Source organism: Colius striatus, chromosome 19, assembly GCF_028858725.1.
Source record: "Colius striatus isolate bColStr4 chromosome 19, bColStr4.1.hap1, whole genome shotgun sequence".
NCBI classification, from domain to species: domain Eukaryota; kingdom Metazoa; phylum Chordata; class Aves; order Coliiformes; family Coliidae; genus Colius; species Colius striatus.
In genome coordinates, this window is record NC_084777.1 from 21,747 (window position 1) to 143,642 (window position 121,896).

The window sequence follows — 121,896 nt, forward strand, 5'->3', positions numbered from 1 at the left end:
GCCCACGGGGTGGGGATGGTGATGCCATGGTTCTGTGGAGCCCACGGGGTGGGGATGGTGATGCCATGGTCCTGTGGAGCCCACGGGGTGGGGATGGTGATGCCATGGTCCTGTGGAGCCTATGGGATGGGGATGGTGATGCACAAAGGGGCCCCGTGGGGATGTTTATTAGGGTGGTTCTGACGACAGGGAGCCTCCAGGGGCATCTGATGTCAGAGGGTCCTGGTGCCAGGGGGGAAACTCCTCACCTTGTCCCCCTTAAAAGCCCCTCATGGCTCGGGGTGGACAGTGTAGACCTCGACCTCACAGAGAGTGAACTGCTCCTCCCGGCCCAGGATGGTGACGGTGACGTAGCGGCTGCGGAGGCCGTGGCAGCAGATGGTGCTGAGCGACCCAGGACTGGCATCTGTGATGATGCCACAGCTGCAGGGAGCAAACCACAGAATCATTTGGGTTAGAGAAGCCCTTTGAGCTGCTGGAGCCCAGCCCTGAGCCCTCACCCTGCCACGGCCACCACTGACCCACAGCCCTCAGCACCTCAGCTCCAGGGCTTTGGGGTCCCTCCAGGGCTGGGCACTCCCCCAGCTCCCGGGCAGCCTGGCACAGGGGCTGACACCCCTCTCAGGGAAACAGTTCTGCCTCAGCTCCAGCCTCAGCCTCCCCTGGGGCACCCTGAGCCCCTTTCCTCTTGGCCCGTCACTCACTAGCTGGGAGCAGAGACCGACCTCCAGCTCACTGCAGCCTCCTGGTAGAGATTTCACCACCAAAACCCCAATATTCTATCTTTTTGTCCAAACACCACCACAAAAACACTACTTTTTTTCCCTCAAATCACCTCCCCAATTTTCCCCTCAGAACTCCACCAAAATCCCACTTTTTCCCCCTTAAAACTCCACCAAACCCCAACATTTCCCTTCAAAACTCACAAAAAGCTCACTTTTCCCCTCAAAACTACACCAAAGCCCAACTTTTTCGTCAGAACCCCACCAAAGCACCACTTTTCCCCTCAACACTCCACAAAAACCCATCTTCCCCTCAGAACCCCATCAAAAACCCACCTTTGCCCTCAAATATCCACCAACCCCCCACTTTTTCACTCCAAAATCCACTAAAAGCACACTTGTCATCTGAAAACACCAACAAAACTCCACTTTCCCCCTCAAAGCTCCCCCAAAATCCCACTGGTGCCTCAGAACCCCACCAATCTGCATCTTTTCCAACTCAGCAGAACTCCAACGTCCCTCTTTTCTCCTTAAAACTCTACAAAAAAACCTTTTTCTCCTCAGAATCCCACAAAAAACGCAATTTGCCCTCAAAAACCCACCAAATCTCCACTTTTTCACTCCAAGGTCCACTAAAGCCACACTTTTCCCCTCAACACTCCACCAAAACTCCACTTTTCATCTGAAAACTCCACCTCCCGGAGCCGCGCAGGGACCGCAGCGTCTGGGGCTCAGATCGAACTTCCCGCTGCCGCCGCCCTTCAGCCAATAAGAAGGGAGGAAGCGATGACAGACACGGCGGCAGCCAATGGGCGGGCGAGGATGGCAGGCGGCACCTAGTAACGACGCCGGGCCCGCCTTCCGTGGTGAAACTCTCGCTCTGATTGGCGGAGGGGCGGTGCCGGGGTGCAGTGCGCATGCCTGGAAGCGCGGCCGTGAGGGGCCCGGCGGGAGCGGGGCGGCGGGCGGGAGGTGAGCTGAGGGGTCCCCGGGGACTGGGGGGCGTGAGGGCAGCTGAGGGGTCCCCGGAGACTGGGGGGCGTGAGGGCAGCTGAGGGGTCCCCGGGGACTGGGGGGCGTGAGGGCAGCTGAGGGGTCCCCGGGGACTGGGGGGCGTGAGGGCAGCTGAGGGGTCCCCGGGGACTGGGGGGCGTGAGGGCAGCTGAGGGGGATCCCGAGGATTGGGGGGCGTGAGGGCAGCTGAGGGGGATCCCGAGGATTGGGGGCGTGAGGGGAGCTGAGGGGTCCCCCGGGATGGGGGGCGTGAGGGCAGCTGAGGGGGACCCCGGGGATTGGGGGGCGTGAGGGCAGCTGAGGGGGACCTCAGGGATTGGGGGCGTGAGGGCAGCTGAGGGGGATCCCGGAGATTGGGGGGCGTGAGGGCAGCTGAGGGGGGCCTCAGGGATTGGGGGGCGTGTGGGCAGCTGAAGGGGACCCCGGAGATTGGGGGGGCGTGAGGGCAGCCAAAACTCCACTTTTCATCTGAAAACTCCACCAAAACTGCATTTTTCATCTTAAAACCCCACCAAAACCCCACTTTTCCCCTTAAAACTCCACAAAAACTCATTTTCCTTTCAGTGGACCACCAAACCCTCTCTTTTTCCCTCAGAACCACAAGACACCCCGCTTTTGCCCCAAATATCCACCAAACCCACACCTTACCACTCCAAAGTCCACAAAATCCCACATTTGCCCTTAAAAATACACCAAACCCACACTTTTAATCTAAAAACCCCACCAAAACTCCACTTTTCCCCTCAAAGCTCCTCCAAAATCCCACTTGTTCCTCTTAAGTCCACCAAATCCCCACTTTTCTTCTCAAACCTCCACTTTTCCACTTAAAACTCCACCATAAAATCCATTTTCCCCCTCAGAATCCCATCAAAAATCCACTTTCGCCCTCAAAAACCCATTGAACAGCCAATTTTAACTCCAAGCTCCACCAAAACCCCACTTTTTCCCTCAACACTCCACCAAAACTTCACTTTCCCCCTCAAAGTTCCTCCTAATTCCCACTTGTTCCTCAGAAGTCCACAAATCCCCCACTTTTGCCCTCAAAACTCTGCCAAAACCCAGTTTTCCTCTCAAGACTACACCACAATCCCACTTTCTCCCCACAACACCATCAAAACCCAATTCTTTCCTCTCAGAATCTCACCAAAACCCCACTTTTGCCCTCAACACTCCACCAGAACCTTACTTTTCCCCTTAAAACCCCACAAAAACTCATTTTCACCTCAGATCCACACCGAAAACCTACTTTTACTCTCAAAAATTCATCAAATCCCCACTTTTTCACTCCAAACTCCAGTAAAACCCACTGTTCTTCTCAACACTCCACAAAAAAAACCCACTTTTCCCCTCAACACTCCACCAAAACTCCACTTTTCCCCTCAGAACCCCATCAAAAACCCACTTTCACCCTCAAAACCCCACCGAACCTCCACTTTTCCACTCCAGACTCCACCAAGCCCGCACTTTTCCCCTCAGAACCCCACCAATCTCCACTGTTCCCCCTCACCAGACCACCAACCCCACTCTTTTCTCCTTAAAACTCTACAAAAACCTTTATTCACCTCAGAACCCCACAAAAAAACCCTTTTCCCCTCAAAACCCCAAACCCCCACTTTTCCCCTCAGAACCCCACCAATCTCCACTGTTCCCCCTCAGCACACAACCAACCCCACTCTTTTCTCCTTAAAGCTCTACAAAAACCTTTATTCACCTCAGAACCTCACAAAAAAAAACCTTTTCCCCTCAAAACCCCAAACCCCCACTTTTCCCCTCAGAACCCCACCAATCTCCACTTTTCCCCCTCAGCAGACCACCAACCCCACTCTTTTCTCCTTAAAGCTCTACAAAAACCTTTATTCCCCTCAGAACCCCACAAAAAAACACTTTTCCCCTCAAAACTCCACCAAACCCCCACTTTTCCCCTCAAAACTCCAGTAAAACCCACTGTTGCCCTCAAAACTCTGCCCAAACCCATTTTTCCCCTCAGAACCGCACCAAAAACTTACCTTTACCCTCAAAAATTCATCAAATCGCCACTTGTTCACTCAGAACTCCACTAAAACCCCTTTTCTTCTCAACACTCCACAAAACCCCCACTTTTCCCCTCAGAGCTCCACTAAAATCGCACTTGTATCTCAGAAATCCACCAAACCCCCACTTTTCCCCTCAACACTCCACCAAAACTCCACTTTTCCCCTCAGAACCCCATCAAAAACCCACTTTCGCCCTCAAAACCCCACCGAACCTCCACCTTTCCACTCCAGACTCCACCAAACCCCCACTTTTCCCCTCAGAACCCCACCAATCTCCACTGTTCCCCCTCAGCAGACAACCAACCCCACTCTTTTCTCCTTAAAGCTCTACAAAAACCTTTATTCCCCTCAGAACCCCACAGTAAAACACTTTTCCCCTCAAAACCCCACCAAACCCCCACTTTTCCCCTCAAAACTCCAGTAAAACCCACTGTTGCCCTCAAAACTCTGCCAAAATCCATTTTTCCCCTCAGAACCGCATCAAAAACTTACTTTTACCCTCAAAAATCCTCCAAATCGCCACTTGTTCACTCAGAACTCCACTAAAACCCCTTTTCTTCTCAACACTCCACAAAACCCCCACTTTTCCCCTCAGAGCTCCACTCAAATCCCACTTGTATCTCAGAAATCCACCAAACCCCCACTTTTCCCCTCAACACTCCACCAAAACCCCACTTTTCCCCTCCAAGCTCCTCCCAATTCCCACTTGCTCCTCAGAAATTCACAAAACCCCTCACTTTTCCTCTCAAAACTCCACCTTTCCCCTCAGAACCCCATTAAAACCCCACTTTGCCCCGCCGCCCCTCCCCATCCCCGCCCCCCGCAGCGGGCACCTGGCCGGGCTTCCTCCGCTGCTCCCGGACAAAAGCCGCTTCCCAGCTCTTCAGCAGGGCCTTGACCTCCCGCTGCCGCTCCATGGCGTGCGGAGCGGGGCCGTTCCCCGGCCCGGGGCGATCCGAGACCTCCCGGAGCCGCGCAGGGACCGCAGCGTCTGGGGCTCAGATCGAACTTCCCGCTGCCGCCGCCCTTCAGCCAATAAGAAGGGAGGAAGCGATGACAGACACGGCGGCAGCCAATGGGCGGGCGAGGATGGCAGGCGGCACCTAGTAACGACGCCGGGCCCGCCTTCCGTGGTGAAACTCTCGCTCTGATTGGCGGAGGGGCGGTGCCGGGGTGCAGTGCCAATGCCTGGAAGCGCGGCCGTGAGGGGCCCGGCGGGAGCGGGGCGGCGGGCGGGAGGTGAGCTGAGGGGTCCCCGGGGACTGGGGGGCGTGAGGGCAGCTGAGGGGTCCCCGGGGATTGTGGGGGCGTGAGGGCAGCTGAGGGGTCCCCGGGGACTGGGGGAGTGTGAGGGTAGCTGAGGGGTCCCCGGGGACTGGGGGGCGTGAGGGTAGCTGAGGGGTCCCCGGGGATTGGGGGGGCGTGAGGGCAGCTGAAGGGGATCCCGGAGATTGGGGGGCGTGAGGGCAGCTGAGGGGTCCCCGAGGACTGGGGGGCGTGAGGGCAGCTGAGGGGTCCCCGGGGATTGTGGGGGGTGAGGGCAGCTGAGGGGTGCCCGGGGATTGGGGGAGTGTGAGGGCAGCTGAGGGGGATCCCGGGGATTGGGGGGCGTGAGGGCAGCTGAGGGGGGCCTCAGGGATTGGGGGGGCGTGAGGGCAGCTGAGGGGGATCCCGGGGATTGGGGGGGCGTGAGGGCAGCTGAGGGGGGCCTCAGGGATTGGGGGGCGTGTGGGCAGCTGAAGGGGACCCCGGAGATTGGGGGGGCGTGAGGGCAGCCAAAACTCCACTTTTCATCTGAAAACTCCACCAAAACTGCATTTTTCATCTTAAAACCCCACCAAAACCCCACTTTTCCCCTTAAAACTCCACAAAAACTCATTTTCCTTTCAGTGGACCACCAAACCCTCTCTTTTTCCCTCAGAACCACAAGACACCCCGCTTTTGCCCCAAATATCCACCAAACCCACACCTTACCACTCCAAAGTCCACAAAATCCCACATTTGCCCTTAAAAATACACCAAACCCACACTTTTAATCTAAAAACCCCACCAAAACTCCACTTTTCCCCTCAAAGCTCCTCCAAAATCCCACTTGTTCCTCTTAAGTCCACCAAATCCCCACTTTTCTTCTCAAACCTCCACTTTTCCACTTAAAACTCCACCAAAAAATCCATTTTCCCCCTCAGAATCCCATCAAAAATCCACTTTCGCCCTCAAAAACCCATTGAACAGCCAATTTTAACTCCAAGCTCCACCAAAACCCCACTTTTTCCCCTCAACACTCCACCAAAACTTCACTTTCCCCCTCAAAGTTCCTCCTAATTCCCACTTGTTCCTCAGAAGTCCACAAATCCCCCACTTTTGCCCTCAAAACTCTGCCAAAACCCAGTTTTCCTCTCAAGACTACACCACAATCCCACTTTCTCCCCACAACACCATCAAAACCCAATTCTTTCCTCTCAGAATCTCACCAAAACCCCACTTTTGCCCTCAACACTCCACCAGAACCTTACTTTTCCCCTTAAAACCCCACAAAAACTCATTTTCACCTCAGATCCACACCGAAAACCTACTTTTACTCTCAAAAATTCATCAAATCCCCACTTTTTCACTCCAAACTCCAGTAAAACCCACTGTTCTTCTCAACACTCCACAAAAAAAACCCACTTTTCCCCTCAACACTCCACCAAAACTCCACTTTTCCCCTCAGAACCCCATCAAAACCCTACTTTCACCCTCAAAACCCCACCGAACCTCCACTTTTCCCCTCAAAACTCCACCAAACCCCCACTTTTCCCCTCAGAACCCCACCAATCTCCACTGTTCCCCCTCAGCAGACCACCAACCCCACTCTTTTCTCCTTAAAGCTCTAAAAAAACCTTTATTCCCCTCAGAACCCCACAGTAAAACACTTTTCCCCTCAAAACTCCACCAAACCCCCACTTTTCCCCTCAAAACTCCAGTAAAACCCAATGTTGCCCTCAAAACTCTGCCCAAACCCATTTTTCCCCTCAGAACCGCACCAAAAACTTACCTTTACCCTCAAAAATCCTCCAAATCGCCACTTGTTCACTCAGAACTCCACTAAAACCCCTTTTCTTCTCAACACTCCACAAAACCCCCACTTTTCCCCTCAGAGCTCCACTAAAATCGCACTTGTATCTCAGAAATCCACCAAACCCCCACTTTTCCCCTCAACACTCCACCAAAACTCCACTTTTCCCCTCAGAACCCCATCAAAAACCCACTTTCACCCTCAAAACCCCACCGAACCTCCACCTTTCCACTCCAGACTCCACCAAGCCCGCACTTTTCCCCTCAGAACCCCACCAATCTCCACTGTTCCCCCTCAGCAGACAACCAACCCCACTCTTTTCTCCTTAAAGCTCTACAAAAACCTTTATTCCCCTCAGAACCCCACAAAAAAACACTTTTCCCCTCAAACCTCCACCAAACCCCACTTTTCCCCTCCAAGCTCCTCCCAATTCCCACTTGCTCCTCAGAAATTCACAAAACCCCTCACTTTTCCTCTCAAAACTCCACCTTTCCCCTCAGAACCCCATTAAAACCCCACTTTGCCCCGCCGCCCCTCCCCATCCCCGCCCCCCGCAGCGGGCACCTGGCCGGGCTTCCTCCGCTGCTCCCGGACAAAAGCCGCTTCCCAGCTCTTCAGCAGGGCCTTGACCTCCCGCTGCCGCTCCATGGCGTGCGGAGCGGGGCCGTTCCCCGGCCCGGGGCGATCCGAGACCTCCCGGAGCCGCGCAGGGACCGCAGCGTCTGGGGCTCAGACCGAACTTCCCGCTGCCGCCGCCCTTCAGCCAATAAGAAGGGAGGAAGCGATGACAGACACGGCGGCAGCCAATGGGCGGGCGAGGATGGCAGGCGGCACCTAGTAACGACGCCGGGCCCGCCTTCCGTGGTGAAACTCTCGCTCTGATTGGCGGAGGGGCGGTGCCGGGGTGCAGTGCCAATGCCTGGAAGCGCGGCCGTGAGGGGCCCGGCGGGAGCGGGGCGGCGGGCGGGAGGTGAGCTGAGGGGTCCCCGGGGACTGGGGGCATGAGGGCAGCTGAGGGGTCCCCGGGGACTGGGGGCGTGAGGGCAGCTGAGGGGTCCCCGGGGACTGGGGGGCGTGAGGGCAGCTGAGGGGTCCCCCGGGATTGGGGGCGTGAGGGCAGCTGAGGGGTCCCCCGGGATTGGGGGCGTGAGGGCAGCTGAGGGGGATCCCGGGGATTGGGGGCGTGAGGGCAGCTGAGGGGGACCCCGGGGATTGTGGGGGGTGAGGGCAGCTGAGGTGGACCCCGGGGATTGTGGGGGGTGAGGGCAGCTGAGGGGTCCCCGGGGATTGGGGGAGTGTGAGGGTAGCTGAGGGGGATCCCGGGGATTGGGGGGGCGTGAGGGGAGCTGAGGGGTCCCCGGGGAGTGGGGGCGTGAGGGCAGCTGAGGGGGATCCCGGGGATTGGGGGGCGTGAGGGCAGCTGAGGGGGGCCTCAGGGATTGGGGGCGTGAGGGCAGCTGAGGGGGATCCCGGGGATTGGGGGGCGTGAGGGCATCTGAGAGGTCCCCGGGGACTGGGGGCGTGAGGGCAGCTGAGGGGTCCCCGGGGACTGGGGGGCCTGAGGGCAGCTGAGGGGTCCCCGGGGATTGGGGTCGTGAGGGCAGCTGAGGGAGACCCCGGGGATTAGGGGGTTGAGGGCAGCTGAAGGGGACCCCGGAGATTGGGGGGGCGTGAGGGCAGCTGAGGGGGGCCTCGGGGATTGGGGGGCGTGAGGGCAGCTGAAGGGGTCCCCAGGGACTGGGGGATTGAGGGCAGATGAAGGGGACCCCGGGGATTGGGGGGGGTGAGGGCAGCTGAAGGGGACCCTGGGGATCGAGGGGGGGTGAGGGCAGCTGAGGGGGGTCAGGGGGGGGAGGGCAGCACAGGGGGGCCCAGGGAGGGAAGGGGGGTGTTGGAGATCCTGCTGTAGGCTTCCTTTATGGGGTGCTGGGGGTACCCCTCATTAAGAGGGGTCCTGCCCTGGAGTTCCCTATTGATGGGGAGCTGGGTTAGGAGTGCTATAGGGTGCCCTATTAATGGGGGATAGGGTTAGGAGTGCTATGGGAGGTCCTATTGAGAGAGGGCTGGGTTAGGGGTACCCTATTGATGAGGTGCAGATCTAGGGGTGCTGTGGGGTGCCCTATTGATGGGGGGCTGGATTAGAGGTGCTATAGGATGCCCTATAGATAAAGAGCTGGGTTAGGGGTGCTCTAAGATGCCCTATTGATGGGGGCTGGCTTAGGGGTGCTATAAGATGCCCTATGGATGGGGGCTGGCTTAGGGGTGCTATAGGATGCCCTATTGATGGGGGCTGGGTTAGGGGTGCTATAGGATGCCCTATTGATGGGGGCTGGCTTAGGGGTGCTATAGGATGCCCTATTGATGGGGGCTGGCTTAGGGGTGCTATAGGATGCCCTATTGATGGGGGCTGGGTTAGGGGTGCTCTAAGATGCCCTATTGATGGGGGCTGGATTAGGGGTGCTACAGGATGCCCTATTGATGGGGGCTGGCTTAGGGGTGCTATAGGATGCCCTATTGATGGGGGCTGGCTTAGGGGTGCTATAGGATGCCCTATTGATGGGGGCTGGCTTAGGGGTGCTATAGGATGCTTTATTGATGGGGTCTGGGTTAGGGGTGCTATAGGATGCCCTATTGATGGGGGCTGGATTAGAGGTGCTATAGGATGCCCTATAGATAGAGGGCTGGGTTAGGGGTGCTATAGGATGCCCTATTGATGGGGGCTGGGTTAGGGGTGCTATAGGATGCCCTATTGATGGGGGCTGGGTTAGGGGTGCTATAGGATGCCCTATTGATGGGGTCTGGGTTAGGGGTGCTATAGGATGCCCTATTGATGGGGTCTGGGTTAGGGGTGCTCTAAGATGCCCTATTGATGGGGGCTGGCTTAGGGGTGCTACAGGATGCCCTATTGATGGGGGCTGGCTTAGGGGTGCTATAGGATGCCCTATTGATGGGGGCTGGCTTAGGGGTGCTCTAAGATGCCCTATTGATGGGGGCTGGCTTAGGGGTGCTATAGGATGCCCTATTGATGGGGGCTGGCTTAGGGGTGCTATAGGATGCCCTATTGATGGGGGCTGGCTTAGGGGTGCCCTATTGCTACGCGCCTATTGCTGCGCGCCGCCCTCCGCTCGCCCTGCGCCCCCCTGCACCTGCTCTGCCGCGACTTCCACGCCGAGGAGCTCTCCGTCTCCACCGTCGTCTCCCTGCTGGACTCCCTGGAGCCTGCCGCCGTCCGCAGAGTTGTTTCACGCTTCAACAACCTGGGGCTGGCGGGGCTGTGCGCAGTGCTGCCTCACCTCAGCCGCTTCCCCGCGCTGCGCAGCCTCAAGCTGCCCTACAGCAACGTGGACATGTGCCACCCGGCCCCCGGGCACGGACGCCGGCATCCACTGCTTGGCCGCTCACCTCCGGGCCCTGCCTGCCCTCAAGGAACTCGATTTGTACTCCTCCAGGCTTTCTGGGAGACTCAGGCAGCTCCTGGGGTAAGCTGCCCGCTGGGGGAGGGACTCCAAAACCTTCACACGCTGCAGCGGGAGGGAATGTGTGTGTGGGGGGGGGGGCGGCATTGGGGTATCACCCACACCCTGTGGGGGCAGATTTAAGAGGGGCTGGAGTCCAACAGTAGCTCTGCACTACCTCAGGGGTTGGACTCAGGGGGTTTTGGGGAGAGGGTTTGGAAGGTTTGGCATTTGCCCCTTGGGCAAAGATTTAAGAGGGGATGGAGTCCCACAGCAGCTCTGCCTCGGCTCAGGGGAGGCATAAAAGAGGGGTTTGGGGTGCCTGAAGATGTTTTGGGCAGCCTCAGGGTGTTTTGGGGTTGGGGTTTGGCATTGGGGAACTTTCTACACCCTGTGGGCAAAGATTTAAGAGGGGATGGAGTCCCACAGCAGCTCTGCCTTGGCTCAGGGGGTTTTAGGGGAGTTGCCCAGTTTGGCACTGTGCAACTGTCTACACTTATGAGGAGATGGAGTCCCAGAGCAGCTCTGCCCCAGCTCAGGGGTCTGGTCTCAGGAGCTTTGGGGATACCTCACGGGGGTTGGGGGAGACTTTGAGGGAGCTGAGGGATTTTGGGGGATCCTGGGGGTGGAATTTGGGCAGCCTCAGGGTTTTAGGGGTCTGTGGCTGGTTTGGGGAGGGCCTCAGGGGATTTGGAGGTGGGGGAGCCTCGTGGTGGTTTGGGGGTGCTTTGGGGGTTCCCCACTCTGCCACCCCACCCTGTCCTCCCAGCGAGCTGCAGACTCCCCTGGAGAGTCTGGCGCTGGCCTTCTGCTGCCTGCTCCCCTCCGACCTCATCTTCCTGTCCTCGAGCCTCCACGCGCCCTCCCTGCTCCAGCTGGACCTGAGCGGCCACAACCTCACGTCCCCCAGCCTCCTGCAACCCTTGCGGACGCTGCTGGAAGCCGCTTCGTGCTCGCTGCTGCAGCTGGAGCTGCTGGAGTGTCAGCTGGGGGACACGGAGCTGGAGCTGCTGCTGCCGGCGCTGCGCCGCTGCCGCCGCCTGCGCTGCCTCGGTCTCCTCGGCACCCCCCTGAGCGCGGCGGCGCTGGGCGGCCTGGCCCGGCCCTGCGCGGCCCTGCCCGACCTGCGCCTCGTGGGCTACTCGCAGCCGCCGCGGGGCTCCGGCCACCACACCCCCACGCAGGGGGAGGAGGGTTTCCCGGCGGAGCTGTGCCGGCTGCTGGCGAGCGCGGGTAGAGCAGACGCCGTGTGGGCGACCAGCCTCCAGCGCTACGGAGCCATCGACTACTTCAGCTTGTAGCATCCCCCCCCCAGGGAAGCTTCACCTCGGGGCGCTGTGCCGGGCTCTGGGCTGTGCCACTCGGTTATGGTGAGTTCATTAAAGCCAACCCCACCTTGCCCGATTAACCCAAGTCCTCCTGGGATGCTTGGCAGGAGGAAGTGGCAGAGCTCAGCGGAGGGGATGGAGCTCTTCTGCTTTTAATGGACCAAGGAGAGAGCTGGCTGCTGTTCTGGCACACAGGGCACTGACCAGAGAATTACAGATGGAAAAGCCCTTTGAGCTGCTGGAGTCCAACCCTGACCCCACAGTGCCACAGGCACCACTGAGCCACGGCCCTCAAGCACCTCAGCCCCACGGCTCTGGGACCCCTCCAGGGCTGGGCACTCCCCCAGCTCCCTGGGCAGCCTGGCACAGGGGCTGACACCCCTCTCAGGGAAACAGTTCTGCCTCAGCTCCAGCCTCAACCTCCCCTGGGGCACCCTGAGCCCCTTTCCTCTTGGCCTGTAGCTTTTAACTTGGGAGCAGAGACCGACCCTCTCAGCCACAGCCAGGGAGTCAGAGTGATCAGGTCTCCTCTGAGCCTCGTTCTCTGCAGACTGAACCTTTGCCTCAGGTACCCTCATTTAGCCCAGAGCTTCCCAGTGCATCTTCTCTCCCTGCAGCCCCTCAGTGTCCCTGTGGCAGTGAGTGAGGGGCCCAGCACTGAGCACAGCCCTGGGGCTGCTGCCACCCCACTGCTCAGCCCAGCCAGGCTGCCACTGGCCTTCTTGCCCCCTTGGGCACGCTGCTGGCTCCTTGCCCTCGGACAACCTCAGCCCATGGCCACATCCCTCTGAAGAACCTCCCTTCCCTCTACACACCAGCCAACATCACCACAGTGGCACCCACAGTGTGGCAGCAACACTGTCACCGTGGCAGCACCCGTGGGGACACCCACACTGTGGCAGTAGCACCGTGTGTCACCCACCACAGCTGCACCAACCTCACCATAGCAGCACCAACCTCTCCACAGCTGCACCCACACTGCTGCAGTGGCACCCATCACCTCTAGGCTCATTTCAATTGCCAAAGACCTTTAATATCACAGTGGGGGGACCCACACACAACACCCACATCCCTGGCACCAGCAACGCTCACCTCACCACAGCATCAGCCACACGGTGTGGCTGAGCACCAGCTCTGCCTCCTCCTCCTCCTCGCCCGGGGCCATGCAATGCCCCTTCCCACCCCCTCCAAGCCTCACCCCCGCCCCGCGGCTCCGCCGCTCTCCGCCTCCCCCGCCCCTTCCCCTCCCCGCAGCAGCTGCACCAGCTCCCCCGTGAGCCGATACCTCTTCCCCTCCCACCAAAAGTGAGTCGGGGGCTGCTCCGGCCCCTGCTCGTACTCCAAGCGGGACCCCCACTCCAGAGCCAGCGCCGAGCGCACCGGCCCCGCGCCCCCCGCCCGGCCCGGCGCCGGGTGGTACAAGCGCCCGTTCTCCGGCAGCATCACCAGCGCCTCGGGCCGGAACGGCACGGCCAGCCGCTCCCCGCCGCCGCAGAACGACAGCACGGCGCGGCGGGAGCAGGAGGAGGCTGAGGAGGAGGCGTCCGGGGGCAGGAGGCGGGTGAAGACGATGGGTCTGTGCTCGCAGCGCAGGAGGTTGCGCTCCGCGCCGCAGCGGGACACGAACGGGAATTCGCGCTCGTAGCGGCCGCTGCGGTTCCGCTCCAGCCGCGTGAAGAAGAACGTGAGGAAGGTCACGTCTGCCGGGATGGACCCTCATTAACCCGCGCCTCTCCTTAATTAACAGCCCCCCCTTTTAATTAAGCCGCATCGCCGCTCGTGGTTAGCCCGCTGGGAACGGCCGCTGCGGGGCTGCGAAGGGAGGGTGAGGAAGAAGAGGAGGAGGAAGGCAACGTCTGCTGGGATAAACCATCATTAACCCCTTCCCACAATTAACTCCGTGTGCTCCTAATTAACCTCCAACCCTCCTAATTAACCTCCAGCCCCCCTAACTAACCCCCAGTGTCCCCATGATTAACCCACTTGGAACAACTGCGGTTCTAAGGGAGGGTGAGGAAGAAGAAAATGAGGAGGAGGAAGGCAACGTCTGCTGGGATAAACCATCATTAACCCCTTCCCTGAATTAACTCCCTGTGCTCCTAATTAACCTCCAATCCCCCTAATTAACCTCCAACGCCCCTAACTAACCCCCAGTCCCCCCATGGTTAACCCCCTCAAAACAACCACTGCGATTCTAAGGGAGGGTGAGGAAGAAGAAGATGAGAAAGGCAACGTCTGCTGGGATAACCCCTTCCCACAATTAACCCCCAGTGCTCTTAATTAACCCCAACCCTCCTAATTAACCTCCAACCCTCAGTCCTCTCATGATTAAACCTGCTCAGAACAACCACTGCTAAGGGAGTGAGGAAGAGGAAGGTGATACCTGCCAGGATGGACCCTAAGTAACCCCACTAATCAACCCCTAAACCTCCTAATTAACTTCCACCCTCCTAATTAACCCCAACCCTCCTAACTAACCCCCAATTCTCCATAATGAACCCTCCCATAGAGGCTGCCAGGGTTCAGCTCCAGGTGAGTGAGGAAGGCAACGTTAATTAATCTCACACCCTCGTTAATTAACCCTCCCCTAATTAACACCGGAGAAAGGGGGGTGTTCCTTAATGGGAAAGCGAATTGAAGGGGCTGAGGGAGGTTTGGGGGACCGGGGGGGGGGGGGGGGGGGGGGGTGAGTAGGGATCAGTGTTACCAAGTGCCTGGGAGCAGTTAAGGGCAGGAAGTGGTTAATTAAGGCGGTGATTAATATGCAAATTAGGTTGAGAGGAGGATGTTTTGGCACCTACAAAGGCAATGAAGGGGATGAGAGTATCTTCTCCCCACTCCACAGCCCCCCCAATACAGATGAGACCCCAAATAAAGATGAGTCTCTAATTAAAGACCCTAATTAAGGCTAAAACGCTACTGAATGGTGATGGGGAGGAGGGATTTTGGGGTGATTTGGTTTTTTGGAGGGGTTCTGAGGAGATTTGGGGGGGTTGGGGGGATTTTGATTGCTTTTGGAGAGAGTTGGAGGGGATTTGGGGTTTTTTGGGGGGGATTTGGGGGCTTTGGGGATTTTCGGGGGATTTATTTTGGGGGGGCTGGAGAGGATTTGGGGGTTTCTGGGGGGCTTTTGTGTTTTTTGGGGTGATTTGAGGGGATTTGGAGACTTTGGGGATTGTTTGGGGGGATATTTTGGGGGGTTTGGGTGGATTTTGACATTTTTGGGGGGGTTGGAGAGAATTTGGAGGCTTTTTGGGGGGGATTTGGGAGGTTTTGGGATGCTCTGGGGGGATTTGAGGGGGATTGTTGGGATTTGGGGGCTTTTGAGGTCGGGGGGAGTTGGGGTTTGGTTTTTTGGGGGGATTTGGGAGGCTTATTTGTGGGGGTTTTAGGGTGGGATTTGGGTCTTTGGAAGGGGTCAGAGAGGATCTGGGGGATAATTTTGGGAGGATTTTGGTTTTTGGGGGCATTTTGAGGGGTCATTTTTGAGGGGGAGGATTTGGGGGGCTTTTGGGGGGATCCCAGTACCTTTGAAGCAAGTGATGAAGTTCTTCACTTTGGTGTCATCCAGGAAAAGCTGCAGAAAAAAAGGGGAAAAGCCTCAAAATCCCAAAGCAGGTGCAAGGGCCAAATGGGATCTGGCTGGGATCCATCCAGGGGCCATCTGGGATCCATCCAGGGGCCATCCAGGCTCTGCCCTGGGTCCATTTACAGTCTTTTCATGGGGGTTTTGTCCAGGATCCGTTTTGTCTCTGGGCTGGGATCCATCCAGGTTGTGTCCTGGGTCCATTTAGAGCCTTTTGGGGAGGGGGGGGTTTGTCTGGGATCCATCCAGGCTCTGCCCTGGGTCCATTTAGGGCCTTTTTGGGGGGGTTTTGTCCAGGATCTGTTTTGTCTCTGGGCTGGGATCCATCCAGGTTGTGTCCTGGGTCCATTTAGGGTCTTTTTGGGGGGGGGTTGTCCAGGATCTGTTTTGTCTCTGGGCTGGGATCCATCCAGGCTGTATCCTGGGTCTATTCAGAGCCTTTTGGGGAGGGGGAGGTTGCCTGGGATCCATTTGGGATCCATCCAGCCTCTGCTCTGGGTCCATTTAGGTCTTTTTGGGGGAGACTGTCCAGGATCTGTTTGGGTTCTGTGCTGGGATCCGGTTGGGATCCATCCGGCATCCATCCAGCCTCTGTCCTGGGTCCGTTGAGGTCTTTTTTTTGGGGGGTTCTGCCCAGGATCCATTGGGGATCCTCTCGGATCCTTACAGACACCCCTTTAACCCTATAGACACCCACATATATCCCTAGAGACATCCCATAACCCTACTGACACTCATACAGACACCCCCTTAACCCTATAGACACCCACATATATCCCTACAGACACCCCCATAACCCTACTGACACTCCTACGTACCCCTAGAGACACCCCCATAACCTTACAGACACCTCCTTAACCCTATAGACACCCCCATAGATCCCTATAGGCATCCCCCATAACCATATAGGCACCCACATATATCCCTATAGACACCCCCATAACCCTACTGACACACACACACGTATCCCTATAGACACACACATGACCATACAGACACCCCCATAACTCTGTAGGCACCCACATATATCCCTATAGGCATCCCCGAAGCCTATAGACACCATATATATCCCCCCATAGCCTTCTCATAGCCCCTATAGCCTCCTCATAGCCCCCCATAGCCTTCTCATAGTCCCTATAGCCCCTTCATAGCCCCCCATAGCCTTCTCATAGTCCCTATAGCCCCTTCATAGCCCCCCACAGCCTTCTCATAGTCCCTATAGCCCCTTCATAGCCCCCCATAGCCCCTATAGCCCCCATAGCATCCTCATAGCCCCTATAGCCCCCTCATAGCCCCCCATAGTCTCTTCATAGCCCCTATAAACCCCTCATAGCTCCCATAGCCCCCATAGCATCCTCATAGCCCCTATAGCCCATATAGCCCCCCATAGCCCATATAGCCCCTTCATATCCCCTATAACCCCTTCATAGCCCCTATAGCCCCCCATAGCCTCCTTATAGCCCATATAGCTCCCCATAGCCTCCTCATATCCCCCTCATAGCCCCCCATAGACCCTTCATAGCCCCCCATAGCCTCCTCATAGCCTCCATAGTATCTTGGTAGCCCCCCATAGCCTCAGCATAGCCCCTACAGCCCCTCATAGCCCCCTTATAGCCCATATAGCCCCCCATAGCCCATATAGCCCCCCGTAGCCCCCCACTGACGGGCTCCAGAGGGAACGAGCAGCACCAGCCAGACGCTTTTTATTCACACGCCGTGGGGGGAGGGGCGGGGGGGTGGTGCCTCTGGACCCCTCCCCCCAATCTGGATCCCCCCCCCCCACGCCCCCGGCCCACGCGCGGGGAGGGTCCCACAGCCGCGGGGGTGGGGGGGCTCGGGGAGATGCTCGGAGTCGGCTTCATAATAAATAAAAGGCTGAAACGGAAAAAAAGGGGGAAAAAGGGGAAAAAGAGAGAGGGGAAATACAAAAGCTGAGGGGGTGAAGGGTTAAATGGGAACAGAGGAAGTGGGGACCCCTCCCGGCCCTGGGGGACCCCCCCCACACACCGGTGTCACCCCCCACTCTCCCCCTGTGCCCCCTCCCCCCCACGCCTGGCAGTGAGCAGAGCTGGGAGGTAGCGCTGGGGGTCCCCCCACCCCGGGACCCCCCTCACCCTGTGACATCCACCTCGGGGACCCCCTGCGCCTTGGGGACCCCCCCTCACCCTGGGGACACCCTGCGCCTTGGGGACCCCCCCACCTCGGTGACCCACCTTGAGGACCTCCCCTCCCCCTGGGGACACCCATCTTGGGGATCCCCTCTCACCCTGGGGACCCTCCCTCCCTACTTTGGGGACACCCCCACCTTAGTGACACCCACCTTGGGGACCCCCCCCACCTCAAGGACTCCCACTTTGGGGACGCCTCCCTTCACTTTGGGGACCCCTCACCTTAAGGACACCCTCCCATTCAGTGACCCCCCCCCCCCCCTTCCACCTTGGAGACATCCCCCTCAACTTTGGGGACCCTTCCCACCTTAAGAACTCCCACTTTGGGGACCCCTCCCCTGGGGACACCCACCACTTTGGGGACCCCCTTCCTTGTGACACCCACCTTGAAGACCCTCCACTTTGGGGACCCCCCCCCCTTCCCCTCCATGGCCCCCCCAACCCCGAGGAGAAATCAGCATCTGGATTGATAATTAGGGGCTTCTAATTAATAACTCTCTTTATACATCTCTGGACTCTGATGGGTGTCCTGTCCCACCCCACCCCCTCCCCACCCATGGGTGCTCCTGGGGTGCCCCCTCCCCTGTGGGTGCCCCCCACCCTCACCGTCCCATGTCACCCGAAGGCACTTGGGAAAAGCATTATTCTTCTCCTCTCACCATCCCCGTGTCCCCACACCATCCACTTCTCCCCTCACCATCCTCTTCTCCCCTCACCCCCCCCCGTCCCCTCACCAGCCCCATGTCCCCTCAATATCCCCTTCTCCCCTCACCACCCCCGTGTCCCCTAACCATCCCGTTCTCCCCTCACCATCCCCTTATCCTCTCACCATACCGGTGTCGCCTCACCATCCCCTTCTACCCTCACCACCCCCGTGTCCCCTCACAATCCCATTCTCCCCTCAACATCCCCGTGTCCCCTCACCACCCCCGTGTCCCCTTACCATCCCTTTCTCCCCTCACCATCCCCTCCTCCCCTCACCATCCCCGTGTCCACTCACCCCTCCCATGTCCCCTCACCACCTCCTGGTCCCCTCACCATCGCCTTTTCCCCTCACCACCCACGTGTCCCCTCACCCCCCCTGTGTCCCCTCACCGTCCCCGTGTCCCCTCACCTCCCCCATGTCCACTCACCGCCCCCGTGTCCCCTGACCCCCCCATGTATCCCCTCAGAAACCCCTTCTCCCATCACCACCCCCTTCTCCCCTCACCCTCCCCGTGTCCCATCACCACCCCCTTCTCTCGTCACCACCCCCGTGTCCCCTCACTCCCCCCGTGTCCCCTCACCACCCCCTTCTCCCCTCACCACCCCCCTATCCAATCACCCCCCCCGTGTCCCCTCACCAGCCCCATGTCCCCTCAGCAACTCCTTCTCCCCTCACCCCCCCGTGTCCTCTCACCAGCCCCATGTCCCCTCAGCAACTCCCTCTCCCCTCACCACCCCCATGTCCCCTCACCGCCCCTGTATCCCTTCACCCCCCCCCGTGTCCTCTCAGAAACCTCTTCTCCCCTCACCACTCCCGTGTCCCCTAACAACCCCCGTGTCCACTCACTGTCCCCGTGTCCCCTCACCATCGCCTTCTCCCCTCACCACCCCCGTGTCCCCTCACCGCCCCCGTGTCCCCTCAGAAACCTCTTCTCCCATCACCACCCCCTTCTCTCCTCACAACCCCCGTATCTCCTCACCCTCCCCGTGTCTTCTCACCTTCCCCTTCTCCCATCACCATCCCCTTCTCCCCTCACCATCCTGGTGTCCCCTCACCATCCCCGTGTCCCCTCAACATCCCCATGTCCCCTCACCCCTGCCGTGTCCCCTCAACCCCCCGTATCCCCTCACCACCCCCGTGTCCCCTGACCATCCCCTTCTCCCCTCACCACCCCCGTGTCCCCTCACACACCTCGTGTCCCCTCAGCACCCCTTTCTCCCCTCACAACCCCTGTGTCCCCTCACCAGCCCCGTTTCCCCTCACCACCCCTTTCTCCCCTCACCATCCCAATGTCACCTCACCACCCCCTTCTCCTATCACCAACCCCTTATCCCCTCACCCCCCCGTGTCCCCTCACCGTCCCCTTCTCCTCTCACCGTCGCCATGTCCCCTCACCCCCCCCGTATCCCCTCACCAGCCCCTTCTCCCCTCACCACCCCCTTGTCCCCCCACCACCCCTGTGTCCCCTCACCGTCGCCGTGCCCCCTCACCATCCCCATGTTCCCTCACCCCCCCCATATCCCCTCAGAAACCCCTTCTCCCCTCACCACTCCCGTGTCCCCTCACCACTCCCGTGTCCCCTCACCGTCCCCCGTGTCCCCTCACCGTCCCATTCTCCCCTCACCGTTCCCTTCTCCCCTCACCGTCGCGTGCCCCCTCACCATCCCCATGTCCCCTCACCAGCCCCTTCTCCCGTCACCACCCCCGTATCCCATCACCAGCCCCTTCTCCCCTCACCAGCCCCATGTCCCCTCACCAGCCCCGTCTCCCCTCACCATCCCTATGCCCACACTGTTCCCCACACCATCCCTGTGCCCACATCGTGTCCCCTCACCGTCCCTGTGCCCTCACCATTGTGTCCTCTCACCATCCCATTCTCCCCGCACCATCCCCTTCTCCCCTCACCATCCCCGTGTCCCCCCTCATCGTGTCCGCAGCCCCCCGTCGCCCTCCATCATGCCATGCCTGTGCCCTCAGACAATCCTGAAGCTGCTGGTGACGGGCTGGGCGCCCTCTCGCACGCGGGTGCTGATGCCCATCCTGCAGTACCCGCTGTACTCGGCCACCATCGCCGAGCTGGGGGCCGTGCAGCTCGGCTACTACCTGGACGACGAACGCTGCTGGGCACTGGCGCTGAGTGAGCTGCGGCGGGCGCTGGCCGAGGGCCGCCGGCACTGCTGCACACGGGTGCTGTGCATCATCAACCCTGGCAACCCCACCGGTACCCTGCGGCACCAAGGGCTGGGACGGGACCCCAGGAGTGGGATGGATCCCCAGGGGTGGGATGGGATGGGACCCCAGGGGTGGGATGGGATGGGACCCCAGGGGTGGGATGGGATGGAATGGGATGAGATGGGACTGGATGGGACCCCAGGGGTGGGATGAGATGGGACCCCAGGGGTGGGACCTCAGGGGTGGGATGGGATAGGACTACGATGGGACTCCAGGGGTGGGATAGCACTGGGATGGGACCCTGAGGTTGGGATGGGACCCCAGGGATGGGACTTCACGGGTGGGATGGGACCCCAGGGTTGGGATGGGACTGGATGGCACCCCAGGGGTGGGATGGGATGGGATAGGACTGGATGGGACCCCAGGGTTGGGATGGGACCCCAGGGGTGGGACCTCAGAGGTGGGATGGGATAGGACTGGGATGGGACTCCAGGGGTGGGATGACACTGGGATGGGACCCTGAGGTTGGGATGGGACCCCAAGGATGGGAGTTCAGGGATGGGATGGGACCCCAGGATTGGGATGGGACTGGATGGGACCCCAGGGGTGGGATGGGACCCCAGGGTGGGATGGGATGGAATGGGATGGGACCCCAGGGTTGGGATCGAATGGGATGGGATGGGACTTGATTGGACCCAAGGGTTGGGATGTGATGGGACCCCAGGGGTGGGACCTCAGATGTGGGATGGGATAGGACTGCGATGGGACTCCAGGGGTGGGATGAGACTGGGACGGGACCCCAGGGGTGGGAGCCAGGGGTGGGATGGGACCCGGAGGTTGGGATTGGACCCCAGGGATGGGAACTTAGGGGTGGGATGGGACCCCAGGGGTGGGATGGGATGGGACCCCAGGGGTGGGATGGGATGGGGACCCCAGGGGTGGGATGGGATGGGACTGGATGGAACCTCAGGGTTGGGATAGGATGGGACCGAAGGGGTGGGATGGGATGGGTTGGGATGGGACCCTAGGGTTGGGATGGGTCCCAAGGGGTGGGGTGGGATGGGACCCCAGGGGTGGGATGGGACCCCAGGGGTGGGATGGGATGGGACTGGATTGGACCCAGGGGTAGGATGGGATGGGACCCCAGGGGTGGGATGAGTCCCCAGGGGTGAGGTAGGATGGGACCCCAGGGGTGGGATGGGACCCCAGGGGTGGGATGGGATGGGACCCCAGGGGTGGGATGAGTATCCAGGGGTGGGGTGGGATGGGACCCCAGGGGTGGGATGGGATGGGACCCCAGGGGTGGGATGGGACTTCAGGGGTGCTATGGGACCCCAATGGTGGGATGGGATGGGACCCCAGGGTTGGGATTGGATGCGACCCCAGGGGTGGGATGAGTCCCCAGGGGTGGGATGGGATGGGACCCCAGGGGTGGGATGGGACTGGATTGGACCCCAGGGGTGGGATGGGTCCCTAGGGATGGGATCGGACCCCAGGGGTGGGATGGGATGGGACTGGATGGGACCCCAGGGTTGGGATGGGATGGCACCCCAGGGGTGGGACCTCAGGGGTGGGATGGCATAGGATTGGGATGGGACTGCAGGGGTGGGATGAGACTGGGATGGGACCCTCATTGTTCCTGTGCCCACATCATGTCCCCTCACCATCCCTGTGCCCACATTGTCTTCCCTTATTTTCCCTGTGCCAACACTGTGCCCCTCACCATCCCTGTGCCCACACCGTGTCCCACATCATCCTTGTGCGCACATCGTGTCCCACACCATCACTGTGCCCACACCTTGTCCCACACCATCCTTATGCCCACACCATGTCCGACGCAGTCCCTGTGCCCACACCGTGTCCCCTCATTGTCCCTGTGCCCACACCGTGTCCCCCCACCTTACCTATGCCCACACTGTGTCCCCTCACCATCCATGTGCCCACACCATGTCCCCTCATGATCCCTGTGCTGACACCATGTCCCTCACCATCCCTGTGCCCACACTGTGTCCCCACACCGTCCCTATGCCCACACAATGTCCCCTCATTGTCCATGTACAGTGTCCCACACCATCCCTGTGCTCACACCGTGCTCCACACCATCCCTGTGCCCATACCATGTCCCCTCACCATCCCTGTGCCCACACTGTGCCCCTCACAATCCCTGTGCCCACACCTTTGTGTCCTCTCACTATCCCCTTGTCCCCTAACCATCCCCGTGTCCCCTCACCACCCCGTTCTCCCCTCACCATCCCCATCTCCCCTCACCAACCCCCGTGTCCCCTCACCACCCGCTGTGTCCCCTCACCAGTCCCATGTCCCCTCACCATCCCTGTGCCCACACTGTACCCGTCACCATCCCATTGTCCCCTCACCATCCCCGTGTCCATTCACCATCCCCGTGTCCATTCACCACCCCAGTGTCCCCTCACCATCCCAGTGTCCCCTCACCCCCGCCGTGTCCCCTCACCACCCCCTTCTCCCCTCACCATCCCAGTGTCCCCTCAACCCGCCGTGTCCCCTCACCAGCCCCGTGACCCCTCACGACCCCCGTGTCCCCTCACCTGCCAAATGTCCCCTCACCACCCCCTTGTCCCCTCACCTTCCCCTTCTCCCCTCACCACCCCCGTGTCCCCTCACGAGCCCCTTTTCCCCTCACCCCCCCCGTGTCCCCTCACCACCCCCATGTCCCCTCACCATCCCCTTCTCCCCTCACAACCCTTCTCCCCTCACCACCCCTGTGTCCCCTCACTATCCCCTACTCCCTTCACCGTCCCCGTGTCCCCTCACCCCCCCATGTCCCCTCACGCCCCCCGTGTCCCCTCACTAACCCATTTTCCCCTCACCACCCCTGTGTCCCCTCACCAACCCTTTTACCCTCACCACCCCCTGTCCCCTCACCAACCCCGTTTTCCCCTCACCATCCCTGTGTCCCCTCACCACCCCCTTCTCCCCTCCAAAACCCCCGTGTTCCCTCACCAGCCCCGTGTTCCCTCACCAGCCCCATGTTCCCTCACCATCTCGATGTCCCCTCATCTCCCCCGTGTCCCCTCCCCACCCCCTTCTCCCCTCCACAATCCCCGTGTCCCCTCACCATCACCTTCTCCCCTCACCATCCTCGTGTCCCCCCCCATCGTGTCCGCAGCCCCCCGTCACCCTCCATCATGCCATGCCAATGCCCTCAGACAATCCTGAAGCTGCTGGTGACGGGCTGGGCGCCCTCTCGCACGCGGGTGCTGATGCCCATCCTGCAGTACCCGCTGTACTCGGCCACCATCGCCGAGCTGGGGGCCGTGCAGCTCGGCTACTACCTGGACGACGAACGCTGCTGGGCACTGGCGCTGAGTGAGCTGCGGCGGGCGCTGGCCGAGGGCCGCCGGCACTGCTGCCCACGGGTGCTGTGCATCATCAACCCTGGCAACCCCACCGGTACCCTGCAGCACCAAGGGCTGGGACGGGACCCCAGGGGTGGGATGGCTTGGGATGGTACTGGATGGGACACCAGGGTTGGGATGGGATGGGACCCTAGGGATGGAACCCCAGGGGTGGGATGGGACCCTGAGGTTGGGATGGGACCCCAGGGATGGGACTTCAGGGGTGGGATGGGACCCCAGGGTTGGGATGGGACTGGATGGGACGGGTTGGGACCCCAGGGGTGGGATGGGACGGGATGGGAAACCAGGGTTGGGATGGGATGGGTCCCCAGGGGTGGGATGGGATGGGACCCCAGGGGTGGGATGGGATGGGACCCCAGGAGTGGGATGGGAACTGGATCGGTCCCCAGGGGTGGGATGGGATGGGACCTCAGGGGTGGGATGGGATCCCAGGGTTGGGATGGGACTGGATGGGACCCCAGGATTGGGATGGGATGGGACCCCAGGGGTGGGATGGGTTCCCAGGCATGGGATGAGTCCCCAGGGGTGGGATGAGTCCCCAATGGTGTGATGGGATAGGACCCCAGGGGTGTGATGGGACCTCAGGGTTGGGATGGGACCCCAGGGGTGGGATGGGATGGGTCCCCAGGGGTGGGATGGGACCCCAGAGGTTGGATGGGACCCCAGGTGTGGGATGGGACCCCAGGGGTGGGATGGGATGGGACCCCAGGGGTGGGATGGGATGGGATGGGACTGGATGGGACCCTAGGGATGGGATGAGAGTGGGATGGGACCCCAGGGGTGGGATGTGACCCCAGGGGTGGGACCCCAAGGGTGGGATGGGACCCTGAGGTTCGAATGGGACCCCAGGGATGGGATGGGACTGGATGGTACTCCAGGGGTGGGATGAGTCCCCAGGAGTGGGATGGGATGGGACCCCAAGGGTGGGATGCGACCTCAGGGGTGGGATGGGATCCCAGGGTTGGGATGGGACTGGATGGGACCCCAGGGGTGGGATGGGACCCTGAGGTTGGGATGGGACCCCAGGGATGGGACTTCAGGGGTGGGATGGGACCCCAGGGTTGGGATGGGACTGGATGGGACGGGTTGGGACCCCAGGGGTGGGATGGGACGGGATGGGAAACCAGGGTTGGGATGGGATGGGTCCCCAGGGGTGGGATGGGATGGGACCCCAGGGGTGGGATGAGTTCCCAGTGGTGGGATGGGATGGGACCCCAGGGTTGGGATGGGACCTCAGGGGTTGGATGGGACTGGAAGGGACCCCAGGGTTGGGATGGGACCACAGGGATGGGATGGGACCCCAGGGATGGGATGGGACCTCAGGGGTGGGATGGGACCCCAGGGGTGGGATGGGACCCCAGGGGTGGGATGGGATGGTACTGGATGGGACACCAGGGTTGGGATGGGATGGGACCCTAGGGATGGAACCCCAGGGGTGGGATGGGATGGGACTCCAGGGGTGGGATGGGACCCCAGGGGTGGGATGGGATGGAATGGGATGGGATGGGCCTGGATGGGACCCCAGGGGTGGGATGAGATGGGGCCCCAGGGGTGGGACCTCAGGGGTGGGATGGGATAGGACTACGATGGGACTCCAGGGGTGGGATGACACTGGGATGGGACCCTGAGGTTGGGATGGGACCCCAGAGATGGGACTTCAGGGGTGGGATGGCACCCCAGGGTTGGGATGGGATGGGACCCCAGGGGTGGGACCTCAGAGGTGGGATGGGATAGGACTGGGATGGGACTCCAGGGGTGGGATGAGACCCCAGGGGTGGGACTCCAGAGGTGGGATGGGACCCTGAGGTTGGGATGGGACCCCAGGGATGGGAGTTCAGGGATGGGATGGGACCCCAGGATTGGGATGGGACTGGATGGGACCCAGGGGTGGGATGGGACCTCAGGGGTGGGATGGGACCTCAGGGGTGGGATGGGATGGAATGGGATGGGACCCCAGGGTTGGGATCGAATGGGATGGGATGGGACTTGATTGGACCCAAGGGTTGGGATGTGATGGGACCCCAGGGGTGGGACCTCAGATGTGGGATGGGATAGGACTGCGATGGGACTCCAGGGGTGGGATGAGACTGGGATGGGACCCCAGGGGTGGGATGGGACCCCAGGGGTGGGAGCCAGGGGTGGGATGGGACCCCAGGGGTGGGATGGGATGGGATGGGTTGGGATGGGACCCTAGGGTTGGGATGGGTCCCAAGGGGTGGGATGGGATGGGACCCCAGGGGTGGGATGGGATGGGACCCCAGGGGTGGGATGGGATGGGACCCTAGGGATGGGATGGGATCCTTGGGGTGGGATGAGTCCCCAGGGGGGGGATGGGTCCCCAGGGGGGGGATGGGTCCACAGGGGTGGGATGGGACCCCAGGGGTGGGATGGGATGGGATGGGACTGGATTGGACCCCAGGGGTAGGATGGGATGGGACCCCAGGGCTGGGATGAGTCCCCAGGGGTGAGATAGGATGGGACCCCAGGGGTGGGACCTCAGGGGTGGGATGGGATAGGACTGGGATGGGACCCCAGGGGTGGGATGCGACCCCAGGGTTGGGATGGGACTGGATGGGACGGGTTGGGACCCCAGGGGTGGAATGGGATGGGACCCCAGGGGTGGAATGGGATGGGAACCCAGGGTTGGGATGGAACCCCAGGGTTGGGATGGGACGGGATGGAACCCAGGGTTGGGATGGGATGGGTCCCCAGGGGTGGGATGGGATGGGATGGGACCCCAGGGCTGGGATGAGTCCCCAGGGGTGAGATAGGATGGGACACCAGGGTTGGGATCGGACCCCAGGGGTGGGACCTCAGGGGTGGGATGGGATAGGACTGGGATGGGACCCCAGGGGTGGGATGCGACCCCAGGGGTGGGACTCCAGAGGTGGGATGGGACCCTGAGGTTGGGATGGGACCCCAGGGATGGGAATTCAGGGCTGGGATGGGACCCCAGGGTTGGGATGGGACTGGATGGGACGGGTTGGGACCCCAGGGGTGGAATGGGATGGGACCCCAGGGGTGGAATGGGATGGGACCCCAGGGTTGGGATGGGATGGGAACCCAGGGTTGGGATGGGACGGGATGGGAACCCAGGGTTGGGATGGGATGGGATGGTACTGGATGGGACACCAGGGTTGGGATGGGATGGGACGTTAGGGGTGGGACCTCAGGGGTGGGATGGGATAGGACTGGGATGGGACTCCAGGGGTGGGATGAGACTGGGATGGGACCCCAGGGTGGGATGCGACCCCAGGGGTGGGACCCCAAGGGTGGGATGGGACCCTGAGGTTGGAATGGGACCCCAGGGATGGGACTTCAGGGGTGGGATAAGACCCCAGGGGTGGGATGGGACTAGATGGGACCTCAGGGTTGGATAGGTCCCCAGGGGTGGGATGGGATGGGACCCCAGGGGTGGGATGGGACGGGATGGGAAACCAGGGTTGGGATGGGATGGGTCCCCAGGGGTGGGATGGGATGGGATGGGACCCCAGGGGTGGGATGAGTTCCCAGTGGTGGGATGGGATGGGACCCCAGGGTTGGGATGGGACCTCAGGGATTGGATGGGACTGGAAGGGACACCAGGGGTGGGATGCGACCCCAGGGGTGGGACCCCAAGGGTGGGATGGGACCCTGAGGTTGGAATGGGACCCCAGGGGTGGGATGGGACCCCAGGGGTGGGATGGGATGGGATGGTACTGGATGGGACACCAGGGTTGGGATGGGATGGGACCCTAGGGATGGAACCCCAGGGGTGGGATGGGATGGGACTCCAGGGGTGGGATGGGACCCCAGGGGTGGGATGGGATGGGACTCCAGGGGTGGGATGGGACCCCAGGGGTGGGATGGGATGGAATGGGATGAGATGGGACTGGATGGGACCCCAGGGGTGGGATGAGATGGGGCCCCAGGGGTGGGACCTCAGGGGTGGGATGGGATAGGACTACGATGGGACTCCAGGGGTGGGATGACACTGGGATGGGACCCTGAGGTTGGGATGGGACCCCAGAGATGGTACTTCAGGGGTGGGATGGCACCCCAGGGTTGGGATGGGATGGGACCCCAGGGGTGGGATGGGATGGGATCCCAGGGGTGGGATGGGACCCCAGGGATAGGATGGGATGGGACTGGATGGGACCCCAGGGGTGGGACCTCAGAGGTGGGATGGGATAGGACTGGGATGGGACTCCAGGGGTGGGATGAGACCCCAGGGGTGGGACTCCAGAGGTGGGATGGGACCCTGAGGTTGGGATGGGACCCCAGGGATGGGAGTTCAGGGATGGGATGGGACCCCAGGATTGGGATGGGACTGGATGGGACCCCAGGGGTGGGATGGGACCTCAGGGGTGGGATGGGACCTCAGGGGTGGGATGGGATGGAATGGGATGGGACCCTAGGGTTGGGATCGAATGGGATAGGATGGGACTTGATTGGACCCAAGGGTTGGGATGTGATGGGACCCCAGGGGTGGGACCTCAGATGTGGGATGGGATAGGACTGCGATGGGACTCCAGGGGTGGGATGAGACTGGGATGGGACCCCAGGGGTGGGATGGGACCCCAGGGGTGGGAGCCAGGGGTGGGATGGGACCCGGAGGTTGGGATGGGACCCCAGGGATGGGAACTAAGGGGTGGGATGGGACCCCAGGGGTGGGATGGGACCCCAGGGGTGGGATGGGATGGGACCCCAGGGGTGGGATGAGTCCCCAGGGGTGAGATAGGATGGGACCCCAGGGGTGGGACCTCAGGGGTGGGATGGGATAGGACTGGGATGGGACCCCAGGGGTGGGATGCGACCCCAGGGGTGGGACTCCAGAGGTGGGATGGGACCCTGAGGTTGGGATGGGACCCCAGGGATGGGAATTCAGGGCTGGGATGGGACCCCAGGGTTGGGATGGGACTGGATGGGACGGGTTGGGACCCCAGGGGTGGAATGGCGATGGGACCCCAGGGGTGGAATGGGATGGGACTCCAGTGTTGGGAAGGGATGGGAACCCAGGGTTGGGATGGGACGGGATGGGAACCCAGGGTTGGGATGGGATGGGATGGTACTGGATGGGACACCAGGGTTGGGATGGGATGGGACGTTATGGGTGGGACCTCAGGGGTGGGATGGGATAGGACTGGGATGGGACTCCAGGGGTGGGATGAGACTGGGATGGGACCCCAGGGTGGGATGCGACCCCAGGGGTGGGACCCCAAGGGTGGGATGGGACCCTGAGGTTGGAATGGGACCCCAGGGATGGGACTTCAGGGGTGGGATGAGACCCCAGGGGTGGGATGGGACTGGATGGGACCTCAGGGTTGGATAGGTCCCCAGGAGTGGGATGGGATGGGACCCCAGGGGTGGGATGGGATGGCATGGGATGGGACTGGATGGGACCCTAGGGTTGGGATGGGATGGGACCTTAGGGGTGGGACCTCAGAGGTGCAATGGGATAGGACTGGGATGGGACTCCAGGGGTGGGATGAGACTGGGATGGGACCCCAGGGGTGGGATGCGACCCCAGGGGTGGGACCCCAAGGGTGGGATGGGACCCTGAGGTTGGAATGGGACCCCAGGGGTGGGATTTCAGGGGTGGGATGGGACTCCAGGTTTGGGATGGGACTGGATGGAACCCCAGGGTTGGGATGAGTCCCCAGGGGTGGGATGGGATGGGACCCCAGGATTGGGATGGGACTGGATGGGTCCCCAGGGGTGGGATGGGATGGGACCCCAGGGGTGGGATGAGTCCCCAGGAGTGGGATGGGACCCCAGGGGCGGGATGCGACCTCAGGGGTGGGATGGGATCCCAGGGTTGGGATGGGACTGGATGGGACCCCAGGGTTGGGATGGGATGGGACCCTAGGGGTGGGATGAGTCCCCAAAGGTGGGATGGGATGGGACCCCAGGGGTGGGATAGGACCCCAGGGGTGGGATGGGATGGGACTGGATTGGACCCCAGGGTTGGGATGGGTCCCCAGGGGTTGGATGGGATGGGACCCCAGGGGTGGGATGGGATGGGATCCCAGGGGTGGGATGGGGATGGGATGGGACTGGATGGGACCCTAGGGTTGGGATGGGATGGGACCCCAGGGGTGGGACCTCAGGGGTGGGATGGGATAGGATTGGGATGGGACTCCAGGGGTGGGATGAGACTGGATGGGACCCCAGGGGTGGGATGCGACCCCAGGGGTGGGACCCCAAGGGTGGGATGGGACCCTGAGGTTGGAATGGGACCCCAGGGATGGGACTTCAGGGGTGGGATGAGACCCCAGGGGTGGGATGGGACTGGATGGGACCCCTGGGGTGGGATGGGACTGGATCGGACACCAGGGTTGGATAGTTCCCCAGGGGTGGGATGAGTCCCCAGGGGTGGGATGAGTCTTCAGGGGTGGGTTGGAATGGGACCCCAGGGGTGGGATGGGATTGGATTGGACCCCAGGGTTGGGATGGGACCCCAGGGGTGGGATGGGATGGGATGGGACCCCAGGGTTGGGATGGGACCCCAGGTGTGGGATGGGATGGGACCCCAGGTGTGGGATGGGATGGGTACCCAGGGGTGGGATGGGATGGGACCCCAGGTGTGGGATGGAATAGGATGGGATGGGACTGGATGGAACCCTAGGGTTGGGATGGGATGGGACCTGGATTGGGACTCCAGGGGTGGGATGAGACTGGGATGGGACCCCAGGGGTGGGATGCGACCCCAGGTGTGGGAGCCAGGGGTGGGATGGGACCCGGAGGTTGGGATGGGACCCCAGGGATGGGAACTTAGGGGTGGGATGGGACCCCAGGGGTGGGATGGGACTGGATGGGTCCCCAGGGGTGGGATGGGATGGGACCCCAGGGGTGGGATGCGACCTCACGGGTGGGATGGGATCCCAGGGTTGGGATGGGACTGGATGGGACCCCAGGGTTGGGATGGGATGGGACCCCAGGAGTGGGATGGGAACTGGATCGGTCCCCAGGGGTGGGATGGGATGGGACCTCAGGGGTGGGATGGGATCCCAGGGTTGGGATGGGACTGGATGGGACCCCAGGATTGGGATGGGATGGGACCCCAGGGGTGGGATGGGTTCCCAGGCATGGGATGAGTCCCCAGGGGTGGGATGAGTCCCCAATGGTGTGATGGGATAGGACCCCAGGGGTGTGATGGGACCTCAGGGTTGGGATGGGACCCCAGGGGTGGGATGGGATGGGTCCCCAGGGGTGGGATGGGATGGGATGGGACCCCAGAGGTTGGATGGGACCCCAGGTGTGGGATGGGACCCCAGGGGTGGGATGGGATGGGACCCCAGGGGTGGGATGGGATGGGACTGGATGGGACCCTAGGGATGGGATGAGAGTGGGATGGGACCCCAGGGGTGGGATGTGACCCCAGGGGTGGGACCCCAAGGGTGGGATGGGACCCTGAGGTTCGAATGGGACCCCAGGGAAGGAACTTCAGGGGTGGGATGGGACCCCAGGGTTGGGATGGGACTGGATGGTACTCCAGGGGTGGGATGAGTCCCCAGGAGTGGGATGGGATGGGACCCCAAGGGTGGGATGCGACCTCAGGGGTGGGATGGGATCCCAGGGTTGGGATGGGACTGGATGGGATCCCAGGGTTGGGATGGGACCCTAGGGGTGGGATGAGTCCCCAGGGGTGGGATGGGATGGGACCCCAAGGGTGGGATGGGACCCCAGGGGTGGGATGGGATGGGACTGGATGGGACCCCAGGGTTGGGATGGGTCCCCAGGGGTGGGATTGGACCCCAGGGGTGGGATGGGACTGGATGGGACCCCAGGGTTGGGATGGGATGATACCCCAGGGGTGGGATGGGATATGACTGGGATGGGACTCCAGGGGTAGATTGAGACTAGGATGGGACCCCAAGGGTGGGATGCGACCACAGGGGTGGGATGGGATGTGACCCCAGGGTTGGGATGGGATGGGAACCCAGGGGTGGGATGGGATGTGACCCCAAGGGTGGGATGAGTCCCCAGGGGTGGGATGGGAGGGGACCGCAGGGGTGGGATGCGACCTCAGAGGTGGGATGAGACCCCAGGGTTGAGATGGGATGGGACCCCAGGGGTGGGATGGGACCCCAGGGGTGGGATTTCAGGGGTGGGATGGGACTCCAGGTTTGGGATGGGACTGGATGGAACCCCAGGGTTGGGATGAGTCCCCAGGGGTGGGATGGGATGGGACCCCAGGATTGGGATGGGACTGGATGGGTCCCCAGGGGTGGGATGGGATGGGACCCCAGGGGTGGGATGAGTCCCCAGGAGTGGGATGGGATGGGACCCCAGGGGCGGGATGCGACCTCAGGGGTGGGATGGGATCCCAGGGTTGGGATGGGACTGGATGGGACCCCAGGGTTGGGATGGGATGGGACCCTAGGGGTGGGATGAGTCCCCAAAGGTGGGATGGGATGGGACCCCAGGGGTGGGATAGGACCCCAGGGGTGGGATGGGATGGGACTGGATTGGACCCCAGGGTTGGGATGGGTCCCCAGGGGTTGGATGGGATGGGACCCCAGGGGTGGGATGGGATGGGATGGGATGGGACTGGATGGGACCCTAGGGTTGGGATGGGATGGGACCCCAGGGGTGGGACCTCAGGGGTGGGATGGGATAGGATTGGGATGGGACTCCAGGGGTGGGATGAGACTGGATGGGACCCCAGGGTGGGATGCGACCCCAGGGGTGGGACCCCAAGGGTGGGATGGGACCCTGAGGTTGGAATGGGACCCCAGGGATGGGACTTCAGGGGTGGGATGAGACCCCAGGGGTGGGATGGGACTGGATGGGACCCCAGGGTTGGGATGGGACCCCAGGGGTGGGATGGGATGGGATGGGACCCCAGGGTTGGGATGGGACCCCAGGTGTGGGATGGGATGGGTACCCAGGGGTGGGATGGGATGGGACCCCAGGTGTGGGATGGAATAGGATGGGATGGGACTGGATGGAACCCTAGGGTTGGGATGGGATGGGACCTGGATTGGGACTCCAGGTGTGGGATGAGACTGGGATGGGACCCCAGGGGTGGGATGCGACCCCAGGTGTGGGAGCCAGGGGTGGGATGGGACCCGGAGGTTGGGATGGGACCCCAGGGATGGGAACTTAGGGGTGGGATGGGACCCCAGGGGTGGGATGGGACTGGATGGGTCCCCAGGGGTGGGATGGGATGGGACCCCAGGGGTGGGATGCGACCTCACGGGTGGGATGGGATCCCAGGGTTGGGATGGGACTGGATGGGACCCCAGGGTTGGGATGGGATGGGACCCCAGGAGTGGGATGGGAACTGGATCGGTCCCCAGGGGTGGGATGGGATGGGACCTCAGGGGTGGGATGGGATCCCAGGGTTGGGATGGGACTGGATGGGACCCCAGGATTGGGATGGGATGGGACCCCAGGGGTGGGATGGGTTCCCAGGCATGGGATGAGTCCCCAGGGGTGGGATGAGTCCCCAATGGTGTGATGGGATAGGACCCCAGGGGTGTGATGGGACCTCAGGGTTGGGATGGGACCCCAGGGGTGGGATGGGATGGGTCCCCAGGGGTGGGATGGGACCCCAGAGGTTGGATGGGACCCCAGGTGTGGGATGGGACCCCAGGGGTGGGATGGGATGGGACCCCAGGGGTGGGATGGGATGGGATGGGACTGGATGGGACCCTAGGGATGGGATGAGAGTGGGATGGGACCCCAGGGGTGGGATGTGACCCCAGGGGTGGGACCCCAAGGGTGGGATGGGACCCTGAGGTTCGAATGGGACCCCAGGGATGGGACTTCAGGGGTGGGATGGGACCCCAGGGTTGGGATGGGACTGGATGGGATCCCAGGGTTGGGATGGGACCCTAGGGGTGGGATGAGTCCCCAGGGGTGGGATGGGATGGGACCCCAAGGGTGGGATGGGACCCCAGGGGTGGGATGGGATGGGACTGGATGGGACCCCAGGGTTGGGATGGGTCCCCAGGGGTGGGATTGGACCCCAGGGGTGGGATTGGACCCCAGGGGTGGGATGGGACTGGATGGGACCCCAGGGTTGGGATGGGATGATACCCCAGGGGTGGGATGGGATAGGACTGGGATGGGACTCCAGGGGTGGATTGAGACTAGGATGGGACCCCAAGGGTGGGATGCGACCACAGGGGTGGGATGGGATGTGACCCCAGGGTTGGGATGGGATGGGAACCCAGGGGTGGGATGGGATGTGACCCCAAGGGTGGGATGAGTCCCCAGGGGTGGGATGCGACCTCAGAGGTGGGATGAGACCCCAGGGGTGGGATGGGATGGGACCCCAGGGGTGGGATGGGACCCCAGGGGTGGGATTGGATGGGACCCCAGGGTTGGGATGGGACCCCAGGGTTGTGGTGGGATGGGATGGGAACCCAGGGGTGTGGTGGGATGGGATGGGAACCCAGGGGTGGGATGAGTATCCAGGGGTGGGGTGGGATGGGACCCCAGGGGTGGGATGGGACCCCAGGGGTGGGATGGGACCCAATGGTTGGGGTGGGATGGAATGGGACCCCAGGGGTGGGATGAGTCCCCAGGGGTGGGATGGAATGGGATGGGATGGGACTGGATGGGACCCTAGGGTTGGGATGGGATAGGATCCCAGGGGTGGGACCTCAGGGGTGGGATGGGATGGGATAGGACTGGGATGGGACTCCAGGGGTGGGATGAGACTGGGATGGGACCCTCATTGTTCCTGTGCCCACACTGTGATCCTCACCATCCCTGTGCCCACACTGTGTCTCACACCATCCCTGTGCCCACAGCGTGTCCCCTCATTGTCACTGTGCCCACACCGTGTCCCACACCATCCTTGTACCGACATCGTGTCCCACACCATCGCTGTGCCCACACCTTGTCCCACACCATCCTTATGCCCACACCATGTCCGACACCATCCCTGTGCCCACACCGTGTCCCCTCATTGTCCCTGTGCCCACAGTGTGCCCTCACCATCCCTGTACCCACACCATGTCCCACACCATCCCTATGACCACACTGTGCCCCTCCCAATCCATGTGCCCACACTGTGGCCCCCCACCATCCCTGTGCCCGGACACCATGTCCCCTCACCATCCCTGTACCCACACCGTGTCCCCTCATTGTCCCTGTGCCCACACCGTGTCCCCCCACCTTACCTATGCCCACACTGTGTCCCCTCACTATCAATGTGCCCACACCATGACCCATAACATCCCTGTGCCGACACCATGTCCCTCACCATCCCTGTGCCCACACTGTGCCCCCACACTGTCCCTATGCCCACACAATGTCCCCTCATTGTCCATGTACAAACAGTGTCCCACACCATCCCTGTGCCCACATCGTGCTCCACACCATCCCTATGCCCATACCATGTCCCCTCACCATCCCCGTGTCCCCTCACCGTCCCCTTCTCCGCTCACCACCCCCGTGTCCCCGCACCTGCCCCACGCCCCGTCACCACCCCCTTGTCCGCTCACCACTCCCTTGTCCCCTCAACCTCCCCTTCTCCCCTCACCATCCCCATCTCCCCTCACCAGTCCCATGTCCCCTCACCATCCCCTTCTCCGCTCACCATCCCCGTGTCCATTCACCATACCATTCTCCCCTCACTACTCCCTTGTACCCTCACCATCCCAGTGTCCCCTCACCAGCCCCGTGGCCCCTCACCTGCCCCATGTCCCCTCACCACCCCCTTTTCCCCTCAACCTCCCCTTCTCCCCTCACCATGCCCGTCTCCCCTCACCATCCCCATGTCCCCTCACCATCCCCGTCTCCCCTCACCATCCCCTTATCCCCTCACCCCACCCGTGTCCCCTCACCATACCCTTGTCCCCTCACCATACCCTTGTCCCCTCACCTGCCCAATGTCCCCTCCACAACGCCTTGTACCCTGACCCGCCCATGTCCCCTCACCATCCCCTTCTCCCCTCACCACCCCGGTATCCCCTCATCATCCCTTTCTTCCCTCACCACGCCCTTGTCCCCTCACCAGCCCCGTGTCCCCTCACAATCCCCTTATCCCCTCACCACCCCCATGTCCTCTCATCTTCCCCTTCTCCCCTCACCACCCCCGTGTCCCCTCACCAGCCGCATGTCCCCTCACCCCCCCCGTGTACCATCACCATCCCTGTGCTCACACTGTGCCCCTCACCACCCCCTTCTCCCCTCACCATCCTCGTGTCCCCCCCCATCGTGTCCGCAGCCCCCCGTCGCCCCCCATCATGCCATGCCTGTGCCCTCAAACAATCCTGAAGCTGCTGGTGACGGGCTCGGCGCCCTCTCGCACGCGGGTGCTGATGCCCATCCTGCAGTACCCGCTGTACTCGGCCACCATCGCCGAGCTGGGGGCCGTGCAGCTCGGCTACTACCTGGACGACGAACGCTGCTGGGCACTGGCGCTGAGTGAGCTGCGGCGGGCGCTGGCCGAGGGCCGCCGGCACTGCTGCCCACGGGTGCTGTGCATCATCAACCCTGGCAACCCCACCGGTACCCTGCGGCACCAAGGGCTGGGACGGGACCCCAGGGGTGGGATGGGATGGGATGGTACTGGATGGGACACCAGGGTTGGGATGGGATGGGACCCTACGGATGGAACCCCAGGGGTGGGATGGGACCCTGAGGTGGGGATGGGACCCCAGGGATGGGACTTCAGGGGTGGGATGGGACCCCAGGGTTGGGATGGGACTGGATGGGACGGGTTGGGACCCCAGGGGTGGGATGGGATGGGTCCCCAGGGGTGGGATGGGATGGGACCCCAGGGGTGGGATGAGTTCCCAGAGGTGGGATGGGATGGGACCCCAGGGTTGGGATGGGACCTCAGGGGTTGGATGGGACTGGAAGGGACCCCAGGGTTGGGATGGGACCCCAGGGGTGGGATGGGACCCCAGGGGTGGGATGGGACCCCAGGGGTGGGATGGGATGGGACTGGCTGGGACGCCAGGGTTGGGATGGGATGGGACTCCAGGGTTGGGATGGGATGGGACCCCAGGGGTGGAACTTCAGGGGTGGGATGGGACTCCAGGGTTGGGATGGGACTCCAGGGTTGAGATGGGACCCCAGGGGTGGGATGGGATGGGAGTGGATGGGACCCAGGGGTGGGATGGGATGGGACCCCAGGGGTGGGATGGGATGGGACTGGATGGGACCCCAGGGTTGGAATGGGACCCCGAGGGGTGGGATGTGATGGGACCCCAGGGCTGGGATGGGACCCCAGGGGTGGGATGGGACCCCAGGGGTGGGATGGGACCCCAGGGGTGGGATGGGATGGGACTGGATGGGACGGGATGGGACCCCAGGGGTGGGATGGGACCCCAGGGGTGGGATGGGATGGGACCCCAGGGGTGAGATGGGATGGGACTGGATGGGACGGGATGGGACCCCAGGGGTGGGATGGGACCCCAGGGGTGGGATGGGACTGCGTGGGACCCCAGGGGTGGGATGGGACCTCAGGGGTGGAACCCCAGGGGTGGGATGGGACCCTAGGTTGGGATGGGACCCCAGGGATGGGACTTCAGTGGTGGGATGTGACTCCAGGGTTGGGATGGGACCCCAGGGGTGGGATGGGACCCCAGGGGTGGGATGGGATGCGACCAAAGGGGTGGGATGGGATGCGACCACAGGGGTGGGATGGGATGCCAGGAGTGGGATGGGATGGGACCCCAGGGTTCGGATGGGACCCCAGGGGTGGGACCTCAGGAGTGGAATGGGATAGGACTGGGATGGGAATCCAGGGGTGGGATGAGACTGGGATGGGACCCCAGGGGTGGGATGAGTCCCCAGGGGTGGGATGGGAGGGGATGGGATGGGACCCCAGGGGTGGGATGGGAGGGGACCCCAGTGGTGGGATGGGACCGCAGGGGTGAGATGGGATGGGACCCCAGGGGTGGGATGGGACCCTAGGGCTTGGACCTCAGGAGTGGGATGGGATAGGACTGGGATGGGAATTCAGAGGTGGGATGAGACTGGGATGCGACCCCAGGGGTGGGACGGGACCCTGAGGTTTGATGGGACCCCAGGGATAGGACTTCAGGGGTGGGATGGGTCTCCAGGGTTGGGATGGGATGGGACCCCAGGGGTGGGATGGGATGGGATTGGATGGGACTGGATGGGACCCCAGGGTTCGGATGGGACCCCAGGGGTGGGATGGGAGGGGATGGAATAGGACCCCAGGGGTGGGATGGGAGGGAACCCTAAAGGAGGGATAGGATGGATGGGATGGGATCCCACGGGTGGGATGGGACCTCAGGGATGGGATGAGACCCCAAGGGTGGGATGGGATGGGACCCCAGGGGTGGGATGGGATGGGACTGGCTGGGACCCCAGGGTTGGGTGGGACCCCAGGGGTGGGATGGGACCCCAGGGGTGGGATGGGATGGGACCCCAGGGGTGGGATGGGATGGGACTGGATGGGACCCCAGGGGTGGGATGGCATGGGACCCTAGGGGTGGGATGGGATGTGATGGGACCCCAGGGCTGGGAGGAGTCCCCAGGGGTGGGATGGGATGTGATGGGACCCCAGGGTTGGGATGAGTCCCCAGGGGTGGGATGGGATGGGATTGGATGGGACTGGATGGGACCCCAGGGCTGGGATGGGACCCCAGGGGTGGGATGGGATGGGACCCCAGGGGTGGGATGGGATGGGATTGGATGGGAATGGATGGGACCCCAGGCTTGGGATGGGACCCCAGATGTGGGATGCGTCTCCAGTGGTGGGATGGGACCCCAGGGGTGGGATGGGATGGGACCTCAGGGGTGGGATGGGATGGGACCTCAGGGGTGGGATGGGACCCCAGGGGTGGGACCTGAGGAGTGGGATCGGATAGGACTGGGATGGGAATCCAGGGGTGGGATGAGACTGGGATGGGACCCCAGGGGTGGGATGCGACCCCAGGGGTGGGATGGGACCCTAGGTTGGGTTGGGACCCCAGGGATAGGACTTCAGGGGTGGGATGGGTCTCCAGGGTTGGGATGGGACCCCAGGGGTGGGATGGGATGTGATGGGACCCCAGGGATGGGATGGGATGGGACCCCAGGGGTGGGATGGGAGGGGATGGAATGGGACCCCAGGGGTGGGATGGGAGGGGACCCTAGGGATGGGATGGGATGGATGGGATGGGATCCCACGGGTGGGATGGGACCTCAGGGATCGGATGGGACCCCAGGGGTGTGGTGGGATGGGACTGGCTGGGACCCCAGGGTTGGGATGGGACCCCGAGGGGTGGGATGTGATGGGACCCCAGGGCTGGGATGGGACCCCAGGGGTGGGATGGGATGGGAGTGGATGGGACCCAGGGTTGGGATGGGACCCCAGGGGTGGGATGGGATGGGAGTGGATGGGACCCAGGGTTAGGATGGGACCCCAGGGGTGGGACCTCAGGAGTGGGATAGGATAGGACTGGAATGGGAATCCAGGGGTGGGATGAGACTGGGATGGGACCCCAGGGGTGGGATGCGACCCCAGGGGTGGGACAGGACCCTAGGTTGGGATGGGACCCCAGGGATAGGACTTCAGGGATGGGATGGGTCTCCAGGGTTGGGATGGGATGGGACCCCAGGGGTGGGATGGGATGGGACCCCAGGGGTGGGATGGGATGGGACTGGCTGGGACCCAAGGGTTGGGAGGGGATGGGACCCTAGGGGTGGGATGGGATGTGATGGGAAACCAGGGGTGGGAAGGGATGAGTCCCCAGGAGTGGGATGGGACCCCAGGGGTGGGATGGGACCCCAGGGGTGGGATGGGACTGGATGGGACCCCAGGGGTGGGATGAGTCCCCAGGGGTGGGATGGGATGGGACCCCAGGGCTGGGATGGGATGGGACCCCAGGGCTGGGATGAGTCCCCAGGGGTGGGATGGGATGTGATGGGACCCCAGGGCTGGGATGAGTCCCCAGGGGTGGGATGGGATGGGACCCCAGGGGTGGGATGGCATGGGACTGGATGGGACCCCAGGGTTGGAATGAGTCCCCAGGGGTGGGATGGAACCCCAGGTTTGGGATGGGATGGGACTGGTTGGGACCCCAGGGGTGGGATGGGACCCCAGGGGTGGGATGGGATGGGACCCTATGGATGGGATGGGGCCTCAGGGGTGGGATGGGGCCCCAGGGGTGGGATGGGATGGGACCCTAGGGATGGGATGGGGCCTCAGGGGTGGGATGGGGCCCCAGGTTTGGGATGGGACTGGTTGGGACCCCAGGGGTGGGATGGGATGGGACCCCAGGGGTGGGGTGGGATGCGACCTCAGGGGTGGGATGGGATGGGACCCCAGGGGTGGGATGGGATGGGACTGGCTGGGACCCCAGGGTTGGGATCGGACCCCAGGGGTGGGATCGGTTGGGACCCTAGGGGTGGGATGGAATGGGACTGGATGGGAAATCAGGGGTGGGATGGGATGGGACCCCAGGGGTGGGATGGGATGGGATGGGATGGGACCCCAGGGCTGGGATGAGTCCCCAGGGGTGGGATGGGATGGGACCCCAGGGGTGGGATGGGATGTGATGGGTCCCCAGGGGTGGGATGGCATGGGACTGGATGGGACCCCAGGGTTGGGATGAGTCCCCAGGGGTGGGATTGGATGGGATGGGGCCCCAGGGGTGGGATGGGGCGCCAGGGGTGGGATGGGGCGCCAGGGGTGGGATGGGATGGGACTGGTTGGGACCCCAGGGGTGGGATGAGTCTCCAGGGGTGGGATGGGACCCCAGGGGTGGGGTGGGATGGGACAGGATGGGATGGGACCCCAGGGGTGGGATGAGTCTCCAGGGGTGGGATGAGTCCCCAGGGGTGGGATGGGACCCCAGGGGTGGGATGGGACCCCAGGGGTGGGATGGGATAGGACTGGGATGGGACTCAAGGGGTGGGATGAGATGGGATCCATCCCATCCCACCCCTAGGGACCCATCCCATGCCATCCCTGGGGTCCCATCCCATCCCACCCCTGGAAACTCATCCCACCCCTGGGGTCCCATCCCATCCCACCCCTGGGGTCCCATCCCACCCCTGGGGTCCCATCCAGTGCCATCTCACCCCTAAGGTCCCATCCGACCCCTGGCGTCCCATCCGGGGATGGAATGCGACCCCAGGGGTGGGACCCCAGGGGTGGGATGGGACCCTGAGGTTTGGATGGGACCCCGAGGATTGAAGTTCAGGGGTGGGATGGGACCCCAGGATTGGAATGGGACTGGATGGGATCCCAGGGGTGGGATGGGGCGCCAGGGGTGGGATGGGACCCCAGGGGTGGGATGGGATGGGACTGGTTGGGACCCCAGGGGTGGGATGGGATGGGACCCCAGGGATGGGATGAGTCTCCAGGGGTGGGATGGGACCCCAGGGGTGGGATGGGATGGGACCCTAGGGATGGGATGGGGCCTCAGGGGTGGGATGGGGCCCGAGGGGTGGGATGGGATGGGACCCCAGGTTTGGGATGGGATGGGACCCCAGGGGTGGGATGGGAACCCAGGGATGAGATGGGACCCCAGGGGTGGAGTGGGATGGGACCCCAGGGTTGGGATTGGTCCGTAGGGGTGGGATGGGACTCCAGGGGTTGGATGGAATGGGATGGGATGGTACTGGATTGGACCCCAGGGTTGGGATAGGATGGGAACCCAGGGGTGGGATTGGATGGGATGGGACCCCAGGGGTGGGATGAGTCCCCAAGGGTGGGATGGGATGGGACCCCAGGGGTGGGATGGGACGGGACCCCAGGGGTGGGATGGGACCCAAGGGGTGGGATGGGACCCAAGGGGTGGGATGGGATGGAATGGGATGGGACTGGATGGGACCCCAGGGGTGGGATGGGACCCCAGGGGTGGGACCTCAGGGGTGGGATGGGATAGGACTGGGATGGGACCCCAGGGGTGGGATGTGACCACAGGGCTGGGACCCCAGGGGTGGGATTGGACCCTGAGGTTTGGATGGGACCCCAAGGATTGGAGTTCAGGGGTGGGATGGGACCCCAGGATTGGGATGGGACTGGATGGGATCCCAGGGGTGGGATGGGATGGCATGCGACCCCAGTGGTGGGATGGGATGGGACCACAGGGATGGGATGAGTCCCCAGGGGTGGGATGGGACCCCAGGGGTGGGATGGGATGGGACCCTAGGGATGGGATGGGGCCTCAGGGGTGGGATGGGGCCCCAGGGGTGGGATGGGGCCCCAGGGGTGGGATGGGATGGGGCCCCAGGGTTGGGATGGGATGGGACTGGTTGGGACCCCAGGGGTGGGATGGGATGGGAACCCAGGGATGGGATGGGACCCCAGGGGTGGGGTGGGATGCAACCCCAGGGGTGGGGTGGGATGGGAACCCAGGGGTGGGATGGGATGGGACCCCAGGGGTGGGGTGAGATGCGACCCCAGGGGTGGGACGGGACCCTAGGTTGGGATGGGACCCCAGGGATAGGACTTCAGGGATGGGATGGGTCTCCAGGGTTGGGATGGGATGGGACCCCAGGGGTGGGATGGGATGGGACTGGATGGGACCCAAGGGTTGGGAGGGGATGGGACCCTAGGGGTGGGATGGGATGTGATGGGACACCAGGGGTGGGATGGGATGAGTCCCCAGGGCTGGGATGGGATGAGTCCCCAGGGGTGGGATGGGATGGGACCCCAGGGCTGGGATGGGATGGGACCCCAGGGCTGGGATGGGATGGGACCCCAGGGCTGGGATGGGATGGGATTGGATGGGACTGGATGGGACCCCAGGGGTGGGATGGGACCCCAGGGGTGGGATGGGATGGGACTGCTGGGACCCCAGGGTTGGGATCGGACCCCAGATGTGGGATGCGTCTCCAGTGGTGGGATGGGACCCCAGGGGTGGGATGGGATGGGACCTCAGGGGTGGGATGGGATGGGACCTCAGGGGTGGGATGGGACCCCAGGGGTGGGATGCGACCCCAGGGGTGGGATGGGACCCTAGGTTGGGTTGGGACCCCAGGGATAGGACTTCAGGGGTGGGATGGGTCTCCAGGGTTGGGATGGGACCCCAGGGGTGGGATGGGATGTGATGGGACCCCAGGGATGGGATGGGATGGGACCCCAGGGGTGGGATGGGAGGGGATGGAATGGGACCCCAGGGGTGGGATGGGAGGGGACCCTAGGGATGGGATGGATGGGATGGGATCCCACGGGTGGGATGGGACCTCAGGGATCGGATGGGACCCCAGGGGTGTGGTGGGATGGGACTGGCTGGGACCCCAGGGTTGGGATGGGACCCCGAGGGGTGGGATGTGATGGGACCCCAGGGCTGGGATGGGACCCCAGGGGTGGGATGGGATGGGAGTGGATGGGACCCAGGGTTGGGATGGGACCCCAGGGGTGGGATGGGATGGGAGTGGATGGGACCCAGGGTTGGGATGGGACCCCAGGGGTGGGACCTCAGGAGTGGGATAGGATAGGACTGGAATGGGAATCCAGGGGTGGGATGAGACTGGGATGGGACCCCAGGGGTGGGATGCGACCCCAGGGGTGGGACAGGACCCTAGGTTGGGATGGGACCCCAGGGATAGGACTTCAGGGATGGGATGGGTCTCCAGGGTTGGGATGGGATGGGACCCCAGGGGTGGGATGGGATGGGACCCCAGGGGTGGGATGGGATGGGACTGGCTGGGACCCAAGGGTTGGGAGGGGATGGGACCCTAGGGGTGGGATGGGATGTGATGGGAAACCAGGGGTGGGAAGGGATGAGTCCCCAGGGGTGGGATGGGACCCCAGGGGTGGGATGGGACTGGATGGGACCCCAGGGGTGGGATGAGTCCCCAGGGGTGGGATGGGATGGGACCCCAGGGCTGGGATGGGATGGGACCCCAGGGCTGGGATGAGTCCCCAGGGGTGGGATGGGATGTGATGGGACCCCAGGGCTGGGATGAGTCCCCAGGGGTGGGATGGGATGGGACCCCAGGGGTGGGATGGCATGGGACTGGATGGGACCCCAGGGTTGGAATGAGTCCCCAGGGGTGGGATGGAACCCCAGGTTTGGGATGGGATGGGACTGGTTGGGACCCCAGGGGTGGGATGGGACCCCAGGGGTGGGATGGGATGGGACCCTATGGATGGGATGGGGCCTCAGGGGTGGGATGGGGCCCCAGGGGTGGGATGGGATGGGACCCTAGGGATGGGATGGGGCCTCAGGGGTGGGATGGGGCCCCAGGTTTGGGATGGGACTGGTTGGGACCCCAGGGGTGGGATGGGATGGGACCCCAGGGGTGGGATGGGATGGGACTGGCTGGGACCCCAGGGTTGGGATCGGACCCCAGGGGTGGGATCGGTTGGGACCCTAGGGGTGGGATGGAATGGGACTGGATGGGAAATCAGGGGTGGGATGGGATGGGACCCCAGGGGTGGGATGGGATGGGATGGGATGGGACCCCAGGGCTGGGATGAGTCCCCAGGGGTGGGATGGGATGGGACCCCAGGGGTGGGATGGGATGTGATGGGTCCCCAGGGGTGGGATGGCATGGGACTGGATGGGACCCCAGGGTTGGGATGAGTCCCCAGGGGTGGGATTGGATGGGATGGGGCCCCAGGGGTGGGATGGGGCGCCAGGGGTGGGATGGGGCGCCAGGGGTGGGATGGGATGGGACTGGTTGGGACCCCAGGGGTGGGATGAGTCTCCAGGGGTGGGATGGGACCCCAGGGGTGGGGTGGGATGGGACAGGATGGGATGGGACCCCAGGGGTGGGATGAGTCTCCAGGGGTGGGATGAGTCCCCAGGGGTGGGATGGGACCCCAGGGGTGGGATGGGACCCCAGGGGTGGGATGGGATAGGACTGGGATGGGACTCAAGGGGTGGGATGAGATGGGATCCATCCCATCCCACCCCTGGAAACTCATCCCACCCCTGGGGTCCCATCCCATCCCACCCCTGGGGTCCCATCCCATCCCACCCCTGGGGTCCCATCCAGTGCCATCTCACCCCTAAGGTCCCATCCGACCCCTGGCGTCCCATCCGGGGATGGAATGCGACCCCAGGGGTGGGACCCCAGGGGTGGGATGGGACCCTGAGGTTTGGATGGGACCCCGAGGATTGAAGTTCAGGGGTGGGATGGGACCCTAGGATTGGAATGGGACTGGATGGGATCCCAGGGGTGGGATGGGGCGCCAGGGGTGGGATGGGACCCCAGGGGTGGGATGGGATGGGACTGGTTGGGACCCCAGGGGTGGGATGGGATGGGACCCCAGGGATGGGATGAGTCTCCAGGGGTGGGATGGGACTCCAGGGGTGGGATGGGATGGGACCCTAGGGATGGGATGGGGCCTCAGGAGTGGAATGGGGCCCGAGGGGTGGGATGGGATGGGACCCCAGGTTTGGGATGGGATGGGACCCCAGGGGTGGGATGGGAACCCAGGGATGAGATGGGACCCCAGGGGTGGAGTGGGATGGGACCCCAGGGTTGGGATTGGTCCGTAGGGGTGGGATGGGACTCCAGGGGTTGGATGGAATGGGATGGGATGGTACTGGATTGGACCCCAGGGTTGGGATAGGATGGGAACCCAGGGGTGGGATTGGATGGGATGGGACCCCAGGGGTGGGATGAGTCCCCAAGGGTGGGATGGGATGGGACCCAAGGGGTGGGATGGGATGGAATGGCATGGGACTGGATGGGACCCCAGGGGTGGGATGGGACCCCAGGGGTGGGACCTCAGGGGTGGGATGGGATAGGACTGGGATGGGACCCCAGGGGTGGGATGTGACCACAGGGCTGGGACCCCAGGGGTGGGATTGGACCCTGAGGTTTGGATGGGACCCCAAGGATTGGAGTTCAGGGGTGGGATGGGACCCCAGGATTGGGATGGGACTGGATGGGATCCCAGGGGTGGGATGGGATGGCATGCGACCCCAGTGGTGGGATGGGATGGGACCACAGGGATGGGATGAGTCCCCAGGGGTGGGATGGAACCCCAGGGGTGGGATGGGATGGGACCCTAGGGATGGGATGGGGCCTCAGGGGTGGGATGGGGCCCCAGGGGTGGGATGGGGCCCCAGGGGTGGGATGGGATGGGACCCCAGGGTTGGGATGGGTTGGGACTGGTTGGGACCCCAGGGGTGGGATGGGATGGGAACCCAGGGATGGGATGGGACCCCAGGGGTGGGGTGGGATGCAACCCCAGGGGTGGGGTGGGATGGGAACCCAGGGATGGGATGGGACCCCAGGGGTGGGATGGGATGGGACCCCAGGGGTGGGGTGGGATGCGACCCCAGGGGTGGGACGGGACCCTAGGTTGGGATGGGACCCCAGGGATAGGACTTCAGGGATGGGATGGGTCTCCAGGGTTGGGATGGGATGGGACCCCAGGGGTGGGATGGGATAGGACTGGATGGGACCCAAGGGTTGGGAGGGGATGGGACCCTAGGGGTGGGATGGGATGTGATGGGACACCAGGGGTGGGATGGGATGAGTCCCCAGGGCTGGGATGGGATGGGACCCCAGGGCTGGGATGGGATGGGACCCCAGGGCTGGGATGGGATGGGATTGGATGGGACTGGATGGGACCCCAGGGGTGGGATGGGACCCCAGGGGTGGGATGGGATGGGACTGCTGGGACCCCAGGGTTGGGATCGGACCCCAGGGGTGGGATGGGATGGGACCCCAGGGGTGGGATGGGATGGGACTGCTGGGACCCCAGGGTTGGGATCGGACCCCAGGGGTGGGATGGGATGTGATGGGTCCCCAGGGGTGGGATGGGATGGGACTGGATGGGACCCCAGGGTTGGGATGAGTCCCCAGGGGTGGGATGGGATCCCAGGGGTGGGATGGGGCGCCAGGGGTGGGATGGGACCCCAGGTTTGGGATGGGATGGGACTGGTTGGGACCCCAGGGGTGGGATGGGATGGGACCACAGGGATGGGATGAGTCTCCAGGGGTGGGATGGGACCCCAGGGGTGGGGTGGGATGGGATGGGACAGGATGGGATGGGACCCCAGGGGTGGGATGGGACCCCAGGGGTGGGACGGGATAGGACTGGGATGGGACTCCAGGGGTGGGATGAGACTGGGATGGGACCCCAGGGGTGGGATGCGTCCCCAGGGGTGGAACTCCAGGAGTGTGATGGGACCCTGAGGTTGGGATGGGACCCCAGGGATGGGACTTCAGGGGTGGGATGGGATGGGACCCCAGGGATGGGATGGGACTCCAGGGATGGGATTGGACCCTGAGGTTAGGATGGGACCCCAGGGATGGGATGGGATGGGACTGGGATGGGACCCCAGGGGTGGGATTGGACCCCAGGGGTGGGATATCAGGGATGGGATGGGATCCTGGGACTGGGATGGGACCCTGGGGATAGGACCCTGGGGCTGGGATGGGACCCTGAGGTTGGGATGGGACTTCTGGTACCAGGGCTGTGAGCTCCCAGTGCCCTCCCAGTCCCATTCTGAGACCCCCAGTGCTTTACTGGTCCTACTAAGACCTCCAAAACATACCCAAGAACTGGGTTGAGACCCTCCAAAAGCCATAGGAAGTGGGACTGAGTCCCCTCAAATCCATCAGGAGTGGGGTGAAGGCCCCAAAACCCATCAGGAGCAGGGGCTAAGCCCCCCCAAACCCATCAGGAGTGGGGATGACTCTCCTCCCAAATCTATAGGGAGGCAGTTTGGGTCCCCCAAACCTATCAGGAGAGGGGGTCTAAGCCCCCCCATACCCATGGGAAACTAGACTGAGTCCCCTAAAACCCATCAGGAGTGGGGCTGAGCCCATACCCCAAACCCATAGGGAGCAAGACTGGGCCCCCAAACCTATCAGGAAAAGGGATTGAGCCCCCCAAAACCCATCAGGAGCAGGACTGGGCCCCCCAAACCCATGGTGGGAGTGGGACTGGACCCCCCCACTCCGCTATGCCAACCTCCCCCCTTCTCCCCCCTCCCAGGGCAGGTCCAGAGCCGTCAGTGCATTGAGGCCGTCATCAAATTCGCCTTCGAGGAGAGGCTCTTCCTCATGGCTGACGAGGTGAGTGGGACCCTCAGACTCGGGGGGTATGTGAGGTGGACCCCAACATCTAGGTAACCCCACCAGTTTCCCCCCTCCTCCAGGTGTACCAGGACAACGTGTATGCTGAGGGTTCGGCCTTCCACTCCTTCAGGAAGGTGCTGACAGAGATGGGGCCGCCCTACCTGGACTCGGTGGAACTCACCTCCTTCCACTCCATCTCCAAAGGCTTCACGGGCGAGTGAGTGACCTCCCACGGCCAGCCCCACCCCAAGGTGGCCACCACAGGTCCTGGGGAGCCACAGAGTGGGGATGAGGATGGTGGAACCCCATGGGCCTCAAGGGTGGTGATGGAAAGAGGCTGGAGGTCCCGTGGGGTTGGGATGGTGATGCCATGGTCCTCTGGAGCCTATGGGATGGGGATGGTGATGCCATGGTCCTCTGGAGCCTGTGGGGTGGGGATGGTGATGCCATGGTCCTGTGGAGCCCACGGGGTGGGGATGGTGATGCCATGGTTCTGTGGAGCCCACAGGGTGGGGATGGTGATGCCATGGTCCTGTGGAGCCTATGGGATGGGGATGGTGATGCACAAAGAGGCCCCGTGGGGATGTTTATTAGGGTGGTTCTGACGACAGGGAGCCTCCAGGGGCATCTGATGTCAGAGGGTCCTGGTGCCAGGGGGGAAACTCCTCACCTTGTCCCCCTTAAAAGCCCCTCATGGCTCGGGGTGGACAGTGTAGACCTCGACCTCACAGAGAGTGAACTGCTCCTCCCGGCCCAGGATGGTGACGGTGACGTAGCGGCCGCGGAGGCCGTGGCAGCAGATGGTGCTGAGCGACCCAGGACTGGCATCTGTGATGATGCCACAGCTGCAGGGAGCAAACCACAGAATCATTTGGGTTAGAAAAGCCCTTTGAGCTGCTGGAGCCCAGCCCTGAGCCCTCACCCTGCCACGGCTACCACTGACCCACAGCCCTCAGCACCTCAGCTCCAGGGCTTCGGGGTCCCTCCAGGGCTGGGCACTCCCCCAGCTCCCTGGGCAGCCTGGCACAGGGGCTGACACCCCTCTCAGGGAAACAGTTCTGCCTCAGCTCCAGCCTCAACCTCCCCTGGGGCACCCTGAGCCCCTTTCCTCTTGGCCTGTCACTCACTAGCTGGGAGCAGAGACCGACCTCCAGCTCACTGCAGCCTCCTGGCAGAGATTTCACCACCAAAACCCCAATAATCTATCTTTTTGTCCAAACACCACCACAAAAACACTACTTTTTTTCCCTCAAATCACCTCCCCAATTTTCCCCTCAGAACTCCACCAAAATCCCACTTTTTCCCCCTTAAAACTCCACCAAACCCCAACATTTCCCTTCAAAACTCACAAAAAGCTCACTTTTCCCCTCAAAACTACACCAAAGCCCAACTTTTTTGTCAGAACCCCACCAAAGCACCACTTTTCCCCTCCAAGCTCCTCCAAATTCCCACTTGTTCCTCAGAAGTCCACAAATCCCCCACTTTTGCCCTCAGAACTCTGCCAAAACCCATTTTTCACCTCAGAACCACACCAAAAAATTACCTTTACCCTCAAAAATCCACCAAATCGCCACTTTTTCACTCCAAACTCCACTAAAACCCCTTTTCTTCTTAAAACTCCACAAAACCCCCACTTTTCCCCTCAAAGCTCCTCCAAACCCCCACTTGTTCCTCAGAAGTCCACCAAACCCCTACTTTTTCCCTCAACACTCCACCAAAATGCCACTTTTCCCCCTCCAAGCTCCTCCAAATTTCCATTTGTTCCTCAGAAGTCCACAAACCCCCCACTTTTCCTCTCAAAACTCCACCAAAACTCCACTTTTCCCCTCAGAACCCCATCAAAAACCCACTTTCGCCCTCAAAACCCCACTGAACCTCCACTTTTCCACTCCAGACTCCACTAAAACCCCCACTTTCCCCTCAGAACCCCACCAATCTCCACTTTTCCCCCTCAGCAGACCACCAACCCCACTCTTTTCTCCTTAAAACTCTACAAAAACCTTTATTCCCCTCAGAACCCCACAAAAAAACACTTTTCCCCTCAAACCTCCACCAAACCCCCACTTTTCCCCTCAAAACTCCAGTAAAACCCACTGTTGCCCTCAAAACTCTGCCAAAACCCATTTTTCCCCTCAGAACCACATCAAAAACTTACTTTTACCCTCAAAAATCCTCCAAATGGCCACTTTTTCACTCAGAACTCCACTAAAACCCCTTTTCTTCTCAACACTCCACAAAACCCCCACTTTTCCGCTCAGAGCTCCACCAAAATCCCACTTCTATCTCAGAAGTCCACCAAACCCCTACTTTTCCCCTCAACACTCCACTAAAACCCCACTTTTCCCCTCCAAGCTCCTCCTAATTCCCAGTTGTTCCTCAGAAATTCACAAACTCCCCTTTTCCTCTCAAAACTCCACCAAAACTCCACTTTTCCCCTCAGAACCCCATCAAAACCCCACTTTCGCCCTCAAAACCCCACCGAACCTCCACTTTTCCACTCCAGACTCCACCAAGCCCGCACTTTTCCCCTCAGAACCCCACCAATCTCCACTGTTCCCCCTCAGCAGATAACCAACCCCACTCTTTTGTCCTTAAAACTCCACCAAAACCCATTTTTCCCCTCAGAACCACACCAAAAACCTACTTTTACCCTCAAAAATCCACCAAATCGCCACTTTTTCACTCCAAACTCCACTAAAACCCCTTTTCCCCTCAACACTCCACAAAACCCCCACTTTTTCACTCCAAACTCCAGTAAAACCCACTGTTCTTCTCAACACTCCACAAAAAAAAACCACTTTTCATCTGAAAACTCCACCAAAACTCCACTTTTCCCCTCAGAACCCCATCAAAACCCCACTTTTGCCCTAAAAACCCCACTGAACCTCCACCTTTCCACTCCAGACTCCACCAAACCCCCACTTTTCCCCTCAGAACCCCACCAATCTCCACTTTTCCCCCTCAGCAGACCACCAACCCCACTCTTTTCTCCTTAAAACTCTACAAAAACCTTTATTCCCCTCAGAACCCCACAAAAAAACACTTTTCCCCTCAAACCTCCACCAAACCCCCACTTTTCCCCTCAAAACTCCAGTAAAACCCACTGTTGCCCTCAAAACTCTGCCAAAACCCATTTTTCCTCTCAGAACCACACCAAAAACTTACTTTTACCCTCAAAAATCCCCCAAATGGCCACTTTTTCACTCAGAACTCCACTAAAACCCCTTTTCTTCTCAACACTCCACAAAATCCCCACTTTTCCCCTCAAAACTCCACCAAACCCCCACTTTTCCCCTCCAAGCTCCTCCAAATTCCCAGTTGTTCCTCAGAAATTCACAAACCCCTGACTTTTCCTCTCAAAACTCCACCAAAACTCCACTTTTCCCCTCAGAATCCCATCAAAAACCCACTTTTGCCCTCAAAACCCCACCGAACCTCCACCTTTCCACTCCAGACTCCACCAAGCCCGCACTTTTCCCCTCAGAACCCCACCAATCTCCACTGTTCCCCCTCAGCAGACAAGCAACCCCACTCTTTTCTTCTTAAAACTCCACCAAAACCCATTTTTCCCCTCAGAACCACACCAAAAACCTACTTTTACCCTCAAAAATCCACCAAATTGCCACTTTTTCACTCCAAACTCCACTAAAACCCCTTTTTCCCTCAACACTCCACCAAAACCCCACTTTTCCCCTCCAAGCTCCTCCAAAGTCCCACTTGTTCCTCATATGTCCACAAACCCCGAGTTTTCCTCTCAAAACTCCACCAAAACTCCACTTTTCCCCTCAGAACCCCATCAAAAACCCACTTTTGCCCTGAAAACCCACTGAACCTCCACCTTTCCACTCCAGACTCCACCAAACCCCCACTTTTCCCCTCAGAACCCCACCAATCTCCACTTTTCCCCCTCAGCAGACAACCAACCCCACTCTTTTCTCCTTAAAGCTCTACAAAAACCTTTATTCCCCTCAGAATCCCACAAAAAAACACTTTTCCCCTCAACACTCCACCAAACCCCACTTTTCCCCTCCAAGCTCCTCCAAATTCCCACTTGTTCCTCAGAAATTCACAAAACCCCTCACTTTTCCTCTCAAAACTCCACCAAAACTCCACTTTTCCCCTCAGAACCCCATCAAAAACCCACTTTGCCCTCAAAAACCCACTGAATCTCCACCCTTCCACTCCAGACTCCACCAAATCCCCACTTTTCCCCTCAGAACCCCACAAATCTCCACTTTTCCCCCTCAGCAGACCACCAACCCCACTCTTTTCTCCTTAAAACTCTACAAAAACGTTTATTCCCCTCAGAACCCCACCAAAAAAACACTTTTCTTCTCAACACTCCACCAAACCCCCACTTTCCCCCTCAAAACTGCTCCAAACCCCCACTTTTCCCCTCAAAACTCCAGTAAAACCCCCTGTTCTTCTCAACACTCCACCAAAACCCCACTTTTCCCCTCCAAGCTCCTCCAAATTCCCACTTGTTCCTCAGAAATTCACAAACCCCCCACTTTTCCTCTCAAAACTCCACTTTTCCCCTCAGAACCCCATCAAAAACCCACTTTCGCCCTCAAAACCCCACCGAACCTCCACTTTTCCACTGCAGACTCCGCCAAGCCCGCGCTTTTCCCCTCAGAAGCCCGCCAGTCTCCAGTTCCCCCTCAGCAGACCACGCCCCCACTATTCCCCCCCCCCCAACCTGCAGAGAGGCCAGTGCAGGGCTGCCAAGGTGCTGAGCCTCAGATCGAACTTCCCGCTGCCGCCGCCCTTCAGCCAATAAGAAGGGAGGAAGCGATGACAGACACGGCGGCAGCCAATGGGCGGGCGAGGATCGCAGGCGGCACCTAGTAACGACGCCGGGCCCGCCTTCCGTGGTGAAACTCTCGCTCTGATTGGCGGAGGGGCGGTGCCGGGGTGCAGTGCGCATGCCTGGAAGTGCGGCCGTGAAGGATCCGGCGGGAGCGGGAGGTGAGCTGAGGGGGACCCCGGGGATTGGGGGGGGGGGGGGGTGAGGGCAGCTGAGGGGTCCCCGGGGATTGGGGGCGTGAGGGCAGCTGAGGGGGACGCCGGGGATTGGGGGGGCGTGAGGGTAGCTGAGGGGTCCTCGGGGATTGGGGGGGCGTGAGGGCAGCTGAGGGGGACCCCGGGGATTGGGGGGGGTGAGGGCAGCTGAGGGGGACCCCGGGGATTGGGGGAGCGTGAGGGTAGCTGAGGGGTCCCCGGGGATTGGGCGCGGGTGAGGGCAGCTGAGGGGGGCGCCGGGGATTGGGGGGGTGAGGGCAGCTGAGGGGGGCCTCGGGGTTTGGGGGGGGTCAGGGCAACTGAGGGGTCCCCGGGGATTGGGGAGGCGTGAGGGCAGCTGAGGGGTCCCCAGGGACTGGGGGGGGGTGAGGGCAGCTGAAGGGGACCTCGGGGATTGGGGGATGTGAGAGCAGCTGAGGGAGACCCCGGGGATTAGGGGGTTGAGGGCAGATGAAGGGGACCCCGGGGATCGAGGGGGGGTGAGGGCAGCTGAGGGGGGTCGAGGGGTGTGAGGGCAGCACAGGGGGGCCCAGGGAGGGAAGGGGGGTGTTGGAGATCCTGCTGTAGGGTTCCTTTATGGGGTGCTGGGGGTACCCCTCATTAAGAGGGGTGGGTCATGGGTCCTGCCCTGGGGTTCCCTATTGATGGGGAGCTGGGTTAGGAGTGCTATAGGGTGCCCTATTAATGGGGGATAGGGTTAGGAGTGCTATGGGATGTCCTATTGAGAGAGGGCTGGGTTAGGGGTACCCTATTGATGAGGTGCAGATCTAGGGGTGCTGTGGGGTGCCCTATTGATGGGGGGGCTGGATTAGAGGTGCTATAGGATGCCCTATAGATAGAGGGCTGGGTTAGGGGTGCTCTAAGATGCCCTATTGATGGGGGCTGGGTTAGGGGTGCTATAGGATGCCCTATTGATGGGGGTTGGGTTAGAGGTGCTATAGGATGCCCTATTGATGGGGGCTGGCTTAGGGGTGCCCTATTGCTACGCGCCTATTGCTGCGCGCCGCCCTCCGCTCGCCCTGCGCCCCCCTGCCCCTGCTCTGCCGTGACTTCCACGCCGAGGAGCTCTCCGTCTCCACCGTCGTCTCCCTGCTGGACTCCCTGGAGCCTGCCGCCGTCCGCAGAGTTGTTTTACGCTTCAACAACCTGGGGCTGGCGGGGCTGTGCGCAGTGCTGCCTCACCTCGGCCGCTTCCCCGCGCTGCGCAGCCTCAAGCTGCCCTACAGCAACGTGGACGTGCGCCGCCCGGCCCCCGGCACGGACGCCGGCATCCGCTGCTTGGCCGCTCACCTCCGGGCCCTGCCTGCCCTCAAGGAACTCGATTTGTACTCCTCCAGGCTTTCTGGGAGACTCGGACAGCTCCTAGGGTAAGCTGCCCGCTGGGGGAGGGACCCCAAAACCTTCACACGCTGCAGCGGGAGGGAATGTGTGTGTGTGGGTGAGGGGGGGGTGGCATTGGGGCATCACCCACACCCTGTGGCGGCAGATTTAAGAGGGGATGGAGTCCCACAGTAGCTCTGCACTACCTCAGGGGGTGGTCTCAGGGGGGTTTGGGGAGAGGGTTTGGAAGGTTTGGCATTTGCCCTGTGAGCAAAGATTTAAGAGGGGATGGAGTCCCACAGCAGCTCTGCCTCGGCTCAGGGGGCTGGTCTCAGGGGTTTTGGGGGGAAGGTTTGGCATTTGCCCCGTTGGCAAAGATTTAAGAGGAGATGGAATCCCACAGCAGCTGTGCCTCACTTCAGGGGGCTGGTCTCAGGGGGTTTTGGGGGGGCTCAGGGGGTTTTGGGGGGAAGGTTTGGAAGGTTTGGCATTTGCCCCTTGGGCAAAGATTTAAGAGGGGATGGAGTCCCACAGCAGCTCTGCCTTGGCTCAGGGGAGGCATAAAAGAGGGGTTTGGGGTGCTTGAAGATGTTTTGGGCAGCCTCAGGGTGTTTTGGGGTTGGGGTTTGGCATTGGGGAACTGTCTACACCCTGTGGGCAAAGATTTAAGAGGGGATGGAGTCCCACAGCAGCTCTGCCTTGGCTCAGGGGGTTTTAGGGGAGTTGCCCTGTTTGGCACTGTGCAACTGTCTACACTTATGAGGAGATGGAGTCCCAGAGCAGCTCTGCCTCAGCTCAGGGGGCTGGTCTCAGGAGGTTTGGGGATACCTCACGGGGGTTGGGGTAGACTTTGGGGGAGCTGAGGGATTTTGGGGGATCCTGGGGGTGGAATTTGGGCAGCCTCAGGGTTTTAGGGGTCTATGGCTGGTTTGGGGAGGGCCTCAGGGGATTTGGAGGTGGGGGAGCCTCGTGGTGGTTTGGGGGTGCTTTGGGGGTGCTTTGGGGGTTCCCCACTCACTCTGCCACCCCACCCTGTCCTCCCAGCGAGCTGCAGACTCCCCTGGAGAGCCTGGCGCTGGCCTTCTGCTGCCTGCTCCCCTCCGACCTCATCTTCCTGTCCTCGAGCCTCCACGCGCCCTCCCTGCTCCAGCTGGACCTGAGCGGCCACAACCTCACGTCCCCCAGCCTCCTGCAACCCTTGCGGACGCTGCTGGAAGCCGCTTCGTGCTCGCTGCTGCAGCTGGAGCTGCTGGAGTGTCAGCTGGGGGACGCGGAGCTGGAGCTGCTGCTGCCGGCGCTGCGCCGCTGCCGCCGCCTGCGCTGCCTCGGTCTCCTCGGCACCCCCCTGAGCGCGGCGGCGCTGCGCGGCCCTGCCCGACCTGCGCGGCCCTGCCCGACCTGCGCCTCGTGGGCTACTCGCAGCCGCTGCGGGGCTCCGGCCACCACACCCCCACGCAGGGGGAGGAGGGTTTCCCGGCGGAGCTGTGCCGGCTGCTGGCGAGCGCGGGTAGAGCAGACGCTGTGTGGACGACCAGCCTCCAGCGCTACGGAGCCATCGACTACTTCAGCTTGTAGCATCCCCCCCCCAGGGAAGCTTCACCTCGGGGCGCTGTGCCGGGCTCTGGGCTGTGCCACTCGCTTATGGTGAGTTCATTAAAGCCAACCCCACCTTGCCCGATTAACCCAAGTCCTCCTGGGATGCTTGGCAGGAGGAAGTGGCAGAGCTCAGCGGAGGGGATGGAGCTCTTCTGCTTTTAATGGACCAAGGAGAGAGCTGGCTGCTGTTCTGGCACACAGGGCACTGACCAGAGAATCATTACAGATGGAAAAGCCCTTTGAGCTGCTGGAGTCCAACCCTGACCCCACAGTGCCACAGCCACCACTGAGCCACGGCCCTCAAGCACCTCAGCCCCACGGCTCTGGGACCCCTCCAGGGCTGGGCACTGCCCCAGCTCCCTGGGCAGCCTGGCACAGGGGCTGACACCCCTCTCAGGGAAACAGTTCTGCCTCAGCTCCAGCCTCAACCTCCCCTGGGGCACCCTGAGCCCCTTTCCTCTTGGTCTGTAGCTTTTAACTTGGGAGCAGAGACCGACCCTCTCAGCCACAGCCAGGGAGTCAGAGTGATCAGGTCTCCTCTGAGCCTCCTCTGCAGACTGAACCTTTGCCTCAGGTACCCTCATTTAGCCCAGAGCTTCCCAGTGCATCTTCTCCTCTCCCTGCAGCCCCTCAGTGTCCCTGTGGCAGTGAGTGAGGGGGCCCAGCACTGAGCACAGCCCTGGAGCTGCGACCCCTCAGTGTCCCTGTGGCAGTGAGTGAGGGGCCCAGCACTGAGCACAGCCCTAGAGCTGCAGCCTCCCCAGGGCCCAGCACAGGGGACAATCCCTGCCCTGGGGCTGCTGCCACCCCACTGCTGAGCCCAGCCAGGCTGCCACTGGCCTTCTTGCCCCCTTGGGCACGCTGCTGGCTCCTTGCCCTCGGGCAACCTCAGCCCCTGGCCCCATCCCTCTGAAGAACCTCCGTTCCCTCTGCACACCAGCCAACATCACCACAGTGGCACCCACAGTGTGGCAGCAACACTGTCACCGTGGCAGCACCCGTGGGGACACCCACACTGTGGCAGTAGCACCGTGTGTCACCCACCACAGCTGCACCAACCTCACCATAGCAGCACCAACCTCTCCACAGCTGCACCCACACTGCTGCAGTGGCACCCATCACCTCTAGGCTCATTTCAATTGCCAAAGACCTTTAATATCACAGTGGGGGGACCCACACACAACACCCACATCCCTGGCACCAGCAACGCCCACCTCACCACAGCATCAGCCACACGGTGTGGCTGAGCACCAGCTCTGCCTCCTCCTCGCCCGGGGCCATGCAATGCCCCTTCCCACCCCCTCCAAGCCTCACCCCCGCCCCGCGGCTCCGCCTCTCTCCGCCTCCCCCGCCCCTTCCCCTCCCCGCAGCAGCTCCACCAGCTCCCCCGTGAGCCGATACCTCTTCCCCTCCCACCAAAAGTGAGTCGGGGGCTGCTCCGGCCCCTGCTCGTACTCGAAGCGGGACCCCCACTCCAGAGCCAGCGCCGAGCGCACCGGCCCCGCGCCCCCCGCCCGGCCCGGCGCCGGGTGGTACAAGCGCCCGTTCTCCGGCAGCATCACCAGCGCCTCGGGCCGGAACGGCGCGGCCAGCCGCTCCCCGCCGCCGCAGAACGACAGCACGGCGCGGCGGGAGCAGGAGGAGGCTGAGGAGGAGGCGTCCGGGGGCAGGAGGCGGGTGAAGACGATGGGTCTGTGCTCGCAGCGCAGGAGGTTGCGCTCCGCGCCGCAGCGGGACACGAACGGGAATTCGCGCTCGTAGCGGCCGCTGCGGTTCCGCTCCAGCCGCGTGAAGAAGAACGTGAGGAAGGTCACGTCTGCCGGGAGGGACCCTCATTAACCCTCGCCTCTCCTTAATTAACACCCCCCCCTTTTAATTAAGCCGCATCGCCGCTCGTGGTTAGCCCGCTGGGAACGGCCGCTGCGGTGCTGCGAAGGGAGGGTGAGGAAGAAGAGGAGGAGGAAGGCAACTTCTGCTGGGATAAATCATCATTAACCCCTTCCCACAATTAACCTCCAGCGCTCCTAATTAACCTCCAGCCCCCCTAACTAACCCTCAGTCCCCCAATGATTAACCCACTTGGAACTGCTGCAGTGCTGCTAAGGGAGGGTGAGGAAGAAGAAGATGAGGAGGAGGAAGGCAACGTCTGCTGGGATAAACCATCATTAACCCCTTCCCACAATTAACTCCCTGTGCTCCTAATTAACCTCCAATCCCCCTAATTAATCTCCAACCCCCCTAACTAACCCCCAGTCCCCCCATGGTTAACCCCCTCAAAACAACCACTGCGATTCTAAGGGAGGGTGAGGAAGAAGAAGATGAGAAAGACAACGTCTGCTGGGATAACCCCTTCCCACAATTAACCCCCAGTGCTCTTAATTAACCCCAACCCTCCTAATTTAACCTCCAACCCTCCTAATTAACCTCCAACCCTCAGTCCTCTCATGATTAAACCTGCTCAGAACAACCACTGCTAAGGGAGTGAGGAAGAGGAAGGTGATACCTGCCAGGATGGACCCTAAGTAACCCCACTAATTAACCCCTAAACCTCCTAATTAACTCCCACCCTCCTAATTAACCCCCAACTCTCCATAATTAACCCCAACTCTCCTAACTAACCCCCAATTCTCCATAATGAACCCTCCCATAGAGGCTGCTGGGGTTCAGCTCCAGGTGAGTGAGGAAGGCAACGTTAATTAACCTCACACCCTCGTTAATTAACCCTCCCCTAATTAACACCGGAGAAAGGGGGGTGTTCCTTAATGGGAAAGCGATTTGAAGGGGCTGAGGGAGGTTTGGGGGGGGGGGGGGGGGGGGGGGGGGGAGGGGAGTAGGGATCAATTGCTCCCAGGCACTTGGTAACACTAAGGGCAGGAAGTGGTTAATTAAGGCGGTGATTAATATGCAAATTAGGTTGAGAGGAGAATGTTTTGGTACCTAGGAAGGGGATGAGAGTATCTTCTCCCCACCCCACCGCCCCCCCAATACAGATGAGACCCCAAATAAAGATGAGTCTCTAATTAAAGACCCTAATTAAGGCTAAAACGCTACTGAATGGTGATGGGGAGGAGGGATTTTGGGGTGATTTGGTTTTTTTGAGGGGTTCTGAGAAGATTTGGGGGAGTTGGGGGGATTTTGATTGTTTTTGGAGAGAGTTGGAGGGGATTTGGGCTTTTTTGGGGGGGATTTGGGGGCTTTTGGGGGGATTTATTTTGGGGGGACTGGAGAGGATTTGGGGGTTTCTGGGGGACTTGTGTTTTTTGGGGTGATTTGAGGGTATTTGGAGACTTTGGGGATTGTTTGGGGGGATTTGTGTTTTTTGGGGGGATATTTTGGGGGGTTTGGGTGGATTTTGACATTTTTGGGGGGTTGAAGAGAATTTGGGGGCTTTTTGGGGGGATTTGGGAGGTTTTGGGATGCTCTGGGGGGATTTGAGGGGGATTGTTGGGATTTGGGGGCTTTTGAGGTCGGGGGGAGTTGGGGTTTGGTTTTTTGGGGGGATTTGGGAGGCTTATTTGTGGGGGTTTTAGAGTGGGATTTGGGTCTTTGGAAGGGGTCAGAGAGGATCTGGGGGATAATTTTGGGGGGATTTTGGTTTTTGGGGGCATTTTGAGGGGTCATTTTTGAGGGGGAGGATTTGGGGGGGTTTTGGGGGGATCCCAGTACCTTTGAAGCAAGTGATGAAGTTCTTCACTTTGGTGTCATCGAGGAAAAGCTGCAGAAAAAAAGGGGAAAAGCCTCAAAATCCCAAAGCAGGTGCAAGGGCGAAATGGGATCTGGCTGAGATCCATCCAGGGGCCCTCTGGGATCCATCCAGGGGTCATCCAGGCTCTGCCCTAGGTCCATTTAGAGTCTTTTTGTGGCGGTTTTGTCCAGGATCCATTTTGTCTCTGGGCTGGGATCCATCCAGGTTGTGTCCTGGGTCCATTTAGAGCCTTTGGGGGAGGGCGGGGGTTGTCTGGGATCCATCCAGGCTCTGCCCTGGGTCCATTTAGGGTCTTTTGGGGGGAGGGTTGTCCAGGATCTGTTTTGTCTCTGGGCTGGGATCCATCCAGGTTGTGTCCTGGGTCCATTTAGGGTCTTTTTGGGGGGGGGGTTATCAAGGATCTGTTTTGTCTCTGGGCTGGGATCCATCCAGGTTGAGTCCTGGGTCCATTTAGAGCCTTTTGGGGAGGGGGGGGGTTGTCTGGGATCCATCCAGGCTCTGCCCTGGGTCCATTTAGGGTCTTTTTGGGGGGGGTTTGTCCAGGATCTGTTTTGTCTCTGGGCTGGGATCCATCCAGGTTGGGTCCTGGGTCCATTTAGGGTCTTCTTGCGGGGGTTTTGTCCAGGATCTGTTTTGTCTCTGGGCTGGGATCCATCCAGGTTGTGTCCTGGGTCCATTCAGGGTCTTTTTGGTGGGGTTTATCCAGGATCTGTTTTGTCTCTGGGCTGGGATCCATCCAGGCTGTATCCTGGGTCTATTCAGAGCCTTTTGGGGAGGGGGAGGTTGCCTGGGATCCATTTGGGATCCATCCAGCCTCTGCTCTGGGTCCATTTAGGTCTTTTTGGGGGAGACTGTCCAGGATCTGTTTGGGTTCTGTGCTGGGATCCGTTTGGGATCCATCCAGCATCCATCCAGCCTCTGTCCTGGGTCCATTGAGGTCTTTTTTTTTGGGGGGTTCTGCCCAGGATCCATTGGGGATCCTCTCGGATCCTTACAGACACCCCCTTAACCCTATAGACACCCACATATATCCCTAGAGACATCCCATAACCCTATTGACACTCATACAGACACCCCCTTAACCCTATAGACACCCACATATATCCCTATAGGCCTCACATCCCCCGGGCAGAGCGGCTCCGAGCCCAATGCCCACGTGCTGAGACTGACACTGCAAGGAACGTGGACGCTGACACACAAATAGCAGACGAGACCCGGTGACAGAATGCCGAACTGGAAATGCCATTTAGCAAAAAGGCTCGTGGGGCCGAGATGCTGAAGCCAGAGGACGCTGGAGCAGCCCCACACAGGGGCAAAGGTAATGGCCTGGGATGAGAAGTTCCTGTCCAGACAGATGATGGATGCATGAGAAGTCTGGCTTCAAGGCTGAGAAAGTCACAGATGAAGGGAACTAGACTCTCTCTGAAAAAGGATGACTCGAGAATGCAGCGGCTGATGTCATGGAACAGGACCAATAGAAAACTTCAAGATGTGAAACCGATCCATGGTTTCTGATGTCAGAAAAGCGGCGGCAGATCGCCACCGGAATGGTGAGAACGACGATGAGAGACACCCGAGTCACGTGCCATGCTCCTTGAACACAAGGAGGATTTCAGGACCTGAGGAAGTTCTGAGACACAGAAAACAGACTACAGGACAACATACACAGAGGCCGCAGCCGCCCTGCCCGGCCTATGTTAGCTGTCTCCTAAAAGCTCACCCTAGCCCTTCCCTTTCCCAAGGCAGATGGTTCCCAAAGAGCCTCTCTCCTCTGCTCCCCTAGAACCCCCACCTTACGATGCCTGACACGGTCTGCCCCTCGTCTCCCCCTCCCCGATCCCGTCCCTCAACTTAACTCTTGTATAGTCTAAAGCCGATCTTCGCTAAAACCAGGGTCTGCCTGCGGGTGCCACGCTCCTCTTGGGCATCTGCAAAGATATAAAAAGAAACCCCACAAATGGGGCAAGTGGTGAGCATTGGGGTGACAGATGTCAACCTCCACTCTGACAGTCATCCCCGATAGCCCAAGAGGTTTGCTTACCTGTTTGTTCCAGAGTCCAACGCTGCTGCTGTCATACCTTAGGCGTCTGAGACTCAAAGAAAATAACTGTGGCGCTTCTTCAAAAGCACCAGCCCCGACACCCTCCTCGCAACCGGCCTGGCTCACCTCAAATGCTCCGGAGGCTGTCCTCACGGCCCCTGAAAAACAAAGAAAATGCTTCACTGCTTTGCAGCAGGAGAGTTTTAAACACCAAGGGGGATCACATCTGCCTCACCTTTTCAGCCTCCTCCTCAGTGTGTGGCTTCACCTCTCCGAGATATCTTATAGCATCTGCAAAAAACACAAACAAGAAACTAAAACACATAACGAGATACTGAACCAACCCACAGGGATCCCCGTCTCTGGCTCCTTTACCTTGGCCTCTAGCCCTCCACGTGGGTAATTCCATCCTGCTGCGTCAGGCTCGGGGACCTCCTGTGAGATACAAATGAGGAAATCTTGTAACTTCATCACCAATGGCCCCTGAAAACAGCTGCTTTAGCCCCCTGGTCTCTGCTCACCTGGCCGAGTCCTCTCCGGTGCCAATTACCTGGCTCTCTCGTGCCTTCGAACCTTCAAAACAGAACACAAACACAGCATTATGTAGCGGTACATCTGCCCATCCCCATTTTCTTTCTCTCCCCACGCCATCGCCCACTTTCTCTCGGCGATCCGCTCGATCCCCAGGTCACTCTCTGGAGTGCAGCTTTTTTCTCTGCGTCTGTGAAAACAGATAGAAAACAAACAACCTAAGAGCCCAACCACAGATAAACAGTTCCAGAGCTTGACACTCTACAAAGCTGTTCAGAATTCAACTCCAGCCTGTCATTACAGCAAATCCCCTAACGCTGGGCCTTACACTTCCCGGGTAGAGCGGCTCCGAGCCCGATGCCCAGGTGCTGAGACCGACACTGTGAGGAACATGGACACTGACATACAAATAGGAGACAAGTCCCAGTGACAGAACGTCAAACTGGAAATGCCATTGAGCAAAAAGGCTCGTGGGACTGCGATGGTAAAGTGAGGAGGCTCTAAGGCAGCCTCATGCAGAGGCAAAGGTAATGGCCAGGGATGACAAGTTGCTGTCCAGACAGATGATGAGTGTGGCTTCGAGACTGAAGAACGCGAAGATGAAGGGAACTAGACTGAAAAAGGATGATTTGGAAGCGCAGTGGCTGATGCTGTGGAACGGGACCAATAGAAAACTTCAAGAGACAAAAATCAATCCAAAGTTTAAGCTTCTTATGCAATAAAAGCAGCTCCAGATCAGTACCGGAATGCTGAGAATCATCCTTTGAGACAGTAGCGATGATATCTGAGTCTTGAGCACAAAAAGGATTAGGGGACTCGAGGAAGTCCCGAGACACAGAAAACAGACTCCGGTATATGACACACAGAGGCTGGAGCCGCCCTGCCCGGTGTACACTGGCTGCCTGCTAAAAGTTGACCCTCTCCCCTTCCTTGCCCAGAGGAGATGGCTCCCAAATGGCCGCTCCCATCTGCTCCCTTTAAACCCCAAACCTGCAATCTCTGACCCCATCTCCCCCTCCCTGTACTCTGCTTTCACAGGGCCAAAGGGTCGATTCTGATCACGTCAGCTGACGTGTTCCTGCAGTCACCGGGTTCCTCTTAGACATCTAAAGAAAGACACAAACCACAGACAAAACCCATGGGCCGCATCTCTGGCACCGGCCCCTCCTACTGCTCGGCCTCTGCGAAGGGCTGTGGCCATCCATTCACCTCCTTTCACACCCAGACCCTGTGACCTCCCTTCCCTTGCTGCGCTTGGGCCCCCAAACTTGAAAAGCTTTTTTCCTCCTCGGAGCTCTCAGGAAAAGAACCCGCTCCTGCCCGACATCCCTGTCCTTGGAAGTCACAGCCCGGAACTCTGTTATTCTGACTGGAGTCAGTGGGCGCTTCTCATCTTCCATCTTCCTCTGGAATCTGGGTCTTGCTCAGAAGGCACTAAGTAAATGAATTTCTGATGTCGGTTCATCCCTGAGGACTCTTCTGCAAGCTGCTGAAGAAGTTCTGAGTGTGACAGAGGGTTCTGGGCAATGTGAAATAGACAAGAGCTGTTCACCTGTATACTGACAGGTGCTCTACATTCCCTGCTGGCTGCTTTCACAGAATCACGAGGGACTTCAAAAAATCACGTAGTCCCGCTCCCTGACAGAGCGGGAACTCCTAGAGTAGGTCACAAAAAACACAGACACGTGCATAGGAGATACATACCGTAAACCTGTTGAGATTATTTTACATTCCGTCCAACTAAAGAGATTGATATCAGCAACTTCTACAGCTTAAAACAAAAGGGTTGAAAAAGATAAAGTATTTCATTCAGTCACGTCAGAATCTTCAAGAAAATGTGACACACCTGAAAAAAAAGAGAAAGCATTTTGTTAAATTCTCTCAATACCTCTAAATGGGAAATCCAAAATTACTGACCTGAAAAATATCCATTGAATTGTACTTTGTACTAAACACTTGACTTCGAGCAGTCCTGAAGGTTGCCTCTCAGCCAGTCATCTTTGCTCATTTTAAGAGCAAAATGCATCTGCTCTGAATAACTTAACCTCAGTTTGGATTCTAACTGAGAAACTAGCAGATCACTTACTCTATAGCAGCCCAAGAGCCCAATGAACTCTCTTGCCAGGGCCTGTGGCTCTTATACACCAGGTCCCTCCCACTGCTCTCAGTGCTGACACCTGGGAAAGGGGAGGGGAGACTGCAGGAGTCATAAAAGCTTCCAGGTGAAGAAGGCAATTAGGGTTCTAGCGTGTAGAGTGTTGGATAGAAGAAGCTGTCCTGCCTGAAAATTATGATAGTATTTTTATAGCACCAATATGCCTCCACTGTTGGCACTGTGACCGAGTAAGGACTGAAACTTAGCTGTCTAGGAATAGCTGTCAAGGTAGAAAAGAAATAGCTCTTCTACTAAACTGTAGAGAAGTAGGTTGTTTTGGGTTATAGCAATTAAGAGTTAACATAGAAAACTGAAGTGCTAGAGGCCACAAAAGAGGAAGGAAGCCTTACTGCACACCAGATTGCCATGATGTTTTTTCTGGGCTCTGTAGAGCCTGGTAGGATCTCTCTGCCTTTCATTGTGCCCTGTGGCTTTTTCTGAGAATACTGTGCTGCAAGCCTGATTTGGGCCACAAAGCCCCATTAATTCCCCCAAAGCTCAGTGAGGATGTTGAAAATCGAATGGAGACTATGAGACACCAATTTGCACCACAGAAACTACAATAGGGGCAAGAAACAAATGAAATGGAGACATAAAAAATCTCCACTGGAGAAAGCACCGAGCTGTTACAAACATTTAAAACCAGATAGTAAAAAAAAGGGTTAGCATAAAAATTGCAAAACAACAAGACAGAGAAGTTCATGGGAAAACATAAAATAGAAGAACAGCAGCAAAATGAACAATGACATTCTAACAGAATTCTAAACTGCCCAGTCAAACCAGCAATAGACTCTGCCCTGCAGCATGGACCTGTTCAGGCAGTGGCAGGGGCTGAGGGGGGGCTCGGGTTGGGATTTGTTTCCTTTTTCTTTTTTTTTTTTTTAGATTTTTTGTTACTTTTTTCCTACTTTGGTAGGAACTGTCCTTGTAGCGCGTGTTCTGGGGGGGCTGACGAGCACTCGTGGTCCCCTGGAGGACTTCCAGCGCATAGAGTGCACCTGCTGGAAAACTGAAAGTCGCTTCCTGGATCTAAAGAACTTCCGCAACGTAAACCGTCACTTCCGGAGGACGGAGGGTCGCTTCCGGGCTCTTGGGACTTCCGGCCCGTAGAGCATGACTTCCGGAGGACTGACAGTCGCTTACACGCTCTGGAGGACTTCCGGACCATAGAGTGGTGGTTCGGAGGACTGAGCTATCTCTCTAAATTGTACTCAAATTCGCTCCTTTTAACCCTAAATTTACGCTCTGTCTCCTAGTACGTATACAATTAAACCCAATACCATTGCTAATAGAGCTGTAACCCTAATAATTTACGAAATATAGCTGAAAAGATCCCCGCGGCCGGTGTTACAGGCGCCGCTGCGCATGCGCAGCTGCAGCGCTGTCACGGGCGTCACTGCGCATGCGCATGTCTCCGGTCGCAGGACCGCAGCTTGTCCACATGGCGGCGATACCGAGCACCAGCTATTACCGGGCGCGGCCGTTCCGGCTCTTCGCCACGGGATGGCGCTACCGGCTATCGGCCATCGACAGGGGCTGCGGTACCGGCTCTTCGCCACGGGATGGCGCTACCGGCTATCGGCCATCGACAGGGGCTGCGGTACCGGCTCTTCGCCACGGAGCGAAGGCACCGGGTAAATTGTCAGGGTCGACGCTGCAGCGCGCGGCTGCGGAGCTGCACTAACGGGCCGTAAGGCGGGCACTCTGTCAAAGCCCTGGAGGTGGTGGGGCGGTGCATCTTCAGTTACATTACCCACAATAATTGTTAGAAGGCAAGGCAATTTTGGTAGAACATAAGTCCCCCTGTGTTCCAGCTTGTCATTGGGTGTCAGAGGGGCCGGGGGCCGCTGGGCTTAGACTCTGAGTGATATCCACATCAATCTTGATAATCGATACTGCAAGACAACTATAATCCAGTGAACAGAACACGAGTAGTCAAAAGCCAAATTACAACTAACATTACTATACCAAAGACAGTTCTGTATACTGCAGAACTCACCGGCTGATACTAGAGCTGCCAGAATGTTCTGAACTTAGCAGCCAGCTTATTGTAAAAGGGATTCAAATTCCTGTTGTATGGAACCAAGTATATTCGCAAATGCCAATACCAAATAAAGACTCGGTAACAACAGAGCTGTTATGAAGCAGGTATTCTTTAATGTGGCGCCGGATGCTCGGAGGATCCTTCCGCCAAACGTGCGTGCGGAAAGACTGAAGTATGCTTCTTTTATATGTCAAAACGTGAACGTTCAACACTTTTCAAGGGGTTATTTGCTATAAACATGCCCATTTTTTTAACATCTTCACAGTTCATCACTTCATGGTCTTTCATTGCCAAATTGCGTCTATTTCACATTTTTGCAGTCACTGCGGTGGTCATTTGCTTCCTCCAGGGGGGGTCTTTCTGATGGTCTTCCTCAGTTATCTGCTGGATGAACTCCTGGATTCTGCTCGCTTCAGCACAGGCACTCCTTTTGTTGTTACCTTCAAGTGGCTTCACCACCCAGTTATCTTTCTCTTCCCCTTGCTGGTGGCCGTCTGTGCAAAAATGCCTCATGGTCCATCACAATTTACGACTTCTTAGATCAGGGAAGAAAGAGTTAGTTTGGAGAAGTATCTGAGGGTCAGTAGATGCATTTGTTTTTCACCTTGATTCTTCTACAGACTGACCATATGGTTGGCATGAAAGTTAGTAGTTTTAAACATTTGTTCACTTGGTCACACTCATTTAGCAGCTTCGATATAAATAAGGAAAAAGGAGTGGCAAAGGGAACAAAAGCAGGCACAGAAGGAACAAATAAAATCAATGGGTATTAGGCAGATAAAGGGAAGAGGTTATGAAATGGGATCAGAAACTAAAATGGGTGTAGAAAGAAAAAAAAAACAAGGAAAGGCAAGGGAAAAGGAAAACAAATAGAGCAAAGACAGCAAATGGATACAAGGCAACAGACAAATTTAAAGGCAAAGATGACTAAGGAAATAATAAAAACATTGAAAATTAGAATCGGTGAACTACAATGGATACGCAGAACAGAAATCTAAGCAGCACGGGTTCCGTTCTTTGGGAACAGAAGGCTGGGGCTTCAGCCCCGCAGCACTTCACCCTCTCGCCCAGACCCAACCACAGCCGCTCACCCCGAGCCCGGCAGCTGGAAACGTGGCCCGAGGCACAAAGGAGATGGCGAATGGTTGTGCCTTTACGTCCGGCAGAAATGCCAGCGGTGAGTCTGCTCTGAGGCCCCGTGCCCTTTATATATAAAATAAATTGAGAGATCTGTCTATTCCAACACTTCGCACCCTTGTCTATAGTTTAAGTAATTCTTTTCAACTCCCCCTGCATAACATGCTTTAGTTTCCGTGCTTTTAGTCTGTACCACCTGTGTTGCAGTGGAGCTATGTCCCAAAGAGGATGGAATGACAGAATAGAATTAGGCCCTGCGAGAATCCCTTCTCAAAACTGTCTCTGGTCACAAAGCAAATTGTTTACTGTAAGCTCCTGACAAGTTGGTTGGGGAGTCAAGTGCTCAACTACTTTATTTTACTCACAACAATCAGCAATAGAAAGTGGGAGAAGCAAAGAAAAGATTGAAAGGGAGACAAAGAGGGAAAAGGTACGATAGTCACCACCACGAGTCCACAGGACCCCTGGCAGTCGCTTGTAGGAAAGCTCCGATGCTCTGTCCGGTCTGGTGGGGGAAGAGAAAAAAGAAAGAGCGCCCCTCTGCTGGTTCTGCTCTTACATACGCTCCTCTTGCTGGTGCCGTTCCTAATAGAGCTGTAACCCCGATACTGAACCAAATCCAGCTGAAACCCAATCCTCTGGACCCTAAGCAGTCATTACAACTGCTGTTGCGTGAGTGGCTCCCAAGCAGCATTCTTCCATGATGAATCCCCTTTTATTTTTGCTTTCACGAAGACAGTATTGCGAGTAACAAGAGAAGGATGGGGAGATGTAGGAGAGTGGAGAGAGAGGGAGTGCAGCTTGGAGGAGGATGGAGAGGTGTGGTACAAGAACCACGGGAACACAGAGATGGGACAAGAATAAGGGGAGACAAGGAGGGAAGGAGCAGGATGATGGGGATAACGGAGAGATGGAGTGGAGGCATTGTACAGTGTTGAGGAACTGGATAGAGAGACAAAGAAAGCCAGAGAGTCGAAAACCTATGTCAAAGAGTCAAAACCGATGTAAAATAAAAAGGACAGGAAGCTGGATAGAGGCAGCTATAGAGAGAGACATTTAAAAGCAGGAGTCAGAGGAAAGAATTCCCGCAGCACATAAGGTGGGAAGGTTGCTTGAGGGAGATACAGGGACTTGAAAGGGAAAACAGAAAAGTGATTTGCTATAGGAAACTGAGGAAAGAAAAAACAGAGCAGGGAACTAAACAAATGGAGACAGACAAAATTTTAGAAGACACGGGGTATGGGACAGGAAAGAATTAAAAAACAAGGGTATGGGAACTAGAGCAATAGAGACATAAAAAGAAAGCTTAAAAGGCAATAGCACAATGAAAACTGGAAACAAAAAATATGGGCTTACTGGTGCAGATAGTAATACACTAGTTGGCCCTTTTCACCTGTGCTGCCAGGAGAACGAGGCCAAAGGCAGCCCCCAACCTGAGCCAGGTGCAGTCTGGAGCATCCCTGGAAAGGAAGTAGCAGCCGAGCTCTCAAGGCCACCTCTGAGAGAGGAAAATTCTGAGGGTTAGCCGTAGGGACCACTGTAGCTCTCCTCTGGCAGGAAGCCCTCCTCCTGCAGGAGCCTCTGCGAACAGCTCCCCCATGCCCACCCCCATGCTGACTGCACCTGCGGTTCTAGTACAACACAATGTATTTAAGGGCCGTCTCACTGCTGGTTTGGGGGTAGGCTGTGGCTATGGGATGAGTTTTAGGGGAGGAACTGTAGCTGGGCATCTGTGTGGACTGAGCAGGGTTGAAGAAATTTTGTTAAGTGGGGGAGGCACACAATGCCTTTTCCAGGGGGTGGGAAGGTCTCCAGGTACCCAGAGAGCTGAGAGAGGCCATCTTCTGCCTACCTTCTTGCTTCCTCTCCACCATCTCTCAGGAACTCCCTAGCAGCTGCCCTCACGGAGCCCAGCTCCAGCTGATCATGAACCTGTCAATGGCAAACACTCCCGCAGCTCAAGGCTCACAGGCAGGCACACCCCAGCAGCACAATGGCTGGGGACTGCAGCTGTGATACAAAGGTGCCTGCAGTGGCAGCAGCCACAATGGCCCACCCCGGGGCTCCTTCAGCCCTAGCCCCCGGCTAGAGCCACTGTCTCTTACAACCACAATGCAACCCACCTCCCCTGAACTCTGTAACAACCACTCACCCTGTACAAAAGACTACGAACACAGGCATTACTGCAAGGGAGATTGTTTATTCATTCGTGTGTTTAAGTCCCAGGAGCAAGTCTGCTCTGGTGATTGGTACCTATATGCTCTCTCTTCCCCAGGGAGAGCTCATCACTCTTTACTGAAGCAGCAGATACTGAGAATGAAAAAACAGCAAAAGAAATGATCTCTGTAGTAAATCTCTCTCCTGGAGGTCTTGGCCCTACTCTTTTTCTTTGATTCCTGTGTTCTTTCACCTGACGCAGCTTGACTGTAACAGCCAGGTAAGAATGGAAAGTATATTGGCCAGCATCTCTTTTCTAAAATGTTAATTAAGTTATAAATTTTTTAAAAATAAATGTAACCTCATTATTCCACTTTTCTTTTAGGGCACATGTTACAGTGAATAGATGTATGATGGACCCTAGCTCTTGTTCATTTCAGACTACAGTACTTTACCTTTGTGTTGCTGCTACTGCTTCTGGGATGCCTGACCAGGGTGTAACTCTTGGTCCCAACTGGAGATGAATAGCTGGCTTTCATGGGTGTTAGTGTCAAGCTGGATAGGAAGACATTTAAATCACAAGAAGTGGTATAGCTCTTAAGAGAACATATTTTAGAATTCTGGAAAGACCACTGCTTTTGAAAAGGGGATTAAGAGGTCCTGGAGACAGCAAGAATACATTCTTAGTCAGAAAAGGAAAGCAACTATATTCAGTAGTGTAAAGGCATAAACTGCAGCAGGTATCTGAATGCCTAACAGATGCCACAAAACACAAACCAATGCTGGATTATAGTCCTTGCCAAAGATGGTTAATGCTTAAGACACAAACACCACTCTCACAGGTATGATATAGCATGTAGTGAATGACATCTTTGAAACAAAACTTCTAGAGAACTCAAATGAAACAGTAATCCGGAGCAGTATATAATTATGTACTGCCTTCTGTCTTTTTGATTTCTTGTCTGATGAACCAACTTTGGAAAAGCCATTAGTCTGCACGTGTGAAAGAAAGAAGCGAGGTCAAGTTAATGGTTTATTACATATGAAGGAGCAAATATTCTGTTACTCCATCAGAATGGTGACAAATGGCACTTACAACTGTTCCAGCTGTGACAGGACTGTTTCTAGGGCTTAAACCATGACACCAACACATCTAAAAACACAAACCATACACATTATTACATTACATTGAAAACAATTTTAATACATCAGCATTTAAGACAAATGGTAGATAAAGAGGTTCTGATCACAAACGTGGCAACACCTTATTATGCAATTAATAATTTACAAAGCAGTCTGCTAACATTCAAAGACTTAGTTAAAACTGACATTCCAGGTTGATAACACTTTTTGCATAAACTTAGACACATGACATTTTCCATTCAACCCATAAATATCTAACAGACCTACAGATAAATAAGCAGAAAATAATACCTCAAATTTTCTCTTCAACTCATGTGCTAAATATGATTTCCAGCTGCAAACTGGAGTCACTCAGTTCCAGGACAGCAACAAAGTGGAGCAGCTAGGCAGTATACAGGCTGGTGAAGTTGCTGTACTCAATTAGTAAGAAAAAATACTTTCTAACCTGCATGCAAGTACAGATGTTGGCTGAAGACATATGAGCTTTCCCGTATTGTTAATACTATTCTCAGGGTAAAACCAGGGTAAGCCTGAGAAAATACCCCTTTAACAGAGTTATCAAGCACTACGCATGTGAACCGTGGTGTAAATTTTTAAATAAGGACAACAGTGTGGTACTCATTGTCGTACACAAAAGGCAACAAAAATAACTGTGAAATACCTTAACACTTGCAGATGGGACACACTCAAACCCATCTCCCCCCAAGTATGATCACATTGTTTAGATGCCTATATATATATATACCTAAGATTTTTAATCACTTAAAACTTGTGGTACAAATTACAAACACATACACATATATATGTATATACATACATATGTGTGTGTATCTATATATATATTTAAAACCAGATGCAAAGGATTTTATATCTCAAGTACAGACTAAGCCAACAGCTCTGGGACAGCTGCTGCATCTGCAATCACAAGTTAAAGACCCACATCTTTAGAAAAATACACGTGAATTTGAATCTGTGGCTTGGTCAACTATACAAAGAACAGAAGAAAGTAAATGTCTGGAGCAGCAATACTGACCATATGTAACTAGTTTTTAACGTATTACACTTCACATGGGTGTTACCTGTCCCCTGCCTTATTAAGAATTGTTTAAGTATTTATTCAGTTGACTGGCCTAGTACTAAAAAATTAAGATATATATCTAATTTAAATTGAATCTACCAATTACAAATTCTTGCACTTGTATAGAAATAATCACATGAAGGCTGACAGCAAACCTGCTGTTCGTTACGTGTGCCACTCGCATCCTGTACAGTATGCATTGCAAAAAACCAAACAAACCCAACACTAACCAAAATCACCCCTCCACCCCCAAAAAACCCAAATCACCAAAGAAAACGCCCCTCACCCCAGTCCCAAACCATGAATCGGAACAGGCCCTACTCGTTTCTTGAAAACCAGGGCAATGAAAGTAACCATCTATTCAACCTAGAGCCCGGATCTCTGGCTAGGACGATTAGCATCTGGCCCTTTCAAATTGCGTATGGGTCTTTATATCTCCTTAGAAAGAAGTGTTACTTTCAGACATTTACAAAATTTGTGTACTACATTGCCAGTCAAAGAAGGAGTTGGACAAAATAATTCTTAGTCTGCAACAGTCCCTAAATACCAACTGTACAGATGTTGGGAAGGGCTCATCAAAGCCTCAGCCTTAAAAGCTGCATAGCATATGAAGGAATTAACTGAGCTCATGCATCATGGGGCTCTTGAGTCCTAGTCACACTTAAAGCACTGTGATGGTTTATATGCATGCTGTAATGCAAATGCAGGACAAAGACAACGAGGAGATCAACATTTTGAACGGACTGAAAATGACAAAACATGGCACTGAACAACCTGACACTGATGCTACTTTGAATGGAGGTCTATGGGTGTGTTGATTTGCAGTCGCTGACCCTTTAGCCTCAACTAGCCTGTGATTCTACCCACGTGGCACTACTCATGGAAAGGCACAAGCACATTCTAAATTAACTGTCTGTACCATGCAGTGCTTGGACCAAAGTAAATGACATTTCTATAATTTAGTCAGACTAAGGCATAGTGCTGAAGTGGTAACAATACTATCAGCCAGAATGAGGTAACATTTCTTTCAGAAACTTTTCTGTTAGAAGATTCCAAAATCATTCTTCAGTTGAGCTTCATTCGGTAGTAAGGGTTCAACTTGGCGATAGTTTCCTTCATGGGCGGATTTTTTTCCCATCCATCTGGAGTGAGATTTTTTCAGTATTCATATTAGAAAAATACCCATCTTACATAGCTGTAGATTAAAAGATTTTCTCTTCTCTCATCTGTAAGATGGTCAGCCAATAACAAGAATGCAAGCTAAAGGCAGCTTCCACTTAAGGTGTGAAAGCAGGAGGAGCTGTGCTCAGGGAGGACATGGCTACACATTGTGCCTGAGACTACTTCCTAAGTTTTAGTAAGTATATGCATACACATGCTGGGAAAGCAGATGAGAAACAACATGGCTCTAAGGCTGGAGTGAACAATATAGCTGTCTATCTAAGTACCCTTCCAATGAGCCTTATCATCCAACACCAGTCCAAAGCAGGAGAGGTTGCATAGAAGTAGAACCTTGCCCTTTTTTAAATGACGCATAAGAGGTTATATATTAAATACCACTAGTTGCTTTTGTATTGTTTTTCAATATCACTCCAAATGTTTGGGATTTAAGACTGAGAGAAACAATGGCTAGAAGCTCAGACTCATTACACTAAGAGGCATATAACTCACAGTGCTCTGTTGAGACTGTTAAGAGCTCACAGAAACCACACCCTTGTACAAGTGATACTGCTCCCTATGTGCCAGCAATTTCACATTTTGTGTGGTATTTTTGTCTTTTGATAGAAAAAAAGGTGACAAAGACCCTCATGGAATTTGGGTTTTTTGGCCCGTGTCAAACAAAATTGGAACATTACCATGTCTTTTGCCTTCTACCTATACTCAAGGCTGCTCTCGTACAGTAAGTAGGTAGTAAACTAATACACATGGATCCTAAAGCCTTAGCTGCCATTTCTAGGTGTCATATAAACAAACCTAACGGTACCAGATCACTCTCAATTTCTTTGGCTAGTTCTAGTATTATCCCTAAGTCCCTACAAGACATGCCAACTAATCGGAGAAGCAAAAACTCAAGAAGCTGCAGCCTTTTAAAGGCACTTACTACATACATTAGGAAAGAAGACAGGTAATTTTTTTCTAGGGTTCAGATCATTTCCTGTCCTATATGAGTAATAGTCTGCAAGATCAAGTAGTTCCCACTGTAACCTGCGTAACAGCTTGCATTTGACCCAATATGTCAAGATATAGCATAACATTCAGGCGGGGGGTGGCGGGGACAGGGCAGTTGCTGGGATTCCCTCTTCCAACTATACCAACACCTTGTTCCAGATAAGTGCCATGAAGCTAGTCTGACCTGTTGTTTTCCAGTTTTAGCAAACAAATTTAACCTGTATTTCCTACTTGCTGTTAGTATTTGCTAGATGTCATCAATGCTGTGGTTACAGACAGACCTTCAAAGGTTCTTCCACACACGCACGCACTCACACACTTCACACTAATACTTTATAGACATTGCAGTGATTCCAGTTAAAGAAAGTAACTCTTGCTTTATGTCTCCTTTTTCACATCTCATTTATGACAGAAATGCTGCATCTGGATGCGCCCTGACTACCATCAGCCGGTGGTCAAGCTTTCTGACAAGCTTTCCCCATTCTTGTTGGATATTTTAAAGTTTTACAATCTCTGTATATTGCTTCAACTTCTATCAAACTGCCATGTTAAATCATGCTAGAATAGCAAAGGTGAGCATCTGCAATATATTTAGAATCTGATATCCTAAGAGTGCAAAGCAGAGCTTTCAGTTAAAACTGTATTTTAACTAAAGCCTTGGTTTTGCAACACACTGCTACACTGCTTCAAAAACACAGAGATAACAGAAACTAAATACTACACTGAGAAACCCACTTATGGAAAAAGGTAGTGCTTCTGCTTTCTAAAAATATTTAACTGCAAGCATTGCTTCCTAAAGTGGATTCGAAAGCCCACCAATTTTTACAACTTCCAGGAGAACAGGCAGCACATGACACTATCAGCTTTTTTTTTTTTTTTTTAAAACATTAGCTGCCTAGATAAATAGGACAAGGAAAATTAACAGAATCTCTGAAAATAACATTTTCTCTTGAAAAGAGAACAATAGCCACTGGTTAATACCGCTTCTGCTCCTAGATTAATTACTGCTGAAAAGATTGCGTCTTTCCTTGATCAGCCACTCCAGTTGAGAGTCAGAAATAACTCTTTCAGATAAGGCCTTGCATATTTTCTTAGGTGGAGCAAATCAGCTGTCACATGCAATGAACTGGGCAAAAAATATTTTGCAAAAACAGTCTTACATTTGGACAGACCTAAGCAAAAGGTACACGTCTCCAGATGGTCACGCTTGGACAAAAACTGATGTTATAACACGTGAACGGTATTATGAAATAAAATTAAGAATACAGAAGTATTTCTACATACAAGAACAAGAAATATTTGCTAATAAAGCTAAAATCTTCACATACAAAACCCAAAACCTTTTCCACAGTATTACCAAAAGTTGAATTTTTGGCATAGAGGAAACGGTTAAAAAAAGTAATCAAGCTTTAAACATGAAACTCTGTCCTTTAACATAGCAAAAGGTCTGATTATGTCATTATAGAAAACTAGCTTCTTAGCAGTGAAACTTCAGCCTGATCCAGTTAGAAAAATATTGTCTGCAATAATGACTCACACTGTTGGTGCAAGAACAGACGACAGCTGATGCTGATGCCTGCATAGGAATCTCTGTGTAGTCAGAAAGAAAATCAGTGGCTGTCTTTTCTGCCTGTAATGGGAAAATCTGTAGGTGCACTATAATAATAATTTTCCAGTAGCTGGAGAAATACAGTCAGTTTGGTTGGTTTTTACTTCCAATTCTTAAGGAATATTTTGAAAGTTTGTGTTTTCTATAAAAAGTCTTTGTGTTCAAAGAATCACAATGCCAAAACAGTTTTCAGGTTTCTGCAATAAATGTGCATGGATGGACCAGAGCAAAGCAAGCAGCATCTTCATATCTTACCCAATTTTTTACAGAACATCCTTGATTCTTCAGTGACCACATCACAGCTGCATCATTTCAAGGACAGACTGTTTTGGTTTTGGTTTTGTTTTGTTTGCTTCTGGGTTGTTTTTTCTTTTAAAGACTGAAAACCCAAAAGGAGCGATTAGCATTATAAAGTTCCTCTTCACAGACAACATGCACTGCTGTAAAACAATTCATGATAGTATACTAACAGCAATTAACTTAGCTGAGTATCTTTCAACTGCTTCAAATTTAAGCCACTCAGAACATGTCATACTTTTTGTTTCAGTTTCAGCCTGAATCTCTCATTGATTACCTACCGTTAGAATGCCACAAAAAGTAACCATTCATTAACTGAGAAATTAAAACATATCTATGCCACAGATACAAGCATGACCAAATCAGACTGACCTAGCCAGAACAACATGGGTTCTATAAAGAGTAATCACCAATTCTTCCAGCCACATTTTACCACTAGAAGCAGTGTTTGTGACATTCTCATAGAGCTCACAGAGTTGTAAGAAAATACGAAGGAAGAAAGGATTTAAGACTGTCTTCACTTCAAGTCAATGATGTCTTCATCGTATAAAGAAATCAGTTGAAATGGATAGCTAGATGGTGAGCTCTCATCCCCGTTTGCTAAAGTGTTGGGATGTGATCTAGTGGAATGATGATGTCCTTCAGAATAGCTTTCAAAAGAGCTTGAGATTATCCTGTAAAGAGGAAGACTAAAGTTAACAAAAAAAGCCACACAGATGAGGGCAAGTAGGAGCAATGCCTATTTCTCATTTCAATCAAGCTAAGTTCAGATACAGACTAACGAGTTTCTCTTTTGCTCTGCTGCAAAAATCATCAAAAGGCAAAGTTAATAAAGCCCTCCTGCCCCAATAATTTCCAAACAGTGAAATAAATCATATATAGGCTTATATTACAGCAGATCTTTTGTTTGTTTTGTTAATCTCAGTCTACTATATCTTGACTGAATTCTGACACTGCTATAAATATAGGTTATGTAAACAAGAGAATGGCAGTGACAGAGGTAAGCAGAGCCAAACAGAGCAATGCTATGGTGTTTCTCTGCAAAATTTACTCTGGAAATAGCAACACAGAAGCATATGGAGAAAACTGCATATGTCTGCACAGTGCAGCCATAGTAGTCCAAATCCTAATGACAGGCTCAACTGCAGCAGGTCCCCAGAAAATCCTACTTAGTCTTGCTTTGCTCATTAACATGTCTTTAGCAAAAAGTGTAATTGTTTCAGTACTTACCCTGTTTATATACTCTAAACAAACAAGTTAGCATGAAATTCACATTGGTGTACAAAGGTCTCAGTCAGTCCCAGGCCAACTGAGGGAGCAGGAACAACCAAGTCTAAAAACATTTACAGTCTAACTTAGGTTCTTTTCTAAAGCCGGTATACTTACCTGTCACTACTAGTTGATCTTACTGCTCCCTGCTTGGGGTCTGACTGTCTTCGAGGAACCTTTTTTTCCTTCTGTGCACTTTCTGTCTTGGGTATAGGCTCATCCAAGAGGCCTCAATAAAAGAATAAAAGACTTAACAGTCTCAACATAAAATAAAGCATTCATGAAAATGTTACGGTATCTGTCGCTGGCTTCCATTATTAACTACATCGTTTCTAGCCAACTTAGAATATGGTCACTTTATATGGGGCTAGGCTATTTGCAAATAACGTTTTATCGCTGTTCATACTACTTATTTATGAATACTGGTTGCATGTTACAAATCTGACTATGATGGTCTGAAGATTAGAAATAAAAAATTGGCAACCGATATGTACACTGAAGAACGAGGAGAGTTTACCCAGCAATTCTTTACGTGTTCTGCTTGCAATTTCTTTAATTTCCATACGAGACAAGGATAGCGAGTGAGTAACTGCAGGAGAGGCAATGCCACTGGATGTTGTAGCAGTGATGACCTTGGGAGCCAAAGGTGATTTCAGAGGTCGTTCAATGCTTCGCCCAACCAGATTACTGAGAGGAATTTTGTACAGGTTTTTGCATGGAACGTCACCTGAACCACCAAAGGAAAAAAAAAAAAAAGGTTACACTTTCACAATAGACCCAGTTATTAATGTTTCCAAGTGAAAAGTTATACAGAAAAGTTATACTTTTAAAAGTTTAACTCGAGTAACAAAGATCTTTCTTGCCCCAGAAATGTTTCAACATAAATAGAAGGAGGAAGAAAGACAAGCACATTGTGCAGACTTGCAATTTGACTTGGAGAAAAACAGCAGATTGACTTTTGGTGATGTGATGGGTCAGCAGTGGAACCACGAAGTAAATGTACATGTCCTGAGGCCGGTATTCCAGCTATTACACCGTGACTCTGCATTCTGCAATATTTCCCATGTATTTTAATATGCTGCAAGTGTACCTGGGCCTGAATCCCAAGTGGATTAAATTATGGCTCCTCTTCTTAGGTGACAAAATATCATGTGTTTTCCTAATTCATACAGAAAAACCCCAAAACTTACCATCTGATTGTTCACAGACCACGTTACACTAAATCAGCCACGCAAACTCTTTCGAAGTTAAAATGTCTTACTTTTGGTTCACAAAAAAGCTTTAACCATCCTATGGTAGTTTAGCTTCTCTTAAATGAAAAGGATGGTGTATGTGAAATCTCAATTTCTCCAACAATTTTATATACCTCTTTTTGCATTACTACCCTTAGCCATATTGCCAAAGATTCATCAAGCTACCGAAGCTTAATTCATCCCCTCCTACAGAAATCACTTCTTCAAAACAGAGCTACCATGCATTCAGAAGAGATACTATGGGAGGCAAAGCTCAGACAGGCACTTGAAATATGTGAATACACAGAAAATCTCTGATCTTCCAGAAGCAGCTATGAACTCAAAGTCTTTTACCTAATCAATTTCACCTTACTAAAGATGAGATGCACTACGATGTGACAGCTGTTGGAATAATCAGAGATCATTATTCAAGCTGCCTAGAAACCACGTTACCTTCTAGAGAGGAAAGAGGACATTCTGGCATTTCATAAGCTGTCAGTGTTTCAGGAGAACTCCTTGAACTCATTTCCTTAGAGCTGCTGTCAGATGATCCACTTACTGCAGCAGTAGCTTTAAAATAAATATCTGACTGAAACGACAAATAACTCCTCATTAGTACAGCAAGTTTTTTAACCACCTTCTGAGTAGGAGCTCAAATGTTTATCCACTATGTTACATTGCCACTATTGCTGTATCGCTAAGTCTACTGGGGTTGGTCACGGAAATGTTATCCCACTGTAAGAGAAGGGAACATCTGTGGTGTTGAGGACAGCATTTGTCCCATAGTCATATAGTCAAATATCTCAGGTCTGCATTACTGTGAGCAATAAAGGACAGTAAGGTCAATTCTGATTCTCTTTGTACTTGATATAATCTAAGAGCACACAGATGAACAGTTGCTGCAGATGAAGTAGCACGTTCCGGTTTTGGGTTGTTTGTTTTTTTGGCTGCAGCTGCTTGCAATGTGAATTAGATCTCAGCACATCACAGAAACTGTCAAATATGATTTTCCTGTGTCTTACCCTTGATGCTACAAGTTGAAGCTCGGGCACAACTGCTGTGTGGACTAAGTTCCCATTCACCACTAATCGGATCTCAATGGAATCAGTAGTGAAGGCAAGGATATAAGGGAAAGCACAGACTGCAATGAAACAAAAATTAATTGACAGGGGAAAATGGTTAATGTAAATGTTTCTTGGATGCTCCATGAAAGCTGTTCTTTGGTATCTGACCCTTTCTGGCAACTCCATTTCCTATGAAAAGGGTTGTTCACCATACTCCTGAACACACATCCAGGCAGGTTTTGAAAACCTCTGAGAAGAAGACTCCACACCCGCCCTGCACAGCCTGTGCCAAGGCTCCCTCATCCTCACAGCAGAGGAGTTTTTCCTTCTGTTTAAGTGGAACTTTTTCTGTTCCAGCTTATGTCCATTACCCCCAGACCTGTCACTGGACACCACAGAAGAAAGTGTCGCCCCGCCCTCCTGGCATCCGCCCTGTAAGTACTTATAAGTGTTAATGAGGTCCCTCCTTAGCCTTATCTTTTCTAGGCTCAACATCAGGTCCCACAGCCTTTCTTCATAAGAAAGATGCTCCAGTCCCCTGATCATCTTGGTGGCCCTGTGCTGGTCTGTCTTTAGAAGTTCCCTGTCTCTCTTGAGCTGGGGAGTCCAGAACTGGACACAATACCCTAGATGAGATCTCCCCAGAGCAGAGTAGAGGGGGAGGAGAACACTTCTTAATACATCTCAGAATGCCATTGGCCTTTTTGTCCACAAGGGCACACTAATGGCTTGTGTTTATTTTGTTATCAACCAGGACTCCCAGGTCCCTCTTCACAGAACTGCTCTCCAACAGGTCACATCCAGTCTGTACTGGTGCATGGGGTTGTTCTTCACCCGGTACAGGACTTTGCACTTGTCACTGTTGAACCTCATGAGGTTTCTCTCTGCCCAATTCCCAAGCCAGTCAAGATCTTGTCGTGTGGTGCTCCTGTGTAACCTGATCTAGGTAAATCTGCTATAGCGTGGGGCTTGGACTACATGATTTCTAGAGGTCACTTCCAACCCCTACCATGATATGATTCTACAATCGAGCAACATGAAGCCTCAAGAAAACTTCACCCTCCAAGCCTGGCAGAATGTAGACTGAATGGAAAATGAAAAAAAAAAAAACAACCAAAAAAAAACAAGGAAGAGAAAAAAAAGGGAACGGAAAACCAAATTTCATCAACTTAAGAACTTGGCACCAAGACTCCTCTTTTTAAAATTACCATATGCAGAAACTTAGCTAATGTGGCATCACGAATGTAACATGCTTATTCCAAGCACACATACCGTAATTCCACTAAAAGCCAAGCGCAAGCCCAAATGGAAATAAATAAAACAGCCATTAGTAAAAAGAGGTATTTTCTTACCAACAGCATAAGGAACTTGATTCCAGCTGAAGTGGAAGTCATAAGCTGAAGGCTGAATCAGTGGAGAACCTCCATTGAAAGGATATACCTTTCTGTACTGGCAAACATCTTTTAAAAAAAAACAAAAAAAAGAAGCATCCGTCACCTTACTCTGCAAATGACAAACACCAACTTTTAGGCAGATTTTGCAGAAGTGTGGGCATTATACACATAAGCAAGCATTTATCTAAAAGTCTGTAGCTAAGCAGGTACGGGAAGTGTGTATCCTCTGTGAACAGAGGATTTGAAAGATCAGAATAAAAGACCTACATTTCCATAAGTTGTTGTATTTCATAAAGCAATATTCTGTAGTCAGCAGTTCTTTACCTTGTCTATGGATACAGGAAGAGCCAAGAAACCTTCAGAAAGCAACATTTGCTTAAGTAGACCTTACTTAAGCAAACATTCTTTGCTTACATTCAGCTTACATTCTTTGAAGACTGTTACACACGTGGGATATTACAGACACCCAGACTACATTAATCATAGAACTTTTGAGTCTACTTTTCAGCTGCTGTAAGTCCACTGATTCTGAAATTAAGTCTTTCTAGGAGTCAGACATCAATGGTGGCTTATACAGCTTCTGACTGGCAATGCATTAAAAATGAATTTTTCATTTGTTAAACCTAGATGATGGGTAACTTTACCTTCCACAACCAACAGATTTTTCTTTACACACATGCCTTTTTTGCTGACCAAGCATTTATTAAAGCTCAGGATTTAAGAAGTCTTATCAGCAAACAGTGAGAAAGTTTAAAGACAAGATGCAATTGCAATAATCTTTTCTCGACAAGCTCACATGAGCTTGTTTACTGCAGGCTCCAGATGAACATCTATGGCCCTCTCAAACATGTGCTGCTTTTAGTGCTTTTCTCTTTGTTAGGCAAAATTCATTATTTCCCTGTAATTCATGCTTTTGGACTGCATCAAAGTTTATATACAATAAGTATTACAGATGTTCTTCTAAATATAAACCTAGGACACTGCCAAATCCTGCCTTTTCGCTAAAGAACAAATGTAGCCTTCCCTATGACACCATGCTAGAAATAGCAATTCAAGTTGCTGTAAGCCTGTGCAGCACCTTGATTCTAACTTTAAGTTTAGCTCAGTTTGTTAGCCTTGGCTCAGTGAAGGGTCTGTTAGAGGGGAACTGATTCGGTGCAGAAATATAGGTGGAAATTCAATATGCTCTGTCAGATAGCTTTTCACTTCTGAAGCAGTGCTAAGTGAACCAGAACCAGGCAGGATTTGGCAAGCTACCAAAACAAATAAGGCCTCATGGAGAACAAAAAGACATAGACACACTTAAATGGTACCAATCTGATAGCCATTGCTGTGACATAGATATTATTCATCCTGTCTTGATCAGTGTTCACTTTCGGGAGTTAAATAGGACATGCCTTCTGCAACAGAGAAAGCTGTGCCTTCAGCATGGCCTCATAAAGGATGCTTCAGGCAAAAAGCTTCCATTTTCTTGAGGATTGGAAGAAAAAAATACCTGTGTACTACAGAGAAGAGCGTATGTGTGTTATATCCAGGATCATTTTATAAAAGGAGACTGAAAAAATTACTGAAATAATGCAATTGTGTCAAGAAGCAGGCTGAAGAAAAAGCACAGACAGAATGGGACAGCATACAGTGGAAAAAGTGGAGGAAGGATAAATTGCACATCTTGAAAACACCTAGTGTGTAATTACCTAAACAATGAGCTAGATCCGAAGAAACAGCACTTTTACAATTAAGGGGTAAAATCTATATACCTGAAATGAAAATCTAACAACTAGTACATCTAAATTCAACATACCACACAATAATACAATTGTATACAAAACTGAATACAATTCCATTTCTAGTCTCTCTAATATGCATTTACATTCAAAAGAACAATATATTGAAAAGCTTTTCATGACACACTGAAATTTATTTTAAAATACAGACCTAGACTCGGGGGGGGGGTGCGGGGAAACAACAAACAAAAAACCCAATCATGTTGTAGATTGAGGGATTGCCATTTTTGGAGCTTCTTCAATACTTACAGTTATAACACAACAGTAGACCAGCTTCACCATCTTCATATACATCAATAGCTGCAACAAAATTAACCTGCAACAATAGCAGGAAAGGGTAGTGAACAGGCAGAGGATACTAAGGTTACTACATCCAGGCTTTAACTAATAAGCAATACAATCAAGCGAGAGAATACACAGCTACTGAGCAAAAAACAAGGGGAAAAAAAGAAAAAAGGTAGCAGTCTCTTTTATGATTAAGTCTAAGGATGCCCACAGGACAGAAATCACAGAATCACAGAATGGTATGGCTTGGAAGGGACCTCTAGAGATCATCCAGTTCAATCCCCTGCCAAAGCAGGTTCACCTCGATCAGGTCGCACAGGAACATGTCCAGGCAGGCTTTGAAAACCCCCAGAGAAGCAGATTCCACACCCTCCCTGGGCAGCCTGGGACAGGGCTCGCTCCCTCACCCTCACTGGAAATAAGTTTTTCCTTAAGTTTTTCCTTATGGAACTTTTTGTGCTCCACCTTATGTCCGTTACCCCTTGTCCTGTCAATGGACACTACAGTAAAAAAGACTCGCCCTATCCTGCTGACATCCACCCTTTAGGTACTCATAAGTGTTTATAAGATTCCTCCCTCAAGTCTTCTCTTTTCTAGGCTCAACAGCTCCAAGTCCCACAGCTTTTACTCAAAGGAGAGATGCTCCAGTCCTCTGAACATCTTGGTGATCCTGTGCTGGACCCTCTCCAGAGGCTTCCTGTCTCTTGAGCTGAGGAGCTCACAACTGGACACAGTGCTCCAGATGAGGCCTCACCAGGGCAGAGTGGAGGGGGAGGAGAACCTCCCTCGACCTGCTGGACACATTCTTGTTAATACACCCCAGATTGCCCTTGGCCTTCTTTACCCTTTATTTGATATAACATTTCCTACATCCACTATTTCAGTTGCTGCTTTGTTAATCTGGGCACAAGTCTCCTCCAGCAGAGCTCTATTCTGCTGTATTCACTTCTAAACAGTACTGAATATTCAATACCAAACCTAGAGTTTAAAGCAATAAAATCTTATGTAACTTATTTGGCAACATGAATTTTGGGAAATGAGGTGATTTCAGGACAGTTGTGAATCAACTTCATATGCTAAACATAACAATTCATATGAAAAGCTGAAATCCCAAAATCTCTAATGTACATCACGACTAGCAGAAAGATCAGATGCACCAATTACTGGTTCAAAACCATTATCACACAGGTTGACTGGGATATACTTAGGAATTACCGAATAGGCTGAGAATCGATGCTGAATATACCACAGTATTTTTTACGTAGCATTAGGCTATCAGCATCCCCATGCTTCAACTCTGTACTTGTCTTTTACAGGTGAACTAAAGAACTCAAAACAGCCATAAAAAGTAAGGTAAGGTATCTGGTTAGGAAATGTGACCTTATCAGTGAAATAGTTGAGATTACATTGGACAAATGCTTCTCAGACCACCACATTTACTGCTTGGGCAAAGAGAGGGATTGGAGACCAATTCCACAAACAGCGGTTCTTTGACTTTCCTTTGTGCAATAAGCTAGATGTTCACCTCTTGATTTAAGATTACTGTATAGGTCAAGAATTGTTAAACAGACCAGAAAATGTATGTATCTTTACCAAAAGCATTTTGACCCATCGCTGGTAGTGACCGAAAGGCATTTCTGCTCTGTTACCCATGACAATGATTTGGTGTCTCATTTCAATATCACAAAAGTCATGGGTTCAGCTCAAATTAACTGTCTGCTTTCTTTGTGTGCTCAAACAAAATAAGGGTTCCTGAAGAAAAGAGGAATAGGGGTGTGTCGGGAGTGTGTGTACTTTTCCATCCCTATTCTTTGCTTGTAGTTCTTCCTCATCCAAGTTAAGACATATTTCCAGTGCTGTGGGGAATCTTATAGTCTGTCACCCATGCTAGGACTACCAAACCACTTCATCATCAGATCTGAATAAAAATGCAGATGATAAAAAAATAAAATAACCTATCGACAAGAACCATCAAATGAAAAGAGTAGTCCCTTATCTCACTATTAGGATGAGTCACTTAAAAACAGCCACCAAAAAGATTAACTGTGCAAAATCTTCCTTTTTTTGATCTAACGCTATATAGCAACATCCGTATTTAGAAATAATAGACGTTATCAGGACATTTGCCTACATCCCAGCCCTATGTCCTAGTTGGAAAGAGTCAGTTAATTTACTGGATGACCGGGCAGGAGTTTTTTAAACAAAACTAAAAGCTTCATGTAAACATTTTAGCCTTGGTACCTGCAAATAGGCAAATCTGAATGAGATATTGGTGGCCAGCAACTGAAGCTATTTTGCTGACATTTCTTAAACAATAAAACACTGAGACCACAGAGAAAAAGCAAAAACTAAACCACTGACTAAGAAAGGAGAAAAATTAATTTATGCTGACCGTGATATTCCAGAGCATGAAACAAGGGCTCTTTCCTAATGTGTCATACTTTGTAACTACCTCTTTTGGGAGAGAATATTATCACATATTCTAAAAAGAATGAATATCTCAAGGTGCCCTAATGCAGGTTATAGAAGTGAAAAGTAAGAGACATGAGGACCTCCATAAATTATGCTCCCAGGAGGTCATCACAGGATGCACTGTGTCTGCCAAAAATTAACGTTCAATGTGGTTCTACAAGAAAATAGTTTCAATTATGAAAACTTACCTTGTTTGTTTCAATGTGATGCAATCTATAGGACTCTCCAGTACTCTCATTAACTAAATCAAACTGGTGCCGATAAGCTACACAGATCATGTTGTCACTGTCTCCAGTAGGTCCATCCACCAATGTCATAACCACTGGAGGGTCAGAAAGGCATATTTCCTATAATGTAAATAATATAATTATTCTTTTTTTCAAGCTCATACTGTGGGTGCTGCAGGTACTCCATGAATTTAAAGGGATGTTCTCTAAGCACAGAAACATGATAAAGAACAAGCAGAAACCTAATTTTAAAAATCTGAACAATTTCCAAACTTCATCATATGGATTCTCGCTTTCATTTGTCTGGAGGTTCTGCGTGATAAAAATGCATGCTCTTCGTCTTCTCCTCCTACCTTCAATCCCTTCCCCCCACCTTATGCCCAAATAGAAAAGTGCTACTCAGTCTGTTAGGGTAATTAGTGATTAGATTGCACCTACCCGGATGTACTGGAACTCCTCTACTGGAGATTCAGATGGTGACACGGGAGAGCTGCTGGTTAAATGGTTGCCTGGATTGTATTTCTTTGTGACGAGAAGTAGTTTGTTCCGAATAGCCACAATGATCCTCAGTTCATTGCCATGGTGAGTATTAATGGCATACAAATGGCAGCCTGAGGAAATAATGCTCTAGATTTAAACTGTTTAGGGTAGGGTCTCCTCTTTTTGTTCCATATTTCTATGATGATTAGTACAATGGGGTCTGACGCATTACTTAGCAACACAGAATTAAAAACCTCCCAATAGGATAACATTAACTTCTTGAAAAAGATAAAAGGCCGTATACAAGCCTTGAAAAATTTCCCCATACTCCTTTTGCAAGTAAAGTCTAAATACATGGATTTTCACTATTCTGTAGGTGCCAGCTTTCCAAAGCAGCTTGCTTCTGAAGACCAGAAAATGTTTGTGTCTACTAAAACAACTGGCAACATCTAAACCAATCTAAGCACTATTATTTAATGGAGATTTGACAGTATTCTTGCATCTTAAAATGACCTTTATTTTCATCTTGCACCCCTGCATAATTCTTCTCATACCCACAAATCCTGAAAGCAACGCACTAACTTTTCTCTAGAGCTTTTCATCAACAGTGCTCACCAAGTAACAAGTCATTTCTTTAAAGCTCTAAAATGCAACGCCGGACCACACCAGACGTATTTTCACATATAAGCTTAACAAAGTTTGAATTGACTGTCCAGAGTAAAAACTACAAGTGAACACCTACAACCACCTCAAGGGAGCTAATAAGCCCCTGGCAGCTTCAAGCATCATACCACAGTGGATACTTTTAACACAGGCTCATGAAATCACCTTTTGTTCTCTCCAGTTTATTTTCTCTGCAGTCGTATTTGCTTCTTATCGTTTGCTTTGTTTCTATACCTTTTTGGATAGCACTTAGTCTGAAGACAAAAAGACGGGAGTCTTTCCCTGAAGGATGAAGACAGTCAGGAAAGATTAAGTGGAAAAAAATGATGGCAGTAGCTTGAAATCAATACTGGCAAACAGAAGGAGCACCTAACAAAGAGAGTAAAGACAAACAAAGCATACTGCTTCCCTGGGAACAAGCTGCAATGCCATACAAGACTGCTTATGAATTCTTGAGGCTTCAGTTCAGTAGCTGAGTTTCTCATCAGCTGGTACTACAGTAAAGAATGATATTAGAGCTTCAAAACGCTATTTCACACATACAAAATTTTGCAAGATAATGAAAACATAATACATAAAAACCACAGAGTCAGCGTTAACTTTAGAAGCTCCCATTTCCCCCACATTTTTGCACCACTGAACAATCCTAAAATTAATTCAAAGAGATTGCCAGTTCCAACAGTGGCTGAAGAAAGACCATATTGACCAGTTTCAGGCTTGTCTTGAAGGAAGTATGAACGATCGCTTAAGGATTTCCCCAGCCTTTTAGAAAATAACAGCAGTTGCTCTATGTGCTTCCTTATTCTAAATGAGGCATACAATGTACTTGCCACAGATAGCCACGACTGCCTCACAAGACATACACACTGAGGCAGCACCAGCCATATTCACATGAGAATGAAAGACCAGGGACCTCTCCTACCTTTGTCTGTTCGGGCAACTAAAAGATCCAGAGCTTCCAACACATGCATCTGCTTTATTAGGAGAGTTTTATCAAATACTTGCACCGACGGTTGACCATCTAAAAAAAGAAACACAAATATTTATTCAAAATCCTACTAAAATTTGATAGATGCTACTTCTAACCTATCTTTCTTGTAATAAAAGCCTTGTTCTTTTACTACAAAAATGAAAAAAACCTGTGCAAAGTTGGTACGTATACCATAGCATCACAGTCAACACAGGAGGGTCTTATCATGGCCACGAATCAGATTATGCAACTGAAGACTAAAAGGGACCTTCTTTTGGAAAGTTTGAGAATTATCACTGAGAACTAACTTCACTCCCTCTGTCCTGAAAGCCTTATGTGGCACACAGAAGATAAAGGGGTTAAACTAGCAACATCGTTGTTAAGGAAGAAGCAGGTTTGCATTGTCACACAAGCCTTTGGCTTCATGCTCATAGTCATCAAGGGCTAAGAAGCCTAGGCAAGCCATTTAAACACTTCTTGAGATTGCATGACACTTCACAGTCTTTTCAGACGGTCAAGAAAACAGCATCCAAAATAACAAAACATTCAGAAATCTGCATTAACATTGGGTCCCCAATACGGCTTGATTCTGGTGCAGAGAGAATTTTTGCAACTAGGTTACATTTGTGTAGTAAATTAATTTGGCTTAGTAACTATTGCTGTAGGTGAAGACCGAACAATACCTGAACAAAGCTTGTGAGTATACCTTTTTAAGAAAATGGACAGATACATAAAAATTGACACAAAAACGCTGGATCGTTTACTAACCATCTATTAAAAAGATGCCAGCATCTGTAGAAACCAGCAAGGATGGACCCCAAGAATCTGCACACACAATCTCATGAGGAAAATTACTGCAGAAAGATTGAGATTCCCAAGGCTGTGAAATAACATAAAAGGACATGTTAAGTATACCAAGATATACAGATCACACAGGCACAGAATGTGATGGACAATGGCAAGTACGAACACGTAAATGCTTTTGGTAGAATACACTTCCAAGCAGTACATTTTTTTATTTTGAAATATAACAAGTTAGTAAACTTTCTTGCGGAGGAAATACTCCCCGTATTTATTTGGTTTGGAGACTAGTAAGTCTAAGAGACATTCCTGAAACACTAGAGTTAACACACATGCAGCTGATACTCACTGCAACCCTGCAATGGGTCGGATAAATAAAATATGTATTTTATTTTTAAAAACATTTTACTTAAAATGTATGTTCCACCATGCACACGCAATTTGCTTACATTTTATGGGTCACCTTGTGATGCTTAGTCATTAGCCCAGCGTACAGTTAAAACTGCATTTCTGCCAGATTTTCTTTGGTCATAGGTTCTCTCCACTTTCCTCCCAGAGTCTGCCCCCTCCACCCCAATTTAAAGAATAGCTGAAGTCTCTGAAATTCCAGATGCACTTCTAAAGCTTTTGTATGCAAGACGCATGCAGAACACCCTTGAATAAAATCCGGTACTACAGGAAATAAAAAACACAACTGAGTTTTGTTTTAAACTTGATGCAGAAGTTAAAATAAACAACAGTTGTGTATGGAAAACGGCATTTTCATCAAATATGCTCAGATATAAAAATATCCATATGTGCTTTAGGTTGAGAAGTCCTTCTGCCTTTAGGCTCATCCTTTATTAATTCGACACTGGCTGCGGAATCACTTTGACGTTATGCATTTCATCTTTGCTGCCACAGCATCTAATTACAAAAGTAAATAAACTATGCAGAACTGATATGCAATGCCATACTTGATAGCATTTAATTTTTTCATAACTCTCCTCAGACACACGAGACTCACCTCCTTTTTACAAAAGCTTGTGCTTGCCAAGTTAGCTGTGGCATCTCCTTTCACAGCGGTTTTCAATTTCAACGCCTAATACAAACAGATGTTTTCTTTAAATTAAGTTGCCAGCAATACCCAAGCTAAAAGCTATAAAGAAAGGACATTTTAGGACTGCTAAGTAACTCCATTTTGGAATTACTATCACATTTTAAGCAATTCAGAAAGAAGCAGAATCAGCAGAGGGCTGCTAGATATCTTCTCAGCCACAACATACTTTGGGGTTTGAGGTTTTGGGGGAAAGGGGCTATTTGGTTTTTTCTTTTGGAAACGGAATCTCCAAATCATAAAAGAAGTGTCAAACACGTAACAGAGAAAAGCGTTCACCTCAAATCATAGAAGCTAGTCATCTATACAATTCATTCTATAAGCTACCCAGACGGAGGATCCCTTTATCAATTATATAAGCAGGCCTTTCAATCACAAAACTGCATAACAAATTATTAAACTATATACATATACACACAACACATTGCCAGGGATGCCAAGGACACGGTGTCACAAATTCTTCACGTAGAAGTAAATAGAAGCTAGATGACTTTGAAAGGGCTAAATCTGGGGAAATACTGTACAAACTTAGTTTAGGTGACATACGTAATAGGTCTATTTAAGGTATGCCATACATCTTAAACACTTACCTTTACAGCAGTGTTCCTATACAGTGATGACACATGGAATTGTCACAGCATTCTTTAATGTGAAGTTTAGAAGTTACCTAAATCAATTTTATTGCCCTACAGTTCGCCTAACACCATGTGTGGTCTCTTCAAAGTGGCAGTAACCAACTGCACGCACTGAAGAAACTGTTTGCACGCTTGCATTGATCATGGCTGAGGTTTTACGCAGACACACAAAATACTGCGTTGCATTAACATATTAATTCTATCCCACCAGTCGGCAGAGATCACCTTGACAATCAACAAAGAATTTACATATATTACTGAGCCAGTCATCAGTGAGTTACTGTCTAAAAACTCAACTGACTCTAACCAAGAGACAGGTAACGTAACAGACTAAGCAAGAATGTCTAAGAGATACTTGGAATACATGTAGAAATGTGTACAAGCCTATGGTTTTTAACTTAGGCTTCCCTCAGGGAAAAGCAAGATTTAAATTTGAAAAGAACCTTCAAGAAAAACACAAATAGGTATTCTAATCAATACATACAATTAAGAAATGGGACTCAACTAGATTTGCTATGCGAGTATCATATCAGCATTTAAATTGGTGGAGGTGGAGGGGATCAAGCCTATAGGATTTTTATGCTTTCAGTAACTGTTTTTCTTTGAAGTCTGTAAAGTAATTAGTAAACTTGAGAAATAAATCATTGGTAATTTCTGTCTGATACTTCATTGCTACTTTTGTCTTTTTGGTTTGGTTGATCACTTGTTTTTTTTCACACTCACCTAGAACAACTAACTATTCAATGTAGTTGGGAAAAAGACGGGCAAGGCACAGAGGAATAGACTTTCCAGTCCTGCAAATGCAACTTTTAACAGCCCTGAGAGTCTTTTGGAATAGCTCTTTAACACCTGGCTCCACTCTGTACCTTTAACTTCAATCTGGTACTTTAGACTCTTCCACCTTACTAGCTCTCATTAAAAAATGGGAGGGATGGGAGGAAGCCCGGGTTTTGTTGGTGGTGTGGCAATTTTTGGTTTGCTTTTTTTTTTCCCTGTTTTGGTTTTCAGCTAACTCCTACTGAGTTAAATCAGCTCAGAATAGAAGTGTTCTTAAGATAACCAGCAGAACCATGTCACCAGTCCAGCATCAAGAAGGGACAAGGAGGAAAGGACAGTGGAACTGATGAGCATAGATTTTTTTTTTCTGCTGCAATCAACTGTCAGATCAAATCAGACTATCTACTCCTCACTGAATCAAAAGGTCAGTAAGTCCAAAAGAGACGGAAATCAGCATTCAGAGATGTGTGGTAACTCTTGATTTAGGAGAAAATTTCTTCCTGGGTAGAGTAAATAATTTCCAAGGAATTAAAACTTAATAAAACACATAGAGGAAATTAATGAAAGATTACTTTTCTCCAAAGCACAGAAAAAGACAGAGCACTCTTCTGCCTCAGGTGTTGCAGATCAGTATTTCTATTCATATTTTACCTTAACATAGCTTCAACTAATGTAATACTGTGAAACTATTTCTGACTACATAGAACAGCATTAAGTGTTAGGATAACTCTGCTAAGTAATGAAATTCTAACAGAAGGGATGATACAGTCTTCGTGAACATAGGTGCATACTTCCTAAATTGATCCTACCTGACCAAGTCGGACAAACTCTGCTTGCCGAGCTTCCTCTTTTTTCCGTGTTGATTTTGGGGACTCTGGTAATACATCACTGAAAGACCTTCTATTGAGCATGTTCTAAAACAGAAAGTATTTCTTCTTAATCTGAACAAGAACTTGTCATAGTCTTTTATTCTGAATTAACGTCATGTGATATCATTTATATTTTCTTATTTTATATATTTTCTTTTAGTGATGAATCAAACTGTACAGTTTCTCAGAGAACAGAAATTGAAACTTTTCCAATCCTTGAGTGCTTTACTTCATGACCTGACATTGTTGATCACCGTCATGTTCTATTCAATCCAAACAAAGACCACAGACACGAACATACAGATAAAAAAGTTTAAACAGATCTGTTTATCTGAGAGAAATAAACAGGAGGGAAAAAAAGAAATATCACCCCATCAATTTTTGAGACATTGAACTTTTTAGTTAGTAAAATTCACCTTAAGTCTTTTCTGTGATTCTGGGATCTAAAGTTGTCATTGATATCCAAGGGTGAAAATGATCCAAAATCACATATAATGGAATAGGTAACTACGGTTTTTATGGTGATGACATCAATACCTGCATGACTACTATCATTCCTGTACATATGTGTTCTCTTGCTGTAGGTAAGCTTGTATCGTTATGTATGCTGTTGATACTGTAAGTTTGACATCGTTACGCTTCTCCTCACCCCGGTTTAAACAAATGCACAAAGAGTCCCACCCTGAAAGCACTGTCTATCAACTCTCTTAAAATTGTAAATCAAGTTATATGACAATTGGTATTTAGCCTACTGTGTGCAATTCAGAAGAACCAAACGTTAAATCTACTAGTGAGAATAGGAGGGCACGTGAAGGATGCAGAAACTTACATTTACCTTGTGTAGATCAGGTATCAGGTCTTGGTATAAAGAGCGGATCAGCATGTCTAAAGTGCGCTGACGTTTCTGAGAAAATGTTGGCGTTTCCAAGGTGGCTTTCTCCCCATTTATTACTAAAATATTAATGGAAAAGAAGACACATTACCTAAACCAACTTTGACAGCTTCCACTACTCTAGTTTCCCTCTGTACAAATATTTTCTGTTTTCCTCCTGGTAACTTAGAGTAGCTTCCTTTTTGCGCATTTTTTAGTGAATAAAGATCCCTGAAGCTTAAAAGGTAAAAATTAGTAACAGGAGAATTCTACAAGACATCCTCGTAACATCCTAACTAATAATAAATGTAAGGCAAACTACTAATCAATTTGAGTACTAAACCAATTTAAATATGCAAAATGAGATTAGTCATGTTCCTGTCAGGTAAGCGTCTCATTGTAATCATCGTAACCAGCTCTCAACGATTTCTTTCCTGCCAATTTAGAAGTGCAAGCAAAGATCAATGAAAACTGCAACTGAATCGTTACAGAATTTAAAAGTTCTTAAAGGTGCTGAAAGCTACTTACGCAGTATGCATTCAGGGAATCTTGCATTCTGAGGCTTTCAGAGCTGCTCATCTTACACCAAATATCAAATTACACTAAAAATCAAATTACTAAATATCAAACAGCACCACAAATTCTTTCAGATCCCCGAGTCCTTTAAGAAAATACACAGCTAAGTATGGATGCATATTCTGCCAATGAAAAAGTTGGTTTGTGTCTAGTAGCCTGAGAAGCATAAGTGCACATAAATGCCTTTTTTTTTTTACCTTGACCAACAGTTTGATGGAACTGAAATACCTAACCTAACCCTAACCTATGACACACACTTGGAAAAAAAAAATAAACAGAACAGCAGCAGACAAAAAAAAGGTGTTTACATTTTAAGCATCGCTAATTTCCATTTATTAAAGCACTTACTAAAGTTGTGTTTCTAGCAAAAGAAAAACTGACTTACATTTCACTAACACAAAATCCCTGAATTCCTGGTGATTTGTAAACACAGGTGGAGATGGAAGGGGCGGCCCAAAGAGAGGAACGCTTTCTTCTGAAAATATTTTCAGCCTATTGAAAGAACAAATCTGTATCTATATAAAGAGTCACATTCAAAACCCACCATTTCTTTATACACTACTCAAGGTGGAAAAAAGAACTGGAAAGTGTTCTCTGGGAATGTCTTAGGTAAGAATCCCCACAGATCTACAAAACCATTCACTTGAAATTATTCACTAGAGGAAAATTCTGCTTTCATTACACAAACTAACATTGGAACACAAACAATTACAACAGAGCTTTTAATGGCACTAGCAAAATCTAGTCCTTTTCAAAAAAATATAGTGTCCTTATAGATTTCCACCTTACCTATGTATTCACCACATGAATGAAATATTTGATTCTTACTGAATAACAGGGGCTTACTACAGCTGAATCTGTACCTTGGAAACAGCAAATATATTTGCACTGAGGAAGAAAGAGTGAAAATGTCTTCCATGACAGCTGGACCTGCTGAGTTCTTTTGATCCACAATGAATCCGGCATAACAGGGATGAATGGCAGGTATAAAACCCGTGCATACAACACTTTCATCAAGCCATAGCTTCTTTAAGGTAAGAAATCATTCCTTCAGATTTCAAGTGACAGTCTGCACAATTTTCTTCACTGTAAGATAGCAGTCGGACAAAGATTTTACAAGTGGCAAGTGCAGCTGACACAGGTCAACTGCAACAAGTGGTAACATTTTAGTTTCAATTCATTTCTACTGATATACAAACCAGTCAGAATTTGTGGTTGACCGGTATTGAGTCAAATGGATTCTAACAGATTCATCTGCTGTTTTCTTAATGAAAGCTTAGAAACTGCACATACAATCTGAAATGCAGTATTTCATTGGCATGAACAGCAATTAATATCGGTTTCACAGATTCAACACACAATTTCAGACACTCCCTACGTCTATCTTATACCATCCACATAAAAAATAACCACTTATCACTACAGCAGGTGTGAAATGTTCTTTGGCTACAGCAGAACGAGTTAGGACAAGGAAAACCACAACAGAGCAACAGAGTCCTCAATGACATAAAATATAAAATCATCTTAAGCAGAATTTCAGGGTCAGATCTCCCAGTGGCATTGCATGTAACAAATAAAATCTCTCGCAAAAAACCTACAGTATCCTCTGTGTCTTTTGACAGAAATTTTGGCAACTTGGATGACCATCTTCCCCCCCAAAAAAAACAACAGAAGGAACAAGAGTCCCACGCGAGCCTAAGGTCAAGGGGCAGAAATTTTTGTAGCTGAAATATACTATAATGTATTAAGTCTGTCATACACAGTAAAAATACTACAATGGAAAGGTGTGTTAAGACTGGCAAAATGAAGCAACTAAGGAATAAGATGGACTGATTTACTAAAACCAGACAGTTATTCAGAGCAAGACTGACAAATTTATCTTATTTACTGCTACTCATTTTTTCCCAAATAAACAGCAATGTAATAAGCATTTACCATTGCTGGCCTATCTACTGTTACCTTAAAATTCAGACAACATTCACTTCTTAAAGGCTTGTTGGAATCATGAATGTTTTGTGCCTCTCAAAAACTTAAGAATGCTGAAAAGCAGAATCTAATAGCACAAATAATTGAAAAAAAAAACCTGTAACAAGATGCTCACAACATCTTAACACGAAATAAAAACAATTTTCTTTTGTTTTTTTTTACTGCCCTACAGACATTTTGCAAAACAAAGAAAACTATAGATAAGTAGGGAAAAAAATATGGGCAAACTGAAATATGCTGTTGGATTATTCTCTGTAACTAAACTTAACAGCACGCTAGAAAAAGAAATTTCTCCCGTCTTATTGATTCAAGTGTTAAGTTTCTTAGCTACATTGAAAAATAAAGTTATTTCCAGTGAAAAATAAATTGATATGTACCTGCCTGTATATATATACACACACATATGTATATCACCCTGTGGATGATTTCAAGTAACATTCATAAATGAGCAGGTGGAGTTGCAGTTGCACAAAATCCACCAAACTCTTACCGCTAACAATGAAGTTTTAGCGCAATGCAAGAAGGCTCAGTTAGTCCTGTATCTTTGAGATACAAAAACTTCCAGTAATCTATATTGCAGCAAGAAGAACAGACTCTTAGATGACCACAAAGACTCCTCAGCCTATGACGCATAAAAACCTTCCAAAGCAACACAGAGTTTGCACACGTTGGAGCCACATGATTGGATCTGAGCAGCAGCTTTTGAAACCATGGATCATGGCTAGTCTGTATAGTGCATAGAGGGAGAGGCTAAAAGAATGCCTTCTACACTGGTACTGTATTTCTTGACTGTCAAAGTGTTCAAAACAAGTAGCAGTGCCAGGTGATCAGTTCCAGGGATATTGTGGGCCTCTTTCACAATCTGCCTGAGTCCTCACATTTTTTGAATTGTCAAAGAAAAAGGAAGCAAAACTAATCTACCTAAGGACTCTGTATTCCTAGAGGCCATTTCCAAGTTTAGTTTCTCTCTTTCCAGTACAAACTAACTAGTAGGTCACCTCAAAGGAGCAGGCTCACTGCTGTCAACCTTCAGCTTCATCCTGCAAAGTGGGGTAGAATGATTCACAAATAATTTAAAATTTAGCTAAATAATATCCAGTGGCATGCAGGCTCACACAAACATTAGAAATTTGCATTCAAAGTCTAACGCATCGACTTCATGCTTTCATCTTGCAAAATTTTCAGCTTTGAGTGTTGTATGTATACACATCCATATTCCAGTTTGAGACAACTTTACTTTTGTGCCCTAAAATTTCTTTTCTGATGCTGGACAAACCAAACATTTTGGTTTCCTAATATACATTCTTTAGACTTGGGAGACTTCAGCATCTGAGCTGGCAGTGACTTCAAACACAACCAATCCACTCAGGCATACATCCAAAAGAGAACACAACTCTCTCATCTCCTTTTGACCTCGTCCAAGTCATAAATGACTTAGCACATTTTCAATAGAAGAGGGATCTCTACAGACATTGCTAGCATTTTGTAAAGGAGAAACTATGGCAAGTCTATGTCCTCTACTGAGAACTGCAGCACACGCTGTTAGCTAAACAGTGGTTCTTTTATTCCTCTTTTCTGCTTATTTGATTCAAGCACAAGGTGAACCTCTCTTGGACAATGACATCCCACTGCCACTTTGCATTTTCCAGACAGACAGATATCTCTGGCATCTCACCATTAACCTCAAGACAACAGTTGGGATTAGCTATTTGGTTAAAGCCACTTGGTTCATTAAAGCCTAGGCACAAGGCTGCAGAAATGCTTGATTTTCAGATTCTGGTGAGATCTAACAGATTCAGACTTGGACGTCATATGCCTCCAAATGTGAGTGTCGCAAGGCTAACTGAAAAACAAATGTACACAGAACACACTATTTACCAGCAAAACTCCACTAGGTTTTTAGGTATGTGATGTCTAACTGTATAAGCACTCTATTAAATCCCTAAAAAAGGAATTTGTTTGCTTAGCTATATCTGAACCCAGACCTGTGAAGACCCACAATCCGTGGCTATCGCAACATGACATCTCATTAACTTTCATCCTACGTGTAGTACACCATGTCATTGATTTCAGCAGGTGAGAATGTGCCAGGCATAACTGTCATAATCTTGCTTAATTTAATTTAAAAAGTAGTTTTGTTATTAGCTTATGCCTGTTCCAGAATTACACTTTTTTGACGGTTAGAAACATGCAACTTATTCATAGCCAGCTTAAAGCCATCTGCATCCAGGTCTACATTGCTCTACAATTTCCCAAGTTCATTTGGCTTCCTGGTGTACAAAGAGGTGTACAATACAAAATATTTTCTCATTACCGCTAAACCATCAGATATTCTGTGTTAAATTATTTGTTACAACCAGCACCTACCTGTAACTATCGTTCTGCTTATTATATCTCACTAAGGCAAAAATATCTGCCATGTAGTTAAGGAAGTTAATCTGGTATGAATGAAGCTCACATCTGTTTTAATACACTTTTTTCCCTGCAGCAGATTGCAGATTTCATAAAGGTAACAGATATTAATCAATGTAAATGTATAAAATATACTAGACTGTAGACATTTCACTGTTTATAAAGGAGGTCCCATACAAAATTTTATTGTGTTCTGTTGTGCTTCAAAAATTGAGGTAGCACCATAAATGCAGACTTCAGACTTCCTGCCAATAAAAAGCATAAAACACGCTACATAATTTTGCGCTTTGTATGTTTGTGTGTGATACAGTTGTGATTCGAAATTATTTTCATTAGGAAAAAAAGTATCTGAACTTTCCTTATACCAAAACTTCCACTGAAGAAAAAAATTTCGATTAAACGTCGCTAAGAGAATTATAAGAAATAAAGTGCAAGTATACAAAAATGTATTACCAGTCTTGACCCATAACTTTAGACAAATCTGAGAAAAAAAAAAAAAAAGAAATTGGAGAAAGCCTCATGCTTGCCTTACAAAAATTTGTTATGGAATCAATTAGAGGCTTCTTGCGTTGACAGACTTCCTTAACATCGTCTCTTAAGTTTACAGTCCTTACAAATAGTGTCAAAGAAAGTGAGAGTCTGAATAACTTCATTAGTTGAATGGGCTTGTTCCAGGTAACAGTAATGATATCTTTGCCAATAGCTGTGATCAGCACTATTGGAGACTGCACAATAAAAAAGCTTAAGATGGAATTCAATTATTTCAACATAAGCATCCAGTGATATTTAAGAGAGTATACTGCCTAGTGTCTAGCTGTGATTTCAAAAGGGACACAGAACTCCTATAGACCCTAAGTCATATATGCCAGACCTTTATAGTCACTTCAGATATGCTGGGCCATCTAAATTGGTGCTGGATGCCTTTATTTGGGCAATTCAATCCTGTCTCACAGATAAAACTTCAAACCCTTACAACAGCTATCATTGCTGCATAGGACAGCACAGTGGGATATCTGTATGCTAATTTTTCCCATTGTAGAAGTATCAAAAAAGGGGTGCTATGGTATGTAGAGAAAATAAGTAAAAAGTGCTAATGCAGATTAAATGAACTTAGAGATTTTACCACATCTAACACGGATCAGCGTCAGCCCCAAGTTTTCTTGCGGACACTTTTATCCCTGGCTACTCTCAATTCAAAATAACAGGAAAGTGGTACAACTCCATTGACCCACTGTGGATTAAAATTATCTAAATGACAACACTTCCTTGTGGATTTAGGACACATCTGCCCCTCCAATTCATTATGATACCAAGAACAATGAACCTCAAAATGTTGGTCAAAAATCGAGGAGACTGGAGTGTATCAATTACATCACAACAAGTCCTCCTAGTAGCAATGAGGGAAGAGTTATTCCCTTTTTTACTAACGATGACAGTGTGGTGACGAGGTACATTGACTTGGTAAACGTTTCTTAGTAACAATATTTTACTTCCTCAAATATCTAAAGATACAGGCAAAAGTAGCAAGAAAGTTCTGACAACAGTTAGTCGGTCTGAGAACTAGGTTTAGAAGTCATAAGCTATGCAATCCTTTTTAAAAAGTCAGCAACGGAGCATGGATAGAAATAATTCTTCTTTCTGTCCATTCCAATTCCATCCATTCTTTCATTTCCTTCTACCCAGCCGAAGAGACTCTCAGACTGGGATCTACTGACCACTAGTGTGACTTCATGATAATCCCATGCAATTGTCACCTGTTTTTTGGAATCATAGAATAGTAGGGGTTGGAAGGGACCTTTAGAGATCATCTAGTCCAACCCCCCTGCATCACATTGTCTTTGCTGTGTTTTCAACCAAAAGTTTGAAAAACACTCGATGCCAAAAATCTGGAAAATATGTGGGTTCATCATCTAAAAGAGTTGAGAAACACTGATCAAAAATACATAAATACACAGCAGCGAAACATTAAAATATAATATTCAGTAGTTAACTCCACATGAATTCACATCACTAACATAAATATATTTATGATTTCGTATTTTATGAAAATGTATGAAATTAATTTGTGAAGTGATCCAAAGAAATTCATTCAATAAAAATATTACTTAAAATTCACACTCTTGCTTTGAACTGTGGCTCAACGTAAAAATTGCTTTATGGGGCAAACATAGAGACTCTTAGTCAAGCAGTTGAAGGTAAAGAATGCAAGAATGCAACCATCTTTCTCGAACGGCTTTCACTTCTGTAAACAGCAGGAAGGACTTGGATAGAAGTAATATTCATATTTAAAACAAACCACCAAACAAACAACGAAATGACTACAAAATGTAAGGAAAAAGATACGTGTAAAATGCGAGCGAATCATGGAAGGCTTGAATGCCGGAGAAGACTCTTCGCCTTCCTGAAACACGATAGTGACAATGTCATTTCCAATGTGCCGCTTCCTTTCTACCTGGATTTGGGGAAAAAAAAAAAAAAAAAAAAAAAAGACAAAATTACATAAAAGATATCAATAAATACTTTAACAATTCCATGAGAGAATGATAAAACAATATTCCTAAACCACAAGCATTATAGTCATTATGATTGAAGTCAACGTAAAATTATTATTTAACTATGAGCAAGTAAACCTAGCGCTGCTACGGTGCACACAAAGTCCATGTCCTCCATTATGGTGATGGTCACAGAGCTGAATGCAGTATATGAGCGTACTGACAATTCACACACAAGTCTAATTCCCAGCCTTTCACAAAGCTTTGAGGTAATGATTATTGCAGCAGTGAAGCTCTGTAAGTCATCTCAATACCAAATACTCGATTGCTTTTCAGCTAACAAATTTTTACTTTCTTTGTGTCTTTTCTACCTTAATAAAGATATGATGCATTATCTTACAACAAAGGTCATGAAATTGTCAGCACTAGGTATAATACTAAGGGGAAAAAAAAAACCCAAAAGTCTTACATTTCTAAAACGTTAACAAGTATTAACAAGCAAGAAACCCAAGAAACCCCCTATTTTCTTTTCAAGTTTTGAAGTTCCAGATTCAATAAATACAAAATTTAACAAAAAAAAAAAAAAAAGAGAGAGAGAACCATGTACCTGCTGTTTGTTCTCTCTAGAATATGGTAGCATGGTTGAAACATGGAACATAATTTCATGCCCTTGAAAAACTGTATAGATGGAACAGGTTCCTGTTGTATCATCTGCAGGGGAAGAAAACATTCTCAGCAAGAGTGTCCTTTAAGTTTGCTAAAGATCAAAAGGTATTTCAAGTGCTTCTACCAAACCTTCTTCAGTCACCCTTTGTTTCGATCCATTTTAAAAGAAGTCACCGTGTGTTTTATGTTGGTCCAAACAAGAACAACGACCTAATCTTGTATAATCACATATTTAAAACCTAGAACATCCTTCACCTAGCCTCCGTAAATCACACACTGTTCTTCAAGCCACAATGCCCTATTATCATGAAGCAAGTAACACATTAGGTCCTTTATGACACTGTTCACCTTGAAAACAGGTCATATAAATGCTTTTACGCAACTGCATTCCTTATTGGTGATTTAAGCTAACTTGACTTTTTCCTGGTGAAGCACAGCACCTAACATGCACATAAGGAAATCTGTTTTGGGATCGTATTATTTCTACAATATATATAATAAGCATATACATGAGCAAAAACATGTATATTGCAGCTCCCCCCCACCAACTTTTTTGCTTCAGATGAGCTCTTACTTTTAGTGTCCAGTCCTCCTCTGTATCCTGTCCAGCCTTTCAAAGTAATTGTGTCACCCAAGAGATGCAAAAATCTTTGAAAACTTTCACTTCCAGTTTCTACATGTGGAAGGGATAAATGTTAAAACAGAACAGCACGTGTACTAATAAAACACCTATAAAAAATAATCAAAAAGGAACAGGTCCTGCTCCGGGACATGAGGGACAAAGTTTCGGCCGAATTAGTTTCTACTCATCTCATCCAAGCCTTCTACCTTTACAGAAACAGAATCCCAGCCTTGGAGAACAGGCTAACTCCAAGACACTGTTCAATCCCATAGAACATCTGCAAAAACATGAAAGAACTAGAAACAACAGTGACTTTTTGCAGGTAATACAAGTTGCTTCCTTTGACTGCTTCCCTTCTTACATTGTATAGTCTATTTCTGTAACAGAAATTTCAGTATCTTCCAAATTGCAATGATAGGTTTCCTACAGCAATGTTAAGATTCTACTCCACAATTTTTCACCCAACGCTAGATTTGTGTGGAGCCATCTCTGGTAACAGGGAAGCGGCTGTAAAGGTGACTCCTGTAAGAATGTGCTCTAAACTTTCTGTCTGTTCTGTTTCTAGTAGGTAGTCAAATAAACTGTTCTTACTTTCCTCTAAGTCAAGTGGTCAAATCTGTTTTGCCTGGAACTGTAACTGGCAGTGAACACTCTCTGCCCATGTATCAATCAACAAGGTCTTTGGTTATCTTTTTTCCTCCCATCTTCCTGGGACCATCAGCACCTCTGCCATCCTAACAAAGGTGGGAGTGTATGGAGGGAGCGAGCAAGAGGCTGCGTGGTGCTTCGTTGCTGGCTGGTCCTGAACCATGACGAATGCAAACCTAACAAAAATACTGTTCACGCAACAATCGCCTCCCTTATGGCTTCCTTGTCTAGACACCTGACATTTTTTTTTGTTCTGATAAATAAAGCAATTAAGAAAAAGGTGAAAAACTCACCATTGCTGAACATTTCATCATCTGTAAGCTGCCCATCCTTAGCATAAAGGACTCCAAATTTGAAGTTGACAGATCCCTGAGAAATAAACAAATATCACATGATAAACATGCAATCAAAAGACCTAGAACAATGCTTTCTCTAAGGACATTTATAGATGTACCTTGTGGACATTTCATATGAAAGCCATTACATGCTCAAGTAGACGATACCTAATAATTTACCTTTGACCACAGACAATGAAACTTATTATATTCTAAATTTATGATATATTAATACAGTGAATTAAGTTGGTGCTTAAATTTATTTTTCATCTCATAAGTTGCAGAGAAATACTACATACTTTTACTGCAAGAAGTCATTGATTTGTAAGTTGTCACAAGTATGCCAGTGCAAATATTTAAAATACAAATCTATATTCGTTGAACAGGTCAGGTAGGAGCGGTAAGTTTACATTTACCTCTTGCTCTTCAAGAACCAATAAATCCTGTAAAAAAACCACAATATCTTTAACACACTGATATCACAGATAACACAAATAAAATTGTAACATCCTTGTATATTTAAGTTTTGTGTTGAAGTGGCCAGTTGAACTGATAAAGACAGTTCATGTGGTAGCATCATGTAACCCTACTCACCGTGAATCTGATACTGAAACAAACAAACTAGTAGCATTTATACTTAATGAAATTTTTTCCAGAAAATAATACAGAAAAACAACCCAACAAAAAAAGAAGTCACCTCCTACCTTTTGTATCTCAGGGTGAAAAATTTCCCTTGGGCTCTTTTCAAATTTGTCAAGACTCATAGCACTAAAATGCAAGTGAAATACTGGTTTATGGAAGGGCAAGTATATACCTCAATATATCTCAACTCATTTAACTACTAACTGGTTGCATGAAATGTTTTACAGACCGGCCATTTCTTTCCCACGATAGTAACCCTCCAGACTTCATAAACTTATTTTGGGTTTTACAAACAGAAATTAGTAATATCCTGCACGGAGATTCAGTTTAAACTTACTGTATTTACTTACAAAGCATAGAGCTTGATTCCATCACCAATCACTTTGGCTTTACCATATAAGCATCGTGAACATTTTAGGAGGACTCAATAACCTCTTTCATAAACATTTTTTCCATTCTAAAAGAATTCATGGCAAGTCAAAAAAAACCTCAAGCAGTTCAGCATCAAATTCACATGCCAAAGATCCACAAATAGAACAAAGTACTTAAATAAGAAACAAGATCACCTGCCTCAATAAATAGAAGTATTAATTTATAGGATTTTTTCCCTACCTCGTATTTCTGCATTGACTATTATTTTTGCCCATTTTTATCCCCAGCAATTATTGATAGAACTGCGCAGCATGTCACACAGTGCTAAATGCAGTCTGTCTGGAGCACAGTGAACCAACAGGGTGGTCAAATCTGATGCATCTTGCCATCATTGCTTATGCTAGATCACAATGCCCACAGCATTTGCTTTAGTTTCTTTTGAAAGGGATTAAAAAGTTCCCATTGATTTAGGGGAAAAAAAAAAAAAGTTTACTAATGTAACCAAAGAGACAGTCTACACCTACATTCACATTGACTGAACGGGGTGAACTGTCACAGGAATATTAGTTGGGCCTAAAGGGAAGGTTCAAGAATGGCAAAAGCAAAATAATAGTCTGGGAAGATTTTAGTCCAAGTGAGCAATAGGAGATGGCATTTATCCAGCTGACTGCAGGTGCCACAGACTCTGAGAGAAGTGGGGAAAAAGGTCTGAAACAAGCCAGCATTTTCCTATGTAAAGTACTGGACTACCACAGAAAGGAACACATAGAATCAGATAATCACTTAGGTTGGTTTCAGCAAAAGCGCTAACAAAAGACAAAGTTTCTCCACTCTGTGATGCCTGACCGAAAATGTACATGTGGGTGAGAGTGGAGGGAAAGGCTGGGTTAGAAAGGGAGGTCAGGATGGGATGTTTCAGTGCCTGGTGGGCAGACACAGAAGACGCCTTCTTCCCAGGTGCTGGGTTTGTGTGGAGCCACTTCTGGTAATAGGGAACGTCTGCAATGGAGGCCTCTGTAAGAAGTTGCTCAAAACTACCCCTGGCTGCAGAGTTCAGCTCACCTCCTGAGCTGAGCCAACTGGGCACCTCTGCAATCACTGTTTGAGGAGAAATAGCGAGAAAAGCAGGATTTTTGGTGGTGGTAGGAGGAGTGAAATGAGGGAGAAATGACCTTGTAGACCTCCAAGGTCAGTGAGGGAAGAGAAGAGGTGTACCTGAGCAAAATGCCCTGCATCCCTTGGTGAGATGGCAGGCTGTGCCCCTGCAATCCATGGAGGGTAACAGTGAAGCTGAGATCTGTCAGCAGTTCATGGAGGACCTCACACCGGAGAAGACAGCTGTGCCCAGAGCAGGCTGGGAGAAGGAAGTCTCTTGGCTCCACTGATAGCGTGTATAACACTGGTTTATTTCCCTGTTTGCTTCCTCCTGCTAGGGCCACACAATAACCACCTCTCTAGTCAAAATCTCCTGTTACTTAGGCCTCTTTCTTGCCTATCTAATTAACAAAGATATCTGTTCCCAATCTCTGCAATGCCACTTAGCACCTGTTTAATTGGAAAACAGTCCTTCTGCTGAAGAAAAAGTGCTAACAGTTTTTCTCCATTTTAAGTTGCCGCTTTATCTGTTAGAGAACAGGCTTAAAATTCACTTTTTGCTGCCTTCAGTGATTACGAGTTCTAAATCTGTTTTCACTGGTTTTATAAACCTATTGCAAAAACCATGCAAAAAACCATAAAGACAAATATTTTAATTTATAATATATTTGGAAATACATACCTTAATATAGATTTCACTGACAGTGTTTTTGTGGGACTGTATGGGAGACATATTTTCTGAGTACCCTATAAAGAAAAAATGCTAGGAGATATTACAAGACACACTGACTTTTTCTGTATATTCAAATAGAAATATTAATAAAAACAATGACATAAAAGAACTATGCTAGGTTTTTTAGCCACATTTACTACCTGCTTGAAAAAAAAAAAAGTCACAGATTGGGCGAAACTATTTTTTATGTATTTTTTACTACCTTAGCACATGGTATGAGGGCTGCCAAAACTAGCAGACATGAACTACTTAAAAAAAAAAAGAGAGAAGCATGTATACAAGAGTTTTAAATCAATTGCTTGGATAAAAGGCTCTTATGGAACATGAAGTGAAAAAACTTCATTGAACAGTATTAGCAAGACCATAGAATCATAGAACGGTAGGGGTTGGAAGGGACCTTCACAGATCATCTAGTCCAACCTCCCTGTAGAAGCAGGTCAGTCTAGATCAAGTCGCATAGGAACATGTCCAGCTGGGTCTTAAAGACCTCTAAGGAAGGAGACTCCACAACCCCTCTGGGCAGCCTGTTCCACTGCTCTGTCACCCTCACGGTGAAATAGTTTCTTCTTATGTTTAAGTGGAACTTTTTGTGTTCCAGCTTCATCCCATCACCCCTTGTCCTGTTGCTGGCTACTACAGAAAAAAAGGGATGTCCCAACCTCCTGACACCCACCCTTTAGATATTTGTAAATATTAATAAGATCTCCCCTCAGTCTCCATTTTTCTAGACTAAACAACCCCAGCCTCTCTTCGTATGAAAGATGCTCCAGTTCCCTGATCATCTTGGTGTCCCTGCACTGGACTCTCTCCAGAAGTTCTCTGACTCTCTTGAGCTGAGGAACCCAGAAGTGGACACAGGACTCCAGATGAAGCCTCACCAGGGCAGAGTAGAGGGGGAGAAGAACCTCCCTTGACCTGCTGGCCACACTCTTCTTGATGCATCCCAGGATGCCATTGGCCTTCTTGGCCACGAGGGCACAGTGCTCGCTCATGTTTAGTTTATTATCAATCAGGACTCCCAGGTCTCTCTCTGCAGACCAGTATCACACCTGGCTCTTTTCTAAACACTGTGTAAGAAAATCCTGAAAGTAGTATCAAGTCATGGTCTAACTGGCTTGCAGGACGTAATCAAGAACAACATAGGCAACATTTCTAAAAATAACACAGGTAGGATCAATTACAAACTATCCGGCACAACAGATTTCTGTCAGAAGGTTTAGTAGAATGTTATCTAAAAAGCTAGTTTTGTTCTAACTACTATGGTAGAATTATATATTCTTATTGTATAAACTGAAAAATATGTATTACCTGTAGAAATCTTGAACAAATCAAACAAATGTATAATAAACATATCCAAAACAAACAAGAAAACAAGAAAGTCAGAGCATCAGTTAAATATTTGGTTTCTTACTGTTTTTCTCCAAAGTATTGAATGGTATTGAGGAACACGCTGATTATTTTCGTCAGACAGCACAACAGACAGAAAGAAAGGGTTCTTCTCTGTATCAGTACCTATGTAATTTTGATGAACTGTTAGGGGAAAAAAGGACCCATCATTAATTGTTAAGAAGATATACAGATGCAGAGACACATACACAGAAAGACATGTATAACTGTAAATATACGTATTCATATGCAAAAATATATACTTATCTACATAAATACATATATAGATACAGATATGTAAAAAAAAAAAAGCCACAGCCTTCAAGGCCAAGAAAGGTTTTAAAACATCTTTTTTTTTGTATTAGGGGTTCCAACACTTTAAGAAACCCATCCTCTGTCTTCAGGTTAAAAATACATGAGACAAGAACTTGTCTTCTATACAGGACAGAAAATGTTTTAATATTAAATTAATACAGTACTTTTTTTCCATATTTAAATAACAGCACCTCGAGCTACATTGCACTTTAATTGATCAAAACTTCAAGCCATTCGCAAAAAGATCATTACCTTTCCCTAAAAAATATTTTAAATACCATCTTGTATGATACTCAGGGTTTTCCAAATGCACATCTGTTCTGTGCCATGTACCCGGAGTGTAGTCTCTATCCTGAAAAAAAATTGAGAGACCATTAGATCAAATGCTGAGAAAAAAAAAGTAGAACATAATTTAGCAAAACCCAACAGTGGCTGAGTCACCAGAAGAGTTTAAGCTGTACACTGTTTTTTCAAAAGCAATTAGTTTTTCTGAAGTCAGTTGTTGAGCAGTGCTGATGCAAACAGGCATTGGTAACAATTTACTGTAATAGTTTACTGCTAATATTGGTTAAATACAAGACCTTTCATGCATTTCAACAACACAATGCCCTCTTTCTTTCAAAACTGAGATGATATTTACACCTGAAAACATTTTTCAAAGGAAGATAAAAAATTAAGATAAGTAGAAACCTAAGTGTCACTGGACACACTAAGTTTCAGGGATACAATGGAAGTTTAAGAGTGCAGGAATCTGGAGGGAATGACTCGCTCAATCTCCACTTAACTTCTTTAGCTCTTATCTAAAGATAAGCATAGCTGTCAAAAGACAACTAAGGGGGAAAAAACGGTGAAGCTATAACCTCATTACACCAAGGAGTGAACTTACAAGCACAAAGGTCAGCTTGAACATATTAATATGACCAGGAACACCGATACAATATTATGAACTAGAGACTATAAGGTGATATTCAGAGGATAGGAGATGTATTTTTCTCCTAACATTATAATGTGAGCAAAATGTTACCAAAACTAAACAAAATGTGAGCTTTTCTCTTTAAAAAATAAAAAAGTGGAGATTGCAAACTCTTGAAAGTAGAGCTAAGATAGACTTTGGAGGAAAGAAACCCCACCATCTCTTTCCTTCTAGATTCTTATATTCTCACATTATTTAGCATTTTTCAAGCCCTCTTCCTTAGAAATTGATTGCAAATACATCTTTCAGCAATGTATTTCAGCAATAACTGAAGATCAATTATCTCTTCAGCTTTCTATTGAGCTCTTTTAGCCACTTACCTCGCCAGAGGAGCCATTTTCCACACGGAACCGTCCAGCTCTTTGAATGGCTCCATCAGCATCACTAGATATAAGCTGTAATAGAGTTTTAAGATAGAAGTTCTAGTTCCAAAAATAGCCATGTGATGAGAAATCAAAGCTTACTATAGTATCTTCTTCTCCCAGGCATCATGTGACTACCGACCAAGAAGGGATTGGGCACAGGTATTACTAATTTGACTACAGATTTGGAACAACCCAATTATAACTCTAAGGAGGCATAAGTGAGAAAGCTGTTCACTTTTTTGGTAGACCCCAGTACTAATCAGAAATTCTCGTGTCTCAGGTTTTGGTTGCACCAACACACAGAATGGCTACAGAGGGACTTGTTTACTTTATAGAAATCAATCGTGAAGCCCGGTCCCGTCAAAACAACGGGTCTTACAGACATGATGATTTTTGTCTTTTCAGCCTTGCTAAGCCTAAAACTCTACCTTGCTGGCAGTATTACTGGATCTAGCAGCCTTTTACTAGATTTTATTTATTGATGTTCTCAGGAGACAAAGCACAGCAAGAATCTGCCTGGACTTGTTCCTATGCAACTCGATCTAGGTGAACCTGCTTCTGCAGGAGAGTTGGACTAGATGATCTCTAAAGGTCCCTTCCAACCCCTACCATTCTGTGATTCTATGATTCTAATCTCCGAATATAATACGCAGTGATGATATTGAACAACATAAGTCCTGGTCTGTTTGCAGCATCAACATCAGAAAATATGGGCTGTTTCCAGATGAAGACTTCAATAGTTTCATAATGTCATAGTTTGATATGACAGTCATTTCTGGTAAGGGGCTCTGGAAAGATTGACTGGTCTTTTTATAAGGGAATCAGAGGATTTGCAAAATTTATAGATAAGGAAAGTGCAGTGCCAACTTAACCTTTGAATTTGAAGAAAACGCAGAATAATTGACAGATTTTAGGGTAGTTTTCAAGGTCCTTATTGCTACTAGTTCTTTTAATTTTAAACTCTCTTCCCCTATTCTTAGGCATGTACACATAAAATCACATAGATCCATAGATATGTACACATACAAATACACAGAGAGGTTTTAACTCATATAATTGCAAGTACTTCATTCAATGCTTCCCTAATATTCTGCAATCTTCACCTTATAAGAGGAAAAAAAGGCTCAATTTCCATCTGGGTGTAAACACGATATTTATACAGCATTTCCTGTCCCATTATTAGGAAATATTAATAAATAAGGTAGTAAAAAGATTTCCTAGCATGGGTTTAATATATCTATTATTAAGTCACTTTTTTATCACCAATAACTCTCAAGTCCAGCTTAAAAAGCACATTTTCCAAACTAGATCCAATGTTTTTTTAAACCTGGAAATTACAAGGATTTGAGCTCTGCCTTTTAAGCTGCTACATTGACAGGACAGGCTATGTAAACTTACAAGTTCCACAGATCCGTAATGCTTTCTGCTAAACTCTCCACGTCTGCAACCCAGATCTTCAGAGATAGAGCTGGAATAAAAATGTTTCATCAGTGTACACATATCAACTAGACTTAGATCTCCTGCAATGTTATATTCTGTCATTAACAAATATAATTCCTGCTGAACAAGGTTTGTGGTGCACAAATTCACTACCGCAGGGAACACTCTTTACAACGTGCACGTTCTCTAGCCGCCATTGCAGTCTGGCTTTCATATTATTTCAAAAGGAAAAGAAATCTCTGTGTCCTGCCTGGAAGCAAAAGTTATGATTACATTGAGTATTTACTCATTATGTGATCAGATGCAATTTTTAGAATTCCTGTATTTTGAGATACATATGAAATTTTGCAGATGCTTCACAAAACAAAAGGAACGCCTCATCTGCAATGTATTTTAAGGCATTATGTGTTTTCTACTTTTTTTTTTACTTTTCCAGAAAATTCAAGTACTCATGGTAATGCTCCCATTTTCTTTGTGTTCTACTTTTTTTCTACAAAATTAATTTTTGTGGCTAGGTGTGATAGTTGCCTTAGAAACCACTGTATAAAGAATTCCAACCAATGAACACTGATCACCTCAGTATTGGTAGTGAAACATTTTGGAAATAGGACTCACTAAGCTCTGAAATTCAGTCTTTGACCAAAGGAAGAAATGTATGTAAGATGACAATTCAAGGAGTAAATTCAAGACAATTCAAGGAGACAATTCAAAGGTAAAATAAATAAACATTAAAATCCAACAACGGTCACAATAAATCTTTTCAAGTTTTGGGAAACTCAGGTCACTGTTTTGTGCATTTGACATATGGACAACTCCTAACACAAACAGGATACAAATTAGAAAGTCAACAAAAAGAGCATCTGGCCTACTGTACTTTAAATGAAGCCATGTCCACACGGATACTTTTCAGAGACTTTCATCAGTCATGCAATCGCTCCACAAAACAGGAGAAAAAGCAAGCTACGGTTTATAAAACAAAACTACTTTCTGCCTTGTGGCAAAGCTAATCTCAGATTGCATAAAATGAGAAGAAAATGCCATCTCATGCATTACCTGCATGATACACCCAGGCAGTTATGAAAACATTTTAGAACTATCTGCATACAAACGTACTTCAGTGATATTCCAACTGAGTGAAAGACAAATACTATGAGGAAAAGTATGCTGAGACCCGAGCATATTAATGCTGCAGTAGCTAAAAAAGTGTGTTTTTTAAATAAAACATAAAAAATAAATTACTCAAAACCAAACCATGTATAACTAAGACATGGATGTAGGTATACAATGCACGAAAGCACTAATGCAACAAAGTACGGGTTATCACGTTAAAGGAGGATGCAACATGAAAGCCATGACTCTACAAATACAAAAAAGTCAAAATATGTATTACGGTATATGCCTGTCAGCCCAGGCAAACAGCCTGGAAAGTCACGCCCAAAACATGGTGGTAGAATTAAGAGCAGACCAGATACACTGGTTTGATTTTAACTAAGATCATTAAGATTAAGATACATCTCAACAACAACAACTGCAGTAACATTTCTCAAACAGAATGTCACGTGAAAACAAAAGACAAAGTGAAGTGCAGCGCTAAGCTTGAGTTTTACCGTACAAATCTATTTTTTTTTTCTCAACATGGAAAAGATCACTGCCCTCCACGCTCAGTCTGGTATACTCAACATTGCTTCTAGATAAGTTCTGGAGGCTGGTTAGCCCAAGGAAAAGTTTACCTTCAAGACCTCCTGATGTTTGTGAGAGAGCAGATGTTGAATGACACCATCTGATCTATACGGTATTTCTGGTTTATCATAACTTTGCAAATACAAAGCTTTTCACATATCTACGTATGTGCAAAGTCTACCAAACTCTATTCTCTGTCACATGAATAGAGCCTCTATTCCAGATCCTTAGAAATAACATTTTATCTAACTAATCCCAGCATGATTATTTGACTGTTTTTAGCATTTCTATAACGACAAGCCGTAAGTAGTTGCCTTCAGGAGGCACTCCAACATACTGCAGTATATCACATTTCACTAGCTTTGCTGGCCCCAGAATGACAAGGAACATGGCAAATAGCAGCCAACAGCAGTACACATAACATAACAAGGAAACATCACTGTCATATTCTGCAAGGAAACTGGCAGAGGCTTCCCACCGCTTTTCATCAGGTCTCGATAAGAAGTTACCGTAATAGCCCAGAGAGCCTCCAGTGCAATCCCACAGTCACAGAAATCTATGGTGACACAGGTGAAAAACAAAGACACGATATCCATGCATGCCTTGTAAGGTGAACCCACAGGACTCAATTCCAGCCCACATACCCAAGATCTATCCCTACTAAGAGTACAGAGATTTCAGATGCAGCAAGACTGGGTACATGCATCAAATAATGCAGAGGAAACACCAAGAGCAGGTGAGTTTAATGAGTCAACCTATTTTTTAGACCATGCAATATTAAAAACATAAACCCAGAAAAAGTATAAAGAATAGTTTGTGCACCTGAAAGGTTCAACAAACTACACCCCGATAATTTAAGGAACAATATTGTATCACCACAAACCAAACCTTTTGGTATCAAACGCATTTTCCCAACACTACTCTTACTGTTTAAACAACGTGAGTCTGAGGAAAATGTTGATTAAAACAATTGTGTTTAAATATTAATATTCTTATCAACTTGCACACCAATTCAAAGTAGCTAAAACATATCTTTCAAACACAAGAACAGTCCTTTTGAAAATCTGAATTACACGCAACAGCTAATCTGATTCTTCTCAACCTACTTCATATCACACTTCTACTTCACAGCACCATTATCGTATGCTTTGTATCAAGCACTTAAATCAGAATCTCACACCAACAAAAATGCTACACAGAGCCTTGTAAAAGTTAAACAGCTTAGCCTCAATTTATGCATATGTAAGTTTCACATTATCGCGCCCCAACGAACTCCAGGCTGCATGTCTTTGTTACCACTAAGATTAGTGCTCATCAACTCTCTGACACATCGTAACACCTAATTTTTAAAATATGCTGTGATTAATATTATTTTTTTTCTTATTATTTTCTTCATTGGATCACATCCTTCCTCAGTTCTGACCTGATCTACATCAGAAGTTTCCATCCTGTTAAGATGAGCTGCCAGCATTGAAATACTTCAGTTTGTTTACCAGACCAGTTTGGATTAATAATTTGAGTTATACTGCAAAGTATTCTAATATTGTTAAGCCTTTCTTTACCTAAAAATAAATAGCTGACATATTTGTACAGCACTCAGGATATATTCCACCTCCCTTTCCCATTTATCTGGGAACACAGGTGCTGTTCCATACACATACAGGAACGATGGAGAGAGGACCAGCTTCCTCTCATTTCAACAGAAGCCCCTACAAACCTTAACAGACCTCAAATTCAAATGACAAATCAAGTTTAAACCTATTTGCTATTTTTAAAAAATAAGCATGTGTTTTGAGGATTCTAGTGTCAAATCATACGTTTTGTCTTTCAGGAGTTTGTCGCTGGTAAGCGCTTCACCTGCGAAGGGTGGGAGGGAGTGTGCAGACTGCCGTCTACCTGATCACAACGACGCGGCTGCACGCGCCTTGGGCTCTCCATTCTCATTACCGTCTAGATCTTCACCTACCAGTATCGGTTAACTGGAGAGGCAGGCCCGAGTACATGCGCGCTCCGCAATGGGTAACTGCGGTCACTATGCCAGCGGTATCTGCTCGCACGAGCGCTAACGCTGATCAAGAAGCGAAATCGCCTCTGATGACGCTCATCTGGCTCCGCCCACGACACCTGCAGCAGTCCCCGAGGGAGGTGGCTGCAGCTCCGGGACTCCCGTTGCCTCACCGGCAGCGGCCCCTCCGAGCGGTAGCCTTTAGCGCTGTCCGGCCCGGCACCGCCGCTTCGGCGGCCCCTTTAGCCCTGCGGCCGGTGGAAACACAGCACATTGACCAAGCGAGCCTGAACCGCACCGCACCGCGCCCCGCCCGAGCTCGGTCCCCGCCTTCCCGGTTCCGGTACCGCTGAGTGAGGCCGAGGAACCGGGTGGAGGCCGTCTCTGCGCTGCTCATCTCCATGCGGGCGGCGAGCTGGAGGCCTCAGCCCCCCTCGGCGTCGCTCCCGCGACTCCGTCCCGCGCAGGAGACGCGGCGGGAGCTCCGTGCACACATCCCGCTACCCCGGCGCCAGCCCCGGACCGCGAGCCACTCAGACGCCGCGCCGGCCGCCGCCACGGCCCGCCGGGAGCTGTAGTCCCGGACTGCGAGTGAGTGCCCCGCCCTTGGCGGCCGGGTTGCAGAGCTCCGCCCTGGGAGCGAACGGGTCCTGCGCCCTCACGCAGCCAGGAGCCTCAGCCGGCATCGCTCTGAAGGGTCGGGCCCGGTCCAGCGGCAGCTGACTTCGGGGTTTGGTAGGGAAGGGAAGTTGGCTCCGGGAAGCTAGGTCCTGTGGAGCTGTTATCGCGGAGCGGGTTGCTAGTTAACAGGTTTGCTCCTATGCTCTCCATCCGCCCGTGCTCTTTTCTGCACCGTAGACGTCAGTCTTAATGCTATTACAGCAGTAAAGGCACATAAAATGTTTTCTCGACCTGATCACCTACAGCTCAGAATCTTTACAAGTGCAGTTGGCTTACTGACTGACGGTCTCTGTCATGTTCAATTGGAACTGTCCAGCACAGCCAAACATTAGTGGGAAACAGGTGACATTTCAATTCAGTATTATTTCTCTAACAAAGTCGAAAAGTGAGACACCACCTGGGCAGTCCACTTCATCGCAACTGAGTTTTAAACGATCTGCACCTGTGTGACCTTAAAGTCTAACACAAAACAATACAGCAGCACTCTCAAGCACGTGAAGCCCTTCCCTATCTCTTCTCCTTTTACGCAGATACACACTATTGTTTACCTTTTTCAGAGGTGGTTTATGCTTGTCATACGACATACACCCTGAAGTGAGGTCTGGACCCTCACATTGGGAATCAAAGCATGACAAGCTAATAGAAAGTAATTTGAATGTATGAGTACTTATTTTAAAACTTTGCAGTTGGAATTGAAACCAGTATTGCTATCAACTACTGTGACTGAAGATGAACCAATGTTTTGCTAGACGTAACAATTTATATCTTGGGCTATCTTAACTTGAATTATTGTATTTTCTTCATACAAATTTCTTAAGTAATTTCAGTAGCTTGTATGCTTTGTAATGAACTACACTGTTATAATTTATTATTAAATACTTCAGCATGCATGTAGTAAACTGTACAGTTATACACAATCATATAATGTAGTATATTCTTATCTTTCTTTACAACAACTATTAAAACAATCAGGTAATATATTAAAACTCTATTTTGAGCTTTGACTGTAATGCAGTTTCCCTAGCATTAAAAGTCAGCCACTAAAAAAAATTTAAAAGAGTGACAGAGGACGGCAAAGGCGGTAGAAACCACCAAAACGCAACTTTTAATTAATGCTGATCCAGGCTGGACTCAAGCTGGTGATGTACTGCTGAGGAATTCTGCAGGCACTAGTCTTGCCTTAAAGAATTCAGACAACACAAAATGCTTAAGTTTAAGCTAATTATACTTAACACAGAAGTTTGGATCTTCTATAAGCAAAGCTTCAAACATACTGACATGGGGGATAGCTTCACAATCGAGCCTCTGGCAGCAATTCTGTCTAAGTGAGCCTGCACCCTCAGTTTACTTAATCACAGCATCACCTTTGGCTCTCAATTCTGTCACTGCACTTAAGGAGTCACATTGTCAGCTGCACAATAAAGTAAATGGGGGTTAAGAAAGGCCATAAAAAGTCTTTCAAAAATGGTAGGGAGAGACTCTTTTTGGTTAAGCAGGGAATTAATAGAATACAGTTGGATTGCCACCTTAATGACAGATTGATTTGAGCAGTGTATAAGCATGAATAAAGTGATCAAATGCGTTTGGAATTCAACATGCTATTATTCTAACCTCACATCATAATGCAGGACCATCTAAAAGCTACACGTCCCACAGCTGCTCCGTTTGGCAGATGGTACCTCAGGTCCAAACCAAAAAATCATACCCATACACCCAGCCTTGCACCAAAAACTAGCTGCTAGTCCTAGAGAAGCGTATGTCTGGCCACAGGCAGTTGATGTCTGCATCTAAGTCTGCAACATAGTGCTCGATGAGCTGTTTTTTTCTAAGTTTTTATCCCCAGTGCTAAAATACAGTGAAAATTCCATGTATAGGGCACCACTGAAGTAACATCTCTTCATGCTTTCTCTTGTGTACTGCTATAGAATTTAAATTAGAAACATTTAACAAATTTTGGAATAACTTTGCTTCGTTAACTACATTATTGTGCTTTCACTTGATGTTAAATGTATGGATATGGGTCAATCCTCTATAATCTGTCCCCTTATAAATCCTCAAAGATGACAGGAGATAAGAATCTGCACTTCAGCAACTACATCTTTGTTTTTAAAAAACTAAACCTAAAAAACCCTACACGCAAGAAGATAACTGGTTAATTGCTGAGAACAAGGCCGTTCAGTTAACTGTATCACTAAATATTTCTTGTGGTTATCTCCCATGCATGGAAAAGATCTTCCAGGTTTGGAAATCAGTGGAAATATTTTACTGTGTTAAAATAAATTAACACACATTAAAGAACATGTTATTTGTTTGTTGACTACCTGTATAGAGCTCATCACATCACAACTTAAATGTCCAAACACAAATCCAACCATTTCAACTAATAACACTGTAAACTCAAAGCTTATGGATCCAGAAATACCCTAAAGAATATAAATATGCATACTCAGTAAAATAACTTCAAAGGAATTTCTATAGTAAAGAAATAAAAATCTTTATTGAAAGAAATATCAGCAGTAACCTTTACTCGGTATTTTGCACTCAACCACAACTTTTCTTCTTTCTAGATATCTGGCTTGCTGTACAAGATTGCCAAAATAAAGAGGCTTCATTTCTCTTGTTCCTTTAGAAGAGCCTACTTCCATGGAAATAATGAACCTTTCACTTCAAGTACTTAATTTCCACTTTAATGCAGTTGCCATTTATCCCATTTCTCTTCCCTTCTGTGCACAAGGTATAAATGGATTTAATATGAATACATGCACTCGTTCAAACCTCAGTATTTTTTCTATGGTGCCCCTCTGTCATCCTGAAGAAAAACAAATTTTAACACACAGCTACTCTTTCAAACAACAAATAAACATACCCTTTTTCTACTTTGCCAACTGAAACAACAGCTTTTTCCCAGTCAAGTTCTTCCAAAGCATGCTTACTGAAATGGAAACCCTGAAAAATTTCTGGGACTTCGGTCTTATGCTGTACTGAAGTCTAACAGCATGCTAAAATTCCAGCCAGGGTGGAATGCAAGCACAGACCTTACGCATCAAAAACAACCACAATAAATGAAGTTTGGAGTTTTTTAAATGTCTGGGGGTGGAAAAAAATAGGGCATTTCTGTAGTATGCTGTCATTTCAATGCTGCAATAAATCTTGAATACGATAAAAACCACAGTATTCTTTACAAAAAGAGCTGCCTCCCTTACAACATGCTGACAGCAGCTTTTCCAGTTTTCGCAAACAGCAAGCACACAACATGGAAATTAGAAAGGTAGTAGCAAGTTAAGAAAACAGAGGTCTAAAGACATATGATGCAAATGCATTGGCTTGGATGCTGTCTAGCTCAAATTTGGGTTTTCTGTCAGCAGCTTTTATCAACTATAGGTGGTTCTACTATTCTGTGGCAGGATGCAACATGTCTCTGCACTAAGACGGTGGCAGACGCACAAATAGCAGAATTACCTTAGCTTTATTTGTAATTACTGCTGATTCTATGTCAAGTTCTATACTTCTTCCCCAAAAGAAAAAACACAACCACCAACACATAATATAGAAAAACAGACTTTATAGGCATATGTATTGAGAAACAGAGAGAATATTTAAAGAAGGGGACAGACAAAGAAAGCCCATAGGCTATGAACTATAAAGAAGACAGTTTGAGAAAGAGAATTATGGGAAGAAGAAGTTACTCACTGGAAAATATATGGGATTTAAATAAATATGAAGGTTCATGACAATGAACTTCTACTTTATTTAATTTCAAGATTTACACTTCCCTTAAACTGCTTCCACCTTTACAATAGCGTGTGTCATTGAAATCCCTTTTGTATGGATCTATAAAGATGGATGAAGGGCTCGATTCACCAGACATGTGACAACTGTACTGTCAGCGATTTCAAACAGGATCTATTTCTTTCCTCAAAATTCTTCATAACTACTTTTGGCAAGGCATTGTAAAACCAGTTTACCTACCAACAAACTTCAGGACAGATGAGATCAGCACCTTGCAGACAAATAATGTACTTGAAAATGATTGTAGGCAGGAATACGGCTGGTCTATTTCAGCCTGAGAAGTAAGGCTACAATCAGGATTCAAAATAACTCTATCAATCCATATTATCTCCTTGACTTTCACAAAGTACCACATGCTCACTTTTAGTTTCACTTTAAAAGGATGCATATAGCAAAACCATTTTGTAACTCTCCAGTGCTAATGTATCTCTCATGTTCTTCTCAAAAACACAGTACAATGTACTTACATAGCATATAACGATCACGAAAGAGAAGGTACGTTTGATTTCTTTTTATTAGACAAAATAAAAACCACTCATCTTTTGCACAATTGGAGAGCTTTAAAAAAAAAAAAAAAACTAAAAAAATCCCCCAAAACAAGTCTAGAAGCAAAGTCCTCAAAAGCAGACTAAGCCACAAATATTGAAGATCCAGTTTTTTAAATGTCTGCAAAAGTTTTAATAAGGTTATGAAAGCTACAGGCACATACAGGACTAGAGTAAGATGTCTCCAATTCTACTTAAGTCCATATAGACAGCATTTTCTATCATCTCGTTGGTTTTGGACCTTCAAATCTATTTAGCCACTTAGGGACTTACGTAGAATTCAGATCACTCAAATCTCAACCAGAAGGGCTGCATTACCTTCCATCCAGACATTTCTAGTGCAAAGCCAAACTTTACTCACCATTACTGACTCCAAGATTTTCCCTTCATACTGTGTATTCAATGGACCTGTCCAGACCTGAAGTGGCATTGGTTGGTCACTGCCTAGGAAACTTTGAGATCCTAGACTCAGTGTACCATACTTGCCAACTCCGAAGGCTTTCACAAGGCCAAAGTCCAGCCTGCTTGCAAAACAACCACATAGAATAGTACTCATGAAAGCTATTAAAATACATATCTATATATCTGCTTGGTGAAAGAATAGACAAAGACCTTAAAAATTACAATGATCAGTACAGAGAAAGTAGGAAAATAGTTAATGCTTAGCAAAAGTGCTTTCCAGAAAATCCTGCAGTACTAGCAAAGACAAGAGACCTGGAAGGAGCAGACCCTCAGCTTCTTCTTACTACCCTGCTGTACACTGACCAGTTAATAGATTGTAAAGGTATAAACATTATTTCAGCTATCTGCAGAGTTTGAAGAATTTAGTATATGAATGACAGTTCTGACATACTAGAAAAAAGAGTTCTTGTAATGACACAGCTGATGCAAAGAGAAGTAAAAATCAAAGAAAAATCCAGTAAAGCAAATAAATCTGAAACCAGAATGATAGCTGTTAGGAAGAAAAAACAAACAACAAACAAGTGGAACTCCAACATGGGGATAAAACATCAACAGATAATTTTAAGAAGGCTAACATATACAATGTGTAACTTACAGAGAAAAAAGCCATGACCACAAAACTGTATTTCCTTTGGGGAAAAAATAGAAAGGTATATTACATAGCTAAAACAAAGTAATTCTCTTCCAAAACGCACTGGAAACTTCACAAGATTGACTGAACTCCAGTTCTTTTTGCAGGTAACTGAGACAGTCATTTCCATAAAATAAAGTATTCTCAGTAATTAACATATTTTAAATACTCCAGTAAAGCAGCAGATCGAGAGAACAAACAAACCCAAACCATTGTGTCGGCTAAAAAAAAAAAAAAAAGAAAAACAAAAACAAACAATGCCTTGCTTTTTAAAAAAGTCTCAATTTCCCAAAAGGAACTATTCGTCTGTAGACTTCTTAGTACAGTTTTGAGGGATTTCCAGGTCAAAAGACAGGAATTTCTTTTCCCATAGACAAGACTGGCTTATGTCTCCCATATGTGCACGTGCCTGTCTGTACACACACATAAAGACAACTGAATATATAGAGAACGCAAACGTCTGGGGGAAAAAAAAAAAAGAAAATGTAGCCTTATCAAGGGTTGGAGGTTCACCCAGACCTCATTCGGACGAATTCTTCAAAGACTTTGTTTGTTGGTTTATTTAAGGCAAATCTCTCGAGGCGTTTTCTCCATTCTCTCACGTTTTAGGGTCACCATCAGATGGTCGGGCAGGCCGTTGCCAAGGGACGAGGAGAACGCGCACCCCATCTGCCCTTTCGGGGCTGGCGGCTTCGGCACCAGCCGGCCTCGCCGCCCCCTGCAACCGAGGGGCCGCCCGGCACAGCCACGCCCGCGGCCCGCCCGCCGCCCGCGCTCCCGGAACGGCGGTGCTTCCGAGCGCCACCCCGCCGTCATTGCGCCCGCTTCTCTCGGACAAGCCCAAGCGGGTAGTTAGTTACCAGAGGCCTCTCAGAGGCGCCGGGCACCAGCAGCAGCTGGCGGTGAAGCTGCCCGGCGCACCTGAGAAGGGCATCGGGACGCCCTCCCGTCGATTGCGGCGCTCCCCTGCTGACGCCAACCGGGCGAGCGCACGGTGCCTCGCCCTCGCCTCTTCCGCTGCAGCGCGGCGCCTCGGCAGCGGACCGCTGGAGCCCCGGCGCGCGTCGGCTGCCGGGTCCTAAAGCCCGCGGGTCCATGGCGCCGGCGGCGGGCAGGGCGCAGCATTGTTAGGCAGCTCGAGAGAGGGAAGCGAAGCCCTGCTTCTGTCATTGACCTGGCCAGGGTCAGTTTCCCATTAGCTCAGTCCCTCCCAATTCCTAGAGATTTAGAGACCATGCCTTGGCTGGACACAGCATTCTCAAGGGTCTGAACGTCAAGCTGATACCATAAAAGCTGGCCTGAGTAAACTCCTTAAGATTCCATTTGGAGTTTTCTAAAACGGGCATTCTTTTATCCAAAGCTGTGGCAATGGAGACACAAGGGGGTATTTCCTCTGAAGTGTGTCTGTCTTATCACACTAAGATAGCTATCTTTATTGTTGAGTTACGTATTCATCATACTTCTCAAAAAAACCCACACATACTCATTTTAGTTCTCAGTAATTATGTACATACCCCCCAGCCCCTTGCACATGCTCCATGGTTTGAGTCGGGGGTCTTTTGGAGTCTCTGGTGGTTGCATCCACTGTTTGACCCACGCTAGTTACAGGTGTATTCAGGAAGATCTTGGTAGATGCTGATGCATCTTTTCCTAAATTATTTATTACCTCCTCCCCTTATCTTCCCTTTCTTCCATCTTCTGGGTTAGCTTGTTAATACTTACTTATGTCTTCCTACTGACTACGGGGTTTCCATTATCTACATCTGTGCCCACTAAATAAGCACCTTGCCTCAATTTCTCTTTAGGTCTGCAAGTAATTTTTTTATCAGTTCTTCTCTCAAGGTTGCAAATGTTGGGTGCTGTAGCAGTCACAAAGCAGCATTCACTAGAGAAAGAACTAGGGCTCCACTTAATGCAGAAGCATAAATGAAGTAGATGTGACAATGCACTGAGGAAGTGGTGCAGAGTGGGCTGTCATACTGGCTCTCGTACAGATGAGAGGCACACTTCCAGGGACGGTGTGCTGAATGGCCAGTACACAGGCACAGTCTCCTGGCTTTCATTCTCCTACTTGTGGCAAGTGAGAGGGTAGGCAAGTGATAAATGACTGCTTGTTCTTCCTTTCCATTTTGGGTGACTGCATTCTCATGACAGGAGAAACACTTTTAGCACTGCAGTCTCAGTCTGTGCCAGTTTCTGTGAGTACAACCATCTACTGAAGCCTGGAGTTAGTTGGGTACCTAAGTGAACCTGATGGTCTTTGAGGGCTATGTGATATAATCGTAATGAAATGGAGCTGGAGGAGGTGACAAAGGCAGTGCAGAGTTGGTCTTAACTGTGAGAACAATTACAGGCCTTGGAGTAGGGAGTATTTCTGCGAAAAGGTACGTTTGTGTGTGATGCAACTGCTGGAAAGCTTTGGCATCTTCCTTGGACTCAGTATTTCACTTCACGAGATCTTTCTGCCTCACTAAAAAGGTTGGGTAACTGCCCCCTGTGGCATGGTTTAGGCTTAGCCGGGAACAAAGAATCACAAGCAGAGGCTCATTCGCTCCTTTGCCTCTTATCAGGACAGGGAAAAGATAAGTAACTGCTGGGGGGGGGGGGGGGGTGCCC

The 121,896-nt window shown here is 50.9% G+C and overlaps 4 protein-coding genes and 1 long non-coding RNA gene across 15 annotated transcripts; 1 reads left to right on the forward strand and 4 right to left on the reverse strand.

Annotated features, from left to right (window-relative positions):
- Nucleotides 1–12,801: 12,801 nt before the first annotated feature.
- Nucleotides 12,802–18,484, reverse strand: LOC133627308 (UPF0598 protein C8orf82 homolog). The gene is made up of 4 exons (XM_062011951.1): nt 18,476–18,484; nt 16,977–17,068; nt 15,136–15,182; nt 12,802–13,307 (listed from the first exon to the last, which is right to left on the reverse strand). The coding sequence occupies exons 1-4, from the start codon at nt 18,482–18,484 to the stop codon at nt 12,802–12,804; spliced, it is 654 nt and encodes a 217-aa protein (XP_061867935.1).
- Nucleotides 18,485–44,540: 26,056 nt separating this feature from the next.
- On the forward strand, nt 44,541–55,531 carry LOC133627309 (leucine-rich repeat-containing protein 14-like). Its single transcript, XM_062011953.1, is given in 7 exon segments — nt 44,541–44,559; nt 47,453–47,532; nt 47,616–47,752; nt 48,223–48,307; nt 53,527–53,924; nt 54,922–55,259; nt 55,262–55,531. Coding segments are annotated over 7 exon segments (1,248 nt in total). The 3' UTR covers nt 55,453–55,531.
- Nucleotides 55,532–56,783: 1,252 nt separating this feature from the next.
- Nucleotides 56,784–60,425, reverse strand: LOC133627310 (UPF0598 protein C8orf82 homolog). Its single transcript, XM_062011954.1, has 2 exons — nt 60,299–60,425; nt 56,784–57,289 (listed from the first exon to the last, which is right to left on the reverse strand). The coding sequence occupies exons 1-2, from the start codon at nt 60,423–60,425 to the stop codon at nt 56,784–56,786; spliced, it is 633 nt and encodes a 210-aa protein (XP_061867938.1).
- Nucleotides 60,426–61,049: 624 nt separating this feature from the next.
- On the reverse strand, nt 61,050–61,658 carry LOC133627305 (uncharacterized). The gene is made up of 4 exons (XR_009820072.1): nt 61,596–61,658; nt 61,456–61,511; nt 61,221–61,378; nt 61,050–61,107 (listed from the first exon to the last, which is right to left on the reverse strand). It is a non-coding gene; the product is annotated as an uncharacterized LOC133627305 (long non-coding RNA).
- Nucleotides 61,659–69,283: 7,625 nt separating this feature from the next.
- On the reverse strand, nt 69,284–120,214 carry GARNL3 (GTPase activating Rap/RanGAP domain like 3). Of its 11 annotated transcripts, XR_009820042.1 has the most exons (31): nt 120,141–120,214; nt 109,446–109,515; nt 108,003–108,077; nt 106,962–107,061; nt 106,420–106,538; nt 104,958–105,022; nt 102,871–102,934; nt 102,583–102,609; nt 102,125–102,200; nt 101,136–101,234; nt 100,503–100,606; nt 99,747–99,855; nt 97,359–97,404; nt 93,391–93,497; nt 92,388–92,509; nt 91,499–91,603; nt 89,188–89,262; nt 88,149–88,260; nt 87,333–87,431; nt 86,576–86,692; nt 85,706–85,878; nt 85,229–85,387; nt 82,533–82,599; nt 80,458–80,565; nt 79,064–79,182; nt 78,495–78,630; nt 77,327–77,536; nt 76,927–77,038; nt 75,499–76,214; nt 70,341–70,397; nt 69,284–69,799 (listed from the first exon to the last, which is right to left on the reverse strand). XR_009820042.1 is itself a non-coding variant. In XM_062011333.1 (29 exons), exons 1-29 carry the CDS (start codon nt 120,212–120,214, stop codon nt 76,058–76,060), a joined length of 3,000 nt encoding a protein of 999 aa, XP_061867317.1. In that variant the 3' UTR covers nt 69,284–76,057. The 11 variants fall into 11 exon arrangements, 7 of the variants coding, with proteins under 7 accessions (XP_061867317.1, XP_061867316.1, XP_061867320.1 ...); XR_009820040.1 differs by having other exon boundaries at nt 69,284–70,397; XR_009820041.1 differs by having other exon boundaries at nt 70,341–76,214.
- Nucleotides 120,215–121,896: the final 1,682 nt, after the last annotated feature.

Coding starts and splice junctions, on each gene's coding strand:
- LOC133627308 (XM_062011951.1), bottom strand. Junction 15,183..16,976: donor CCCGCGCGTGGGCCGGGGGC/GTGGGGGGGGGG, acceptor TTTTCTGCAGCT/TTTCCTGGATGACACCAAAG. Junction 13,308..15,135: donor CTTCATCACTTGCTTCAAAG/GTACTGGGATCC, acceptor CCATCCCGGCAG/ACGTGACCTTCCTCACGTTC.
- LOC133627310 (XM_062011954.1), bottom strand. CDS start 60,425: ATGGCATTTCCAGTTCGGCATTCTGTCACCGGGTCTCGTCTGCTATTT. Junction 57,290..60,298: donor AGCCGCTCTGCCCGGGGGAT/GTGAGGCCTATA, acceptor CCCTCCCGGCAG/ACGTGACCTTCCTCACGTTC.
- GARNL3 (XM_062011332.1), bottom strand. CDS start 120,214: ATGCCCTTCTCAGGTGCGCCGGGCAGCTTCACCGCCAGCTGCTGCTGG. Junction 106,539..106,961: donor AAAATATTTTTTAGGGAAAG/GTAATGATCTTT, acceptor TTCCCCTAACAG/TTCATCAAAATTACATAGGT. Junction 85,879..86,575: donor TAAACTGGAGAGAACAAAAG/GTGATTTCATGA, acceptor TTATTTCCTCAG/GCTGCCATTTGTATGCCATT.